This window comes from Ambystoma mexicanum, chromosome 2p (genome assembly GCF_040938575.1).
Source record: "Ambystoma mexicanum isolate Mex_15411 chromosome 2p, UKY_AmexF1_1, whole genome shotgun sequence".
NCBI lineage: Eukaryota > Metazoa > Chordata > Amphibia > Caudata > Ambystomatidae > Ambystoma > Ambystoma mexicanum.
In genome coordinates, this window is record NC_090923.1 from 1,047,173,815 (window position 1) to 1,047,295,228 (window position 121,414).

Genomic DNA, 121,414 nt, shown 5'->3' on the forward strand with positions numbered 1-121,414 from the left:
TTTTAAATACTGGGTGGTAATTGTGCATTGGAGAGCACAATTTGAGAGAAATAGGATAAATGTCCATTGAATTTACAATTGGTTCTGTAGGCTAACACATGAAAACAGCAAATGGATACCAATCCCCAACATAACACTGGGACATGTTACATTTCCATGGTGCTGTACCCACAATATATGCCAGCATTTCCATTTTAAAACATTTCTATGATTGACACCAAACACATGCAGTTGCACTATCACACACACACTTACCTACAGAACAGAAATGCCAGCATATTACACACAGTCTTAATGTTCAAACACTCATTCAAACTTGCACACACACGTTGCAAATTTATTTTTAACCACACATGCACTCACAAGCTAAAAAGAACACATTTGAAAATAGAGGAAATGTACCATTCCACATGGCTTCAGTTTTCTTTCAGGTCCACTCAAGGTGGGAAGAGATTCAGGGAAGCCTAGCAGTGTGGCATGCTAGAGGCAGAAGCACTAACCTCAGCTGGAGCTTGCGTATCATTATGGTCACTAATAACAACAATACTATTACTTGCTGTGTCTGCTTCAGACCTGTGATCTCCAGAGAGGCTCAGCTTCACCTCACTGAGGAGGCTCAACAAGGCTGAAACTCGTGTCTGGGGTTGCTGATGGTACTCTTATTCAGAGGAGAATTGCCTAGCATGTTGGTGTTGGAATGCCCTTGTGGGTGGGACAAAGACTGATATGCAAATGGATATTTGGATATTTCTCCTCTGTGAAGGGTGCAGTGAGCTAAAACGTGGTTGCAGACCCTCCTGAGTGGAAGAAATTCAAAAACACAGGGTATTTGACCCATGTTTGTTCTCAGTAGACGGGTTTCCACACTCCCTGTTGATATCCAGGCTGCATACACACCTCTGAAGTGAGTACTTAACTTGCTGAGCTCTCTTATTGAGCTACCTACCATGTATAGGGCAAGTGGCACTATCTGCTTGTTAGAATAAGAACAGGTTTAGGGGTTAATGTACGTTGAATCTCAGCTACCATCCCTGGTCCATGCAAAGCACCAGCCTTGCGTGGGTTTCTAGTTTAAGCATGTGATAGAGCCCTCAGCGTCTTCACTTTTTGAATTCAGGAGAAGAGGACCCTCTAGGAGCTACATACAGTGAAGGTAACTTCCCCTCATTTACCAGCGGATTACATACATAATTCAATAACATGTAAGGCCATAAAAAACACTCGGGGACAACTGTGAAAGAAAGCTCAGCTTTTATTTATTTTACTCTTCTTTCTTTTTACTCTTACCCATCTCTGCCTTTCATCTTCTTCTCTACAGCATTATGCTCTCTGCAGCAGTGTCACATCTGATTTTGGTATAATGTATATCTCATAGTTGTCTTTATCCTCTTATTGTTCAGATTCGTAAATGTCCTAAATCTGAAGCTAGCTATCACATGAGGTCTATATTGGGAGATCTGGTTCTCATCTCGTCGTTTGCATTATTCATGCCACCCAAGCAAGGATAATGATAGGGAAGTCAAAATCTATGAGGGGGATCACTCTGTGAGGTGAGGGCAGACCCAGCCACATTCAGGACCTTGGAAGGAGGACTAAGTGGACAGGCTTAAAGGGCAAGAGCAGACACAGTTGCCTTAGGAGCTTCTATGGTAGGTAAAAGCTGGCTAGCCTAAGGAACACTGTAAGGGCTTAGGGGAGATCATTGTGAGGGAACTGGGATCAGGATGCTCTTTATGGTTGCAGCTCTGACATGGGTCCAACAGGATTATTCATTTGGTGATGGAAATGGACAAAGCAGTGAAGTTGTGTGCCTAATATTTCTTGTCCCCATCTGGGACCACTAGTAAGTTAGATTTAGGCTATTTCTCGGTAATCCTTTGGAGCGTGGTCGCTGCCAAAATGATCTGCCCGATCTAAAGCTGGCAGTCTCTCTCTTGGGCCCTCGATGAGTCACCGCTGTTATGTTATGTTATGTTATTTCAACTTATAAAGTGCACGGTCGCCCAAAGGCATCATGGCGCTAGAGAGGAAAACTGCTAGGAAGAGGAGAAACTAGTGAAGGAGCCAGGGACTAGAATAGATTAGTTTTCAAAGCTCTTCTGAAGCTCAAATGACTAGAAGTGGCTTTAAGTAGCGGAGGGAGATTGTTCCAAAGTTTGGCCGCGGCAATGGAGAAGGCTCTGCCGCCAAGCCTCTCCCGGTTGAATGTTGGAACGATAAGTAGATTAGAGGTGGCGGATCGGAGATCCCGATCCGGCGCGTATCGGGAAAACTTAGACTGCAGAAATTCAGCTCCATGACCGTGGATTGCCCGATGGACGAGATGTGTCATGATCCAGCATGGAAAGGGAACGTCTCCATGCTCTAGCACGGAATGGGTCCTTTGCACCTGCTAAGTGGGGGGTCATTTCTGTTAGTGGCTGCACTGTTTAGCCCTTGCCTCACTGAATAAATCTGGAATGGATAAAACAGGAAGAGCCGTCTACTCCTACGGAGTAAGGGTTGGCTTTCTTATGTGATTTCCCGTATCCACATGGCCCTCCCTAGTTCTGGAAAGGACTTTGCTGCCCTGCTACCTGCTTCCACATCAGGGTAAACTCAGTCCTGTGCTTTTTCTAAGGGAATGATGTCCTCAGCCATGATCGGAGGCAGGGATACCCATGAGAAGCATGGTTTACCTCGAACATTCAGGCTATCTTCACCCTCTTTTTCTGTCATATACTCCCAATAGTAGAGTACATGTTTTAAACATATCACTGGTAGAGCAGTCATATGCTGTAATTCTTAGAGGGTGGTTACAAGTTCCTATGACTTAGGTGTCAAAACCAAAAGAACCACATTATGCTTCAGAAAAGAAGGAAAACATTTTTACAAGTACCTTAAAATCAAGGTAAACGCTTTTCCCAGAAATCCTATAGTCGCAAACTGTGAGCAAATACAATGTAAATGGCTCCACCTAGCAACAGAAGAGGCCAGGTAGGAACTGAAAAAAAGAACATCAAGTGAACCTCTCAAGGTTTCTTGCGGAGTACTTTAAGGAACTTTGTAAATTGGGAAGTCCCAGGAGGTTACAGCTGAGTTCTACAGCATCCTAGGGGCCACGTCAAGGACTATTCCATGTTTTTGGAAATATCTCACAAGCTTATAGCGTGTGACCAAATAATCTGCCTTGGTGATATGGGTGACAAATCAATCAAGAGCATCAATTAGTGTGGGAAAGCCATGTCCACTGCCAAACAACAGAGGTGTCAAGCGTGGTTGCCCCTGTGTTGGCTTACATAGAACATTATACTGATCCTTTTAATTTGCATGACAACACTTTTGCCCAGCAGATAAGGTACATTTTCTGGCAGAGTGAGTAAAATGCGTTTTTCTCTATGACATGTAAATGGAAGATTTAGTCATGTGACCAAAGGAAAACTGACACAGGCCTGCTAAACCTATACCTCAAAGTGTCTGTGTTGATGAAGAGTGGTGGATCCTATGAAAAAACGTAACCCCGCCAATAAATTGCATTCCTGGGACCACCACATAGTGTAATCCTTTGGGGACTTTGATTTGGTAGTAGGCTCTGATTGCGGATAGTGTACCTGTCTTCACTGGGGAGATATTTTTAACTCAGTATTGCACAACTCGAGGTATGACCGGTGGCACTGTTTGAACATACAAAGCCAGAAGAGCCTACACGCTCTACTGGGTAAGGGAGACTTGGCTGAGTCTTGTACCCAGAACTGCAACAAAAAAGAATGGGCTCTAGGGTGACTTTAGAATGTTGATCAACATGATAAGGAGAAACAAAAACATGCAGAAACTGTTGGGGGGGGCTTGTCGCTTGTGAGGAGGAGGATTTCGCCAAGCAGCCTTAAAGGTAGTTATGAATGGCAACCCATTGACAACCGAGATGCAACCATGTACTAATAAGGAACTCACAATGCAAGTACCATCTTGAGTTTCTAGTGATGCTTCCTGAGGGGTATATGGAAGTATGCGTGCTTCAGTATGATGATACTGAGTCACTTCCACCTCCTGTAGCGACACTTCTCTAAAGTCACTTCCTTGAAAGACTAATTTGGAGAAAACAAATTGGAAAGAATTTAAACAATGAATATCCAAGATCGTGTCAATGCCTCTCAGCCACTTGACCACCGCAAAGAAGAGAGCACAGTTGCTTAGATTTCAAATATCGTCTTTTACACCCAGAACTAAGAGCTACTGTATGTACTTTGACAGTTCTGATGACAATGGATGGGCCAAAGGAAAGAAGGAGAAGTAGGGAACCTGAAACCTTTTGCTTGGCCATAGAGAGAGTGCATGGGCCCATGGTCATCGAGCTCTGTGCCAATAGATGAAGAAAGGGATGGATACAATGAAGGATGGAAATTTAATGGAAAGGAGTGTGGAAAGCAGGGATCACCAGGAATGGAATATCAGATCTCGAGGAATGAAGGGATCTCCCGGCCAACAGATGAGGAGAGGCATAAAAGGAATGGAAGACTGAACCCTTGACGGAAGGCAAAGAGTCCATTGGCCCCTTCTGGTGTATTTCCAGGCCAACAGGTCAACTCCTCGCTCATTGGAGCAAGACAGTCAGTTCTGTCTCTCCTTATTGTTAGCAGTAGCAGAGGTGATGAAGTTCCATTAAGTTACTTGCTGCTTCGTTTTCTAGTCACTGGAGGAGCTGTCCATGATTCCTAATTGTTCTTCCTTTTTTTAAGCCGGACTCCAGACGGTTCCTCCTACTTGTGAAACAAAGATATTCTTGAATGGGCCTGAATCTGTAGTTACATTAAAGACTGACCATGCAATGGTTTGGTTGAAGATTTAGTCATTGACATTTCTGTCAGGGCACTGGTATTTAATTGATCAATTGAGCAGTACTTTTCTATCAAAGAGGCAATTAAGAACCTTTTCCTGTGCGTCAATACAAAATCAAGAAGTGAGCCCTATCAGACCTAGTCTCAGTGTCCACAGGTCTCAGGACTGAGCTCATGAGATGGATGCCTGACTCTTTGCCTCCTCTGACTTTGGTAGAAAACTCCTCATTGTCCTGGTTGCAGCATCCTCATGCTCCCAAGCCGAGGTCATCAGAGGTAAGACTGTCTGTTTTCCTTTATGGGTGTTGCATTTGAACTGTGCTCTCCCCTCTGGGGAAGTTCACTGATCGAATTTGCCATGCCAAGATTTTGTGGTTGTACCCTACCAAGATGGGATCTGCCTTTGCTTGTTGGAGAGTCAGAGGGGCATTCTAATACAACCTGTGACCTATGTTGACTAGGGTCCTGTCTTCCTTACCTAGAGGTGAGGATGCCAATGATCATGGATCTTAGCCGTGGCCTGAGGTACCAAAGCAATGGAGGCCTGAGCACAAGGAGGAGAGGTGACTCGGTCCAGATAACCTGTGAGAGGTGCCTGTTTGATATCAATTTTGCAATTATTTCTCTGACGGAGGAAAGGCTTTATCTAATATCTGCCGCCACTTTACCAAGGTCTAACTAAAGAGGGATACCAGTCCTCTCTTACACCAAGGGAAGAAGGACAAGACGTAAGAATCTTATCTAAAGGTGGTAGGGAGCATGTTCCCTAAGCTGCATCCATACAAGTATACTGTGGTAGGTCAGAAGGAGGAGATATGCAAGGGTTTGCCATTTCAAGAAGTATTTATTTAAACAAAATTAAAAAAAGGCCTGACTTTCCCTAGTCTAAGGGTTTCCCTACCTAACAAAACTAAACTAGGGTGCTCGTCGTCCATTCTATGGTCCAAAGTAATAATCTGCCCTCCATCCAAAACTAGTCTATGCTGACTTATACTAAACAACTAAACACCATGAGAATTACTCCCTTCTCCTGATGCTTGCTTTTCAGCCATGTCCTTTTCTGTATAGGATCTTCAAATAGCGCTTAGCTATTTTCTGTACCAGTTCTTTCAGTTCTCGTGGGGGACTTTTTCACATCTCTTTCTTTAGCTCTCCTTGCTTTCTTATAGTCCTCTCTAGCTATCCTGAAACCTGTATACTCTTGTACTCCACCCGTTTCAGTAGCAATGGATAGACCTTCTCTTTTTTCCACCAGTTGCACGGTTCTCCTTTTAGCACTTGCTTTATCTTTATGGCCATTAGTTTCCTCACTGGGATCTGTGTCATGTACCCAGTGATTATTCTCACTCTTCTTGTGATTTGTCCACCCACTGGGATGAGTAGGTTGAGCCCTTGAAGGATACTCCCTCTTCTTAGTATCTGTCTCTTCACTTGACCGAAAAGGCTGAGTCCCTTCTTACACTGTATTTGACGTGGTTCTTCACTGGGTTGAGGAGGCTGTGTCCCTAAGAATTTCCCACTCTTCCTTTGACTTGCTCCTTCACTGGGGTGAGGAGGCTGGGTCCTGGAAGAATGCATACTCTCTTTCTTATCTGGTTCTTCACTGGTACGAGTAGGCTGCTTTCCCAATGGTACCTCACTTTTCTTATGACTTGGTTCTTCACTGGGACGAGTAGGCTGTGTCCCTAAGAGTGTATCGCTCTTCTAATGAATTGGTTCTTCACTAGGACCAGTAGGCTGACCCCAGGAAGACTTCTTACTGTTCATCACTTCTCGCCATTTAATGCGATGAGTAAGAGTACTCCAATCATTATATTCATTTTTCGTGGGTAGCCGAATATGGTTATGCCAATTGTTATAAATGCCACATTCCCCCGGTCTCCAGCTTCCCCTGCTACCTACAATGTAATGGAATTGTGTCACCGGGTTGATGTTCTCCTCTTCTCGTGCTCCGTATTCTGTCAGTACGGCTCTGTAGCTCACATCTCCTTCTCCACCTTCACTTTGGCGTTTCTTTTCCAATGCACTATCGGCACAAAAAGGGTTTTCCTTTCCCTCCCCCTTCTGGCCAAAATCTTCCTCTTGTGTCCACTTCTCAGGACTCTCCACAATCAAACAGTGCCCAGTGGTCTGGTGCTGTGCAGCTCATGCACTTCACTGTTCTGGCTTCCTTTTGCCAGTCTTCCTCAATCATCCCTCCTGGAACCCTCTTCTTCCTGCTAGACTCTCGATAGTCTGCTCCTTAATCAGTCCAACTTGGACAGCCTTTCTCCATGACTGTTCACTGGTGCGTTAAGCAGCATTCTCCACAGGCTTTCGGTCCCCCTGACGCTGCTGCTTTGACGCTCTGTGTCTCTCTCTGACACTCTCTCGCCCATCCTTCTATTATGATGCTGCTCTGGGGCATCCCCAGCTTCTGGTGATAGTCCTTTTTCTGTGTTGGGGCCATATGCGTTATGATTCCTTTGGGTTTCTTAGTCCCATTATCTGGTAGGTACTTAATTTGCATTACTCCATAAATTGTACTTGTCTCAGTATTGGAGAGATATTTGTTTTCTTTTGACATATCACAATAGCAAATGAGAGAGGTTTCTCCAACGTTTCTGTCAACTGGTTGGTTCTGAAAATATTTCTGATTGAGTTGGAAAGGGTGTTCCTCACCGGAACAGGAGCACCTATACCCAGGAGGGGAGTCTCTCCCTCTGAGGTCCTGCTTACCGACACCCATAGGGGGAATATTATGTAGCAGGCTCACCTCCCTAGCCCCACATAAAAAGTTTCTCCCCTGGGGAGAAGTGGCTGGATCCAGCGATTTGTCAAAATACCCTCAAGGATAATGTTAGAACCGTGTGTGGAAAAGGTGTCATTCTCTGGACCATCCAACCACCAGTATCACCCACCTATGGATGTGCAGGTACTGGGGAATGTTAGCATTTGCTATTGGCCTGCACTGGGGCCTCTTTGGTAGTTGGTGCTGGAGAAGGAGGATGAACCTGTCTTGTAAGGTATGTGAAGTAAGCCCTTCTAGTCCCAGGGTGTCATGAATTTAATAATTGCCTTGCCTGTTGGAGGAGGGTGGCTACTGTTGATACTGATGTCCCATGAGCAATGGAATCTCCGGGAGGCTTGAACAGTACAGAGGGAGATATATTTGGACCTTTGATGGGCTAATGGCAGCACTAAGAAGGTCATCTTCAACAGTCTAAGCTGGATGTAGGGGATCAAAGAATGAAATTGAAAAGAATGGCTTAAAAGTAGAGGGGAATCACATGGAATCCTAAGTGCCCAAAAGGAAAATGGGGTGGGCTTTTACCTCCCCCATATGAGCACCACACTAAAGTGAAGGTGCTGGAGAGGGCCATCCCAAAAATCAGGAGTGAAAGGATCCAGATGATGGGCTTGAAAATTATCAGCCTTTCCCATGGGAGAAGGGAAGGAATGGCACAGTTGCCAAACAACAAGGGAAAGGTGAATGGATAAGCAAGGATCGGGTCCACATTAAAGGTGAGCCAGGTTCTTGATGGGCTATCTGATGAATTCAGAGAGACTGTTGACATTGAGGCTTCTCGGCATTAGTATAATTGTATTTTTTCACACCTCTAGCCAAGAATCTGTGGAATTCGACCTTTACAGCACCTCAGAGAATTGGTTGATTTTAGGCATGTAGGAAAAATAATGGTTTCTGCAGTACCAGACATAGTGCAAGCACTGACTCCCTCCAGTTATGAGATGCCCTCTGTTGTTTGTTAAATCAAAGAGCCCGGGAAGAACACATTGCCTAGTTGGGAGCCAGTTAAAATAAGGATGATTTTCCCTGAAACTTCGGTTGCTTCTCTGCGGCTAAGCTACAACATATTGGAGTTTTACGCAGGGCTCTGAACATAAACCTAGAGGGCCATCAAAAGAGCATGTTGTTGAGACACTGGACAGAAAGGAAATCGCAAGGTGAGCAAGAAGGACAGGGCTGCTTGGGGTTGAGGCACTGAAGGCAACGGATGTCTTTGGAGACCTGCGATTGAGATGAGTGACAGTTCTTAAAACCGGTCACCAATGGCTTTGGCTTAAAGCCGGGGGACCTCAGTAGGGGCCAAGGGCTGGAAAAGTAATTTAAATGTGAGATAAACGCAAGCTAAGCTACAAACCGCATAAAAAATATACAAAGGTGTAGGAAGTCCGAACAGACGTAGTGAGTAAAGCCAGTGGTTAAGTATGCCTGTCAGGCCCCTTTCTGAAATCTTCTTACTATCCAAGGAATGTTTCTTGCAACCAGGGCATTCCAAGAGTCTGTTGGAAGAAGGACTGGCCGCTCCAATTTCATATGGATACAGTGAAGATCATGGTAATAGAATAGATAAAAAGGTTAATGCTCTACTGTTCTGTTAAATCTCTTCATTGTCATATTTGTTTGGAATTTATATTGGCTCTCAACTGTCGCAACGTCTGTCGTCTCCTTTTGTTCTTCTCTTGCCTTAATTTCTTTCCATACAACAAGCTAACTATTCTCTATATCTGTCCAAATGCATGTCCTGTGTACGTTCTCAGCCAAACCTGTGCCACCTTACTACACTCACTAACTAACTCCAATCTCAGACAACGCCTATACTCATTTTGGTGCATGATAGAAAGCAAAAGGCCAAGAAAATGTGTATGGTGGGCCGACCAAGACTAAACAAATCTCATAATCAGCCAATCACAAAGCACACACCAGTCAATCACTAGCTCTGATTACATTTGTCAGCTGAAATTCCCAAACAGAAGCAGAACCTGAACTACTCTTCTTCTAATAATCAGCGAGGGAAGGCCAAGGCCTAAATAAGAGCTTGACCCTTGCTTTGTCAAGTGTTTTCCAGATCAACCAACTAACATACAAACACAATCTACAGCTCTGTTCTCTCTCATCATCATGGAAAGCTGACCAAATATTATACAGAGCCCGGAATAATCTTTGTTGCGCAGGCGGTCGACTAAGGCATAAATACAAGGCAGAACCTGAAGCACACTTCATCACATGGTCAGGCGACCAAACTCCATACTCAGCACACACCCTGATCTACTCGAATGGATGTCTGACTAAAATATAAACAAACGGTATAGCCTGGACTACTGTTCATCTCCTAGTCAGCTGACCAAAACCCACACACAATTAGAGACCGACCCACTTACCCTTTCATGCACAGCTGATCATGGTCCAAACACAAGGAATATCTCAATCTACTCTGTATGTCTTTGACGGCCAACCAGAAGAGACTAACCTCTACCAACCTCTTGTATCATGGATGGCTCATAAGCACTCGTATGCCAAGCAAACCCGGACACTTTTCTGGTATCATGGAAGGACAAATAAGCTTGGGAGATCAAAAAGTGAAAATATTCCCTGTCCAAATGATACATTTATATATACCTTGTGTCTTCCGAGTATAAGGACGTTCCATTTTGCTCAACTAGTGTAGTAATCCTGCAGGAATGATAGAAAGCAAGCACACTACATTGTGTTTTTCAAAGAGTTTGATACTAGGTATGGCATTCTTCATTTCATAATATCAAGGTTTATGTATCTAGGTTATGTTCAAGGTATGTAAAGTTGGTCTGAGCTCAGGTGCTATAGTGTGTTTCTGGTACATGTTGTCGCGCCATGCTTTGGAAAGATCCTGAATGTCAACATCACAGAAGAGTGGAGTCTGCTGGATAGCTGCTCCTATGCTCTTGATCTGTGCTTGCTGTGTTGGCTGCCTTAGTCCGTGAGAGGGAGCTGTTGTAGGGGAAATCATTCCCCTGAAGGCCTGGATTGTTCAGCGGAGGTCGGGAGCCACTTCCATGACCCTGGCAGGGCTTGTTCCTTTTCGGTCTTCCTTGGTTTTGCAGTTGTTCTGGTCTACAGTTGGTCTGGACCTCTCTCCCATGGGTACATGGATTTGGGTAACCAATGCCAGGGGGCATTGCAGGTTGGTGGACAGGCTCCGAAGCATTTATAGGCCTGCTCATAGCATCAAGTGACCCTATTTGCTGGTGACGAACATCTGCTGGGTAGCCACAATCATATGTATGTCTGGCTGGGTATGCTGCATTTTGATCACATCTGGTTGCGTAGCCAGCGTCTGTGGTAACTCTGCACTCATAGTCTATAACTAAGTCTCCACCAGGAGGGCATGTAGCATTTGGGGAATATCTTGTGTGGTAGGACGTTTTTTGTGTCTGGTCTGTGCTCCCTCTGGGTTCACAGTCATCCGCTAGAACCTTGTAGGTCTTATATTCCACATCAGAACCACCTCCAGGTTGATGTCTGCTCAATCGCAGTTCCTCAATAGTTGGTGGAGAGCCTTTCTCTTCTAGCTGTGTGTTAACAAGACTGTCCAATATCTTCTGAGCAGACCGGAAGTCCACTGGTGCCTCTCCTTCCTTTTTCTTGGGTTGCTTCTCCATAAACAGCCTGAGCCAGTCTTCTTGCAGATCATCCCCAGAGCTCTCTGAGTTGCCGAAAGTTGCCAACATCTGCAAAGAGCTACTCAAGAACGAGTGCTGGATGAAAGAAGGGGTGACAGAGTCTGACGAAAAGAGAGATGTCCCCCCACTGGCATTTGATCTTTGGTCTTCAGGTACTGCCTCGATGCTGCTACCTGCCTGGGAAGAAACATGCCTTCTTGAATGCTCCTCCATAGTTTCTGGCATACAGTCAATTAACTGAGGGACCAGGAGGGTGTCTGACTGAGTCATGTTTTCAAGGCTGCATTCGCTCTCCATGGAAATGTGAAACTGCTCCAGGGATGGTGAGTGAACCCCTGGGTGCTGCTTCCAGGGACTGAAGGCAGTGTTTCGGGTGACAGTGTTGGGCGTGGGCTTCAACACCTCAAGCTGTTTTTCCATTTCCTGCATCAGGAAGGGGTCATACCCGTGCATGTCCTTCCATTCTGGTTTGGGTGTCTCTGCGGCACTCAGAACTGCACTGGGAATGCAACCCAACTTGTTAACTTTGAGTGAGGACTCTGGATGGAAGGGGCTCTTGTTGTTGTGGGACATATCCATAAAGGGAAGAGGTGGAGCCACCAGAGGCATATCAACAGAGCTTGCCTGACACAGGATGCCCTGGTTTTCAAGATGGGGATGCTTCTCAATGGATATCGGGGAGCTTGAAGTCTGAAAAGGGAAAGAGGAAGAAATTAACATCAAGGAAACAACTCACTGTGTCAAGTTATCCCCATCGGATGAATTGAAAGGGTTTGAGATTGGCAGTCTGGTAGTTATTACTTAAAGGAATAGTTCACTCTAAAATTATATTGGCTAAAAGATGGCCCATAATCAAAAATATATATAAAAAATATTTTTAAGCAAAGTTCCTATGTAAAGTTTTGAGCAAATGAGGCTCAAACTTAAAAATTTCAAGCACTGGGAGGCATCCATTTTGTGAAAATGGATGAGCCTCCTCTGCTTGTGTTAAGCTCTGTCCTTGCGGCACTAATGAAGCAAAAGCCAGCCGGCTGTAATAAACAAAGGCTACCAGTAGGTGGCTTTTGCTTCATTAGTGCTGGAGAGCAAAGAATGCAGGCAGGAAGGCTGCATCACGGTAAGTGTTTTTTAATTTGTTTTATTTCCTTTTATATTCATGGCAATTATAAATACAACTCAGTTGTATTTTTGACTGCTGTGGCTTTCGCGTTGAGTCTCCCGGGCCCAGAAGACTCAAAGTGAAAGTACCAGCATTTATAAATACAACATTGGGGGAGCCCAGGAAACTTAAAAAGAAAACCACAGCGTTTATAAATACAACCCCTTTGTATTTATAACTGCCGTGGTTTTCTTTCTAAGTTTCCGGGGCTCCCCCGGGTCAGAGGAGCCTGGGAAACTTCGAACGAAAACCACAGCAAATATAAATACAACAGCGTTGTATTTATGATTGCGGTGGCTTCAGCTTTGAGTCTCCCGGGCTCCCCCTGTGCTCCCCTGGTAGGAGGAGCCCGGGAAACTTAGAAAGAAAACCACAGCAATTATAAATTCCACCGCGTTGTAGTTATGATTGCGGTAGCTTCAGCTTTCAGTCTCCCTGGCTCCCCCGGGCCAGGGAAACTTAAAAAGAAAACCACAGCATTTATAAATACAACAAGGATGTATTTATGATTGTGGTGGCTTCAGCTTTGAGTCTCCTGGGATCCCCCGGCCTGGGGGCGCCAGGGAGACTCAAAGCTGAAGCCACCACAATCATAAATTCAACAATGTTGTATTTATAATTGCAGTGCCTTTTCTTTTAGGCAAATCCAGGCAATTATGAATACTTTGCTGGCATCCAGCAGAGTATTCATAATTGCTGCAACTTTCTTTTCTAGTTTCCCGTGCACAGGAAACTAGAAAAGAAAGTAGCAGCAATTATGAAAACTCTGCCGGCAGCCGGCAAAGTATTTATAATGGCTCTGCCTTTCATTTGACATTTTCTGTGCTTCCCTGGGCTTGGGGAGCACAGAAAACGTACAATGAAAGTAAAGGCAGCCTCCTCTCCATGTTAAGCTCTGCTCTGGCTGCAGAAAGCAAAAGCTCCCAGTAGGGGGCTTTTGCTGCTTGATTAGTGTAGCCAGAGCAGAGCTTAACATGCATAGAAGAGACTGCTTGAAATCACAAAATGGATGCCCCCATGGAAACACTTTGAGCCTCATTTCTTTAAAAAATATGTTTTACATATATTTTTGATTATTGCCCATCTATTCCTTTAAGCTTTCTGAGACCACTACTGGGGTGATTTGAAGCGGGTTAAAAGCATCACACATAACCTATGTTCCAACATAAAATAAATATTCTTGGGGGAAGAATAGGCACACATGTTACTTTGTTTCCTTTGTATTGTTCTGCCCTCCAAAGAGATGCTGTTAGTGGAAAGCCAGATGCCTCCCCTTTACCTAGGGTGAGAGGGAGAGAGAGGGAGAGTGAGAGGCAAGAAGCGAGGATTGCTTTAGTAACGTTGTTTCCGTTATATTGTGAGTTTCGGCTTAAAATGAACATCTAGATTCGATCAGTGGCACTGTGCACCGGGATGTTGTGGTACCCCTAAACTACAGCCGTTTGAAGCAAGCTGTTGTGGGATTTGCCATCTTGAAATTCAAGGGTTTGCAGCGTGTGACACAGGGTAAGATGAAAAGCAGGAAAGATGTGTCATGCTCAGCACCCTCTGCTGATATCACCATTGTAATGCATGGCTAAATTCTCACTTGCTCAATTTTTTGCCCGAATTAAAACAGAAACTCAGTCCACGTGGCCCGCCACAGAAAAAGGAAAGGAGTCGCATGAAAGAGGCCTTTTTTTGGGCAATTGGGGCTGATGTGTGATGCAAAGAATAATGAAGTGGAACATGAGAAAGGAAAGTTTTCCTTTAATTTAGGGAAAAAAGTGGGAGCGAGCGAGTGGTGCAGGTGCAAACAGCCATCAGCCTGCTCAGTACACAGGCTTAGAGCAATCTCATTTTAAAATCAACAAAACAACAGCTGGATCTGACAGAGCCAATCATAACATGCCAGAGAGGAATCATTTGGGAAAATAGTTAAACGTTACATTCTGTAGTTAGTGAAGGCTGTATTCAGCACAGTTTCTATCCAACTTGGTGCCCAGGGCGAAACACTAGAATGTGCCCCCTGACTGGCACACATCACCCCAAATTACACTGCTGTGTTACGCAACAAAACCCTCCTCGATATCAATAAATCATTGCTACACAAATTAAGCTGGTTTCATTACATTGTAATTCAAGTACTTTCCAGAAGAAATCTAATGTGAAAACACAGCTGTTGCTGGCCAAGTAAATGGTTCTTCTGTCACCTGCTCTTGGGGAAGGGCTTGTCTGAATGCGGTTTCAAACTGTCCATAATGGCACAGTTGGGTGTGACCAGCCTGCCCTGATCTGAGAGCCCATGGACCACTGGCTCTGTGTTGCAGGTGTTCTGTTCGAGCAACCTCACTTGTATTTCACAAGGGATAACACTAGACTAACCAAATTAATTATTTTCTGATAGAAGGTGATGTGGCAGGATTGTTATGTTATGCTAGGATGTATATGTTATGCTATGCTATGATATGGTATGCTACATTAGGCTCACACATACCTTTAGGCATGAGATCCTCCATTTTGCCTTTGCCTCCCTCTGTTTCCCTCTGCCTCCCTCTGCACTCCGCTCCGCGGACATGCCCAAACTCCTCCTGGTGCAGATTATACCAAGACCCAGTAACAAGGGAAAGGGACAACCTTCTCTTCCGCTTGCTCTCTACAAGTATAGCATCAGCACCATAGATAGACAAAAGTAGGATTTCTGCGAATTCGGTTTATACATATTACAACACAATGAACCCACACAGCTTTGTCACAAGGTCACAAGTAAGATGCTGACAGTTATTGCCAAATGTCTGCAAATGTCATGCCAAGTAACACCCACATTGTGCAAATGCTACAATATATTAGTGATTGCATAGGATATGCTATATAACCTGCGCTCTAAGGGCTGTCCAAGGAGAGCTCCATGCGCCGACTGCCTGGACACTTGTCCTGCTGTATTTTCCTGCTTATCAGCTTCTCACTCTGAATGCTGTGTATTTGCTTTCTAATACAAGAAGCTTGGTTTACCATCAGTCTGTGTCTAATCTCCTTATTTGCTGCAAGCTGAGGCGGATGGAGAAGGGGCCCTTGTGAATGGGCCTGATATTGGCTACCACAAATTTTATCATTCCAAATTGGACAGTCTGGTACTCTTTCAAAATACCCCTATTAGAGAGGGAAAGGGGATCAACATCACCAACAAGTGTTCCTGTCTGCTTTGCATTAAATCACAGAGCATTTCAAGAATATAACAATGATCAGAGATCTCTATATTTGATAAACATATCTGTGATGAAAAGGTTGTTTGTGTGAATCAGTAAATACATAACAGATACATGGCTTGGTGCTCAATTACTGCTCACAACACTCACCCTAACATTATAATGTGTGTAACCATGAACCATACATACTCATTCGGACATCCTACGTTTTGGGATTTGATGATAAAATGGCTGTGACATGAACCACTCAAATGGGGTATAGAGGCTCTTTTACTTCTTGTTCCTGGAGAAATTTAGATGCAGAGGGGCTGGGTCTCTGAGCATGTCCAGTCTCCAATACAGAAACCTCTTTAGGGAAGTATATCTTTAGAAAGGAACAGATACCCTACAAGAGACACCCAATAAAGAGGGAAAAACGTACAGAAGGAAAGCACTGTACTTCCTACAAACGTTAGCCTGACCAGTAATACCCTGATGAAGCGTTGTTTTAAAAAACGGCTTCTAATGCGTGGGCCACAGGGGTTATTTATGCAAAAAAGAGCAGACCCATGCTTTATTTAACAGAGACCACATTAGCATCTCTTAGTAGTGCTGGCCTGCAGCTAGTGAAAATCATTGTGTGGCAGTGTAGAAAGGGTTTTTGGCCTAGTGGATGTACAATTTGAGGGAACTTATTTGATTGCTTTATGTGTTTAAGTGTTGGGACAGTATGGCACACTCGTTAGAGCTACTTACATAAACAATTCCAGTGTGCTATTGTATGGACATGGGAAACATCTGAAAGAGAGCGATCATATTTGCTGTTACATAGAAGAGCACCACATAGACGCCATTTACCAACAGGGTGGTGACTTGGGCTGCGCACAAATCATTGCTGCACACATATCACTGCATTGATTTGCCACACAATACTGTCTGCACAGTGACACAATGTACCCTGCTTTCCTAATCAAGATGCCATGTCACGTTGAGGAGCCACCTGGCAGTGGTTGGCGTGTAAGAAAATTAAAGGTTCTTTGATGATAAGGGAATGCATTTAGTCCATGCCCCAAAGCAGCCACCAGACCACTTAGGCAAGAAAATGACAGTTAAACCTCTCAGGCATGCACAATATGTACCTAAAAAGTGACACACAAAAAAATGTTTGGGTGTGTGAAATAAAAAGTCATGAAAATAAAGAGCATAGTTTGAAACTTGTTCTATATGGCATGTTAACACTTTTGTACATTTGGTCAGCTAACTGATGCTTTGTGCTGGTCTTCAGAATAAAAATCCCCCATGTTCAGTTCTTATCCCTGTGGTTTAAAAGGAATGGCTTTTTAAATGAGTCATCACTAATTTGCCCCCACTTTGAAGGCCCTATCAACACAAAGAGCCTTGGCTGGACACTAGAGGTGGGAGCGTGGATGGTGTGTGTCTCAGAGCATCACAGAGGCTGTGTTCACAATATGCATTCCTTTATTTGAAACAAAGGAATGCTTAACTTTCTACCTGCAGCAAATCCAGAGGCAGCTGTATGGGTTCGAGCCATCCTGCGTCTCCCCAACCCTCCAGTAGGACTAACATCAGTTTATAATGTAATTGTGTCAACCACTCAGCCCTCAGCCCTCCCTGCTCTACATTTGGAGAATTCAAAAGCAGACCAGTTTAAGAGTCTTTTTAAGCCGTACTTTGAAGTGGAAACAGAGCAGTTTCAGCAAGATGCTAAACACACTACCAAATGGGCAACATTATTGAGGCTTTTGTGGTGACCTCAATTGTACTCTGAAGGACCTTTGCATCAGACGCCGTATGACGCAGGGTCCTGTGTGAGAGCAGGGCAGGGCCGCGGAACACATGCGCGGATAGGGTGGCGTGAAGGACACTTGGGACATGGCAACGGAACGGCAGACAGAGCTGGAATCTCAAACTGGTGCTCCTCCTCACAGCCCCCTTCTGAAGATATACAATTAATAAGCAACTTATTTCTCTAAGTTAATAAACATACTATTTACTATTCACACTCTGCCTGTGTCTTTCATTAAGAGTCGAAGCTTCTCGTTGGTGATGAGGCAGGACCCGACACAACACAGACTACCTCACATGCAAGGTGTGATTCCGCAGTTTCTGCCATTACTACTCAAGCCACATCTTCCATGGAGCCACTGGCACCAGATGTTTGCATTATGTGTAGAAGCCATAGAGTGTACAAGATATGCTGAGGGGAGGAAAATGGACATGTCACTCAACACATTATGAGTGGAGGGCCAACAATATTCAACAGCATACATGCTAAACATGAGTGACCTGCAGAGCTGAGAATGACGAACTCAAAGAAGCAATGAGCAGAATGGTGAAAAGATTTGATGACAAAGAAAATGTGATGTCACAGAAGATTACATTTCATACTTGTACACAGCGGAGAGCTATGTGCAACTTTCAAGTATATGCCGAACGTCTAATGAAAGATTTTCTGCTAGTCCATGCGAACAACAGTAAAACACAGGAAAGCTTTATACAAGAAAAGGGCCCGTCTCCAGACAGAGTTCTTCAGATCGCCAGATTGATCGAAGAAACGTCCTGTAGAATAAAATGGCAGTGAACAGCGCCATCTCTGAATTGCACGGATCTCAACTCCACACTGTCTAGCATGCACAAGAAGAAGAGACATCTAGATCCCAGAGGCAGACAAGAGGTGAGAAGATACAACCACAAAAAAGTTGCAATAAGCGAAGACTGCACCATATACAGAAAACAAAGACATTCTATAAAGGTATGTCATCAGAGGTGCTGCAGTGTAGTAGCAGCCCTCTCGGTGAGGTGAACAAGATAGGGACGCAGTGAAGAGACAACCCTACTGAGCGTTCAGACTAGCGAAGGGAAGAACAGAACCAAACTACACTCCGTAGTCAGAGGAGAGGACAGCAATGTTAAATTGATGGCTTACTCAGAATCAGACCTCACGGTCATCCCACTACAAACGTACAAGAAGGTAGTCAACCAACACACGGTACAAGTGAAGAAAGTTCACATAAAACTGACAGCATGCAGTGGGTTGAGAGTGAAACTCTTAGGATGCAAACAGCGTCGCACATAGATTACAAGGGCAGAACATGGACCAGCCAGGTTTAAATAGGACGCTCAAGCAACGCTACATTCAATACTGGACCCAAAGGATGAAGAACAAGTCTTGTTGATACAAGAAGATCCCTTGGTGGACCTCCTGGAAAGAAACAAAGATTGTGTTCCCAGGTTCTCGGACCAGTATCAAAGGATATCAGCACCCAATAAAACTGAGAAAGGATGGTCTTCCGATTAAACATAAAGTGACACCAGTACAGCCACAGCAAGAGAAGGACTGAAATAGACTTTACAAAAAGTAATAGGGGAAGATACCATTGAAACTGTCAAAGCAACTGAATGGCTAAGTCCCAGGCTTTTGACAAAGCAACCTACCCTTGTCACAACAGATTTGCCTGACGTAGATCTGCCAAGCACCGACCAAGAAGTCATGACTGATAGCTTTCCCTGCCCAGCATCCCTGAGCTTATTGTAATGCTGAGTAAGAGTCTTCACAAAGCAAGACATGAAATATGCCTATCTAAAGCCCGAAGAGCCTTTGTCGCGTAATTTTGGACCTTCCAGTAAAATCGTATGCCCTTCAGGCTCCGCTCAGCAGCATCTTTGTTCCAAAGAATAATGGAACCCTTATAGAAGGACATCCCTAAAGTCGCATATTTCCAGGACAACATAGTAGTGTATGGAAAGTCCAAAGAGAGCCACAACATCAGTAAGGTATTACAAAAACTGGAGCGCGGTTTTGAAAAGAGAAGTGTGCCTTCTGCACCAATACTGTATAATACTTAGGCTACTCTATATTGGATAAACGGATCAAACTAGGTGAAACCTACTCGGAGCACCAACACTGAACGATTAGGAAGAACTCAAATCGCTCCTAGGCTTAGCATAGTACTAGGCCATGTTGTTGCCAATTCTCAGAAAACGGAGCCTCTGAGACTGCTCATAAAAAGGGGAAGCTTTTGAGTGGAACACATGCAAGAAGGGACGTTCTGCAACATTAAAGAACACACTTTCCAAGCACTGTGCTTACAACCCTTAAAACCTTAAAATGAGAAAATTGATGACAAAGGATGCCAGCGCTTATGGTTATGTGCAACTCTCACAAAAACGAAAGAAAGGTGAAACCGTGATCGGCTTTACATCTAAGACACTCACAACACCTGAAAGGAACTACACAGTAATTGAGTAGAAAATGTTTGTGTTTGATTGGGCAACCAAAAACATCTGCACCTATGTCTGTAGATGGAGCTCCACAAGCCATTGGTCCACCTACAAGTAACACCAAACCAAGGCTGTCAACGCTTGCCATGAAACAACAACAGAACACTTTCGAGGTGAAGCATGTGCCCGGATGGAAGAAAGGTCAAGTGGACTGCATGTCCCGGCTGTCATCCCCAATAGAACAAATAAGCAAAGTAGCAACACTTCAAGACATGAGCATAGATGGCTCTGCACCCATTGATGAAGAATTCTGGAGCCGCCAAAAAAAATAAATGTCCAGAGAACAACTGCATAAAACATGACATAAAAAAAAGATGGCCATATGAGAGATGCTATTCTGCACATCGCTACAAAACAACATAATAGACCGAGGACACAAATGACACCTTGGTAGCTCCCCAACAAAGAAAAGGATTACAGAAGCCTACTGGTGGTCACAAGTGAACCAAGTCATTACCAGATTAGTCAAGAAATGGTATGGGTGCTTCAAGAGCGATAAAATATCACAGACGTCACAAGCCCCCTCATGTGGGTGGAAACACCACCTTCCTCATGGGAAAGGCTTGGACTTCATTTCATCGGCCCCTTAGAAAATATGTGCGATGACCCTCTACATGGGGTTGTCTTTGCTGACTATTTATTGAAATGTATTGAATTTATTTCCGTACCCAACATTACCACAACCACAGCGATTAACATCTTGAGGGAAATATTACGCAGGGATCGGACCCCAAACCAACAAGTGACTGATGAAGGGGTCCAACTAGTATCCAGTGAAATGAAAGAATACCTTCACAGCTGTGGAATTACCAGTGAAAAACAGCCCAATTTCCAAGTTGAAACAGCATATCGGTTCATAAAGTGTACTCTACAACTTGCAGCTGTCTCCAACATGGACCTCTGTGAAACAGCTGCAGAAGCTGTGGCAGCACACCGACTCACTCTGAACTCTAGAACAGGGGTTTCCCCTTTCAAATAATGGTGGGAAAGAGCCTATTTCATGTTGATTCTGTTTGTATTTGTATTTTGTACAATGTATAGAGCGCTTTACGCCAAAGTGCTTAAAAATGAAATCAGAGGCAGAACAATAATAATGATAAAACAATCAGAGAACTAAAAAAATTATAGGGAAAGCAAATGGGTCTTCCGACCGGAGCAAAAGACAGAATAGGAGGAGAGAGAGCAGAGAGACAAAGGAAGTGTGTTCCAGTGAAGAGGAGCCACCAGAGAGAAGGAGTGAAAGCGTGATTGAGCGCAAGGTGGGTGGGGAACTGATAGAAGAAATGGAGACTGTGAGCTGAGAAATCGTGCCAGGGAAAACCATGTAAGAAGGCAAGAGAGATAGGGAAGAGCAAGATTATGAAGAGACTTAAAGACGAGGCAAAGAAAACAATTTTGAGGCGAGATAGGAAAAGTAGCCAATGAAGAGAAGAAAGGGCAGAAGAGAACGAGTCATTAGGGGCAAGTGAGAAAAGAAGATGGATAAAGGAGTTATAGACTTAAGAGGAGAGAAGAGACAGGATCAATAGAAAAGTCGAGAAAAGATGAGAGACGAAATTAAGTTTAGTGGAAAAGAAAGTAAGAAAGGTCGAGCTTCACAAATATTAAGCAACTGAAATCTGCAAGAGCGAGAAAGAGGTCAGATATGGGGAGAGAAGGAAAGGGAAGAATCAAGGTAGAAGAAATAGGAAGCAAAGAGGGAGGAAAAGAACTAGCTGTAGGGGCAATAGAGGGGGACAGATGCTGCAGGAAATAGAGATGTTGGTTCCATCAACAACATCCTGTGGAGGGTAAAGAATCTACAGAGGACCTGTCAACTTCACCACAAGATAAGAAAGCCCGTCAAAAGCCCAAAGGTAAATGTGGGAGATTGGATCAAGGTCAAAAGGAACCTTAAGAAGTCAACACCTTATCCAAACACAGCTCCCCCAAAGGTTGAAACACACAGGAACCAACCACGTCATCATAAAGATGAACGAGAGTGAAACATGGAAAGAGAAGCTCTGTACACGAGGTTGCTGGGAGGCTGTCAGCTCCCGAAACAAATGCATAGATGGGGACAGGACAGTGACCCTTTACGCTACTGTCCAGCCCCTCCAGTAATGCTCAGGTCACCTCTGAAAGGTGACCTGAGCAATTATTAAAACAGCAATAATGAAATCAGTGCATTCTTTGCACTCCATTTATTTGCAGTACTTTAGGAAAATCTGGCCCCCAGCGCACAAGAGTGAGCAAATTGTTGCACAAAAGAGGAGTAAATTGGGAAAATGTTTATATGAGCGTCACATTTTCGCCAAAAACAGGTGCATCTCACCAGATGCCCCAAAAAGTGAGTGGATATGCTGTGACGATTCACTGAATCTCGCCACTTCTCCCCAGGGGGGGGGTGCCCTTCCCTGTGAGGCTAGGGAGGTGAGCCCACCACGGCACAATCCTCCAACCAGTGGTGGTAAGCAGGACCTCACCGGGGGAGAACCCCCTTTTGGTTATAGGGACTCCTGTTTTGTGAAGGAACTCCCTAATCCTCTTTTCTTTTAGACCCTGAGGCCCTCAATATAACAAGAAAACCAGGCGTTTGTTATTGCAATGTCTCTTCTTTTTCGCAACCAAGACTTAACACCACCAAGAAGAGGAACAGTAAAAAGAATCTACAGAATGATAAAAGGTTGGAACCCAAAACTACTGAAAAGAGTTGGTCCCAAGGAGGCATGAAGAATACTTCTCGGGAACAAAAGAAGGACTTTGGTCCTCTGCTGGGGAAGAACCTGCTACATGGAAAAACCAAGAAAGGACTAGTTGAAGGAGAGAGAAGCTGGCCTCAGGCCTGCACAGCCCGGGAAGCTCAAACTTGGGAATGAGAAGGTCATTGAAAGAAGCTGGACCTCGGTCAAGGGGACGACAAGAAGCGGTCAGAGGAGTATTTCATGACTCGAAGGAGGGCCATCCAACTTGGAAGCTGGAAGAAGTCAGACAGTGGCGTGACCTCTGGGAGGTGGACTGTGTGGTCCATAAACTGCACCAATACCGACAAGCCAAAGGCTCAGCTGAGTCGCAGACGCACACAACAAAGCGGACAGAGAAACGCTGGGAGCGTTTACAGAGAACGAGCCAGCTTGCAACCCCAGGAAGAACTGGTGACATACCCCCATCAAATTCAAGATAACGGGAGCGGAGGGAGACCCGATAGAGTTCGGGTGAAGCAAAGATTGCTACAGGAGTAATCTCCCTCGTCACAGTGATTGTGAGAACAATAACAGAAGTAAGGAGTGTTACGGGAGTGATCGTCCTCATCACAATAATTGTGAAAACCATAAGGAAAGCAAAGAGTGCTACAGAACTAACCTCCAGTGTCCCAATAGCCGGAATAACAGTTTGTTGAACCAAAACCAAGAAATCAGGAGAGAGAGAATATATGAAATACACTTAAGGAAATAACTGTTTTTGGACCTTGAGAGCCGATGGTCATTGGACACTTAAGAAGAACCAAACAAGTCCCTTTGAGGAGCTGCAGGGGATAATCAGAACTGTTACAAAAACTATTAGATCAGTCACTAAGGCCGAGCCGGCCAGACCAGAAGAAGGGGGCCATTCTCCTGAGCACCTCTTTGTTTTCTGAATACTTTTTGATTAGTGGTAGGGTCAGAAGTAGGTTCGTTTTTGGAAAGAGGATGGAGTCTTTGCTTTGGACAAACCACCCTGATGACAAGCACCCTAGATGGAGTTCTGTTAGGTAGGGCAAACCCTTTAGTGTAATGAACAGCAGGTATTTTTGTTATTATTTCAATAAAAGCCTTGTGTAAAATGACACCACTTTGTCCGCCTCCTTCTTTTGACTTACCACACAACCTTCAAAATTACAAGCAAAGGCTTTCAGTCAAATTGTTTTTTATGTCCATTCTCTTTTTGTCTGTGTGCACAATAAGTCTGACAATAAGGTTATTTTTTTACTTCGTAAAGTGGATCATGAGAGTTAGAGTATACCATTTAAATGTCTTAGGTGGTAGTTTTGCCATGTCAGTCAGGAATGTTGTAGAATGAGGTCTATGCATTGTGTTGAGTAAGATTATGCATTTTTGTCCTATCCTTGTTTAAAAACTGCCAGTGTGATTGCTAGTCAGCTGCATAGAAAGTGCTCTACTTCCTAATGTCCTCTGATTCCTGTACAAGTGTTATATGGCCGCATAAGTATGAGGGCCACATGGATGCCATCAATGGCAACACAAATGTACAGTACCCAGCTGTGTCGTAAAATAGCTCACTAATCTGCGCTGGTACATGCATAATGAGGCATGCCAAATTTTCCCCTAGCAGATGTAAGGATCATGTTGGAAAACCTTGTGTGAGGCCTGTAGTTGTGAGGATTATGATATCATCACTGGCAAAGGAATACAGGGTTGACACTGCCTTGATTAGCGGTGGTATAGCCTGGGCTCGCATTGAGGGTGTGGTAAGGGCCCCCTCTCCCTGACCCGCCATCTCCAGTAGGATATGTGTTTGGAAGCGATAGCTCTGGGTCACCTCTTCATCTGCCAGTTGAAATACTGTGATCCTTCCCCAATATATCATGTCCTTGACCATCAGTCGGTGCAGCAGCCTGATGCCTACTGGACTGGCCATTTTTGGAATGTGTACCTGTCTCTCTGTGCTAGGCTTTTATACTGTGTTGCTGCTTGTGATTGAGGTGCAGTGTGTGCCTCTTTGGTTGGAAAGATCAGGTGCACTATTTTCTGGGTCACTTGCTCCACAGAGAAAGGAGAAAATGTTGAAAGGGTATTTCTGGGAGCAGATCCAGTAGTCAGCTTTTGTGACTAAAGATTGTGGTGCATCTTTACTCACTTCATGTGGTCACCCCCGAATCCCTTTGCTTGCTTAATATGGTGTATTTGTATGCATTCCACCTACTTTGCGCATCTTTTGAGCACATTGGCCCAGAGTCTCAAATATATGTGCAAATGAAAGGAGCGCAAAGAATGCCCTCCTTTCATTGCTGAAATGCACAGGTCACCTTATTCTCAGAGGTGACCTGAGCATTTCAGCAGGGGTTGGACAATAGCGTAACAATGCGCAGTCCAGCCCACTTGTGCACTCCCGACTCTAATGTATGGCAGGTTCCCAGCAAAAAAATGGTTGCTGGGAGCATATTTCACAGAGACAGGCCCTTTATCGAAATGACAGGGAGTGGGAAAAATCTGCTTGGGGAGTGGACATGCTAATGTGACAGCCGCAGTTTGCGCCTCCCCGTATGCCTGTTCTGAACAGGCCCAGGGAAAAGACCCTTGTTTCTGGGCATTGCAAAGCGCATCTCATTTGCAAATTCGCGATGTGCTTAAACATGTCCAGAAACGCCCCCTTGTGTGTGCAAATGCGCAAAGGGGGTAAAAGGGCTTCTGAATGGGCGCATCTAACATGGGCTCATTCAGACGCCCTTTGCAAACCGGGCTGCCACTTACTGCATCTCTTCACTTGGCCCCACATTTTCTTTGAGAATGTGGCCCATTTTGCGCCCCGTTTCTAAAGTGGCGCATCTCTGCGATGCGCACTTCTGTGAATGAGGCCCATCTATTTCTGGTGCATTTGTGACACATCTCAGATGTGCCCACTTTTTTATTTTTGGGTATCTGGCCCTTAGAATACACTTTATGTTATTTTCTCATAAAAAACAAATTGGTGAGGCCTCAATGGTCCAAGGTGCGCAGCCGGAGCAGCGACCATAGTGAGAGGAGGGCAGAAGAACAGCGGGGCTGCCGGCAAAATGCAGAGCAAGTCCAAAGTGCGAGCGGGGCGCACGACGAAGGAAGAGACTGGCAGCATCCAAAGAAGGGAAGTGGAGCTGCCGGTAAAGTGCAGAGCAAGTCCAAAGTGCGAGCGGGGCGCAGAGAGACTGGCAGCATCCAAAGAAGGGAAGCAGAGCTGCCGGCAAAGTGCAGGGCAAGCCCAAAGTGCGAGCGGGGCGCAGAGAGACTGGCAGCATCCAAAGAAGGGAAGCAGAGCTGCCGGCAAAGTGCAGGGCAAGCCCAAAGTGCGAGCGGGGCGCACGACGAAGGAAGAGACTGCCAGCATCCAAAGAAGGGAAGCGGAGCTGCCGGCAAAGTGCAGAGCAAGTCCAAAGTGCGAGCGGGGCGCAGAGAGACTGGCAGCATCCAAAGAAGGGAAGCAGAGCTGCCAGCAAAGTGCAGGGCAAGCCCAAAGTGCGAGCGGGGCGCACGACGAAGGAAGAGACTGGCAGCATCCAAAGAAGGGAAGTGGAGCTGCCGGTAAAGTGCAGAGCAAGTCCAAAGTGCGAGCGGGGCGCACAGAGACTGGCAGCATCCAAAGAAGGGAAGCGGAGCTGCCGGCAAAGTGCAGGGCAAGCCCAAAGTGCGAGCGGGGCGCAGAGAGACTGGCAGCATCCAAAGAAGGGAAGCAGAGCTGCCGGCAAAGTGCAGGGCAAGCCCAAAGTGCGAGCGGGGCGCACGACGAAGGAAGAGACTGGCAGCATCCAAAGAAGGGAAGTGGAGCTGCCGGTAAAGTGCAGAGCAAGTCCAAAGTGCGAGCGGGGCGCAGAGAGACTGGCAGCATCCAAAGAAGGGAAGCAGAGCTGCCGGCAAAGTGCAGGGCAAGCCCAAAGTGCGAGCGGGGCGCACGACGAAGGAAGAGACTGGCAGCATCCAAAGAAGGGAAGTGGAGCTGCCGGTAAAGTGCAGAGCAAGTCCAAAGTGCGAGCGGGGCGCACAGAGACTGGCAGCATCCAAAGAAGGGAAGCGGAGCTGCCGGCAAAGTGCAGGGCAAGCCCAAAGTGCGAGCGGGGCGCAGAGAGACTGGCAGCATCCAAAGAAGGGAAGCAGAGCTGCCGGCAAAGTGCAGGGCAAGCCCAAAGTGCGAGCGGGGCGCACGACGAAGGAAGAGACTGGCAGCATCCAAAGAAGGGAAGTGGAGCTGCCGGTAAAGTGCAGAGCAAGTCCAAAGTGCGAGCGGGGCGCACGACGAAGGAAGAGACTGCCAGCATCCAAAGAAGGGAAGCGGAGCTGCCGGCAAAGTGCAGAGCAAGTCCAAAGTGCGAGCGGGGCGCACGACGAAGGAAGAGACTGCCAGCATCCAAAGAAAGGAAGCGGAGCTGCCGGCAAAGTGCAGAGCAAGTCCAAAGTGCGAGCGGGGCGCACGACGAAGCAAGAGACTGGCAGCATCCAAAGAAGGGAAGCGGAGCTGCTGGTCGGGGAAGGGCGAGCAGGGCTTGCAACGAAACAAGACATAAAGGCGAAAGCGGAAGCAGGGTGCAAAAAGTACATTATTATGCATAATACCTAATAAAACATTTGAATTGATTGTGCGTGAAAGGAAATCACATTGAACAAAAAACTACTGTGATGAGAGCATGCGGCTGCAATCATTTTTCTAGCGTTTTCATCGTTCAAGGACTTCCACTACGTTGGAATTGAGAGTCAGGCCGAATTGCTTTTCAATTTCGGGGATTAGTGTTTTATCACTTCAGGGAATGCACACCCTTCACATGTCATGATTTCACTGATGATGACGCAGAGAAAAGGCACACAATTGTTGAAGGAAAAGATGATGGAGCTGTGACCATCCATAGTCGGATCCGGAATAGCTGTTCTATGACGGAGATCTGCCGCGGCCTCTTTCTGCCCTAGGTACTCACATTCGAGGTTCCCAGACCAGAGGGTGAATCCTGAGCAGCGATCAGCCTTTCCAGGAGATCTGCGATGCGCTCATTCCGGGACAGCCTTTCACTGGCCATGGTTTGTGCCTGAGACAGGATACAAGAGAGAGGGAGGAACGAGACTCATCAGAACGCGTCTCCTGAAGATACTGACGGCCAATTCAAGGGTCAGGGCAGGGAGAGGGTAAAACACATTTCTCGTTCCAAGAAAAGGTATAGAAGGAACCGTAAAAGACCTGGGCTATTCCGAGGCAACACAGACAAGCATAACATGGAGACAACACAATGGCCCTGGAGACGGATGGAGAGCAGCAATAGCATATGCAGTGTATTTGTATTTATTTTATTTGTATAGCGCAGACCAGGCCCGGAGGCTACCGGGCGCATTTCTTAAGGCAATGGTTACATACGTTGCATACAATGATGATATATCAACAATAAGTAAGGCATAGAAATAGACATGTGTAGGTAGTACATGGAAAGTCAAGTAATGCATCCTTACTGATGTTATTGCAGCACGTTTTAGTAAGAATCTTAGGCATTGGAGGAGGCGAGCCAACATTTGGCTTTGTGTTTGAAAAGGTTGAAGGAGGGGATGTTTCTGATAGTCAAGGGGACAGTATTCCACAGTTTGGCTGCCAGGACTGGGAAGCTAGACCCACCGGCTGTTTGGAGCTTGTATCTGGGTATCGTTAGGCTCTAGGTGATTTGTGGTTCTAGGTGATTTGGTTGAGATTATTTTCTCGACCTAGATTTAATCGAATTTTTTTTAATGGTGATTTTGCCGCAAATGTATGTGTGAGGCACCGCTGCAGCCCCTCCTACACTCAATATTAACTTAAACCCAGCCGCACATATATTTGTGACAAATTCGGGTAAAAATAACTCGATGAAATCTACCTCAAGCATATATGCTGCAGCAAAATCTCCCATTGTTTATGCAGCCAGGGACGAAAGAAAAAACTTTGCAATTAGAAAAGGCAAGTAAATGGGCTGGGGAGACCGACCAAATGGTCTTCAGCTGCAGCAGGGGTGTTGCTAGGTCTGGAAAAGATCGGGGGCTAAGCTAATATCATGCTAGCCTTTTGGTTGTAGGCCCTGAGCTTCTATCTGGGGCTACAACCAAAAGACCCTGGCTATAGCCCCCTCCCCCCTCCTTGCAACACCTCTGAGTTGCTGTCTACATCTGAAGAGCACACACGCAACGTTTAGCCCAAACCTAACAGGAACGCACAGCAAGAGGGCTTCAAGATTTTCCTGAGATACGACTCGCTTGTGCTTTGGCCCCCAACACCAAGTACATGGAGAACATTGGCTTCACCGAGGCACCGCTGAGGATCATTAAAGGGCTCCACTTACGATGATCTGAAGTTTCTCCTCCAGGAAGTGGTTGGTGAGCTGCGTGCTCGAGTACTCCTCCTGCAGCCTGCAAGCAAAGGAAACAAGAGTCAGTCACTGGAGGTTCTTGGGAAGTTGCCTTGTCAGCACTACACGTCAGGATCTCTGTGTCCTTTAGAGCATGGAAATCATCACAGAAGTCATGTCCTTCTATGTGGCCCATGCAAGGTATGTCTGCTTGGCTGAGCTGTATAGTGCTGACAAAAGCCCCATGAACGATGAAGAACATCTTTCTTCCAAATGGAAACATTTTGGACCATTTCTCTTTGGTGATTCAAAGGACAGCCACAAAAGCGACTGACCTTTCCAAAAACATAAGGCACCAATACTGGGCCTTCCAATGTTAGATCATAATTATCTGGCAAATATGGTTACGATATCACTATGATGTGATATACTTTTCATACAAGAATGTATCGCCATATGTATCATTAAGATCAGCGTGTGTATAGGCCTATATTACCAAATTCCTGTGAATGCAAGCAGACGTCCATGGCCAAATGATAATGATGTGTTATTATATAGCACTTACGCTTAAGCACTTTATATTTAACAAATATACATACAATATCACTATCACTCAACCTGTGTTGGTACTCATTTATCGACCTCGGAAGGATGGAAGGCTGAGTTGAGGTGTTTAAGAACAGACCACATTAGTGACTCACCCCCTGAAGTGTGCCTGAAATAAAGCTTTAATGAGTCTAGCAATTATTGTATTGAATTCCAGAAAGAAAAATTATTTGGTATTTTTAGTCTTTCTTATTTAGGGTCACTTCTGAAAGTGTTAGACCTGTGGAACCCTTGTTCTTTTTTTTTCTCTTTAAGAGGCCTGAACAAGAAAGCCAGCCACTCCAGAAGCAAAGAGGCACAGCGCTAGCAAGGGAGACCTCAGGGATCGCAGTTGCGACCCCTGGCGACCTCTAAATGACATCCCTGGATGAATGCCAGTTTACCAACAGAGCACAGGAGCACTCTACAACATTTTAATGATACACGTGCCCACAACATATGCCAGCATTGCCACTGTAAAACCCTTCCATGATGCTGCGCCCACAATACAGGCCAGCACTGCTACTGTAAAACACATGTTTATGATTCCTCAGGCCACAACACTATATTCTGAATTTGAAGGTAAAGTGGAGGAAATGCCTCCATCACTTGGCTGAAGGTTTTTCCTCCATTTCACTTTCATCAATGGAGGACTCACTACTCATGGAATTATCAATGGCAATAGAAATCCCTATGGAGTCCTATGGGACTTTATAATGGGGACTAACACCACCTTAGAACTCGTAGTAAATCCTCTAGATTTCGAGGCAGTATTATGGAGGTAGCGGTACTCGCATATGGCAGAATGTCCACTGGTTATTCTGCTACATTCCTAATGAACAGTCGGTCCGGCGCGGCACGCCCAAGTGTGCAGCAAACAGGTGCGTGCCACTGGGATGGGGCAGAGACTCCACAGTGGATGTGCCCTCTTTTTACGCCTCCACCCATTCTCTTTAACAATTATTATGTGTGAACAGGGGGACTGTTAGTCAATAATATGCCCATTTAAGGACTTGTACCCATAGGTACGAAGTGCATGAAGGCACAGGGGGCACTTTCATGCGTTCCTCTTGAACAACGGTGGTGGGGGTGTTATTTTGCCCCATGGAGATTGTGCAACCAAAAATAATCCAGATTCAGACACAAAATGACTGGGCCAAGCAGGGCTTCTGCCTCCTCTCCTGCCGGGCTCAGGCTTAGTGAAGGGTTAGCATGCATCTTGCAAAATTAGGAAGTGCTGCTCACTTGAAAGTGAGAAGGCTCCCTCGTTGTCATCCCAACCTCGATTTGGTGGCTTAGCGGGGACAGGCCAAAGCTGTTTGCGAGCATCGGCGAAGTAGGCAAGCCTAAAGCAGAATGAGCTGAGATGTTATGTTTAGACCTGACTGTAAATGCTGTGGCTCTTTTCCAATTCCTGCTGCTAAATGTGTTGTAAAATTGTAAAAATGTGTTGTTTGGTCCTGGGGATGGATACTGCTATCCCTTCCTTCGCTCAGTGTTGGATTTTCAGCCCCAGTTGAGAAAATCAAAAGTTGGCACCCATGTACCAGGTAATTCAATCCAGCTGGTTGAACCTCTCGTTGTATTTCAAGTCTTTCACATAGCCGGTGAGAGTCTTTATGTCGCCTCAGGTCAAGTACCATTTTGGTGCCTCCATGTCCCATAACCTGGGGCTAGATATGTGGTGTTACAGTCATAGGGCAAATTGGTTGTCACCTGGAATCTCCATGCTGGAGGTATTATAGGCATTTTCCTACCATTACCACCCCATAATATGCTTCCATCCCTTACCTCATCTTGGAGCGCTTTACAATTCATCAGGCACCACATTTAAACATGGCACCTAGAGTTGAATTAATCGTCTAAATGTTGTCTGACTATGGCGGTATGTGTATGAGTATTATAAGACATATTTCCTGAGAGGGCGCTAGAGACCCAACCAAGATGGCCGCTCCCATGTGAGCTCCCGCGCGGCCTATTAAAATCCTTATTAATCCTGTTTATTCCGGCAGCATAACTCCCTAAAACAACCACCAACGCTCCAGTCAGTGTACAGGGAAGAAAATCAGCCGTACAGAAGCCGGATCTGGAGACCCTGGCCGCCTAGACCCTGCTTCGCAGCGTTCCTGGATGGCTGGGGCGTCTCGAGGGCTGCAGGAGAGCTTCGGCAGCCGTCGCACGGCCCAGCCGAGCCCGCGCTGAAAGCGGGGGAATGGAACGGTCCGTCGCCCGGGACGCCGGCGCTACAGGTGCCCCCCTCGGCTCTATCCCCACAGCAACAGCAGAAGCCGGGTCCACCAGGCCCCCCGTCCAGCATAAAAGGTATTGTCGACCTCCGGAGATCAGGGCGTGGGCCCGGAGAGGCTCGAGCGGTCCCGTGCCACCCCGGCGTCCGAGAAGCAACATCCCGGCAGAACCTTGCAGCTCCACGGACCCCCGTCGGCGACCTACGCAGCTACATCCTGACGGCGTGCCGACGGCCGGGAGACGGGGCCAACACGAAGGAGCAGAACACGGGCTAGGCCTCACTAGGTACGGCGCACGCTAGGGGGTAAGTGGCTCGAGCGAGGAGCACTTAAAGCAAAGAGCCACACTGTCGCGGCTCGCGACCACCCTCGGGGGGAGCGACTGTGCCCCTTCGAGCTGCGCCCAACAATCCAATCGGCGCTATCTAGCAAGAGGCCCCACTTTGGCAGCACAGTGACACTACCACAGCCAGTCTGCAGGGGCCATAGGACTTCGAACTGAACCAACTATCCTGGGACCCGACTAACTTGTTCGGCCAATAATCTACCGTCCCCGGCACCAACTAGAACGCATATGGCGGGCTGAGTGTCCGGCACAGGCCAACCCTACAGTCGAGCAAAACATCTTGCAAAACCCCCCACAAGGGCACAAGGAACCCCCGCCTCGGCCGCCATACAAACCCTACAATCAGGCAACCAACGACGCTGCCCATCCGTACCCGCAATGGGGAAAACCGACAAACAACAGGGCAAACTGAACTTCGAAGCTGGAACCTCGGCAAAAACCCCAAGACACAGAAACCAATCAGAGTCCCCGCCACGTATACTAAACCAAGAGAACAATGATACCCAGTCCCTTGACATCAGAGCACTGCTCCTGGAACTGAAATCCGGTATCAGTAACTTAGATAGTAAGCTGGACGGCCTTTCGTCCAAAGTCGATCAAGTCCAACATCGGCTAGACACCCACAATGAGCGTCTAGATGAAGCAGAGCAACGGATCTCCACTTTGGACGATGGGGTATCATCTTTAAATACCAAGGTGTCGTCCCTCGAAGCCCAAATGAAAATAACCATTGCAAAAAATGAAGATCTCGAAGGGCGCTCCAGAAGGAACAACATCCGGATAGTAGGAGTAAGAGAGAAACAACTACAAGGCAAAATGGAAGACCACGTTGAAGAAATGTGCAAATCCCTCTACTGTCCGGAAACTCTCTCGCCCCTATTCGTCATCGAAAGAGCCCACAGAATACCGACGCTAAGACCCGCTCCCGGAGCCCCCTCTCATCCAACAATTGCAAAATTACTCAATTACAGAGATGCGATACTCCGAATGGCCAGAGAGAAAGGCGAGCTGCAGCACGACGGCGATACCGTCCACTTTTATCCGGACTTCTCCCCAGCCGTCCAGGCGCAAAGGAGGTCTTTCACAAACATTAAGCAGAGACTCAGCATGAACCAGATACCATACTCGATGCTGTTCCCAGCCCGACTGAGAATACAACACCAGGGAAGAACCCAGTTTTTCCAAACACCCGAAGAGGCAAATGTGTACCTGGACTGGGCGGGCTGTCGACCACCAGAGAATAACCAGGCACGAGCTCAAAGAGAAAGGGCCCAGAGGAATCCACCATAGATGGACTGAAGCAAAAGAACACGGTGCACTGCAACAATCAACGCTGCCGGAACACGAAATAGAGGGTAAAACACCCTCAAGGCCGCACGACTTGGGAAGATCCAAGCGCCCCTAGCACAGCAATGTTCAAGTTTTCGAATTACAAGTTAAAAAAAAGGGGGATCCACAACGAGCCAGTTGGGGGTTGCTCGCGAGAAATGGGAGGGAAAATCACACAAGTTGGGAGTTAACAAGTTGTACAGCACCCAGGACACCCCATATGCTCCACTCAGGAGAAGATCACACCACAAACAAAATCAACCCGACAGGGCCCACCACCCCCGCCCGTTAGTAGCTAAATGCCATGATCCGCACGAGCAAAGAATTAAAAACATGGCGCCTTCACCGTAGCTACATGGAACATTAAAGGTGGGAATCAACTAGCGAAAGTGAGGAAGATGACTCAATACCTACGCCGGCACAAAATCGACATAGCCTTCATCCAAGAAACACATCTACGCCCAACGTCCGAACACCCCTGGGCCAAAGACTGGGGATGTCACCTCTACTTTGCCTCTTTCTCGTCCTACGCCAGGGGAGTGGCCATAATAATCAACAAGGCAATCAATTTCAAACTAATCGCTCAAAAAAAGGACACAGAAGGCATGTCGCTCATGATACAAGGAACGATTGACGGAGAAGAAATCACCTTAGTGAATTCATATGGCCCGAACACCGACGGTCCCAATAACTTCGACTGGGTAATGACCCAACTGAGCACGGTCAGTCGGTCCACGATCATATGGGGTGGCGACCTCAACACAACCCTGAACCCAGCTAAAGATAAATCGCATAACCTAACAGCGACCCCATCCAAGGCGTCCCTACAAATCACTGAAATCTGCAAAGCCTACGACCTCATTGATATTTGGAGACACCAGAACCCAAACACCAGCTACTTCACCTTCCACTCCTGGGTTCACAGAACCAGTTCGAGAATAGACTATCTCCTTGTGTCCTGCCATAGCCGCCTACAATGGGACGATTGCTGCATCCTACCGAGAACCCTGTCAGACCACTCCATGGTGTCTCTAGTTTGCAACACCACACAAGCAACTAAACCTCGACCTCACTGGAGATTCAAGCCACGAGCGCTGCAAGACACAGTCTTTGCGGAAGAACTCCGAAGTGAACTAGAACATTTCCTTGACTCCAACCTAGGAACAGTGCCCTCAGCCGGGACTCTGTGGTAGACTCTAAAATGTTTCACCAGAGGGGTCTGCATGACAAAAGAATGCGGAATATTAAAACTATTGCAAAGGGAGTTGAACACCAGCGAAACAAAACTCAAGGACCTTGAAGGCGCTCTCCTGATAAACAATACTCCACAATCGCTAGCAGCAATTAAGAAAGAATTAGAAGTGTTCCGAGACGCAACTGAAAGGGAAATAAAATGTCTAGGCAGACACCGCAAAATTCGGCAATTGACATTGTTGAACATTTTCGCAGATTCTACCAGGACCTGTACGACTCAAACTACTCCGCCGACCAAACAGAGCTGACACGATACCTAGATGAAATAGAACTTTACTGGGTCGACCCAGAGCTCAGAGAACCATTAAACACCCCCATTACCATTGAGGAGATCCTCGAAGTCATCAAGGAATTACCCAATTCTAAAGCACCAGGTCCAGATGGCCTGTCTGGCGAATTCTATAAACACTTTGCAGACCTTGCCCCGCTACTCCTCCAGGCCTATGACGAGGCCCTGACCAATGACCAGCTACCACCAACATTATACAGGGCCAACATAATCCTCTTGCGCAAGCTCGGCAAAGATCCAATGGAATGCGGCTCATACAGGCCAATCACATTTGGACAACAAAATCTTTGCAAAAGCCCTAACCAGGAGGCTGATGCCCCTCATGCCCGCCATGGTGCTGGCTGACCAGGCGAGCTTCGTCTCTGGGAGGAACACATCATACGGGATAAGAAGGATGTTCGGAGCAATGGAGGCCTTAGAACCGAACTGTCAGGCCGTGGCAGTACTATTAGATGCAGAGAAGGCTTTCGACTCGGTCGAATAGCCCTTTCTGTTCACAGTTCTGGAAAGGATGGGGCTGGGTAAGCATTTTTTGCAAATGATCTCCCTACTCTACAAAAAACCAATCTCCAACATCACGTTAGGCGGACACTGCTCTGCCAATATCCACTTGAGAAAAGGAACAAAACAGGGATGTCCACTCTCAGCACTTCTGTTCGCTTTAGTAATGGAGCCCCTAGCTTCCGACATGCGTATGCGACACCTTCACAGAGGCCTCTCTTTCGGCCCACACAAGAGGGTCATCTCACTTTACGCAGACGACATAGCCCTGTTTCTACAGAACACAGATGAAAACTTAAACCCAGCAATGAGAGCAGTAATACAGTTTGGTCGCTTCTCAGGGCTGAAAATCAATAACAGCAAATTGGTCATTTTCCCACTCACCGCCGCCACCACCACTGAATTTGCTGACGACTTTGGCTTCCAGAGGCAACACACACCTGTAAGGTATCTCGGCATGGCATATACATGTCCCGTCTGAGAGAGGAGATCATTCATGACAATCACGAAACCACCATAGACATCCTCCAAGCCAAGATCGAGAGTTGGAAGTCCCTACCACTCAACCTCTGGGGCAGGGTATCAATTGTAAAGGTGATCATCTTGCCAAAACTACTGTACTTCCTCTCAAACATCCCTCTGCTCCTCACACAGAAACTTATTCAACGCATAAAGAGTATGGTCCTTGATCTCGTCTGGGCCGGCAAGGCAGCAAGGGTCGCCTACTCCACACTAACCCTACCGACACGGCAAGGTGGACTGGCCCTCCCAGACCTAGAGCGCTACTATTGGGCAGCCCAGGCCCAATACCTCAGCCAATGGTACGCAACGCAGTTCATAAAACCACATGTCCAGATAGAGAGAGCACTGGCGACGCCGCACCTCCTCCGATCTATAATCTTAGGGCAGTTCCCTGTTACTCAATCCGGAATTAATCCAGTCGCCACCACATATTCAATCTGGAGGAAAATTGCCAAGGAAAACGACATCTTGGCCAGATACTCCCCTCTTCTGCCAGTTAAGCACATTCCTGAAATCCCCATCACAACCGAAAAAGTCTTCCTGCTCTGGACAGAAAAGCTACAGGTGCACTCCATGGACGACCTCTTTCCGGCAGGGACCTTCATGATGGCACAACAAGCTCGAGAAAGAGGAGGCAACAATGCCCTCGACACGTTCATATACTACAGACTACGACACTCGCTTCAGGCAGTAATCCTGAGTTTTCCTCAACAACCACCAATCTGGCCACTACTCCACTACGCAATCCAAGCCCAGGGAAAAGGGCACCTGGTAACTAACATCTACAAAGGCCTATTCGACGAAGCAATCCCATCCGGCGCAAGAGCCAAAAGGAGATGGGAAAAAACACTAGACAGTGCGATTCAAGATGAAGAATGGGCCTACATCCTAAAACTCACTCATAGTGTAGCGATCAATGCGAGATTCAAACTGATCCACTTCAACTTTCTCCACCAAACATACCACACACCGGCGAAACTGCTTTCCAAAAGGGACTCCATCCCAGCAGAATGCAACCGATGTTGGGCACCCACAGCTGACTTCCTTCACCTGGCATGGTCCTGTCCTCCAGTAGCCACCTTCTGGAGAGCAGTACTCGAAGAAATCTCAGCAATAATCGAAACAGAGCTTGTCCCCGAGCCAAAAACAGTGCTACTAGGCATGACTCAATCGCTACCGAGTCCAGTTAGAAGGCTGACAGATCGACTGCTGATCCTGGCACGAAGAAGAATCGCCTACACATGGGGTAGAGGACCCCCTCCAAACTTACAGCACTGGCTGAAAGACGTAACTTTTTGTCAAGATGTAGAAACTGACTTCATCAAAACTATGCCATTACACGCATGCCCTCCGGACATATGGGGGCCGTACATCACATACCTGCTTTCAACGACCGACGCTGCTGACTCACAACAATCGGAACCAACGCAGGACTCAAATACCAGCCCGACACACAACGCCGAAGCCTCAGCAGCGGCGCCACCTAGATGACAACCTTTGGCACAATGACTCTTTTCAACACAATGGGCGGGGGGGGCGGGAGAGGGTGGGAAGGGTTCAGTTTTCACAGTACGACCGGTGCTCGGTCTCATGGTTTGTTTGTTTTGTTGGAAAAAACCAATAAAGAAAGTTTAAAAAAAAAATAAGACATATTTCTTGTCAAATTGTCTCCTGTAAAAACAAATGGGCCCACAACAGTGATGAAATTGGGTACTTAAAACCGGTGAAAAGCTGGAGACAACGTTTGAAGTAACACATATTCTTCTAAGGGGATTAGCAGATGAGGCAGCAGCACAACTCGAAGGTGTATAAAGAAAATGAAATTATTATTCTTAATTTATTTTAATTTATTTAAAGTGCATTTGATTGCATTGCAACCTTTTCGCACTAACACATACAAAACATATAAAATAAACATTAAAATACACACTGAACCTGTGCCATAAAATATGAATTAATACATTAACATCATCAAATTATACAGACCGCCCAAAAATAAGAAGTCATACCGAGTTCCATACCTAAAATCATTATCAAATTCAATTGTCATCTCTTACAATACATTTCCTACAAACTAATTCCCAGACGTGCATGGCAGAAGTTGATAGAACAAGAGACTCCAGAATTGATCGGAGGAAGGATTTTGGTACTTTCTAAGACCTCACATTGAGTTAGTACATGCCTAGCTGACTCAATGGCTTTCCCTCATACTCTACATAACCTACTATTTAGTGGAATTCCTGTCCACGTCCCTGTATTTTAAAGTACCAGTATTGTCTGGAGCCTAATTGGCATAATAAACCTAATCAGAGCCGAGTACCACCTTTTTGTTAGGTAGGATTTGGGACTACACATTACAAAAGATTGTCAAGTATATCCCCAGAATTTCCTCAATGTATTGAGATGGATTAGCGCTTGCTCAATATCGTAGGCCCTTGCTTTTGCAGGCATCTTTGCCAGGTTATATCCCAGCCAGGTTTCCGAAATTGGGGTGAAACCAATTTCCTCCATGTACCACTTGATCCTTATGTCCAAATTACTAAACCATTCACTCGTCGGATATCTACTGGCATGTTGAAGGGTGAGTGAAAGCAGATTTTCAGGTTCCATGTGTTAATATCCCCGCAAAAATATCGGCATACAAAAATATTGCCATATTTTTGTGGCGATATTAAGCCATAGAACCTGTGGGGGACACACCAGCAACCCCCATCATTTTTTTATGGAGAGGGGGGCACCCCTGCAACCCCTGGGCCCAGTAACCCTACCCCACGATCATATGTATGCCGATATTATTGGTGGGGATAATATTACCTGATACCGATTTCCCGAGCCCCCTAATACATATTTTCTCTTAGCCCAGAGATTGCAAGATGCAATGGGCCATCGCATATAAAGTGAGGGGAGGCCTAATTCAAATCGTATTTATTCATTACATTACGGCAATCGCTAAGTCAAAGGAACGGCATAAGTGTGCACAAACACAAAAGCTAGCATGGGGACTTGACACATCTTGCAAGCAACATGTATTGCCTATCATCACAAAGTGCAGAGTTTGCTTTAGTGGGGATATATACCAACATTCAGAACTTTATGCTGGCCAGATAGATTCAAATTGATGTGATGCTAGGCTTTGCAATGAGGCCAGGTTTCATGGTCCAAAAGGCAATTTGGGATCACAAATGGCTGGATGGTTCAAGGCACTTGGGAATATATCGGCTTAGGGCCGTGCTGAAGACAGCAGTAGCATTGCGAAAGAAAGGCACACGAGTGAAGTCCTAAAAGTACACTTTAAAGTGGAGGTTGGGGAGTTGGGAAGGTAGAGACGATGCACCAGGTGGCTAAAATGGCCTGGGCACCACCGTAGACGCACATCTCGTAGACAGAGCTGCTACGCATATAACTATAGCAGAACTGAAGAGTGATGGATGAAGATTTGTATAAACATAAGTAGCTCTAACCTGCATATCAAATGGCAAACTAGTGTTCTCTCTTCCTCTCTCTCTCCCTCTCTCTCCCTCTCTCTCATTCTCTCTCTCTCTCTAATTCTCTCTCTCTCTCTCTCTCTCTCTCTTTCTAGGTGGATGAGAGTCACATTGTCATGTGTGTATTTGCTAGAGCCACCGCAGCCATTGCTGACAGCTATAAAAGAAAAAAAGGAAATTATGTATTTGCATTAACACTGTAAACTGGCTCTCTCTTGGATGATGTTCATTTCTAAATATAATTATAACTTCCAGTATATATTTTAGTCATAATAATAATTATACACTTGTCATACTTAGCAAAGCACATTATCATAAGCTAGAATCATCATATATATAATGTTCTAATTAAAGCTTATCATTCCAAGATGGACAGTCTGGTACACTCCTATTGCACTCTTTCAAAATTACCGCTAAGAACGGATGGCCAAATGATAATGATGTGTTATTTATATAGCGCCTAAATCCAAAGCGCTTTACAGAGCACATATTTACATACAAGATCACCCAACCAAAATTGGTACTCATTTATCGACCTCGGAAGGATGAAAGGCTGAGTTGGCCTTTCCAGGATTCGAACCTGCAACCTGCAGATCACCCTCCGATCACAGCAGTGAGCACTCAACCCGCTGAGCTATTTTACCAGCTTCTCAATATCACCACTGAGGGTAAAACGGATGGTTGGTGGACCTATTTCACTTATTTGGCTCAGTATCATCATGTATTTAGGTCCCACAATTTGGAATAATTTTAACATTACAGAGATAAGTGCACAATTGGACTAGTCTTTGAGCCAGGCATATATAAGTGAGAAAACAGGCCAAATATTTACATATCCTTGTAAGATCAAACAAGGTGCACAATAACCGTTACTATTCTCCATGGTGGTTATGCCACACTCCAGAGGAAATGTCGATCAGTTTCGGGAGGATAGCTCAGGGGCAAAGTGCTCGCCTTGGAAGCAAGACGACTCACAGCACTACAAGTTCGATCCCCCGGTCCGCGCTTAGAAACCTCTGTATATTAAGCACGTTATAAGTAACCTATCTATCAGAGTTGCAGAAATATGACAAAAAACAATTGGTTTCGATATAAGCAGGTAATAGATAATTTTAGACATCAAATCATAGTTTGTATCAGTTTGAAACAATACTGGAAACATTTCTCTGATCAGATAAATCGGCTTTTCCCCCAAAGGAATGTGCTTTGACACCAACCTCAATTCTTATGAAGATCCTTGCAGCAGGTGAATACTGGTCTCACGCTGAAAGGTGCAATTTCTTAAACTGATGACCAGACAGCAGGTAAGGATATATTGACTGGGAGTCATTTCAAGTGTAGAGATGAGGAACGAATCCCCAAAAGGGGATACAGAATACTACTATAAGACTTTCTCTCTGCAAAACTGGAGTCTTTTTTTCCCACCGTTTCTGTGGGATCCAATTTGGAAGTATAGCTTCTTAATATTGATTTAGAAACGCATAAATGAATCGATTCCCCAATTATTTTAAAGTGTTGATTACCCAATCTACTCCTTGTTGATAATTTGAGCAAAATAAAAAAAAGAATAGTACCCTGTGATCGAATGCTCTCCAGGTGTAGAATCTCTTACATCAAAATGTAATCCGCTAGGATTTGCGTTGCAAAAAAATCTTTAATTTATGTCGTAGCTATGATGGAGATAATGAGGTCTGAGGAGAAAACAAAGAACTGCCCTTTTAGCATACATAGGCCCATCTACTGCTAATATCCGTTAACAGCGGGAGTTTGACAGGTAGAGGATCAGTGTCGTTGCTATTCCTTCCTTGATTCTTGTGGATGCGTCACTGCATTGTTTTGTCCAAATGAACTGTTCCTCAACCCTCCGCTTGAGGTAAACTATCTTATGAATTGGGTAAAATATTGTACCATGTAAATTAATAGCCTCAATTGGTCCTTGTGAACTTTGACTATCCCCATCTCTGGGATGTGTACCGGGGGTGGGGCAGATTTTAGGTACCCCAAACAGCAGCAGCTGGCACATCCCCTTTCACAGGTGTAATCCCCAATCACCTAGTCTCGTAAAATTGTTGTGATCCGTACAGTTTTCCCATTGCTGAAAGTCTGCCACCTGTGGGATATCGCTCAGTTTCCTGGGCATTCATCTCTGGAAGGGCGAGGCTGCTGAACACGAGGCAAACGTCATTCCATTATCCTCTGCTGTGTCTGTTGCCACTATGTCACTATGTGGCTCAGCCATTTGTCTGCTTGAACTGGGTTTATGTGTTGCTTCTTATCGGGTGCCCCAGGAACACCTCCAAATGCTCATGGACATTTACTGTTATGATCCTCACCTTGTGTTTCATCATTGTGGCCTTTTCCTTGTGCTTCTTCATGTGGGCATAGCCTTTCAGCATGCCTGTTATAGTCTGGAACACTGTCAGAACTCTTCAGTAGCTCATGAATGATATGTCTTGTCAGGGGAAGTACTTGATTCCTTCAGTGGGCACAGGTGGAGCCATCCCTGTAGTGAAGTACCTCCCTGTTGCCATGCACACATTCCCCTTGGTCATTAAAGTGTAGCTTGCACTTCATGAATCCCATGAATTCTCCTGTGTGACTTCCTGAATTGTTGTTTGTTCTCTGGAGACCTGCCTCTTTGCTTCCGGATCAGCGCTGTCGCGGGGTGTGGTGGTCGGATCTGATCCTGGTTTCGCCAGCACGTGCAGGCTTTGCACTTACCCTTGCTCTTCGCGGTAACCTTTTGCTTTGTACCTGCTGCTGTCGATGCCAGACACTGATCCTAGAGATTAAACCCTCAAGTGAGTGCACAAACTGTTACTTGCTTAATGTGTTTTCCTTTGTAATCCTTGGTGAAGTGTCGCTGTTTCCTGTGCGTGGTGCTTGTTTTGCCATTTCACTGACCCACAGGGGTGGAGCCAGCCTCAAAATCTAAGGGGTGCTGGAGGATCATTTTTTTAAAAAAGCAGGTCGCGAGTGGGTCCATGAGTGATCACCTAATGCCCCTTCAAAGGCCTGCATGGCCACTATTAATTGTGCCTTTGCTTTGTGGGCTCATGCCTTGATAACCCATGGCATATACAAGCTGTCACTCTGATCCTAGCTGACTTAAGAGAATTCGAAGTGAAGCATTGGGGGTCGTGTTGATAACTGACTTCTGCTCGGAACCAAACAGGTCACCTTCTCCAGTAGATATGTTGTGACTATAGGCCCCGGCATATCGAACATGTATCAGTATCTCAACAGGCATTGGATGTGCGCAGGCTGCACATAGATTGATGTGGTAGGTACACTTAACCATTGGGAGGTCTTATCAGGTTTCAAACCTGGGACTGGCAAGAAAGACACACACACACACACACACACTCTCTCTCGTCTTCCTCTGCAATCTGGATGCTGATTATCATATTTAGCTCCATCTCTTCTTTCGTGTATTACGCCTTCCTCTGATCCCTTACAATCATCTTCCACCCAATCATTGGCACGGGTGAACCACCCACACGCTGAACGGAGCAATTAAGACTCTGGCTTCATCATTGGGGGTTTATTGATATAGTAGTTCGGTCTTCTGTGCTCTGCCAGTCTATGTTTGTTGCTGCTGCTGGTTAATTATTGTTTATACACTGCTTCTCACAGGTGAGAGATGTGACGGGCTCTTGCAGTAGCGCCCCTTTCTCAGCTGTGCCCCGTCATTGAGTGCTGCCTTCTGCTTGCAGCTTCCACACTTTGGGAGGGTTCAAGCCCCTCCTCCCCCAAAGCCAGTGGCTGGCTCCACTGCTGGTCACACGCCACATGGGTGGAGCTGCCAAAGCAGTGACATTCTCTAGTCCCTGCGTTACTGGAGCTTTATTACTGTCTGCGTTCCTCATGGCAAGGCTTGTACTTACAGGCTTGAGTGCTCTTGTGCGTCTTCTGATGCGCCCCATTTGTGGAGGGCTGCATCCCTATCTGTAGTTATTGCCTTGGTGCAAGTGTACAGCTGGCTCTCCGATCCATTGAGCTACTGTTACTTCTTCGAGTGATGGGTCTTTCCTCTGTAATCATTTTCCTAGCCTAGATGTTCTAGTGCTTCCTTTCGTTGACAGATCTCTAATCATGGTGCCGGCATTCCCTTTACATCTCCCTTAGACTTGTGTTAAAGCCATTGACCGACTCACCATAGACCTGTCTTCTGTCATAATGTCCCAGGCAGTGTTGCAGGATGTTTCCTTTGAACCAACGAGCAATTGCCCAGTCAGGTAGCCACAGGGATGGTGGACTGTAGATCTGCAATCGATTGGCCCAGTAATTGCACCAGGACTGTTACCACTAGAATTTCCACTACCCTCTGCAGACCCTTCCATGCTTAGACCTAAACATCCAACATTCCAAAGCATAGGGACGCTAATAGCCCAGTACAGCAGGTGAGAAACTGACAAACTCAACATGGTCCTATAGTAACCTCCTGACACCCTAAGAGAATTGGGTAGCAAGATCATGAGGTTCTACAAGCTGACACTACATGATAGCGTCAGAGGGAGTCGAGATGGAGACCAAAGAAAATGTCAGGGGTACATAGCAACAATCACATCCAGTATTCATGGCAGCTCCCCCTGCTAGACCATCAAGTGCAAGCAACCAGAGAGGCCGCCTGCCTGTGAAGTTCACACCACCTGCTGTTTGTCACGAAATAGATGCTGCTCACCCTACTCAAGAAGTAATTCATCAGGTGAGAGGAGCAAATGCTAGTAATGTTTTGAGGAATAGTAACTGTAACCGAGATGTCAGATTCAGTGTTCTAACCTAGCGGACGCACACACGGTCCATGAGGTATCCACCGAATACACAACGCATATTTGATATCCTGGTTTACAAGGGACCTGCTCAGTGATATTTTCTGACAACACGTGCTCTCACACACCTGGAAAGCTGGTGTTGTGGGGTGCTCACATCAGTCAGGAAGTCCCAAAGCAAACAAGTAGCTACAGGAACTGCAGCATTTCAGTGGCCATGAGCGACTTGAAAGGAAATTCAAGATGGTCACTTACATTGAAATAACCGCAGACTGGTGACCCACCTTCCAATACAATACCGATGGGGAACCTATCATCACTTGGAGAACTGACCAATCACCGAGCTCGCTCAACGCACCTTACCAGCTGAATTCACTTTCTCAATTAATAATCAAGCCAGCCCAAAGAGGTGCGGGAGTCAGGAGCTGAAAGTGAGACGTTAAAGGTAGTACATTTCGAATTGGCAAGGGTGAGAGGAGCAGAACGGAGAAGAGGGGGAGGTTATAGAGAGTAAGAGGAGTGGGGACAAGAAGAAGGGGAGGAGAAAAACAGAGGAGGTGGTTGGAGAGGACAAGAGTACCCAGGATGACGGGAGAGTAGAGTAGACGATGGGAGGAGGAAAGGAGGAAGTGAGAGTAACAGGAATGGAAATTAATCAAGAGGAGTGGAAAAGTAAGGAGGCAGGGAGAAAATCAGACAGAGGGGAGAAGGAGGAGTTGATGAGACAATGAGAAGCTGTCAGTCAGAGGAGAAAAAGAGAGAGTAGCCCAGAGGAGGAGAAGGGAGTATCGAGGAAAAGAGGGGTGGAGGTGGAAAGGAGTGGTAAGAGAAAGAAACAGAGGACGTGAAAAAAGAGGAGCAACACCAAGCAGTGAAAAGAGGATGTACAGGTTGACAACCAAAAAGAGAAAGATACGAGAAGGGGAAGAGTAGAGGAGGAGCAAATTAGAACATTGCGGAGCGTTGAGGAGGAAACTAACCAGAAGGGAAGGAGGTGGTGGAGGTTAGAGAGAAGGAAGGAGGCAGTAGTAAGGAAAAGAAAGTGACCAGAGAGAGAAATATGCTGAGATGTGGCTGGTCCAGACCTGAGACCCTGGGGAAGCTCCTAGTCTGGCAGAGGAGCAGATCCCAAGGCAAACCCTAACAGCCTGGGGAAAGGGTTAAGCCTAATAATCCTAGTGTACACCACACTCCCGAAAAGTATCTCAATACATCTGACACATGGCCACTGTCTAGATGACCCAAGACACCAGGAGAGGTGGTGGTGGTGGCATTGATCTTGAATGTGAAGTGCAACATCCTGACATCAACTTTTAAAGACAGGCTACAATGTCAGTTGCCAAGAATGAAGTGTGGGGCACTTAAAACATACAGACATACTGAGTACAACAGTCCTAGAGAGTTGGCTGATTTGTTGAGCTCCGGCCCAGTAGCCAATGATATCCCAAAACCCTTAGTTTTCTGTTGTCTTATAAATAGTCTTGAACCCTACAAGTTGGCATCAAGTCATGGGTTGAGCCCTCACTCAGCCTGTGACAAGTTCTCTCTATGTTGAATACTTCATGTGCCTTCATCTTCTAAGTACATTCATCAGATCCCCTGAGCTTCCAGTGCTTCCAAATAACCAGTGAAGTACTTGATCCACTACCATAGAATAAACCTGCTTCTCTGGGCGGTGCATGCACCATCATTATGCGTAAAGCTTCTACCAAGGAGAGAGTCGTCCCTGCATGCAGCAGGCTCCATGTCAGTGTCGCCTGCTCCGATTCGGCGCTTGGTGCCATGGTGAATGCTAGAAGGACGGATACAAGTCTAATCAAGACACCCTTTATCCAGTGACCTATTTGTCAACCAGCCTAGGTTTCCTTGAGATTTCACACTGTCTTCTACTCCTCCCCATGCACGTTAATTCCTCAGTGTTGGACCAGCACTTCACCTTCACCTGCTGGCTCAATGAACTCAAACACAGACTCTCATTGCCCGCACAGGAAGTGGGTCGGAAAGTTTGTCTTGCCAGAGCTCTGTACAATCCCAAGGGGAGCGCTACAAGTACCAGAATGCAAACAAAACCAGGCCTGAATAAGCAAATCACGTCTGGCATCGGGCAACTTGGGAGAGCTTTCGCTGAAAATCATAATAAAACTAAAACACGTTCTCTGCCAAACCAAAGCATAACTTGGAAAATGCACACCGGGGTACTTATAATGTTAGGGCTGCTTTCATTCTTGGGGTTACATTTGTTATTTAGCAGTTGGCTGTCCACAGACACAGACTTTCTTCTTACTTTTCCCTGTATTGATTGGCGGGTCCTGGGTTGATTGCTTCATTAGAAAAACCTGCCAGGATGGGATGGCCCCTCCCTGTACGTGTTTGTATCCACATGAGTTGAAAGACAGCAAGTTATATTAGAAGGAGAATAGTCTCTATATTATCTGAATGCTACGTGTGTGCATAACTAGCACAGGACAATGTAAGCACTCTGATACAGAATGCCTCGTGTCAAGCGTGATTAACTCCTCCAGTCCTGCCTTTTCCTGCATTGTGTAATTCTGATCTCAAACTTATAATGGGGTAGTGGAACGCAATTACAAGTCAGAGCTATCGACTGGATCCCTCAAGGTGGGTGTAGCCTAACCTGTCCTATTTGTATCATTTACACATTGGTAGTTGTTGTTTTGCATTTTCAAACATGCATGCAAGACAACAATCCCAGAAAGTGAGTGGAAGAATGCTGGATGACCTACGCCCGACTGTCACAGGCCTAGTTGCTAGCTATCCTGGAATGCAAGTGAAAGCCTGGGGCTGTACAAAGCATGTGAAACACATGCTTATGTCATTGAGATGATAACCTTCCGGCTGTGATCCTCCACAAAGCACATTTCCATATACTGATTTCCAGAGGAAAGGCAAAAAAAGAAGAGCTGGTCCAAATGCTCACTTCCACTACCGTGGATAGCTGAGGAGTCATGTGTGATGACTTCGGTCGTCGTGGTTTTGCAGATTGTATGCTGGGACATGTGGTTTTATTTTTCCCATTTAAAATATGGGTCTACAAATCCCAAAGTGCAAAACCAAGCCTGGCTGAAGGCATCACATGTGACTAAGGGGCCATGATAGGGGGTAATTAAAGTTGTGTACAGCCACCATACCGCCATAGATTGTGGATGTAGCTGCATGAAGTGATTTAGAGAAGCAGTGCTGGCACATATGGTGGATGTAGCTGCATGAAGTGATTTAGAGAGGCAATGTTGGCACATGAAGTGATTTAGAGAGGCAGTGATGGCACATATGGTAATGTAGCTCCATGAAGTGATTTAGAGAGGCAATGTTGGCACATATGGTGGAGTTAGCTACATTAAGTCATTTAGAGAGGCAGTGCTGTCACATATGGTGGATGTAGCTACATTAAGTCATTTAGAGAGGCAGTGCTGGCACATATGGTGCATATAACCACATGAAGTGATTTAGAGAGGCAGTGCTGTCACATATGGTGGATGTAGCTACATGAAGTGATTTAGAGAGGCAGTGCTGTCACATATGGTGGATGTAGCTACATTAAGTCATTTAGAGAGCCAATGCTGGCACATATGGTGATGTAGCTGCATGAAGTGATTTAGAGAGGCAATGCTGGCACATATGGTGGATGTAGCTGCATGAAGTGATTTAGAGAGGCAATGTTGGCACATATGGTGGATGTAGCTGCATGACATGTTGCAACAAATTAGTGTGTTGTGGTGATACAGTATCTACTGGATTCCCTAGAGAATCAATTGCGAATTGTATGGCTTTTTTATCCAATTTATTAAAAACATTTTGTGCTGTAAAATCTCATCATACTATTTTTTTTAAGTTCCCAGGGAAGACCACCTGGACCTGCCTACATTACTTACTTACTTTCGGTTCCTCTGACTAGTATGTGGAAGATGTTAATGGCCCTCTACTAAAAACATTCACCTGCTGCCATTGACCTTAAATTGTGTGCAATGCCAGTGCCACCTCAGAAGCCGTCCGCCCCAGCAGGAACCAAAAGTTTCCTCCGCCACTGGCATGCTCATAATAATGGGACTGGCCATGCACAGTGAGAGCTGGTAGGTTTGGGCACCAGAGGCCAGGCCCCGGTCCACTTTCTTTCTATGCAAGGTGAAAGATTTAAGCTTTGATTCAAATACGTATTGACATCTTTCACCATGTGCAGCACACAGTACGCCCCTACATCAGCATGATTATCGTGCACATGGCACACACGTGGTGCCCAGACCTGCCTGGAAGTCCGTGGCTCAGGCTGCACTTCTTCAGGGAGCTTGAGGCACACTCGGCAGGGCTTGCTGGAGGGCCCCAACATTTCATGTTACACCGCTGCATAAGGCAATAGACAGAGATGTCAAGTTGTCTTGTGTGAAGCATGTAATAAGCAGCCAGTCCTTGCATTTTGGATCATATACTGAATTTTTCTACTTTAAACGTGAATGCAAAATGACAAGTGTAGCCCCTGGCCCAATAAGGGCGTGTAGGGAAATAAATATACAGACCTTTGGGTGGAAAGACTAATGTGTTTTTTAATCTATTAGGACTTATATTTTCTCTCTAGCCATGGGCTGAACTGCTCCATGCAGCCCCTCTTGGGGCCACAGAGAATGGTGGAGGATAAGACCAGTGAACAAGCCTCTCGTCTCCAAGAAATGGACTGGGCTTGGAAGGAGAGCAAAAATAACAGTTGGAAAATCAGCCAGAGGAGAGCGGTTGGAGAAAGAGGGAGTCAGAGAGAATGAGCTGGAAGGGTCCCTTGGCGGCAGCAGCAGCCTCGAGTGACCTCCACCCCCCTCTAGCCCCTGGGATTTGAAGACTTGGAGACTTCTGCAGCAGAGGACTGGCAACATTGGGCCTGGGGGGCAAGTTTACTTTTCTGGCCCCTAGTGCAATGGGCCAAGCCCACAGTGTAACGGCCCAAACTTCCAGAACAAGTAATTGCAATACCAACCACTCCCCCTCCAACATATTCTCAAGTATATATAGTAGATATTATTGGCATTACTTTCCTTTTATGCAACATATTTTTCAGGTATGTTTGTGGTTTCTTAGAGACCCGGACCCCTGGAAATTCCAAACAGTAACATTAATTCACCCGGATAATATAATTGGTGAAAGGAGAAAGCTGGGGTTTGAGTTTTCAATGTGTTACAGTTTGTAACTTGGCAGCAGACTACATCTCCTCCTATGCCATTTCTTCTTTAGTTTTGAAACAATGTACAGAGGTAGCAAAGCTGAGAATTCATTGGTAGAGTAGAATCATTGATGAAGAAGCAGCAGGTGACCTTGTAGCTCAGTGGCAGAGCACTGGTCTCATAAAACCAGGGGTCATGGGTTCGAGCCACCAAAGGTGTTTTGCCCTGGATTGAAAGATCCAATTTAAAAGTCAAAATCCCCTTCTACTAGTTAGACAGTGAGGGCCCAATTGACGGATCTGGTGGTTGATCAAAATATGTTTTTTGCCACCTGGTACTTGTTTTAGTGTTTTTACTGTTTGTTTAATTGAAATGTTTGCATATTAACTTTATTCTTGATTCTTTCTGTGATGATCTGTTTGTCTGTATATTTTATAATGAAAACATAGAATTATACTCCACGGAGTGTTGCAGGGTGTTACTGGTGTTCTCCGGTCTTGGAAGCGTCAGTCTGTCTTTACTGACTATTGTAAGGAGGAGCCCAGTGCTTAAAAGCGCTTTGCTCAAGTGGAGCGTTGCTGAGTGTTCCCGGTATTCTCCCGACTTGGAAGCATCAGTCTGTCTTAAACCGCTTTGCTCAAGCAGAGCATCACAGAGTGCTGCGGAATGTTCCCGGTGTTCCCCGGTGGCTCTGTGGCATAGTTCATCAAATTCCAGGCCAACGAATTACGCTGGTGAACGGTTGAGCTACAATCAGCCAAATATTCAAGCAACTGTCCGGGGTAATTCACGTGGACACCAAGAAACTGTTCTGGAAAAATCCCAGTAAAAACCCAACTTTGTCTGCTGAGCACTATTATAATCAGCATCACACTAAACTAGAACTTCCGGTTTGTTTAATCATTCCGAAAAAGATGGAAAACCTTGGTTGCATTGGTGAAAGCCCCTAGACGGCATGTGGAAGTGCGCCGTAGGTCTAACTATACCTACTTTTAAAACAACGGGGCAACACATAATATGCTTATGTACATTGACTAAAAATCAGTAGCTGCCTGAATACACTAACTGGACACTCCAATTTGCCTTTGGAGCATACATGTGACGCAGTTCCACATTATCCATTCTCAATCTTATACAGCATACCTAACATTGAGAGAAATGTAAAGGGCGAGGGCTAATAACTACAATCTCTGGAAAAATGCCCCATATTAAAAATATCAGGTTTCTTCTGCTACTCGAGCGAAGTGCCGTAAACCAACTGCACAGGTAACTAGCTCACCACGTCGAACAATAGCAAATAGTAGGGTTGCTGGCGCGATGACGTCTTTTTTTCCTGTTGAAATTGCCATACAACATAAGGAACCGCTGCATGCAGAACCTACGAATGAACTGCAGAGACAGGGACCAGAGAACAGTAGCATTGAGAATACTTTGGATCCCTCACTTGCCGTCATTGATAATAATAATAACTCGCTGCTCGCATTATGTTATACTCTACGTGATACTCTTGGAAACGATAAATGTCCAGGAGCGGTCCCTGCAGAACCTGCAAAAATGCATGATTATTATCCCGTTGCTTCGGAGGTTTCTCAATCGGCGCCTGCTCTTCCTTCCAACATTAGTGGCACACAAAGACTGTCTACCTCACCTAACATGTGACTTGCCACAGAGGACTCACGTGCAGCTGACATTGTATCTGACACAACTTCATCTCAGAATGAAATGCAAGCTCAGTTGAAGTTACACGAATATCCAACCCTCAGCCAGCTTTTCAGAAGGCACGCCACTGTGCCCGGAGGCCAGGCAACGCTGCAGGGCCCAGAGGCCAGACAACACTCCATTGACGTTCCCCCAGGCGGCTGCTAGAACGGGTAGAGCAGCTCGGCCGCAGTGGTCGTTGAAGAGCGGGGACGCGCACCGCCCCTCTCTGGAGTCCATTGGTGGGTGGCGCGTCTAGCACCGAGCCAGAGGTGCGGAAGGCAGGTGAACCGATGCCTGCGGATGGTACTGAAGGCTTGGATGTTTCCCCCCAGCAGCTGCAAAAGGCCGATGAGAACAGAGCCGCAGTAACTGCTGAACCCATATGCATGCATAATTATTTGCCAACCCCATACCCTCACCCGGAATAATTTGGCTCACACAATGTTGTCCAGTGTTGGCAATAAAAGGCCGTAGGTCTTTATTGTACAGATATGGTTATGGAGATAACAATAATCACATATCATCATAGTAACATACTTTTGGGCACCGGGTCTTGGGGTTACCCCCTCTGGCCCGTGCTCGCCTTCTCATGTCCCACGACTTGTTGTGGGCACCGTACAGTGCCTTGTACTTCTTTTCCTTTGTTCTTCTCTTATTTGTAGGGTGGGAGGGTTTTCTGATAAAGAAGCAAAGGTTTGGAAGGCACTGAGTAAACAGTGCACCTCCTGTGTGTTTGGGTCCCCGTTCAGGGTCCACAAACTGTTTGTGTTTTCTCAGAGCATTCCGCTCTTTATTTATAAGACCCAGGGGAGCCCTGGGTCTTTGATATGTATAGTAGTGGGGGCTGTTGTATTCCAGCCCCCGGCCGGATAGCCAACTGTCTGGCCCCCTGGGGGGGGGGGCAGGTCTTTGAAACTGATCCCTGCCTGACTGTTGGTTTCCTTAGGTGCTTAGCACCTTGCTGCTTGGGGAAGGATGAGGTGATTGTTCACACCTCACCCTTCCTCAGCTTTGTGCTGTACAGACTGCATGCCTCTCTGGCTTGGGGGAAGGAGAGGAGCAGAAAGGGGGAGGGTTGGGCTGCCCCTCTCCAGGCCTGCTGATGGTAACACCAGTTACCCTGCCTCGCTTTGGGCGGCCCTGCAGGATTGCCCAGAAGTTGGCTGCTCCCCACTGCTAGACCCGGGGGCCCGTCCACTCCTTCGGCATTCCTCCTGGCACATCTAGAGGTGGGAGAGAGTGATTCGGAGGACCTTACAGTGGTGGTGGGAGGTGGCTGGCAGGAGTTATTTTGTGAATCTCCGTCAACCTCCTCCACTTTTTGTTCGGAGCTCAGGGAATGGTCGGGACACGAGCTGCTGTGCCGTCAACCTGGAACATGTGAACACACAGCAGCAGTCAGGCTGAGGCAGAGAGGTGGAAATTCATCCAGAAAAACTTCAGAAATTAAGACCACTCTATGTAGAGCGTAGATGTGGCAGCAATCAGCAAGCTCAGGGGGGAGGGGGGAGCCATCTCCAGAGGTAACACGGAACGGGGAGGGTGTCCTGGACCAGCTCCCTAACCCACACATTGAGTGCTCAAGACGGTCTGTGCACTACATGATTTTCTCCTTCTTTCACTTCACTGTCTGCACTCAAGACGGTCTGTGCACTACATGGATTTTCTCCTTCTTTCACTTCACTACCTGCACTCAAGACGTTCTGTACACCACAAGGATTGTCACCTTTCAATTCATTGCCTGCACTCTAGACGCTCTGTGCACTACATGGAATCCGGCGCAGCACAGTGACCAGCGGCATACTAGGTAAGCCTTGTGGGCTCCTACTATCGTTTTCTTTGTTTGGCACCCTCTGCATGCTTTTTCCTCCACAATTGCCACAATCCGCAAAGGGATCTGCCATCACCTCCTGCCCCCTCCCCCCCCACACCCCTTGGCCTGCAGCTGCTGCTGTCCACAAGCTCTGGCCTCGTGATCCACTGTGGGGCCATTGATTTTAGAGGCCTTTGTCCATATTCCAATATGGCCGCGTCCTTTGATTTGCCTGCAGGCTCTGAGTGCCCTTTCTTCATTTCTCCCCAAAGCTGCCTGTGATTGGTCGCCCGCATTACATCAACACCATTGGTGAACCGGCAGGCGAGAGAGCCTGTCCACTATCCTAAGGCCCCTGTCTGATCCTGTCAGGGCCTTAGAGGGCTTGGAGAGCTCCCCCATCCCCTCCCCTACAGCACCTCGTGCTCCAGCACCTCTCAACTCATGGAACAGTCCCCCAGTATGCAGCCAGCTATTACAATAACTTTTGACTCTCCTGGAGCCTTGTTCTCTCACTAAAAGAGCATCTGTGAGTTGTGTCTCGACTACCTGATGTCCATTGATTAAATCACGAATGTTGAATCGAGCTGTGCTAAAGCCAACTTTCTGATGTTCAGCTATCTATACCTTCTATACCTCCTTTTACTGCATTTGTGTGCTGTTTGGTAATTTTTTTTATCTTCCTGTGTTTAACAACTGTTCTCCTCCAATTGTGTACCAAAGTGTTTCTACTGCATCTGTTTCCTCTCCCTCTTTCAACTACTAGGCCCGCCTGGTAAGTTTGTGCCTGTGCGTGCAGTCTCTCCTTCTATCCTGCATCGCCCCTATGGCACTCACTATCTCACCTATCTATTCTAACTGCTTTACTATCACCTATCCTACTTCTCTCATGAAGTGTGGAAGGAAAATGTTACTCTTGGCAGGCTTCTCATCATTCAGGCGTATCATTAATGTCTATTGCAATGGCAAAATCATGGCTCAGGGTCATCAACCCAACCTCCTCCTCTCTGACCGGTGCCTGCTGTCCCTTATCAACTTCCTTCCTGCACCTGCTACTCCTTCCTCCTGTCTCCCTTCCCACTCCTCCTACTGTTGTACCATGCCTCTGTAGTCCTCCTCGGAAAAACTTTAAAGGCAGAGACCTGCTTCATCTACCCATGCTTAATGCTTGCTCTGCTATCAAACACTCGGGTGACATCTGCCTCCACCTTGAAGACATTGACCTCAATATCCTTGCTCTTACCAAGACATGTTTCAATGCCAGCTCAGTCACTGCTTTTGACTCCCTTCTCCCTCATGGCTACAATATCATCTCTAAGCCTCGCCCTAACCGTTCTGGTGGTGGGGTTGCCCTTATCTTCCCTGAGTGTATCCCTTCTTCCCTCGTACCCACCCAGCCATACTCCTCCTTCAAGAGCCTGGTCTGCAAACTGGTCATCTCTCCTACCTCCTCCCTGACCATTGTCACTATTTATAGGCCACCTGGCGCTATCAGCCCATTCCTCTCTGAATGGGCTGATTTCTCCTCCTCTTTGCTGACATCTTCCTCTAAACTCCATTTACTGGGTGATTTCAACATCCACCTTGACTCCTTATGTGCGGCGACCACTCTTCTGTGACCTCTCACCTCTCTCTCCCTCTCCATTCTGCCCGCTGGCCTTGCCCGCTCGGCTGAACACATCCACCGATGAAACGAGTGTCAGTTGCTACCATTGCATCCATTTTCATCCCACCCTCCCCTGACTTTACCTCAGACTCTGTGATCAGCATCCTCCATCTCGCCATCTCTAACACTCTTGACATTCTTGCCCAAGTCATGAGGATCTGCCTGAAACACGCCACCAAGCGTAACACTTGGTATGACTCAGATCTAGCAGACCTGAAGCGCAAATGCAGAGTGCCGGAAGGGAAGTGGCAGACCACTGGCTCATCCTCTGACAAACTGGCCTGCTGCCTTCTTCAAAGGCAATACCGTCTCACCATTCGATCTAAGAAGAGGGCACAAATCCAGGCCTGTGTCTCTAGAGCATCCAACAACATGGCTGAAATCTTTAAGATCTGCAATGAACTAGCCAACCCTTCTGCAGTCGCCACCTCACCTCTTCCCTCTCTGCCCTTTGCACTAGCCACCCACTTCATTGCAAAAACTCAAGACATCCTGAGAACTATTTCTTCCTCCCCTACTCCCCCCCTCCTCCTACCCCACTGCCACCATCCTCCCTCAGCCTTTCTATCCTCCTTCTTTGCTATGACATCGGAAGAGGTCATTAGGGTTGTCCACTCTATGAAGGTCTCCTCTAAACAGTTCTCCCTCCATTCTTCCAGAACTATTAAGGACAATATCAGCTTTCTTGCCCCTGCACTTTCTGATTTCTTCAATCACCCCCTTGCTACTGGGTCTTTCCCCTCTTCCCTCAAGCACTCTCTTGTGCGCCCCCTCCTGAAAAAATCTTCCGCCGACCCCTCACGTCTGGCTAACTACCGCCCCATCTCTATCACTCCCTTCCTTGGGAAATTACTTGAAAAGCTGGTCTACCCCCAACTGGCCCAGCATACTGAGCTTGTTGGCTGCCTACACGACCATCAATCTGGATTCAGAACATCCAGAGGCACGGAATCTGCTCTTCTGAACACACGTGAAGAACTGCTTGCATATCTTGACACTAATTCTCCTTCTGCCCTCATTCTACTTGATCTTTTCTCTGCATTTGTTATGGTCAACCATTCCATCCTCATAAAACGGCTCCTTGATACCGTTGGTAACTCGGAGCGGGCAGTGAACTGGCTGACCACCTTCCTCACTGAGTATCCCTCCCGGGTCATCCTGGGCTCTTTCTCCTCTCCTACCTCTATCTCCACCTGTGGTGTTACCCAGGGCTCTAACCTCTTACCCTGGCTCTTAAACGTCTACCTTGCTCTGCTTGCACACCTTATCTCCACTTTCTCTGCCCACTTCCAGTGTTATGCAGATGACACCTAACTCTTTTTCAAACTTCCCTTTGATCGTCCCCCTCTACCATTCCTGAATGCCTACCTGCTATCCAGTCCTGGTGTACCTCCAATGATCTCTGTCCCAATGCCAGCAAGACTGAGATCCTTCCTATTGGGATTCCCACTCCCTCTTTCCCCCTTAAACTCTGGACACCCTCTATGGGCTCTCCCCCCTCTCCTGCATCTGAAGCCAGAATCCTTGGAGTCATCTTAAACTCCTCCCTTTCTTTCCTCGTTCACATCTTGGACCTTGCCAAGAAGGCCCATTTTCAACTCCACCTCCTCAGAGGTATGCTTCCTTTCCTCACTTTCCCCCAGAAGCTCAAGATCTCCAAAGCTCTGGTACTCTCTAGGCTTGACTATTGCAACAGCCTCTTCCTTAATCTACCCTCTTCCTCTCTCCGCCCCATCCAGCTTGTCCAGAATAGGGCTGCAAGACTTATCCTTCGCCTTAGGCCCAGGGACTGTGTCTCTCGAGCCCTAAAATCCCTCAACTGGCTCCCAGTTGCTGCAAGGATCAAATTCAAATCCCTTTGCATCATCCATAAGGCTGTCTGGGGCTGAGGACCAATCTATTTACAACTTGCTCTCACCAAATACTTTCTTTCTAGATCCTTACGCTCCTCCGGCTCCATCTCTCTTCCCATCAGGTGCTTTTCTAAGCAGCGAGCTGGTGGCAGAACTTTCTCCTCGGCTGGCTCCCTCCTCTGGAACAGCCTCCCCCCTCCTCTCAGTCTTGAGCCGGATCTCCTCAAATTCTGGAAGCACCTCAAGACTTTCCTCTTCACCTCCTCCTTCCTCCTCTCACTCCTGTGCTAACACCCCACAGTCGTTGAGATTGGTGGCCTGGGCCCTTATGTGTCCTTCTGGTTCCCGGCCTTCCTCCCAGTTGCCTTCAGCCTACCACACCACCCCATCCCAGCACTTTCCTCAGGCACCCACTGGCTTGTGTTCTCACGAGCCTGCACTTATTAATGGCAGGTGATCACTCTGCACCAAACAATCTCTGACAGGCACTTACTGTTGCACACAACTGACTCGTTGCACCTCCCTCTGTAGAACTTCTAGCACTTACCCCCTTCCCTGTTCCTCTCTCTCTCTCTCTGAACTTCAGGTTCTGAATGCTCACTAGGCCTAGTAGGACCTACCCTTTCCTGTACATCTGTGTTTATTATTTTTGCCTTTTGTTCCCATGCTCCCTCCACTTTGCCCTGTGGGCGCTTTGAAACACAATTTTTGATGTATAAGCGCCTTACAAATGCAAAATAAATAAATAAAATGAAGTGTGAGAAAGGCATGGTGCTCAGAGGTAGACACAGACACAAGTTTCGAAAACCATTATTTATAGAAATCGGGTTTGAAGAACGCCTAACGTGCCCTAATCCTAAATGGGAGTAGTCTCGACCATTAAAATAAAGAAGAAGCAATAGTCCAAAGGTTTGTCCGTCAAAACTAAAGAATCTGTCTGCGTCAATCCTATGCTTGCCCTAACTCTCCGACTTAACAATGTTTAGGGTATTGAATAAAGTATATAAGTGTCTCAAAAGAAATATCAGGATGATCACAGAGTTTCTTCTCAACTCCCTTCCCCAAGCCTAAGTCACTCGGTTTCTCCAAGACTTCAGTTTTTTCCAAAAAGTTCACAAAAAGGGAGTTCAATAGTTTTCTTATCCGGCAGAGTTTGTGTACTTCTCTCAGGCTACCCTCGCTTGCTTCAATACTCTCTAGAATAACACAATTCAACTTTGCCAATGTTCCCTTTCTCAGGCTTCCCATAGCCTAATTCAATGTTTTCTAACATAACACTTTTCTGCTTTAACAATGTTCCTGGGTGGATCTTTCAGACTTCCCTCACCGGAGCTTAGACCCTCTTTACCTGTTACTTTCAACTCTTTAGTATTTTACTTTACAACATTTCATCAACTTCATACACCGGGTTCCATTCCCCAATCTTCCTGCTTTCATCATGCGGTATATGTCGAAAGCTTTAGAAACAGCATAGCTTTACTCATCCCCATGGTTGACCACTCCGACACTGTTGCATTCTGGTAGCACCACGACAAGTTCCACTTTCTTGTCTCCATCTCAAACATGCTCCTTAGCACTCCAACAAGTTCCACTTCCTTGTCAGTTCATTTAATCATACAGTTCTATTTCATCTGATCCCCCTCAGGACCTTGTTTAACTCAATATTCTCTTCCATAGCCTGTCGGCTTTCGCTACCATTAACTTTATTCAGCTCGCTTTTCACCTCAGCGATACGTTGCTTAACTTGAACATTTCACAGAGACTTTTGACAATGCTGTATTCTACAGGACCACTGTGTTACTTTATTTCATCACAGTTCAAAACAATCAAAGCTTTCTTTCAACGCATCTCACTCCTTACGCGTAGCCTTCCTTGCAAGTTGGTAATCATTTGCGTCTTTAAAGACCTGCTCTCTCATCACTTTGAACTCACTGGTTGTACATTAACAACACGTCCTTCACGGTTCTTTTATCCGGGGTCAGGGTCTCTACCCTCCTGCCCCTCAGACCTTCCTGAGCGGCCTCACAGTCCCAGGGAAACAAGCAATCTCTTGGCATGCAGTTTGTAGAGATTAACCAGCTTCTGGGCTTCCGTTGACTAACGATCTCGGCTTCTTGGAGACACAGCCCCCTCGCCATGCTTTCTCCTGCTTCAGCCTGCAGCCTTGTAGAGTCTCGGCATCCCGTTATCTCAAGCCTGGTTCTTAATAGCCTCTGCTCAGCTGTTCCCCATGGAGCCTGCTCTCCTTCTCGAACATGCCCTTGCCTTCCAGGCTTTCAGTGCTCTCTTTGTGAATCTAGGTTCCACCTTTTTTACTTAGTTCAGTTCTCAAATGGATTCAGGTGTTTGTGATCGTAACAAAGTGCCTGACTTTGCCTGGCTTCATTAGAGGGACACTCATAGAGAGAAAAGTGATTTTGAGTGTAGGTGTATGGTTGTGATGTTATTAAGATGGGAGAAGCATTGAAGGCTCTGGGGAAACCAGAGATCTGGCTGGCAGTAGGCAGAGGCAATATCAGGCATGGGGTTATTTGAAAAGGGGGGATACCATGTCTCACCCTCAAGTAATCCCTGCCCAATCGCAAGGTACCCTCCACCCAGGTGATCCTCCCTCGCTAGTCCGCCCCCAGGGTCGGAATCCAAAAGCAATGGCCCTCCCCTGGCCACCTGTTTTCAAGGTCCCCCGGGAGTGGGAAGGGAAAAACCCTCAGGTTTTTCACAGAAGATAAAGATCTGGATGACCTGATCAGAGAGGTAGAAATACAAGCACATAGTTTATAGCCCCTGCAGGGAAATGACACCATTTTGGATCTTAGGCCCGATGAAGTAAGTTCAGTGCATTTTGAGTACTGTGAGGACGCTAGTGAAGCAGCAATAATTTATCTCACCAGAAAGCAACGCAGACAAAAGAAGCATCAAAATCGACAACAGCATGACAACTCTACTGGAAGTCATAGATGCCCAGAAGAAAAAAGTCAATACCACAGAGACAATAACAAACAAGAAGTGCAATAAGAAGGCAAATAAAAAGAAGAGGAAGAAGTGCACAAAAACTAAAGGTGAATTGAAAAGCTATCTAATAGATGATAAAAGCATAAAAGCAAAAATGAATCTGTTGAGGATTCACTTTCTATTACCAGTGAACAACCAGATCTGGGAATTACAAATAATCCAGTTCAGGATATACCCACAGTACCTATCTCACAAAAACCAACTCAAGTGTGCATGGCAGCAACATTGAAAAGATCGGTAAGGATCCATTGTAATGAGACCCATGAAGCCGAGACAAGCAACATTCAACCAGTATTTACAATAAAATAGACAACACAAGTATCAACGAAACATAAGCCACACATAAATAGATCCGATTTTTTTAATCTAATATGTCAAATACTACCACTCCAAATTTTTGACATGAAAGATTTTGATTTCTTTGAACCAATTAAAAATACAAAGCACCAATATAGCAGAGTACACTGCTCCACAATTGAGACAGCAAATATGGTGAAATTGTATACAAATAGGTTCCTTGAATTCTGATAAGAATTGGATGCAACCGTAGAATTCAGGCCTCTAATAGAATGCTTGACTCTGGATACAGGGAATATACTGGAGAGCCTGAAAGCTGCTGGTCTCAATACAGGAGAAAAGAGCAGCACCAACACTCTGCAGGACAATACATTAGTAGGAGTCCTGAATTGGTTAATCCAGAACAACGATCACAAATCTTTGCCACAAAATTAAAACTGGACGATATGTAGTTGGAACACTCAAGGTTTCACTACATTTCTAATAGCAGAAGAATCACTAAAATCGTTACCACAGAATGATATTTTCCATTTGTAGGAGAACTGGCTGCTCACTGAACTCAGCATGGATGGATGCCAGATGTTTCAAATAATGGCTGAAAAGGTCCCCAGGGGACGCCCATATGGGAGCCAGATAATTGGAGTGAAAAAGCCTATAAAAGGAAATTAGAAATGTACCTAGTACTAAAAGTACATCTATGCTGGCAGTGAGAGCCCGCTTTCCAAATTGTAAAACAGACATGGTAATAATAACTATTTATGACCCACCTGGTTACCAGTGTACTGACAACATCATGGAATCGGTTTTAGAAATAATTTGTGATGCCAATGTATCAAGTAAACATTAATTCATTATAATAGGGAGCGACATCAAGGCTTGCTGTTGTTGCAAGAATTAGATATCCGGAACTTATTGCGTAAACAGTACGTCCAAGATGGAAAGTAATATTTTAAACCATAAGGGAACCTCATGGATTGATTCTTTGTTATGTTGGGGCTGCTATCTGCTTAATGGGCGAGTGTCAGGTGACAGGCCGAGCAATCATACCTTGAAAAGTGGTGTAAAAACAGCCACATTGGACTATTCTTTCTGTAATGATCCAGTAATATCTAGTATCAGGAAATTGGCAGCAACAAGAAATGAAATGATTTTAGTGATCATGCTGTCCTTATTTTAACCTTGGAGGGCTGGGACCCCCGAGTGGACCCAACAAAGATGGGTAACCTAGAAGTAAACCTGAGTGGCAATAGAATAAACTGGACAGAGAAGAACTTAGAGAGAGCCAGTCATTTTGTTGGCACTAACCCAGAGTCACTAGCAGATCAATTTACTGATCAGACGGCGGATGCTAGAGAGAAATGGATAACCAATACTATGTCTAGAATGTCAATACAAAAGGGGTATTACACCCACATGACCAGCAGCAGTAAGAGACAATACTTTGATAAAACTGTTAGAGATGCCAAAAGGACTATGAGGCGAGAGGTACGGTGCTTCAAGAATAAGGAATTAACCATACGCTTAACTAAAAATAGGTATAGGAGATGAGTTAAAGGATGGTTATGCTCTTGTAGAAACACCCATTGACAGCATCTGATAATGGTAGCAAAAACAAAAGATCTTAGAAATATGTGGCAATTGCTTGGCAAGTTTAAGTTGACCAAAGCAAAGCAAGTGACCTGCATGGTTGGGGAACATGAATGGGCCAAATATATTAATGATACATTTAGCCTCCCGGATAGACCTGAAGCGGTTGATGCATTCATCAAGGAACGTTTTAAAATCTCTTTTGACCAGGATGATGTAGAAATGAATATACGCAACATTAAAGATACAGATTCCAGAGTTCCTGGCCCTAACGGTCTCTCAAACGTTGTATTGAAAAGATCACCTGAATTCTTGGCCAAATTGCTCTTTATTCTTTATTCTAAAGTTTGAGAAGAGGGTAATATACCCTCTTCCTGGCAGAGATCTTTCCTAGTCACTTTCTATTAAAAAAAAAGGCAAGCGATCGGCACCTAAAAATGTTAGACTCTTAGCAATGCTTGATGTATCTGTTATGCTCACCTGGTCTCCACAAGGGCGCCGAACGAAGCTGGGTGGTGGCTGTCTCCACCAACGTCACACGAAGCAGAGTGATGAATGGCTGCACGTGCCCTCTCTGTTTTACCCTTCCATCACGAATTAAGGTTTGCCTGGAATGTTGAAACAAAATATTAACTAGCCATAAGGAGGAGGACCGGCTCCCACCTCCCGTGACCTCCTTGTGCACCCCTCTACTATGTCTCACCTTAGAGTTATGAATGGCAGACTCTCCATCCTGCGACTGTATGCAGGGGTGCGTTGCTGTTCATTGGATCTAGTTACATCACTGATCCTGCAGGCTGCTGTAGAGTCTTGAACAACTGTGACTCTGTAGGTAAGTCTTTATGCCAATAGTTTCTTGGTATAGTTTGCTTAGAGTTCAAGTTGCCAAAATCCTCACTACTGTGCTTGTTTCTTTGCAGATGCAGTTTCGATGTGCCCAAGGAAGAGTGCTTCCTCTCCACAATGATGAGCAGTATTCCAGAGGTGAGTTTCAACGCTAACGTGAAGTGACAATGTCTAAAGATGGTACTTGTCCCTCTGCACGACTAACCTGCTGTTCCTTTTCTGTTCTGCAGGTGCGGTTACTCCAGAGCGGCGATCGCGTGAAGCTGCCTCGATGGATCGCAAGAGCGTGCAGCCTTTGGGTAAGTATTAGCGGTGGCGTAATGTGAAATATCTTTAATGTGGCCTGTTTCCTCTGCGCGGCAACCCTGATGTTTCTTTACTGTTCGGCAGGTGCGGTGACTGCGGAGCGGCGATCGCGTGAAGGTGTCTCGATGGATCACAAGAGTGTGTAGCCTTCGGGTGAGTATTAGCGCTGGCGTAATGTTGAAATGTCTTTAGAATGGCATTTTCCCTCTGCGCGGCTAACCTGATGTTTCTTTACTGTTCGGCAGGTGCGGCGGCTCCGGAGCGACTGAAGATGGAGCGTCAGGTAAGAACTTAACTAGTGTCTTTGTACTAGTTTTCTCTCTCTCCTCCTTTCTTTCTCCACAGGCCATGGTTTGTGAATCTCAGGACGGGCGTGGCTGAAGACCGTGTTAACTGAAGCTAGCAGGCACAGTGAGCGTTACGCTGCAGGACTGCAGAATAACACGAAGCGTGTTCTGTTCTTAGGGTGTGGTTTATATAGCCTCATACAAGTAGTCCCAAGTGAAGTAGTCCCTCCAACCACACCCTGCAGAAGTAGTCCCAGGTAAAGTAGTCCCTCCAGCATGCCTCAGACTGGGCTGAATGTGATTCCTCTTCCCCTGCAACCTGCCTTACTTGAAAGAATATTATGAGCCTGGCGTCAACGGCGCCAGGACAGAGTCCAGGTAGTCTTGAGGCAACCTTTTGGGGCCTTAAAGTTCCCCATAGGTGCTAGTACCTGGGGCAGGCTGGTCTGCTCCTGATGTCTGGGGGCAAGCACTGTGACAGTATCAGGCAAAATGTTTGCATGTTATATTCTAGATGGTTTGGAGAAATTGGCACATTCCATCAATCTGTTGGATAAATATCAAATGGAATTCAGGGCGGGATCCGGCACAACCCACAACTGTCATTGACTCATAGACACCCTCACCAGGGAACCAAGAACAAAGGCGACCCCTACTTGCATGTGGCTATGATCGATTTCCGAGCAGCCTTTGACAAAGTAGATAGAGATAGACTGTGGTGAAAAATAGAAATACGTGGCTGACCGGAAGATCGCTTGCGAGCTATAGCGGGTTTATATGAGAAGACCACAGTGCAGGTTAGATTGAATAGCAGGGGCGGCGTCACACAGCCAATGGTAACTCAGAGAGGAGTAAAACAGGGATGTGTGTTGGCACCCCTGGTTTTCAATATGTATATTGGAGATTTATCGGGGCATCTGCAGTGTGTTAATAATTGTCCCGCGAGTCTGGCTGGTGAGAAAGTGGTGTGCATATCGTATGCCGATGACCTTGTACTGTGTGACCATACATTCATGGGCCTCAAAAGATCGTTGACTGAATTACAAACATATGCAAACATATATGGGCTAAAGATAAATTATGAAAAAACTAAGATGATGCACTCTGCCCATAGGCATAAATCAATACCTAAGATGTTGGTGGCGAGAAATCATATTGAGCATGTCATGTGCTTTAACTACCTATGCCTGGAATTAACAACTAAATGTGATTATCTCGCCATCATTGCTGAGAGGAAAAGAAAAGCCATAGCATTGACGTCAATGATCGCTAGATGCATCAGAGACGTTTCTGGATACAGTTTGCATGGGATACTGGTGTTATATAAGCAGAGTTTCTGTGCGACAATGTTGTGTGGTCTGGAGGCCTTTTGTATTGACGACTTATCCTGGTTGAAAACCATAGAAGGTAAATTCTGGAGAAGACTCCTGGGTCTAGCACTAGGACCCAGTGTACCAATGGAAATAATACGATTGGAAATAGGATTAACATTGTAAGTAGAATTGGCCCTAAAAAGAAAATGTCTGCTATATTTAAAATCAAGAACTGCCCAGAGATGTCCTTTATTACAACTCTTGGGGGAAGAAACCAGTGCTAACGCCAAAGTAAATATACGACATTGGTGCAAAAGACTTTTGAAGCAAGAGTGGAGTCCCAATTGGGATGAAGATCTCCAAGTATTGCAAAAAAGATGTGTTATAAAATTAGAGCGATGGGATTGGATTGCCAATTATACTCATCTGGCAACCTTAAAAAATAATCAATCAGAAATTAAAAATCGAACACATAAATTCACGATACCCCAGATGTATCTTAAACTATGCCTATCCGCTGTACAGATTTCTTCTTCTTCTAATGGTAAATAGGTTACCAGTCTTGGTGATCATTGGTTCAGAATGTACTATTGCTAAAAAAGCAAAGATATGTCGCCTACGCAGTGCAATAGGAAAAGAGGAAACCGCACGCCATGTCCCTGCAGAATGCCGAGAATCTGGCTCACTCTACATGAAGTTGTTAGGTCCTTTTGTAATGAACTATGAGCAAATAAAACGTGATTCATGTTGGTGCTACTGCTTGAATACAGATAATAAATCCATGCACATAGCACTTTATCATGTCTTCATGGGTGTGGCAACAGGAAAACTTGTTAAACCAAACAGGGCGAGTGGAGTTTAAGATCGCTCCCTCTGTAATTGAATGGCACAATGTTGATTAATCAGAACATGGGTCTTTGTTTAAATGATTGTCTATTGAAGAGATGTAATGTGTTGTATGTGGTTTTATGATTATACTCATATATATGTGTACGTCTATGTATTTTTTATAATTAGGTGTGTTTTTTCTTTCATGTTTTAAAATGTGAAAGTTCGTAAGAACTAAACACATCATGAATAAAAAAAAATGAAACAAATTAAAACATATATTTTCATTAAACCAAGAGTGTCTAAAGAAATGTTTTTCAGCTAAAATAATGGCGGAGTAGCGGAGTGGTGTGAGAGTGGGCAGTCTGTGGCAGTCTGTGGTGTCCCTCTTAGTCTTTCTACTGTGGCTACTGTTTGGCGCCATTTCCTACAAAGTCTACTGTCTGCAGTGAAGTGGAGCGAAGTGGTGTGAGAGTAGGCAGTCTGTGGTAGTCTAATGGGGGCTGGGGCGGATGGCGGTGAACCCCTGGACTCTCGACTTCACACATCTTGCCTTGATGAGGAGCCACGCAGGATGCGAAGCTCTCGCTCTGACAATGTCCCCCTAAACGCTGCCTTAGTGACATCTCCCTTAAAGATGCCTACCGCTCCCCAAATTGGTACTTTAGCCGCTCCAGGCTCCTTATAGCGGCCGGGAGACACGCTGCAAAATCTCCCTATTAAAAGGCCGCTGGTTGCCAAACACATAACACATTTGCACAAACAAAAACAAAAACAACTTTATTCTAGCTGGACTCAGCCTTTGTCTGGACTCACCATGTCAGCTGATGTTGCCTGCACCTTGGACCAGACGGCGGAATTGCCGGCGGCGATCTCTGGAGAGACATCGGACTATGTGAGGAACCAAGGGGACCTGGGAGAGAGCAGACCCGTGGCGTCCTTGCCCCTGCCCCTCCTCCCGTCCCTCAAAGGAGGGGGCCACCCATGCCGGTGGATGGGGGGGCCCAGGGCAGACAACGCGGGCACCCGAGCCAATGCCTCGGAGAGGCGAGAGTCGGCAGAGGAGCTAGCTCGGAACAAAGCTCCCAGCAAACAGATCACTGCTGAGCAAACCAGCGAGTGCGGAGCTTCCACAAATATAAACATGCTGGAAGCTGTTGCAGCCACCATACAGCGTCATCTGGCAGTCAATGAAGATAGCGCAATGGCACTGGTAATCACAAGTGCCCAGATCCACGATCCACCGGCATCAACACCTGCCATACAACCTGGCCAGCCGGTTTTTACTACACACACAAGCTCAAGCCAAGAACTGGGTTCTGAGGATGGTAATCTGCCACATGGCCACAATCCAGTTATTCACAAGCCCTTGTTTGATTCAGAGGACCAAGAAGTTCTCCATATTTCGAATGAAGAAATGAAAGAGGGAGCCAGGCGAGGCCCCCCAACTCGACAATCACATGGCATTCCTTTTCGCCTCATTACTAAAAAATTTGATTTGCCAACTACAAACAAAAGATCACCCACAAAAAAGCCTAATAAAAAGGGTCCCTTGCCAACCCCTTCTACAAGCACGATTTCAAAGGCAAGCTAAAAGAAAACAAAATGGGCTAGACGAGATTTCGGATGCACTTCTTGAACCCTTGATCACTCTGACAATGTCTTATCCAACGAGTGAACCCAGTACTTCTGCCCAAGCTCCATTAACAACTACAAAAGGGCAAGGAAGTGTTACTCCTAACTTCACGCCTTTGGCTCATCTAACTACCTCCGAGAAACAGGGGGGTATGGTCCAGCTCACACCTCCAAATTCAAAACTGGACCCACAAACAAAGCTCTCTGTTTCAGCCTCATTGTTACATTCTATTTGCCAAGCTAGCTCTCACTTTCCTGGAAGTCCTGCATCACAAGTGCAGACCGACTCTGTAGGACTGTCTGCAATACCTACAGGTTTAGAGCACAAAAGCAACTGTCGACTTCAGGACAACTTAATTTTACCAACCGAAAATCATGGTCAGAGGAAGATCGTTAATGTCCCCATCATTACTCCTGTACCTGCTCCTTGCTCCACCCAAGTGCCAACTAAAAGGAAGGAGCCAGACTGAGAAGATGTTGTGGATACACCTCCCTTGTCTACTCACCTCAACACAATTTTCAAAAAACCCTGCGGCCGGGGCTGCCAATTTCTCCACCAAGGTTCTCCTTTAAGAGAAGATTAAGTGATGTACCTTACAACAACCCGAAAGATACTCCTTCCAAGAAAATTGATATCATGTCCATCATGTCCTCTGTGACTATTGCATTATCACCATTCTGCAAGCTATATGAGATGATTAACGACTCTCTAAAAAACCATACATCCATCTTTGCAATGATGAACTCTAAACTCATTTATTTGGAAGGCTACATTAATGCCCTGGAGAGACGGAGACACGATCCATGCACTATGCCCCACATGTGCGAATGCAACTGCTCTGAGGCTTCCAGTGACAACAGGAAAACTTTGGACCACCGGACAACGGTGGACTCAAGTTCTCAAACAGACGCACATGAAAAGCTTTGGGCGGATGTCCTTTAGACTCGTTGTGGAACAAAACCAAAAACTTCCTCTGCTCGCTCTTCGGGCCCTGTCAGCTCATCGTCAACTAGACCTCAATCAACGTCTCGTAAGCACAGGGGATAATGACGTGATGTGCTTGGATGACATGCCCTCGGCCAAAGAAAACAAAGAGCCACGGCTGACACTGGAGAAAAAAGCAGCAAAAACGGCTCCTTCAGTCGCCAGCAGCAACAACTTGACAACGGAAAGCAAGATTCAGGCCACTCCTCCTCAGGTGTGCCTCAAAACGGCCTCTATGTTCAAGCCACTTGCACCCCCACAGAAACCCAAAAAACCATATGGGGGCCCCCTTCAAAACAAAAACCCATTTCCTGTTGTGGAAGACACAGATCTGAAAGATCCTTTAATGCAGCAGAAACCTTCTGAACTCAATCCCCATTCTCCAAAGTCGATAAACGACTTTCTTAACCATAAGGAGTTGATGGACCTAAGCCAACAACTTGACACCAGCAATGACAGCCAGCCAGAATCTGTTGCCACCATTCTCCCAGTGAGACGCCCTTGCTTCAAACTGTCACCCGAGATCTTTCAAGTTTCTGTTCTTTGAGAGACCGCTTCAAAAACTTGCGAGAAAACCCAGTGCCTCGATCCAATAAGTACAACAAAGATCTAACACAGCACGGACATCTGCCAGATCCAACATCTTGACGGACAGTGACCAAATACACTTCAAGGGTCCATACGCAAAGACAGACAGAAGTCTCGGACAATGCTGTCAGTGGCACCCATAACCAGCACAGGCAACCTCACCATGACAACCACGTACAATTGCGATCCTCCAATAAAAATCAACATCAGAAGCCTTCTAACCAAGAGCGTCTTAAGCACAGGATGAGCCCTACCTTCAAATTGCGCCAACATACAGGCAACCAAAAATACTTAGTGCTAAATAGATGTACAGTGATGAACTTGATTCATAGTATCTCAGCTTTAAGAGACATTAAATCAGAAGACTTTAGGACTGTGGAATCATCCCACGAAGGGCAAAAAGCCTCCTGTTTTTTCCACACCACATCTAATGGAGTGGACGCTTTGCTGTCAAAGGCAACAGACTTGGTGTACAAACAAGGATTTGAACTAACATGCCTCAAATCAGACAGAAATGAGCAGACAGAATTTAAGGAACGAGGCATTGATTGCAGCCAAACCGTTTCACAAAAATCTGAATCATCGCCAAGAGAAGGGCTACAATCAGGGTCTTCGTCAGGTTATAGATCGGATGCAGTCCAGTCATCTTCTCAAAGGGAAGCTCCAACACCTCGGTCAAAAAATCAGGCCACTCCTACCAAGGTCCCCGTGGGGGCTGCTCGTAATTCATCCGCTCGAAAGAAGGTGGTCCCCTGCAGACCGGATCTCCAGTCCCAAAAGCCCTATCATCGGCTCCCGAAACCCCTATCATCGCGCCTTCATAAATATCCACCATCGTACTCCATTACTCCTTCGGATGCTCAGCTACTTTCCTTAGCCTGCTGGAACACCAGGGGGTTCCTTCACCTAACAACCCCAGGCGACATCAATCTAGGTGGCTATGACATTTTGTGTCAACAAGAGTTGTGGTTGAAAGAGAAAACAACGCTTGACGGGTTCGAAATTGCTTTCTCAGAGGCATTGACGGGGGAAAAGGCAGGCCTTCTTCGGGATTGAGGATCGCAGTTCAGATGGGAAGTGGTCTGCAAATTGTAAAGACCATTTTGAAGTCACCATTTGTCCTAGTGGTCCTCCTCTCATGGCTTCACATAGAGGTTGGCGCAGAAACTTTTACAAATACACACCTGTTTGTTATGACCATTTACTGGAACCCCAAGGCAATCCAAAGAGAATCACTGTTCGACCTAGTAACAGCTACGCTGGACTCTGTACACTTGGAGCTGAAAGCTTGTGAGGTAATTATCTGTGGAGACCTTAATATGAAATGCTCTATGACCACACTAGATCCAACAGAGCCTACATCCTACCAAACTTGCCAACGGGCAAAGGAGTGGTCTAAGTTAATGACATCAAGGCAATTATTTAATACAGCAACTACGCTACCCAAAACCAACAAAACACCAACGTAGAAGCGTGGTCTGGCCTATTCCACCATCGACTACATCTTTGCCTCACAACTACTTCTTGCTTGTTTGGTAGAACTCAGTGTTCAACATACAGCTCAAAGTGACCACAATCTTCTGTTTATAAAATGGTCATCAGTCAAACCAGCAAACTCCCACTACCTGGGAGACGTCGAACCGGAAAGCAAGGGAAACCGGGTTGGGCCACCCGGGCAAACATTCGAGACATTACATTATTTTATGCAAACAGTGGAAACTGCCTCGAAGTGGATTATAGACCGCTCTTAGAACCTTATAGATCAGTCACTACCGGCTCAAAGCATTCCAACTCGGAAGTTCCGTGTCATACTCACATATTTGATGCTTTGTTGGTGGTGAAGCGTAACATGGTCCGCAGAGCAAGAAGAACGGCAGCACAATACAACACGGACATCAACAGAACTCTCGCAAAAGAGGCAATAAGAAATTACAAAACCTGGTTAAGATCATATCGGCTCACTCTCTACCAAAAAGATTCAGAGGCTATGTTGGAGCAAATTAATAACAGTAACTTTAGAGATTTCTGGAAGTTGATTAACCCACGGAGCAAAGTGACAGAATCAGTTCTGTCAAATAGTATTGCAGAGTCAACGTGGATCCAATTTTACGTAACACTGTTTAGATCCCCAGACTCTCTTTCGCCACTTACATCTCCACCGCAACTGCACCCTGGGTCGACCTCCATGAGCCAACGGACATGCTACTATCGATAAACAAGCTGAAGAACTCAAGGGTACCAGGGCCTGACGGCCTCTCTAACGAAAACTTAAAATCTGCCCCAGAAGACTGGGTAAAACTATTAAGCTTGATCTTCAAAAGATGCTCCACGCACAAGAGGATCCCGCCCACTTGGACCTCAGCGGTGATCATTCCGATATTCAAAAAAGGAAGAAAAGACGACCCAAGGAATTTACGCCCAGTGGCACTACTTGATGTCATAGGGAAGGTCTATGGTACCCTACTCCTGGAACATTTTAATTCTTGGGCGAAAAAATCACCCTGTGAAGACCCTCTACAATCTGGGTTCAAAAAGGGAATAGGAACCAGCATTAACATCTTCCTATTGAGTATACTAAAATCAAAAGTCCTGGAAGGTAATCAGAAACTACACCTAGCATTCATAGACCTTACCCAGGCTTTTGACTTAGTTAACAGAAGAAAACTTTGGAAAAAGCTAAGCGATTGGAATTGCCCGTCGGAGATCCTGGGCCCTCTACAAGCCCTACACGCCAACACCAGCGTCCAGGTCCGGCTGAATTCAAGGGGGCTGCTTTATGCCGTGATAGCAACTACTCGAGGGGTTAAACAGGATTGCCCTCTCGCTCTGGCCCTATTTTTGGCGTATTTTGGGGATTATAAAGAAGCAAATGCAGAGGCAAGATCTTTTCCTCCAGTAATGGGCAGCACAAAAGTTCCTAGACTTCTTTATGCTGATGACCTCATACAACTGGACCAGACCCCAATTGGCATACAACGCCAGCTGATCGCCTTAACTAAATACACTGAAGACAATGCCCTGGAAGTTAATAAACAAAAACAAAGATTATGGTCTTTGAAAAAAGGAGTAGAAAAAGAGGTAATCCCTCATGGTTCTTGGCAGGAGAAAAAGTGGAACAAGTCTCAGAACTTAAATATCTCAAGGTGTTGATTGATTCTACAAGCAAAGACTTAGCAATGCAATTACATCTACATGCTAAAATGAGAAACCTTATTTCACAGGCCAAAGTCTTAGACAGGGAATATGGTCGCTTCTCATTGATACCCCTACTCAAGTTCTATCAGGGGAAAATGATACCTACAATCACTTACGGAGCAGACGCCATGCCTTCTCTGCCTGACCTCTTATGGCCTAAATTAGAGAGGCTCTTTTGGCAATCAGTCCTGAACCTTCTGACTTCCACACCGTTAGCACTGATTAGACGGGAACTTTCACTCTCGTCTTTGGCGTCAATAGTAACCAGAGCATATATTATGCTATATCGGAAGATTAAAGTCCCATCCTCTCCTATGATTTTCTCCATGGTCCAAGATGAGTTGAACACAGGCAAATGCAAAATGCTGGCCAACTGGGAGACCAGATGCAAATCAAATATTTAGAAGTCTGTGGCAGCACCATTGAAGAACTGGTTTCTAATCTGACTAAAACTAAAAAATGCCTAGACGAAATAGACTGGATTAACACGTTAGAGAAAGCATCTGCTTACAAATTGACCTAGCATCTGCCCTCAACGGCCAGAAAACTGAACAAAGTCCAACCATTTCTCGTAAAGCACCCAAACAGAAAAACAAGATCAACACTTCTTCGAGCCAGGCTGAATCTACTGCCCACAAACGAGATCCTGCATATAAGAGACTCTCCGCGACTAACACTTGCCGCTTTTGTAACTTTACCCAAACTATTGAAACGCTGCGGCATCTTCTGCTATCATGTCCGGGCACATCTCTATGTAGAACTCCATACTTGCTTCATCATTTGGAGAAAGCCTACTTTACAGAAGAAGCCCTCTGGTGGGAAAGATTAATAAGGGGTATCAGACCTTCATGGATGATAGCAGCTACCAAAATTCTGGACCTAATTCTTAAGAACAAAACAATGGAGCTTTTGCCAGAAATTTTAGAGTCCCCAGGTGAAGGGTGCTGCCTTTCCTCTCTAATTTTCGATTTATTGTGATGAAATTGCTGAATTTTCTATTCATTTTACTCTTTTTCTTCCTCTTCTTTTTTTCTTCATCGTTCGTCTTCTTCACTTTTCCTTGGTTTGATTTTACAACTAACTTGTAAAAATCACTTCAGTGATTAAAACTCGTAAATAAAAAAAAATAATAAATAAAAAATAATGTCTTTGACTGGTACTGCTGATTAAGATGGTAGGGACTACAGGGTGATTAAGTAGATATCATTACGGTATATGTAGACTAATAGCTACAAATTCACAGATCATGAGCAAAGGAATGTTGTTAAAGGGATTGAAAATAAGATATATTATGTTATGAATCATTCCTGGTGGGACAACCCGCTCTGTTGTATTGATCAACCAGGAGCTTGGGTTTAAAAAATTCTTGGAGTAAAAAATGTGCTGGCATGAAAAAGGGACCCATAACTGGCTTCCTGCCTCCTCAGCCCACAGCACAAATCCCATACCTGCACCCTGTGTATCCACCACCACAACATACGATCCTCACTTGTCATCCTGCCTCCTCACCAGTATGCTTAACATAAATTGTTAACATTATTTATAGAATAAAATGATAGATTATAACACAATATGAGTGTAGTTAAGGAAAATAAGGCACAGGGATGAAAAGTGATTTGCTCAGGATCACATAATGTATGAAGTGTGGAAGGTGAAGATGTGAGCCCTGCCTTCCTGGTTCCACAGTTTCCAATTCAGAAATCAGGAGAGTTTTCATCTTCTCCTATTCCATCTTCAGTATCAGCAAAAAAAACAAAAAATACTTTCTACAAAGTTAGTATCCAAGGGCTAAACTAGTATACTGTTCAATAAATCTGGTTTTCAAAGCACCAATGTATCTACAAAGGGGAAGCCTATTACTCATCTGTATCCTGAGGCAAATACATCTGAGAAACAGACCAAGATTATAATTTTAATGAAAATAGACTATAATTATAATCTTAGTCTGTACAATGATGTGTACTTTCGAAGCATCAAATCACATGATAAAGCAACCCAAGAAATTATAGAAGCATTAATTGAAACATATGTTCATAAAGCAAGAATGCATCACTTACTCAGAAAAACAAACAAAGCAGGTCAAGCCAGACCCACAATCGGGTGCAGCAGCATGCAGGTCAGACATAGATATCAGCAAAGTCAATTTGCTGACCTACCATTGTAGATATGTACTTCCATCTCATTCACCCTATTTTCATTATCCCTCATCCGCCAGTGTCCTTCCCTTGCACCACATTCTCAATACCCCCTGTTCCTTACAATCAACTTTCAAACCTCTGTTCACTTTTTGCTCCATCCATTAACTATTAATTCAATCCCCTCACCTTACCTTGCAACTCCTTCCCTTGCCCACATTGCTCAGTCACCAATTCCTTGCCACTCACACCCTTTAATTGCCCATCGCACCAAGCCCATTCCTTGCCCCTCACCACCTTCTGTTGCCCCGGTTTGCAGTTAAACAGTAGACCACCTTAATTTTCCAGTCAGTCTCTGCCAGGCACAACAAGAAGCCATGGTCAGAGTCTTGCAGCTCACTGCAGCGCTATGGGGTCTTCACTGGGATAATGGAGAGCGAAAGAGGGTGAGGGGACGTGGCTTTTTTGTGCTCCCAAGTTGCACTTTCTTGGAATGTCGGATGCTTCAACTCACGGAAGCAGAGAGAAGGGCAGTGGGAATACGCCTTGGATCTGGTGATGGAGAGGGAGCAAGAACAAACTATTATATGTGTGTGTGTTTTCAAATAAGGTGAAGTGTGTGTGCGTGTTTCAGCTTCTTTGACTGGGTGAATGCGTTTGAGTGTATTTTTGACAGTTTAAAGTATAGGTGGAATGATTTATCTGTGTTAATCTGACTTTGTATGTATATGTCTGAATCTGTTGTTGATATGCATATGTGCCATTTGTTGGGCACATAAGAGAAGAGTGTTCTGGACAAGACAATGAAAAACGATCACAGACTTACGCGATCATTTAGAGTTGTGTGGCAACAGTGAAATCATCAGTATTTGGCAAATACCATTGATTTTACCATCCACCCATTTCAGGGTTTGATTAATATCATCAGATGTATTCAATGGGAATACCGACAGTGGTATTTTAGGTGTACTTTGTGCAGACAGTATACCTATTTTTACCTCCATCGGGAAGGTGGAGGAAAAAAACCTCAAACTTGCCCAAAATGTTTTAAATCTTTCTTATTACTGTATAGAATGGAAGCTGAGGTGCTTCCCTTCAATTGAGGAACAAGAATTTTTACAAATGGCCATGTTGGGGTAAAAAGGTGGACATCTCTTATTGTCTCCTCTCACGACGTTACCCATATAATGTATACAAGGGCCAAAGTTCACCCTTTTGTGCATAGAGAAAATCAAGAGTAGTGATTTGAGCGACTACTGTACATAATCCATTTCTCTCATCACACTAAGGCTGAAAATGGCTGAAAGAAATGTTTAAAAAACATTTTACATTAGTGACTTGAAGGCATTTCTGAAATGGCACTGGAAATATTTCAGAAATAGCATCTCTGCTGGTGGTAAACGTTGAGTAGGATGGATTTCCAGAAATAGCACAGTCGGAGCTGCTAACTTTCCTCAGCGGTATTAAAAAATCTGCCCAGCTCTGAATGGCCTGTTTGTAGTCGTCTGATAATTAATACTTCAACATTACATCGTTCTATGTTTTTTTTTCAACTGTGTCCAAAAGTAAGTACCAGAAACAATCCAACCGTTTTTTCTACAACCAGTATATAATTAAAATCCATGGGCGATAGGGAGGGAGCTATTAAACTATTTTTGTATGAACACACTTGTGATCAAGAAGTGTACCAGAACACAGAGGAAGCGTTTGTACAGAATAAAACCGAGGACAAACCCTAATACTTCCTTGGCAAGTAGGAGTCGTGACAAGCTGCTGTGGATTGTAACAGACCAATGGTGTATGGGGAGCAGTGGTGCCAACATTACCATCCAGGGGCACAGAATCAGTTATTTAAATGCATACATTGCCACTGGGCCCTGTGAACATGTCCCTGCAGTCTAGATTTGTCTCCGTCTCACTCACTGTGGTGCCCATGTGTGGGGGCCATCAGGCACATCTACAACATTGTTGGTATCAAGACGAGCCCCTCGCCCCATTTACACAGAAGCAGAGCAGGCTTTGCAGCACTGGGTTCCTTTGTGGCAGGCTAGATTCTGAAGGATTGTATCTCTCTTGACTATAATTTTTACATGTTGGAGCTATGGCCCATGGGCCAGCAGCCCAGCCAGCCCTTTGCTCCCCTTGCCAGTCCGCCGCATAATTCCTGAGAGCCGGGACGCGTATGCCAGGTGCAGCCAGGGCCTAAGAGCGAGTAAGTCTATCCAGGGGCCAGGCAGAGCAGGCCCAGAAGTATTAAGCCCCAGGTCCGTTAGGTGAGGCTCGGGTGAAGTGAGGGCCGTCTGTCCCAGACTGTGTGAGCGGCATGGGCGTAATTTTAGGTGGGGACAGTGGTGTTTGTCCCCCACCACTTTCATGGCACACCATTTTGTTCCCATTCATTTTGGCTGGGGCACCTTTTTTCAGATGTCATGTCACCCCCCAACATTTTCAGCAAATTTACTCCACTGGTGAGCGGAACCGCTCCGAGACAAGGTGGAACAGCATTTGGGCATGACGGCCTGCCCCGGAGCGAGTCTTGGCTGACCCTGTATTGTCAGCTCGCATGGAGATAGGTGGGTCTGCCAGCAACGCAGACCGTCCTGGGGTGCGTACCCACTTAAAGATTAAGGGCCTGATTTGCAAAGGCTTTTTCAATGGGGTTTTTCCATTCAAAAGTGTTTTTGTAAATCAAGCCCTAAATCTTAAGAGCTCTGACTCTGCATATTTTTGAAAAATAGGAGTGTTACTGAAATAGTTGTGTTTGGTGAGAATGGTTTGCACTGGTTTGTCTATATAATACAAGCTTCAACGTTCTGAAAAGGCTGATAGAAAGGTCGCTTTTGTGCCTTTTTCCACACCTTTTTCTGGGCCTTTCCCTCATCAGCAGGCCTCTCTCTGAGCTTGTTTTTTCGCTTGCTAGGAAGATTGTAAGACCCAAGGATTCTGCTGGCGGTGCCCACAGCAAAGAAGAGGCCAGCTCAGCGGCTTTCTGCATGTGACCCATCACCCCCCTTTACCAGTCGGTGCTCGAAGCTTGTGTCGCAGAGCGGGCAAGGGAGGCCCAGCACGAAAGCTGATTCTGCAATTCAAATTGAAAGGAATTACAGAAAAGAAATATGTTAAAGTACAGCTATTCCTCAGAACAACATTTCACAAGAAAGCGGGCGGATTCTTGAAGACAAAGTTGCGGCATTCTGCACTGCCAATCATACGCAGGTGTAATGGACTGTATGCACCGACTTCCTTCGTTTTGAATAAAGGAGAGCAAAATTAATGTGGAAAAACAAGAAGGGAGGTGCGTGGGTGCCACAATACACTGGCTACCAAGACTGGAAGCACACTTCTCCCTAGGCCCTTGAATCATGTTCCTGTGTGTTGCCTGCAGGGACGGCATCGGGGCCTTTGAACCTTTTCAGCGGAAATGGGCCCCCACGCTCTGGAGGCATGATGGAGCCCTGCGACCCTGACCAGGGAAACTTTACAGCTTTTCTGAAGTCCTAATTTGGGGCATCAGCTCCCCTGCTGGCCTGCTGCACTGAGGATAATAAATATGTCCCTTGATAATCTGCACATCATATGCCCCTTAGACCGCGTTGTGTTATTTAGGACAGAATCAAGGTACACGCTGAGGCTGACGGTATGCACATGTTCCAAGGATCCACCTTCCTGTCATGATGCTGGCCTATGCGACGTAACATCCAGGCAGGAAGTAGATAAAAACATTGTGAAGAATGACAAACAAAGAGATCATTTTACAACACTTCCTCCCATCTCTTACTAGCATTGATTGTGCAATCAGTGAAGTGGGCGAGGGGGGTAGAGCGGATACAAAATTGCACCAATTGAAACTGTTTCTGCCCCGAAAAACGAATATAGCTTTTCCACTGGTCTTTTGCCTTTAAATACCTTAAACTACCCCCACATCAATGCAATTTTCTTGCTGTTGCATACAGAGCTCTCAGATTTCTAATGTTCAGGCACGAGAAGGCCAACCAGTTGTGTTGTTTCCTTTTGGATTCTGGGATTTGTAGTTTTTTCTTTTCAATTTGAAATTTAGGGAAACAACAATTCCCAGAATTCCAAGTAAAAACCGATCTGGATGGCATGCTCAACCATGACCCAAGGCCATTTTAAGCACTTTGGGGGCCTGGGGCACAGACAAATCGGGGGCCCCCCTCCAACTGACCAAAGGAATTAAGGGATGTAGAATATCTAGTGTGCTGCACCCCATGTCACGATAACAACCCATAGCTTGAAATGCTGTCTCGCAGAGATCAAAATAAGCATGGTAAACCTCCTTTCAGATATCTTACACTCTTCATTCATGTTGTAATCAGAGTGACAAACAAGTAGCATTTCAGGGGCAACATTAGCAGTCTACGACGAAGGTACTTGTGTTCAAGCATAGGTACAACAAACATTTCATCAATAGCAGCCACTTGGAATGTATACTTATTATAACTGCAGGACACAGATTTATGACAAAGGGGCTCATAATCCAGAATAGTCAAACGACTCAGATTAGTTGCCTCGGGCACAGCAAAAGTGCTCAAGCATGGATACAAATGACCAATCGGAAGCAAGGATAAAACGACTCATACCATAGCAAAGAGAGTGGATGACAATTTGCAGATACCAGGAAGGTGTTTGTATCCAGATAGACTGAGATTAGAAGTGGGACATGGTTTTTCAAGCAGTGTTGCCATTTGAAAGCAAAGAAACAGGTGGATGTGGTGTCCAATATACCAATGCTCACTGTCATTATAGAGGAAGCAACAATATATGTAGCCAGTGAAACCATGAGTGAGTCTTTTTTAAAGATCATACCCTGAGAACAAAATCACTCTGAAGGGCTGACAATTTTGAAAGGTTTAGTTACTTGCAATTTTGCCAGGTGAGGAAATGCAAGATTAAATGAGATACCCAGGATCACACATTTATTAAGGGGGAGCTGGGATTCGTACCCAATCTGCAATTTCTGTTCTCTACCAATTTCCTTTCTAGTTTTTACCCTGAACTAAAATAATCCAATTTTACAGAACTGACTTGGAAAATATGAAAACCACATAACCCAATATAAACATTTTAAAAAACAAAACGTTATAGAAACATATTATGCAAAATGGGAATGATTCTAGCTTCATTGTCTCTATCATCAAGGAAAGTATATAAATACCAGCATATTAATGGGTATGATCTTAAAAGATTTCAGATAGGTTTCTCTTTTGTATTTTAAGCTTTAGATACCCGCAACCACAGGCTTGGGCAATGGTATTTAAAAATGTGCAGAAAAACCTTTGAATTGTACAAAAAAGCAAAATGGGTTGTTGTCACATACGCAGACCTTAAATTATGCTTGTAGGAAGCCTGCAATATCGGGTCTGCTCTCTTCTGTCTAGAACTCTTTCCACTCAAATGGCCTACATGATAGGAAAGATTAGGTAATTGGCCAAACAATGCCACCAATATTCGAGAAGCAAACCTTTTCATAGAAGGCAGTGCAGTACTGTCAGTGATATAATATTTGGCCAGGATCACTGTATCATTTGTTGGCAAAGCCAGGATGAAAGCATGAACGCTTTGGTTCATCAGTCTGGAATTTGGAACCATAAACATCTCTAACACTTTATTGTCATCATTGGAGGTGCCTGCCTAGGTTTTACAACTCCCCATCTAAACAAACCAATTTCTAGACCTTCACCATACTGACGCTATGTTTCTATAGCAACCGCTATCTGGTGCAGGGACATTGGAGATGATAACACCTCGAATGCTATGAAACAAAGTACATATACATACAGGCTTAACAACTTCATACATTCGAAATGCTAAGTCAGCCTTTTTGGAATTTGGTATTGTAATCTTGCATATGAACGCATATCTCTGTAATGAGTGCATAACACACTGAGCTATCCTCTGAGCCATGGGGCACTCAAATTTATCAATATGTATTTCAACTTTGGCTATTGCACATGATCAATATAATCCCCACAGAAAGGTGAGAATGCTACAGGTGCTGTTGCACATAAACTATGTATACCACATTGAATATAGCATTACAGGATGAAAAGATGAGAACAAAATGTACTTGTCAACAACAGACAGAAAATAGGTTTAGCCTTAGCAGCAGACCATAGAGAATCCTGATTTGTGATACTTCATTTTGTTGACTTAGGATAACTGACTTTTCTGTTTAATAAGGCTCCTTCTTGGGGCCCCCTCCAGGGTGGAGGCCCAGGGCAAGTGCCCCTTCTGCCCTCCCATAAAGACGTCTCTGCCATGGCCACAGGAAATTTGAGAGATCTGCCCATGAAAGTGGGGTTTCCCAGATGAAGGTAAAGGGGCCGATTCATGGAATTATCTGCACGGAAAATAGTGTACTTGCGCGCAAATCCACCTTAGGCGATTCATGGAATCGAATGTGCGGTACTTTCCCTAGACTTGCGTGGATTTCACGCTGGCTCAGCATGTCTGTGCGAGCCGTCAAGGGCCTTCAGCGAGACTCCCTGCTGAGCATAGCCGTGGCCTGCGCAGAGGGCTGGGAAGGGGGAAGAACACCAAAAATGGGGAAGAACTTGCGGAAAAGTGGGCGTTCCGAGGGACGCCTGAAGGCAGTCCCTTGCATGCCCACTATTGCGCGGCACGACACATATTCATGGAATCAACTGGGCAACGTCTCGGCTTGGAAATGGCCATGCAAATCCTTCATATGATCCACCACCCGAAGGCAGGCGTAAGTACACTTGCGCGTGGGCTTTTCAGCATGCAGGTGGGGTTGCATGTTGGATTTCTAGGTGCGTGTACGCAATCGGTGTTCTGATGTAACTTAGGGGTGCGCGTAAGCAGTGTAGCGGTGTGCTGGACCGTTTTATGTGGATTTGCACGCAGATTTCCCAAGTTAATACTGAGTAAGGATTTTTTTCACGCATGTTGTTGTGGTGATATGATATGATATTTATGATATGATAGGTTATTTATAACGCACTTAATACCCAGAGATTTCTAAGCGTGGACCCGGGGTCCGAACCTGTGTTGCTCTGTGTCGTCTTGCTTCCAAGGCGAGCAGCTTGCCCCTGAGCTATCATCCCGAGACGCTGGGGTGTCGTATACAGTTACGGGGGATCCCGTGCAGGGTCCCCGAGTAGCAGGCCTGCTTACAGGGGACCCCATGCACTGTTTGAAGGGTGCGTTTATTCACGGCTGGGGAAGCGTGCAAAGGTAGCTGATCTGGCAGTTTTTGCTTTGTGTATGGGAGTCTGGGGGCGTTGCGGTCGCAACTTGTGAATACGGTTACTTTGTGCAAACAATTCCATGAGTATGCGGGGCGCACATTTTTTCTTCTGCGCGCAGGCTCGCACACTGTCCTTCTCGGCACGCTGCCCTTGCGCGATTTCTGCATGAAATTCAATGAATCGACCCCACAGCGTCCAGCAGATATCATTTTGAAATGGGCCCCTGGGCCTCGTTAGCTGGCCCTGGTTGCCAGCCACCATGGTGCTTTCTGTTGTCACCCTCAATGCTTGAATACAGCAAGGGCAGTGGTGGACGGACCTAAAGGGTGCTCTGGAGATTTCCCGGTGGGCCTCTACACCATGGTCCCCTTTTTTGTGGGTATCCTAATTTTCCGCTCCTAACCCCTTCACCCCGTTTCTCCTCAACCCCCACATCCCTTTGTTGTCTTTAACTATTGTTCATTCCTATACAGTAACAAATGTGCTATAGAATTCACAAATTGGAATCATGTTTTCCAAATGTATATGCAGAAGAATTCTTAGAGGGGTTGGGTTTACTCGCACAGTGTAAAATTGCTCCATGTCGAAGCATTTCCATGGCCACTTTTGCCTCCCATTCCACCCCTGGGCAGGGAAGCCATACCCAGCACAGCACATGCCACCGTCCATCTCCTGGGCTCACCTGCTGAATCTCTCCTTCAGGAAGTCCAGCTCGTTCCGCAGCTCCAGTTGTCCAGGAGGACGGCGACCTCTGCTGGGCAAGGAGTCGCAGTGCACTGCGTCCATCGGACAGGAAAGGGCGTCAGGTGTCGCCAAAGGCAAGGTCGCATGTGGTTCACGATCTGGCTCCTTCGACGTCCTGCTTCTTGATTAAGATTTAGAAAACACAGTGAAACATGAAAATGTTACATTGATGCAGAAATTAAACCTATACACTTGCCTTTAGAATCTATAATACTGAATCCGCCCTTTTGCTTCATTTTCCTGCACACTTAAGCTGCACTAGCGCTCTCCAAGCACACCTGAAACTCTTGCCATTCCGGTCATTAAACATGTTCCGTGGCCCTGACCTGCCCCCCTGAATTGGAAACACGGTCTTTGAGAGTGTCCGTCTTCACAGCTAAGCCATTCATGTCTTTCAATTAAGTCTGCAGAGAACCAGAAGAGGATGGCAGACAAGGCCCGCTGGGGCCAACCAGTACCCATCACCCTGCCTTTTGCCACACTCGGGCCCTTCAAGGTCTCGTATTGCCCTTGTTTTCTCGCGGTCATTTACACCATTTAGAAAGGCTTGGTCCCACCCCCACAGATTCATCCGTCCTCCACTCGCCCACTAGAGTAATTTTGACTATATTTCCCGCTCGGCAGCCTCCACCCGATTGCCTCATCGTTCTAGGAATCCCTTTTAGCTTTGTGCTTATTAGGCTGAGTGAGAATGCACCCCTCCTCCCCTCTCATTAGCTAATTTGCCTCGTGTCTACCCTGACCACAAGGAAGCACGCGCATAAAAGGCCAGAACTTGTCAAAGCTGTATCTTGAAAACGGCCTTGAACTGTGTCTGCCCTCCTATCACAGGATTATAAACACTCACATCCCAGGCAGCGGGCGCGCGTTTACACACACACGCACACACACTGGGTATTGTGTTATATATATATATATATATATACATATATATATATATATATTTATTTTACTCCCTCTCCCTCCCTACTGAGAGCTAACAATGAAAATGGGGGAGAGTTGGATCCTGGCTGGCTCTACACTATAGTTACCAGAATTCCCTGCTGCCACTGCCTGGTACATACCAGAGGCATTTAACCCTGCACACCTGCATCCAATCAGCCTCCCTGAAGATTGCTGAGGCATGAAAGCGCGCTAGGAGGAGAACATCTTTGAATTGTTTGAGCTTACTGCAGCTGGGACCCAGAGTAGCGCCCCTGCCACCCCTCTTGTTTTGTTTGCACATCTACCTGGAGACTGGGGCTCCAGAGGGGCTTCACCTGGGCTACTCTTGCCTAACTTTGGAGTGGATGGTTACTCCCTCCCCCCTGAAGGCTAACATTGAAAATGGGGGAGAGTCGAATCCTTGCTGGCTCTAGACTACAGTCACCAGAATTCCCTGCTGCCACTGCCTGGTACATGCCTTCTATTGTAATGTGGGAACCTGTGATTCATATGGGAGGACCAAGACTGCTTGCAGACCTATGCTAAACAGTGTTCTTTGGGCCTCCTTAAAAGTACAGCAGTGTGGTAAAAAAGACAGTGGTAACGCGGCAGTAATACCATTATCACTAATGCACCGCTGTACCATACGCTTAGCAGTGAGGTGGGGGATTTTCATCCAGCAAAAAGCTGGAGGAAAATCCCCTGCCTTAATGCCAAAAAAGCCATCTGAATTACTGCCAGTGTTCATTCATCTGAAATCCCCATGGTGTCCTATGGTCGTCAAAAAATAAGGCGGTAAATACACTGGACCATGTAGCGGTAACAGTAATTCCATTTGGTGGTATTCTGGCAGATTTACCACTGTAATACTGCCAAAATTGTAATGCGGCCCTTTATGTTTTCTGTCTGGTACAGAACAGATGATGTCATTGCCATTGTAACAGACCAGAGAGTGCAATTTCCCCTTTAGTTTGGAAGGTTGCAGCGCAGACCCCAGAATCCTGGAAGCTCGGGATGTTGGCCATGTGTAGGAGAGGACTGAGAAAAGTATCCACGATAATGAAAGCCCCTTGCAGTAAAACAGTACTTAAGTAACCATAAAAAATGTCGTAATGGCATTTAATAATCAGGCAAACAATATTGGTCAATGCCTTTTAGACCATGCCACGTCCTTTGTCAGCATCCTTCATACATAAATCAGGGCCTCATTACAAGTCGAGTGGTATTCTGGAAGTAAATCTGCCAGAATACCACCCAATGTAATTACCGTGGCGGCCACTTGGTCTGGTGGAATTACTGCTGGATTACAAGTGGCAGTGGTGGAGTTAATCCCCATTTTCTGAGAGCCCATTAGACTCATTTGTGTCGGAATTACCACTGACGGCATTACAGCCGAAGCAATTCCGCTGATTTTGGGTATTTTCGGCAGAAAGTGGGAGGATTTAGCTCCAGCATGAAGCTGGAGGTAAATCCACAACTCCAGGGCCATACTTGTAGTATGGCGGGGTGGGAAAGTGGCGGTAATTCAATTACCACCAATTCTTTCCCACCCTGGCATACTTGTAATGAAACCCTTAGCTAGTTCCCAGCACACCATCATGCAGGACCATAAGCTACACATTCATCCCTTTGTGTGTGATCTACTTGGCAATTCCTCGTGGTAATAGCAGGAAACCAGTGTCCACGCGCACATTCACACACACACACACACACACACACACCACGCTTGACCTCACCATACCCTACACACACTGAGGCTTGGTGGGAGGTTAGATTGAGGGCGTGGACCAGAGAGACCAACCATGTCTACAGGGTAACTGGGCTGCACTCCCCACATACGCGTTTGGCTAAGACTGTAAGCTCAGGCCACCTCTGAGAACAGGATGACTCTGACGTATCATAAGCGTGGGTCGTGCAAGGCTCCAAACGACAATCACACCAGAGGAGCTTGCACAAAGGCAAGCGTCTTTAAAGTTTGCAAAACGTGCATCCTCTGAGGGAAAATACGCAAACTGCTGTCCTGGAGTTTTGGAAAATCCAGCCAACTGCAGAGAATGAATTCACACTGACAAGTCACTCTTTGGCGTCGTGGAAGGTGGCAAAACCAAAACCACCAGAGACAACAGAATTGTCATGGAAGGTGCCAACAGCTGAGTGCGCTAAGGAAGTAGGGCCACGCTACCACTTAAAACTCTGGTGTCCTGGAGGCTTGCAAAACCAGACCACCCTTGCCATACAAGGTGGCACCAGTCCCTCGGTGGCGGCAGTTAAGAATATCCTCTGGTTGGCATCCTCGTCCATGAAAACGCCCAAAAACTGGGCTATTTTGAAGTGTGAAACACACAGGTCTGCCTCCAGGAAATCCTAATATACATTTGTTTGGATGGCTTCGGACTGGCACTTATCAAAGGCTCTGATGCAATGTTATGGTAAAATCATAACACGGCTTCACAATACATCCCGGGTCAGTCCTCAAGTCCGTTTCTGTCAAGTCTTATGTTTTATTACTGGACAGTCACAGCCCATTGGGCAGGCCCATTCGCATTCCAAGGCCCGTCACTGTGTACACACTCCACAGGAAGTACCTCCGCCACATAAAACTCTCTTGTTTATCTTACTAATGCTGACCAGTCTGTGATGTGTCTAATTTGCTGACATGCAAACAGTGTGTTCATAATGCATGCGGGCTTGCCCATTTTATTCACAAGATCCGTGTGTGAAAGAATGACTTCTGTGGTGTGCAGACAGTAGGGCCGTATGCAGAGGGCCCTGTCTCATGTGAGGCAAGACCAGGGTCGGGTTGGCCCCTCGGCCTTTTGGCCGGGCCGAAATCGTCCCTGGGGAGTGGGGGTCGGTTTCTGGCCATGCCTGGGCCTATTTGGAAGAAAAAAAAAATTGAAAAAAATATATATATATTTTTCCAAATTCCTATTTTTTTTTTTTTTAAAAAAGCCTTTATCCTCCTTAGATCAATAAATAAGTACCAGCACAGTTTGGGTGATATTGTATGCATATTTGTTCTATAAAAAGGAGCTTAAGCGTAAGTGCTATACAATAACATAGTATCATTTGGCCTTGGATGTCTGCTTGGATTCACAGTAATTTAGTGTACTTGGGACCAATGCTATTTGATGCCACTTCCTGTTTTGTCAAGGGGTGAAAGGTCGTGTTTCATCGCTTCCCAGGATGCCACTTTAGGGTGGGGTCAAATGACACCACTTCCGGTGATGTCATCAGAGGCCAAGGGCCGTGAGGCGAGGGGTGGGCCACTTTTTTGAGGCGAGGGGTGGGCCACTTTTTTTTGGGTGACCTGGCCTATTTCTTGTCCCAGTCCGACCCTGGGCAAGGCATAATCGGCCTGCCTAGCTTGCAGGCTCTCGTCATAGTGCATTAGAGCACGTGGTGTTCCTGCACTTATAATGGAGTTTTGAAGCTGAGAGTGAAAGGACAGATGGAATAAACTGTGTGTGCCGGTTCCTAAAATCAAGCTTTCACCAGAAAGAAGACAGACTCATGGAGCTCTCTGCATTTTCAAGCATAAGACTAAGGGGTAAACTTATTTAACTGATTCCTTGTTTTTGGAACTAAGGGGTGCTTAAAATGAATTTAAGAAACCAGGAAAGGGGGTGTTTTAGAAAAGAAAGGCCCCCGAGCATGGATACTACATTACACAGAGCGTGTCAACACTGGGAACCGGCCACACTAACACGCCATAGTCGGGTGTTGTAAAAGTTTGGAAAACCTTGCCACCACCATTTGCCACCCTTGGGGAACAGGGCCATACTGAACAAATCAAACGAAGCTGAGGAACCTGGTCTCTGAGGAGAGACCCTACCAGGTAGATTATAGTCCTGCTCACCCAGTGAACAGTCAGCTCCAACAGGCCTCACAAACAGAACACAACAATGTCCAAGTAACAGCAGCATTTCACTTCTCTGAGCTCAGCAGGGGGACCAATGAAACCTACAATTGGAGGGGGGGCTAACTGGCGATGGGAGGGGCCACTTCAGAAAGTGGGTGGGGCAAACATAGAGGCTCCACCCCTCTATTAAATCCCAAGAGTTGTCCTGCGTGGGGCCCAAGTAAGCACAATATGCCAGTGAGAATAGCCAAGTGATTGGAATTTAAGGTAACATACACATTTAGTTGCTTTGATAATTTGCATATCTAAAGCCCAGGTATCCGATCGGGCCTCATTCTTTAAGCAAAAGCGACCACAAGGGGACCAGATGGTAGTTCAGTGTGCCGCCACCTTCCCCCGAAACACCCACCCCCACACACCCCCCTACTCCTACCACCCAACTCAGCTCCTCGGACCAGCATTACACATAAGAGCGCATACACACACATTTACACAACATGCAAACACTCATTAAAACATACCATTCACTGTTACCCGTAATCACATACACTCGCGCATTCACACGCGCACCCACCCCCATTCATCATCCACTTCTCCACACACACATTACATAATACATATACACACACTCCTTGCACACTCCTTGCACACATGAATACATACAAATTGAGCTAAGATACAACAATGCTTCTCACATTGCTTCTCTCCCCTCCCTGCTTAGCAAAAAGCAAGTGTGCTCAACAGCAGCCCCCTCGCCACGGATGGGAGCCAATATATAACAATTTTAAGTGTTCTTGCACATCCTTGGGGAGGGGGTTGATGTGCGCATTTGCTTTTGTTAAGCAGAGAGGTGGCTGAAGCCTTGAAAGCCGCAGGTTTCAGCAAAGGCTTCCCTCCCCTCCCTACATAACAAAAAGAAAGTGTGCAAGCCCCGTCCCTCAAGTCACATTTCCGGGGGAGGCAGTGGTGGCCGGGAGCCCGTTTATCTCACCGGCGAGCTGTGGTTACACATTCAGACACTGGAAGTTCAATACTGACAACATAAAGTTACCTTGCGTTGCCTGTGTCCACCTGCCGCTCCTAGAAGGGAAGGCGTAAAGACAAGAGTAAGCAGTCCCATAGTGATAGAGGATTGAACAAGGAGGGTGGGGGATGTGTTCCCCGCAAAGCGCTATCACAGTGAAGTTGTGTGCATTGTGCTTGGCTGTTATTCTTGACCACTTACAAAGAGACAAACTAAAGTACACCACCAATACAACCATCCGACAAGGTGCGTAGTCCTGCTAAGTGTAATTTAGGTGCTGCCGGTCTAGCTGTTTCTTACTGGTGCATTGTATATTCTTCTGGGCATCTGTGATGAAAACCATGATAACTCTTATTGCTTCGACTGGCATTTGGTACAACCACTCTAGGTATGCCTGGCATGCTTTGCTGTAATATGTTATTACGGGTCTAGACTGGTCTATAATGTGCAGCCAGTTGGACATGTTTTCATTGTGGCATGGCATTTTATTTAGCAAAGCATTACATTAATTAAAGCATTAAGGTTCCTGTGCACTGCTGTTGACTTGCATGTATTGGATTTTTGGATTGGTGTTACCCTACTAAACAATTGCATATTTTCTGGCTTTTTAGCCAATTTTTCTAAGAAAGTGTGCTGTATAATGCATTAAAACACATATGTATATATATATATATATTTCTTCTAGTACAGTGTGCGGCGTACCCCTGCAGCAGCACGTTTATGTGTATTGCGCAAGTGTTGTAATCTATGACGGCCCATAGTGGGGCACAACCCGTGATTTGTTGCTCAGCTGGGGGATGGTGGTCCCTCAGCATGGCTCACAGGGGGGCCCCCAAATTTTGTGCTATGCCACTGGCGCTAGCAGCGGCACCCCGACCTGATTTCCGCAGGACATGGACTGGCGCTAGCCGGGGCGCCCAACCCGATGACCGCAGGGTAAAATTCAGCAAAAATATAGTGACTGACAATGTTTTCTCTTTCCACAGTAGTTGTCCCGTTTAGCCACGGCTAGAAGCATAGTATCTATTACAGACGCTTCAAGTTATTTGTTCTGTGATCATTTGAAGGGAAAATATAATATTGAACACATTGTTGGATTTTTGCCAGATATTGTACGCTATTGTCACTTGGATGATTTCACTAATCATAAGCATCATGGATTTCCTTAAAAACAACTGATTGATTGGAACCTGTATTTACATATTTTGATTTTATAGTTGCATTTTTCTTATTTTAATGGATGTTTTGAGTGCTCGTTAATAATATTGTATTACATTTAAAACGCGTTTTAAAGAAGATATCCCTCCCGTTTATGCAAAGTGTGAAAATGCAATCATGTGTGATAGGTCACTGCATAGTTGCATAGGCCGACTGCCTCTTGAAGGACCCTTGTCTATTTGCGATTCCTCGGCTAGCACTAGGCACTTCTTCGGCCCCACCCCCAAATGTGTTAGCTCCACCCCCTCGATTTCTTTTCCCACTGAAAGCACTGCATCTTGGTATATACATCTGAAGGGGTGTTGAGATTTCTCTTCCTGCAGGGTGGGTGGCTGTTAGGTCCTGTCCAGACTGAAGAGAATGGCACAAGGGTCAAGAACAACAGACTGAATCCATGGTAGGGCACAGACTGAAGGGCCACAGTCCACACCGATACCAAGGAAACATATATTACAGAATAGCAGGCCAGGGTATACCACAGACTGCAGTACAATGTATGGAGGTTGACACACAAACGGAACAGCAAGGGTAACAGAGAATCACACAGACTGAAAGACAAGGGTGTACAAAAGGCAAGGGTATACAGGGTAACACAGACTGAAAGGCGAAGGTATACAGGGTATCACACAGACTGCAGTACAGGGTATAGAGGGAAACACCCAGACTGAAAGGCGAGGGTAATACAGGGAATCACACAGACTGAAAGAAGAGGGTATGGCACATGCTGAAATGTTAGGGAAACCACACCCTGGGCCAATGTAGGGTGAAGAAGGATGGCATGGTATGACCAGGATGGAGCACCAGGACACCTCACACACTGAAGGGTCAGGTTATGGCACAGACTGCAGTACAGGGTATACAGGGAATCACACAGACTGAAAGGCAAGAGTATACAGGGTATCACACAGACTGAAAGGCGAGGGTGTACAGGGTATCACACAGACTTAAAGGCGAGGGTATACAGGGAAACACACAGACTGAAAGGCGAGGTTATACAGGGAATCACACAGACTGAAAGGCGAGGGTGTACAGGGCATCAAACAGACTGCAAGGAGAGGGTATACAGGGAATCACACAGACTGAAAGGCAAGGGTATACAGTGTATCACACAGACTGAAAGACAAGGGTATACAAGGTATCACACAGACTGAAAGGCGAGGGTATACAAGGTATCACACAGACTGCAAGGAGAAGGTATACAAGGAATCATACAGACTGAAAGGCGAGGTTATACAGGGAATCAAACAGACTGAAAGGCGAGGGTGTACAGGGCATCACACAGACTGCAAGGAGAGGGTATACAGGGAATCACACAGACTGAAAGGCAAGGGTATACAGTGTATCACACAGACTGAAAGGCAAGGGTATACAGGGTATCACACAGACTGAAAGGCGAGGGTGTACAGGGTATCACACAGACTGCAAGGAGAGGGTATGGCACATGCTGAAATGTTAGGGAAACCACACCCTGGGCCAATGTAGGGTGAAGAAGGATGGCATGGTATGACCAGGATGGAGCACCAGGACACCTCACACACTGAAGGGTCAGGTTATGGCACAGACTGCAGTACAGGGTATACAGGGAATCACACAGACTGAAAGGCAAGAGTATACAGGGTATCACACAGACTGAAAGGCGAGGGTGTACAGGGTATCACACAGACTTAAAGGCGAGGGTATACAGGGAAACACACAGACTGAAAGGCGAGGTTATACAGGGAATCACACAGACTGAAAGGCGAGGGTGTACAGGGCATCAAACAGACTGCAAGGAGAGGGTATACAGGGAATCACACAGACTGAAAGGCAAGGGTATACAGTGTATCACACAGACTGAAAGGCAAGGGTATACAAGGTATCACACAGACTGAAAGGAGAGGGTATACAAGGTATCACACAGACTGCAAGGAGAGGTATACAAGGAATCATACAGACTGAAAGGCGAGGTTATACAGGGAATCAAACAGACTGAAAGGCGAGGGTGTACAGGGCATCACACAGACTGCAAGGAGAGGGTATACAGGGAATCACACAGACTGAAAGGCAAGGGTATACAGTGTATCACACAGACTGAAAGGCAAGGGTATACAGGGTATCACACAGACTGAAAGGCGAGGGTTTACAGGGTATCACACAGACTTAAAGGTGAGGGTATACAGGGAAACACACAGACTTAAAGGCAAGGGTGTACAGGGCATCACACAGACTGCAAGGAGAGGGTATACAGGGAATCACACAGACTGAAAGGCGAGGGTGTACAGGGCATCACACAGATTGCAAGGCAAGGGTATACAGTGTATCACACAGACTACAAGGCAAGGATATACAGTGTATCACACAGACTGAAAGGCGAGGGTGTACATGGTATCACACAGACTGAAAGGCGAGGGTGTACAGGGCATCACACAGACTGAAAGGCAAGGGTATACAGTGTATCACACAGACTGAAAGGCGAGGGTGTACAGGGTATCACACAGACTTAAAGGCAAGGGTGTAAAGGGTATCACACAGACTTAAAGGCGAGGGTATACAGGGAAACACAGACTGAAAGGCGAGGGTGTACAAGGTATCACACAGACTGCAAGGAGAGTGTATACAAGGAATCATACAGACTGAAAGGCGAGGTTATACAGGGAATCACACAGACTGAAAGGCGAGGGTGTATAGGGCATCACACAGACTGCAAGGAGAGGGTATACAGGGAATCACACAGACTGAAAGGCAAGGGTATACAGTGTATCACACAGACTGAAAGGCAAGGGTATACAGGGTATCACACAGACTGAAAGGTGAGGGTGTACAGGGTATCACACAGATTTAAAGGTGAGGGTATACAGGGAAACACACAGACTTAAAGGCAAGGGTGTACAGGGCATCACACAGACTGCAAGGAGAGGGTATACAGGGAATCACACAGACTGAAAGGCGAGGGTGTACAGGGCATCACACAAACTGCAAGGCAAGGGTATACAGTGTATCACACAGACTAAAAGGCAAGGATATACAGTGTATCACACAGACTGAAAGGCGAGGGTGTACAGGGCATCACACAGACTGCAAGGAGAGGGTATACAAGGTATCACACAGACTGAAAGGCAAGGGTATACAGTGTATCACACAGACTGAAAGGCGAGGGTGTACAGGGTATCACACAGACTGAAAGGCGAGGGTGTACAGGGTATCACACAGACTGAAAGGCAAGGGTATACAGGGAATCACACAGACTGAAAGGAGAGGGTAATACAGGGAATCACACAGACTGAAAGGCGAGAGTATACACGAAATCATACAGACTGAAAGGTGAGGATGTACAGGGTATCACACGGATTGCAGTAAAGGGTATACAGAGTATCACACAGACTGAAAGGCGAGGGTATACAAGGTATCACACAGACTGCAGTACATGGTATACAGGGAATCACACAGTCTGAAAGGAGAGGGTATACAGGGTATCACACAGACTGCCATACAGGGTATACAGGGAATCACACAGACTGAAAGGAGATGGTAATACAGGGAATCACACAAACTGAAAAGCAAGGGGCACAGGGTGCCACACAGACTGAAATGCAAGGGTATACAGTGTATCCCACAGACTGAAAGGCAAGGGTATACAGTATATCACAGAGACTGAAAGGCAAGGTTATATAGGGAATCACACAGACTGAAAGGCGAGAATATACAAGGAATCATACAGACTGAAAGGCGAGGGTGTACAGGGTATCACACAGACTAAAAGGCAAGGGTATACAGTGTATCACACAGACTGAAAGGCAAGGGTATACAGTGTATCACACAGACTAAAAGGCAAGGATATACAGGCTATCACACAGACTGCAGTACAGGGTATACAGCGAATCACACAGACTGAAAGGTGAGAATATACAAGGAATTATACAGACTGAAAGGCGAGGGTGTACAGGGTATCACACAGACTGGAGTACAGGGTATACAGGGAATCACACAGACTGAAAGGCGAGAGTGTACAAGGAATAATACAGACTGAAAGGAGAGGATATACAGGGCATAACACAGATGTAGTCCAGTGTATACAGGGAATCACACAGACTGAAAGGCGAGTGTGTACAGTGTATCACACAGACTAAAAGGCAAGGATATACAGAGTATCACACAGACTGCAGTACAGGGTATACAACGAATCACACAGACGGAAAGGTGAGAATATACAAGGAATCATACAGACTGAAAGGCGAGGGTGTTCAGGGTATCACACAGAATGCAGTACAGGGTATACAGGGAATCACACAGACTGAAAGGCGGGTGTGTGTACATGATGTCATGCAGACTAAAAGGCAAGGGTATACAGGGTATCGCACAGACTGCAGTACGAGGTATACAGGGAATCATACAGACTGAAAGGCGAGAGTATAAAAGGAATCAAATAGAGTGAAAGGCAAGGGTATACAGTGAATCACACAGACTGCAAGGAGAGGGTATACAGTGAATCACACAGACTGAAAGGCGAGGGTATACAGGGTATCACACAGACTAAAAGGCAATGGTATACAGTGTATCACACAGACTGCAAGGAGAGGGTATACAGTGTATCACACAGACTAAAAGGCGAGGGTATACAGGGTATCACACAGACTAAAAGGCAAGGGTATACAGTGTATCACACAGACTGCAAGGAGAGGGTATGGCGCAGGGTGAAATGTTTGGGAAAGCCAGAGACTAATGGGCCAACGTATGGTACAGAGTGATGGCAAGGTATAATAGAGGTGAATAGCCAGGATACCTCACACATTGAAGGGTCGGGGTATGGTACAGATTTAGGGGCTAGTTTATGGCAGAGGTGAACTGGTCAGGCTACGGCACAGACTGGAGAGTGTGGGGAAAACAGAGATTAAAGAGCAAGGAAATGGCTGAGCCTGAAGGACCCTTGTACAGTTCAGACCAAAGGGCTAGGCATACCACAGATGCTCGGGCAAGGACACAGCTGTAATTGAAGGATTCCTACAAAGAGACTGCAGGGGCCACCACAACTGGTTTAGGGGCTGGGAAAAACCATGCTCCCATGCCCTCACCTCATCTCTGTGCAATGTGTTCATAGTACTGTAATCCTAACCAGTGGGCTGGATTGTTATCTGTTTTTTTTTAATTCCATCTTGAAATATAAAGCAATCCCTAATTCGTGGAAAATGGCTATAAAATTGCCAACCTTCAAAAAGGTGGACAGAGTGTTGCCAGTCAACTGTCGCCCAAATGCTCTGTTGGGCTCCTTTAGCAAGATCGTTGCTTCACTTGTTTTAGAGCAGTCCAATACGTGGTCTATGGAGTCCGATAGGCTTCATGATAACCAGGCAGGATTCCGCAAACGGGTGGGAACATGGGGTAATAGTTTTCTTACATCTCTTTTACAGAAGGCACCAAAACATGAAAAGAGAACTATGTACATGTGTTTTGTAGACTTATCTGCTGCCTTCGATAATGTGAACAGAGATACTCTTTGGCGAAAATTGCGCGAATGGGGTATACCGCTTCATGTTTAGAGATCTTACAATCCTTACATACAAGATCTAAGGTGAGAATAAGGCTTGACGGTAAAGGTACATTATCCAAACCTGTTGATACGTGTAAAGGGGTTCGGCAAGGTTGTGTACTTGCCCCTCCCCTCTTTAACCTATATATGACCATTATATGCAGAGGACAAAGGCATTTCCCCCACGGCTAGATCAAACGCATATACAGTACCTAGCGTATGCAGATGATCTGGTCATTTTTTTCCAAACTCCTATAGGGCTCCAGCAGTCATTAAATCATCCAAGAATTTATGGAGGCCCATGATCTATCCATTAATGCTCAGAAAACAAAAATAAGGTTATGTAGGAATGGTGGGAAAAAAATCCCTTTCATATAGAAGGTCATGAATAATAGGTTGGGTGTGGTTGATAAACATATCTATTTGGAATTCTCAATATATAATAAACCAAGCACCAAATTACACATGACAAGCATTCAAATCAAAAGTAATCTTTTTACGTCATAAATTAGGAGACTGAACTCAGATGATGGCACATTCTCCCTACTGGTGAAGTACTATAGATCTAAAGTCTTACCAGCTCTTTGGTATGACACAGATCTGACGCATGAGGTGCAGGATAAAGACAGGCAGATGCTTGAAGGGCGAATTTGGAGAAAGGTTTTGAGGTTTCCTAATTGCATACCTGCCCCCATGATTAGATATGAGCTGGGGCTTTTATCGATTTCTGCATAAGATAAGGTTACCGCTGGCCCACTCAGTCCTTAGTAAATGAAAAATCTTGCTGACAGATGGGAGAGCCCTGGGCTTGGGTGACTGTCGTGAAAGATGCGATGTTATGCTGGCCCGATGTGATTGGTCAGATAACTCCCTTATAGATTCGCCACAGCATATAAAAAAATGGTCTTATCGGAGTTTGACTGGTGCAATAGAAGAGAAGTAGTCACTAACTGCAGTCTCTTCAATGGCATTTTATCAGGGGAAAAATATTATATGTGGTAGAACCGTATATTAGATTAGATTCCCGCCCCTCAAAACTGATACGCCAAATTCCTGCGTTTAAGGTGTAATCTTTTACAAACCATGCAATTGCCAGGCGCACATAGGAGTTTGGATACATCTCTTAGAGGCTGCAAAATTGGTGATCAGCTGGAAACACTGCAACACTTATTAGCGACATACATATCTTAATAGATTTATATCTAATAAACATTTATATAATCCAGTGCACATTTGGAACCAAATCATGACTGGGTCTGCAATGTCTCTAATTATTGCAGCCATAGGGTGTATTGATGAAATATTGCCACAAGCCAACCCTGTGTAACTCTGTATGTAAATTGATGGGTTTTGGTATGTGTAACACTTTTTATATTGGTTTTATGAGACCTGTGTCTGTTTTATTGTATCAATATCTATTTATGGAATTGTATTTTTTTTTACTGCTAATGATATCTGTAAGGTTTACCTGTAAGCCATGTGAACATAAAAAAATATATATTTTAATACTGCGTCAACTGTTCAGCAGCGCAAGCCCGCTTGGCTTTAACGTATGAAAAACTGCATCCTACCTGGTTCGAGGCTGCAGGGTTCCTTTCCATGGACATGTGATCCGAAGGGTCGCCACCTCTCTGCTCCATGGTAGCACCAGATCTCCCCTGGCCCTCGCGGGCCTCCGTTCTCCTCTTGCCCTCATGTTGTGGTGGCTGGTTATAGGTGGACGCCTCTTCACAGGAGTCTGTCTTCCTCTGGCGATCATGCTGGCTCGGGCGCTTCTGCGGCGTACAAACTGGTAATTCCGCACAGGATCCAGTCTGCCTCTGCTTCGAAAACTCCATGCATTGCTGCGGCGGCGCATGATCTGTGCCTGTGGAGGGGAAACTACTGTAGGTGTCGAACTTTGCTTGGCCCAGCTCTGCAGCCTTGGCGCGATCTGGACGCCCGCGTTGCCAGGTTGGCAAAGGGCTATGCTGCGGACTGGGGCTGTCATCCCTACGCCTTGGTGCACCCGTGCTGGCCTGCTGATGTGGAGACTTGGTGCCGGAGCTTGCGGCACGTGGGCAGCTGCTGCCACTTTGCCAAGTCTGGGAAGGTAAACTGGACCCGGAGCAGCTGTCTGGAGAGGTTCCCCTTTTTCTTGATGGCCTGGTCTGACTCCCACCATCCCTTTCGGGAATGGAGCTCGTGGGACTTCCCCTGCTCTTGGAGTCTCTCGAGCCAGAGCTGTCTGTGCTTGAGCTTTGACGCTTCTTCTTGACAGAGCTTGGACTGACCTGTAAATGCTCAGGCCCCAGACAGCTAAGGGTCGACGGGCTCAGCACTTGCCTGGTAATCTCATTCAGAAACTGGGAGAACCTATTCTTCTCTTCCATGTATCTCTTCTTCACCTGTGCTCGGCCTGGGGGTTCGGCCTCCTTGCCTTTAACTCGCTCCTTTTGTCCGTCTTTGCCACTCACTTGCCCTTCCCCTTGCGTCTTTCTTAAAGGCAGCGCAGTTTTGCCTGCCGACTTTGCTGTGATGGCTTCCATTGACTTTGCTTTCCGGATCAGTTCACTTCTGGGGCTTGGCCCATTCTTTAGGATTCCTTTACTGGTTGCCCGCACAGTCAGCGTCTGAGACCGCTGCTGCGCCAACATCGCATCAGGCAAGCTCCTCTCCAGGCTGGTCACTTTGGGAAGCCGCTCCTCTGCACTCGTTCTTTGAGATCTATAGGCCAGCCTGTCCACACTCTTGCTGTGGCGGCGGCTGAGCCCCGGAACCTCCTGGAAGTTCTTGCCACCCTTGGGGAAGGATGGCCCTGGGGCTGAGAGGTCAGCACAGGACTTGGAGTGCTGTGCAGGTAGCATGGTGCTCGGCACTAAAAAGGTCTCCCGCTCAATGCTAGCTTCAGAAGACCAAGGGGAGGAGGACCAGGCCGAGGACGAAGACGGCGAGGAGGATGCCGTGCTAAAGAGCTCTGCCCTGGCCCACCGCCGATCCTGAGAGGGCGAGTCAGTCTTCTTGGCCTCCTTCACAGGTCTGGCCTGGTGCAGGGGAGTGAAGAACTTCTCCATCACCTCCCACTTCCCGGCTGGCACTTGGCTCCCATCAGGGTTCTCCCAGTGTAGGGGAGAGAAGCAGTTGGCTTCTTCCTGCGCGCTTTGGTAGGATTTTCTGCGAAGAGCGGATCCGCTCATGTTTGGCAGTGAAGCCGACACTGGAGAGTAGAGGCCTCTCCCATCCTTCTCTCACTGCTCTCCTCTGTGTGAATCATGAAACCAGGCAATGCTCTGGCCCCATCGGCTAAATATTTAATTATCCAAGGGTGCAATGGAAGCATGACACCGAACGTCAATACTGGCGGCTCTGATCAGGTCTGAAGAGGCGCTCATGCAGCCTCCCTCCCTCAGGGCACTATTAACAAGGGCACAGAGGATGACTTTAGTGGGCGCCTCTGCATGAAGTTGTGGACCCAGTGCAGTGCTTGAAAAAAAGGAAGATTATTGCATACATTAGGTTATTGCTGACCAAGGGAAGCGGTTAGTTCAGAGTAAAGCCCCCCCCCCTCCTCCCATATGGTGAAGTGAGCAAAGACGCACCCAGGTTGGCGCGCATCACTTTGACGCAGTTGCTGTGGTATGATATCACTGAAGGGCAGGGTGTCGCTGGTGTCCAACAAATGTAATGTTATGTTATGGTGAGAAATGTAAATAGTGAAATTCATGCCCTTCATCATGTGGAGCAAAATACACCCCCTTATCCACTTTGAGAAGACCCCTTTCTCAAACACTCAGTGCTGTCAATAGGCCCTAGTGTTTTAAGATTGGCCTGACAAAGGTACGACCTTGCAGAAAAGTGTATGGCTGATCGCTTTCTGCAGTTGCACGATACAGACAAGAGCCCAGAATGAAAGCCGGAAGGAATGTCATGAGCATGCGGACATTTCTTTCAAAAGCCCCCATTCATTCATATATGGGTTTCCACACAGAAAAAGTATGGTGAGGAGACAAACTTGGCGTGAGTGAGTGAGTGAGTGAGTGAGTGAGTGAGTGAGTGAGTGAGTGAGTGAGTGAGTGAGTGAGTGAGTGAGTGAAAAGACTTGTATAGGGTCAACATTAGAAATGAGTTGCTACCAGGTGTTTACAGGTTCATGAAAATCATCAGGAGTTTTTGTATGTGCGTTCTGAAATGTCTGGCAATTTGTGTGTCATAAGAAACATTGTAAATGAGCCAGTGTTCAGTGGTTTCAGTTATGGCAGATAATGGAAACCGAGGCCCCCGGGGGATTCGAGTCATTTGCCAGCGATCACATCATTTGGTCCAGGTGGCATAAGACTACAGATGTTTTGCTTCCAAAGAGAGCAATGTGACCAGTGCTCCACGTGACCTCATTTCGCCTTGCTCATGTATGTCAAGCCAGGCACGTGGCGGGAAGATGGCGCAATGCTCGACGTGGTCTCAGCCACAACCAAACACTTTAATGAAAGGGTTGTTCTTCATCAGTGGGTTGTGATTTACACACGTGGTGCTGACTCGGGCACCATGTCAGTGGTTTCATCTTATTCATAGATAGTTTTTTCTACCTCCAGTCGTAGAGCCTGTTACACTGGGCAGGATGCTGTTGTCTCCCTTTGAAGAACTGTGGTCCACAGAACGCAACGAAAGACTGTTTAACTCTAACCAGGAGGGGGATGGTTACTAGAAGGTCCTCAGATGCAGAAAACCACACAGGGTTCCCATCCACCTGCTGTTGCTGCCAAAAATGAGACGGTTCCATATCTTACCTTCAGAGAAACTGCAGCGTTCCTTCCAGAGAACGGACCCCCTTCCAGCATCTCGCCCATGGTGTTGCGGAATTAACTTTTTTAATTTGTTGTTTGAAGCACTCACATAGCTCGAGAGCAGCGGAGCGCTGTAGAGAGTGTCGGTCACCAGCGTTTGGGCTGGCATCTTTTAACTGTAGCCAGTTGAGGTCTGTGCATCGGTATGGAACTAGTCCTTGGTCAGGGGTTGCAGAATTGTGGGAGCATTCCGAGCCGACACCGGGATCGAGTTCCAGAGGGTGGGTGGGTTGGATATTTCAAAATGATCTGACGGCCCGTCCCAAACTCTGCCGGAAACACTAGCTAAATGATGGCATCAGTTGATGAAAGGAGTGTAGGGTCTTCCTTGGGAGACAGCTGGAACATCTGAACCCTTGCAATCATACAAGAGCCACTTCTTTGAGGATAGGCAGATGATATCACTTCTCCAAACCTTAGCTCTTAATATCCACGAGAGGCTGCACCCGTCCTTGTTTGGAATTTGCCTGTCGTTTAGCAAGGCGACGACAGGTGATTCCACATTGCCTGCCGCATTCCCGCCCCATTCAGATACAAACCAATCGCCTGTGCTCCCAGACCAGGCCAACCATAGTATTTAATCAAGCAAAAGGAGCCTACCTCCCTAACCAGGACGAGAGGAGACTAATATGACGAGCATGCTCTTGCCTCCTCTAATAGGTATATCTAGAACATAGGGCACAATTCCTATTTTTCTCCTTGTCTGGTGGACACAATATGGTGTTAAACACCCGTTCCAAGGGCTGAAACACGTGGTAACTGCCCAGCAGCCCGAGTTAAAGGGGCGAGCGAAGGCATATGATATGATATGATATGGCATTTGTAACGCGCCTATACACAAGTGCTTTGAGGGCGGGCGTTTAACGAGGGTCCCTGGGACGTTAACAGTTCCACTACTTTTTGCAACCATTTTCACCATTTCAGAAGTGTTCTTTGTGAAGTTGAAGCACATTTCTCCACTTTAACACCCAATAGCAGTTCCAGCTAAACTGAAATCTGTTTCAACTCAACTGGCGGTCAAGCAGCATGGCTGCAACCCTTGCCAAATGTCTTGCACTTTGCTCCCCGCCCAGGTAACACACAGATCCACTACTTTTTTTTGGTACACTTCTAGCACTGCCTCGTCTGCCCGGTAACCTCGGCTCTCAGCTGTGGTACGTAACACCTTTATTCGATAAAAAAAAATCATTAGAAATACAAAACAGTTAAATATCATAAAACGACAATTAAAAGGACAGCCTACAACATACTAAACAAATATGATATTTCAAGGTAAGATACATGTGTCCATTCAACCACCCAGTATTGTACTGCTATAAAGTCAGAAAGCAATAGCGAGGTGCCTATGAAACCAGCCACTGGCCATGTCCTGTCATAAGCAGAGCATGTATAGGGACATAGCTACATGGCAGGAATATGAAATAGGCTATTAGGTTGCTGGGTCCAAAAATATCTTCCTGAGAAGACATGCTCTATGGATATATTTTGCAACTTTGCCCACGGTTACTGCATCGATTGTTGGTTGGCAAAGGTTCATTGCATTCCCATTACTTCGTCCATTATGGCCTCTCAAGATTTAACAACGCTACGTTTTCCAATACCCAATATAAAAGGGGCATACCAGCATAAAATGAGGCAGCGATTCACAGGTGTTTCCACAATAGGGACATAGGTCCGACTTGGGGGTGTCCCAGGCATTTATCAGACTGGCCAAAGAAAAAATACCAAACCTAAACTTTGTACATAAGGACATCGCATTTACTGGTGAGACAAAATCGAGATACGCCTTATAACAAAGCGTATGTTTAGTTTCCCAATAGCCTCATTGTGAGTTTGGCGGTGCAGGAAAAAAGTGGAGATAATTCCGTTACCTCCATTTCTCCTGCACCAGCAAACTACAATCCCCCAACTCCATAAAATAGGGATTTAGATCGCCTACCACCACCTGTTATCCTGTGTTAATTCAGTTTGGTGGTATTCTGGCGGTTTTACCAGGATGAGGCCCTTTCCTCCTCTCTTAAAAGGAGCTCAGCTTTCACCATGTCCTTGGTGGCAACAGTTATTAATAGAGTGAGGGCTAAGCCATAGTTCATCATGGCCAATGTCGGATGCAAGGTTCCTAACATGTTTACACCGTGGAGCAGAAGGCCCTCCATCCTGGACCAGTAGATCTTTCAGAGCAGCTCTGTATTTCAGCATGGAGGGAGCGGCCAGAACGCGAACCCAGAATAGAAGGGGTTTCAAGTGATCAATCCCCTCTGGGTTGCTTTCAAGATGTAGCAATAACGTAGGTGTGCCCTTAGGTAAAAACAGGAATTTCTTCAGGAAGTCATTTTCTGTTTTAAGCAATGAAAGGCATGCTCGACACCCCCATATTTCCGTGCCATCCATTGCAGTTTGGCCTTTATTTCATAGATGTTCAATGCAGGACGAAATACCCCTTGACCCTGGGTTCTAGCAAAGCTAGTTGTAACTGCAGCAAACCTAATACTCAGATAATCGTACCCCTTCGCCTGTTCAATCAATGTACCCTCACTTGTCATAGTCAGCCTCTGATTGTTTTGGCCTTGGTACTCGTACGACCCCTTTCAGTGCAGAATTGGTGGGACATTTTGAGCTGTTTCCTGAGCGCTACCGGGGTAAGGGGAGCAATAGAGCCTCTCCTATCTTTCCAAGAGATGGAGCGTCGGTCGCGGGTGACAGTACTTTCTCAAGGACCCCATTAATATACAAGCAAAATAGGGGTGCCAATATGCATCCCTACCGAACTCCCTTTTGAACGCAAAGGGCTCACAGCTGTATGGGATATAGTGACGAGCAATCATGTGGCCTCTTTTCCAGAGTAATCACAGCTTTGGAGTAAAAAGTGATGTGGCTCAGTGAGTTCAGCTTGAGGGCTAATAAGCACATTGAACAGAAATGAGGACAGGGCATATTCCTGAGGAGCTCAACAGCGAAGCCATAAAATGTTTGAGTGGCCTATCCTTTTCTGACTTTTGAACTTAGATCTGTAAGAAGGGATTTGAACTATTCAATGACCACCGCCACAGATGCGCCTGCCCTGTCTTGCATGCAGTGGATAAAGATTTGGTCATCCACTGTGTGGTGGGCTCCCGACAAATCAATGAGAATTAAGGGAGAGGTTTGGGTTTCATCAAAGGCGGACACAAAGTCCTCTCGGATTTCCATCCGTACAGACTCTGTACCTCTGGCAGGTCCGAGGCGTGAGTGAGGACGGTGCAGGAGGTTGCCTAGCTCCAACTCGCTATTTGGCTATCTGCCTCCATAGGATTTTTCACAGGAAAGGTACGTTTTCAGCTGGCTGCATCCCATGCTTCGACATTGTTTTCTTTTCAATATTGAGGTAATGACACTGTGTTGAGGTCGGTCCAGGAGCCTGCAATATGTGAAGGAAGCATTGATCAGCCTCAAGATTTCCGAGGTGATTGTGAAGTTATTGGGGGGAATTACCTTCGCACTCATTGTAACCATTGAAGAATGTTTGTGTATCATAGGATGCCGATCTGCGAGCACCAGGATAAACCTTCAACATCCTGGATCCGTTATTTCTTGGGAAATCAAATAATGGGTTACTCTATCCAGAATCCTGTGTGTGAAGTGGGCTTTCTTAGCATGTTCGGTTGCAGCATGATCGACATCCAGGTGCATCCTGCTGCGGGCCCCTCTGCAATGGATATGAAGCACAGTGTAAATAACTGAACATTTGCACGTGTGCCTAGCTCTTAGGGGAGCATGGATTACATTCAGCAGGAACGGTACAAACCTGAAAGATGTCAGGAGTCAAGGAGCCCTCTGGCGGATCTGGGTCCTCCAGTGCCATGGGGGGTTATAGGTTCGGTGGGATATCTTGAAGACAACACCATCATTAGGAGTGGGAAAAGGACAGGGGGAAGCAGAGAGATCAGGCTCTGATTACAAGCAAAAAGCAGATACATAACTGCCAAAAATCTAGGATGCTATTGTGAGGTTGCTCCCTATCCATAGTGACAATGGGGCTTTTATGCTTTGGATTCGTTCGGGGGGGGGCAGAGCAGTGCACAAGATGGATAATGAATTTTTAATTTAATATTTTTTTTCATTTATATAGCACTACGAACCCTGAACAGTGCTTATTACCCACGGTGTGTGGTGCTCATTTATCGACCTCGGAAGGATGAAAGGCTGAGTTTGGTCCTGCCGGTATTCGAACCTGATGTCAAAGCAAGCGCTTTACTCGCTCCTTTTTTGGGTGGAGGGGCTCGTCACTGTAAGGTTCTGGTCTTCATATGATCCCGATTTGCGATTCGGGACGAATTAGCCTCCATTCAGAGTGAGACAAGTGGCGGTGAATGGGGCCTGGCTTGAAGTGGCTGCATGACAAGACAGCGGTGTGCCACCTCGTGGGGCCAAGAGAAGCACTACAGCGTTAGCAGAGGGAGAGTTTTCCCCCACAGACTGCGGTGAAGCACTGAGAGTGCTCCTTACAGCGGGTGGTGATCTTCAGTTTCCCCCAAAGCAGCTACACATTCAAATTGGAAGTAGTGGTGGTGGCAAAGCCGAGGCTGTCACACTCTTTGAGGCGGCGGAAAGCTTGGTGTCTGGGAAGGGAGAGGTAAACACGCTGCAGGTTTGGCTCTCTGACCTCAGGGTGGGACCAGTGGCTGCCAAGGGAGGGTGTTATATAGCAGAGGTGTTATGGTGGAACAGAACATGGGTGTAAAAATGAGGATTTCTGTAACCCGCCACCATGACCCATGAGGCATAACCCCAGTGGCCGAGAGTGAACTTAACATGGCAAATGCTGTCCATAGGGTGCTTGCTGTCGTCAGGCTTTGCAGCATACCGCAGAGAAGAAACACCAAAGACCAACTACAATTCAGGAAATTATTAAAAACCTGGCTCTTTAGCATCACAGATGCAAACTGAAAAACCAAAACCACCAAACGAGAAACACAATGAAAGGGATGACAAATCTAGGACGACAATGACAACATCTAGAACCAAATAAAGAAACTCTTACTACAACAAGAGAGACAACACCATGTCTAATAGGACACAAGCGACACCCATATGGACAGAACCCAATATCCCTAGCCAACTCCCAGCGAACAATTCTAGGACGACAATGACAACATCTAGAACCGAATAAAGAAACTCTCAACACAACAAGAGAGGTGACACCCACAAGGGCAGAATCTAGCATCTCTAGTCAACTCCCAGCGAACAACCACCACCCGCTCATTAAATGCTACTATAGATCATGCCTGTATAAAGTTGTGGAACATTAGCACTTGCCACACCAATTAAGCTGTGGATAATGGCAGGGGCATGGACCAAAGAGAGTCGTGAATGAAGGCAGACGGCGCCCCAGGACATAAGTGCAAGCACTAGCATTGCGACATACCATAGGGGTAGGGGCGGTAATATGAATGAGCAACCGAATAAGATGATGAAAGCAGGGCAGGCCTCAACACATGGAGGTAGTCAACCTGGGCCTACCGATGCTGCCCTCCTACTAGATTAGGAAACTTTCTGGGCCAAAATGCAAGGAACGCACAAAGCCTGCCCGCCCGCATACAAACAGGGGCCACGTAGGCAGCCGGTTGCCCAACCGGGGCAAGGTTATGCATATGAACAGATCCCATATTGGAAAGGGACCGTGAGTGTCGTACAGCCCCAGAGCTGGACATAGACACAGAGACGCCCACACACCGCACCTGATTAGAAATACGGAAATTCAGCGCCTCACTTCTGTTGTACGTGATTAATATGATTAATAGGGTCACAGCCCCTTTAAGAACAGAGACACACGGGGAAGCGGGAAGAGGGCGGAAGGGGAGGGGACAAACGGGAAGCAGGCAGTTACGATGTATGAGGAATAAAGGGAAGGTTGACATGAATGGTGGCTCTGTGTCTTTATGTAGTGCGCGGATGCTGATGAGTGTTGAGAGAACCCCCCTAACAACTTCAAGATATGAAAGCTAACTAACCAACCCACTAACAACTTCACCCTCTCCATACACCTCTCAAATTCTAACCAAACACAACCACAAACTTACAACACAACAATCCGGACAAACTTCACTACACTGCAACAACAAAACAAAGCACACACATACCCGCACAAAAGCACACAACGTCTTCCAACAGTATAACGCCCCAAGCCCAGCCAACAGAATTCCGGGCTGAGGCTGCCAACAGCACATCACTGCTCTCCTACACTTCTCCAGCTCACCCCCACTAACTTCCCCACCCCTCTTTTCTTTCAGAACCGCCAGAGCACCAGGGGAGCACTCCGGTGGCGATTGTGCGCGGTACAAATATCCTTTAACATTAACATTAACAGAAGGTTGAACACTCTATTGCCTCAATCAAAGCTCCTCGTCATCCGCAATGACGAGGAGCTCAACAAGCTCCTGGGCAAAGTCATCATCACCCAGGAAGGAGTGCTGCCCAAAATCCAGGCCGTGCTGCTGCCCAAGAAGACCGAGGGCCACAAGGCAGGGGGCAAAGCCAGCAAGCAACCGCCCACCCTCGTAAAAAACAAAACAACACAACACAACAACCAAAACCCCAAGGTTTTTTAGCCCATTCTACATACATTAGACTTAGCCCACCCCGTGCAGATTTGAAACAGCCTGCTACATGCTTTCCTGATTTAGCACTCGCTATGCAACTGGACTTAGCCTACCTTGCATATACCTGATTTAGCCCAGTATATGTGATTTGAGGCAGCGTACTCTGCGTTAATCTGATCTAGTTCTATCGGTCAACTGCCCCTGGAGCTTAGACCCGACTGTTCTCACCAAGCGCTCCACTAACACTTAAAATGCTTACATTAAGGAACCTTATGCCCCTTCTAAGTATATTAATAGACATAACCTGCATATATAATATTCTCCCAGTACCTCACGACCACACTATCCTTGAATGCAACACAACCCAATACATCACATACACAAATAGCCTAACTCGCATTTAACAGCCAGCTAAACTTAACATGGATCTTCAATAACTACCTACGCTCGATTCCCATCCCTGCAACATTATTGCAAGAAATAAAAGGCTCTGTTCGAGACTAGCCAAAATATTTAAACCCCTAACTAGAACTCTTACCAGCCCTAACAAAAGAACTAACCCACACTCTGAAACCTCCAATACTATTAAAAAAATGCCACGTTAGATCTCACCCAGCATATGCCTCATTCAACCGAATTACACCCAAGACCCAAAGCTCTAAAACCTTGCCATCACCAGCATCAGCCAACCCCAGCCTCAAAGGCGCACTCATAAATGCTAGATCTCTGGTCGCATATGCATGCGAGATATCTGACATTATCCAATTAGAAAACCTCGATTTCCTAGCAATTACCGAATCCTGGCTACATGCCACTGCAGGCACAGCCCTCTCACTGGCTATACCTAATGGCTATACTATCTTAAGTTTGCAAAGGTAGCGGGCGCCCCTCTCTCGACAGAACAAGGCCTGATAACCTGTTCAGTGGTTATTAACCACTTGAGAGTTCGCAGCCACTGCTTTTACTCACTGTGCCTTTCACAGATGGGAAATATCCATTTGCATATCAGTCTTTGTCATGCCCAGGGGCAGTCCAGCACCGAAATGCAATGGCAATTCCAACCTGAACGAGAGTACCACCAGCAACCCCATACACGTGTTTCACCCTTGTTCGGGATCATCAGTGAGGTGAAGCTGATGCCTCTCTAAGCACAGTGAGAGGGAGACCACGTCTGGTTGCCCCCAGGAGACCTAGGGTTACCAATCCCAGGTTCCTGGAAATTTAGTTTGCAAAGGTAGCGGGCGCCCCTCTCTCGACAGAACAATGCCTGATAACCTGTTCAGTGGTTATTAACCACTTGAGAGTTCGCAGCCACTGCTTTTACTCACTGTGCCTTTCACAGATGGGAAATATCCATTTGCATATCAGTCTTTGTCATGCCCAGGGGCAGTCCAGCACCGAAATGCAATGGCAATTCCAACCTGAACGAGAGTACCACCAGCAACCCCATACACGTGTTTCACCCTTGTTGGGGATCATCAGTGAGGTGAAGCTGATGCCTCTCTAAGCACAGTGAGAGGGAGACCACGTCTGGTTGCCCCCAGGAGACCTAGGGTTACCAATCCCAGGTTCCTTGAAATTTAGTTTGCAAAGGTAGCGGGCGCCCCTCTCTCGACAGAACAAGGCCTGATAACCTGTTCAGTGGTTATTAACCACTTGAGAGTTCGCAGCCACTGCTTTTACTCACTGTGCCTTTCACAGATGGGAAATATCCATTTGCATATCAGCCTTTGTCCTGCCCAGGGGCAGTCCAGCACCGAAATGCAATGGCAATTCCAACCTGAACGAGAGTACCACCAGCAACCCCATACACGTGTTTCACCCTTGTTGGGGATCATCAGTGAGGTGAAGCTGATGCCTCTCTAAGCACAGTGAGAGGGAGACCACGCCTGGTTGCCCCAGGAGACCTAGGGTTACCAATCCCAGGTTCCTTGAAATTTAGTTTGCAAAGGTAACAACCACTGAACAGGTTATCATGCCTTGTTCTTCCGAGAGAGGGGCGCCTGCTACCTTTGTTGAATTCTTTGAAGGAACTTGGGGTTGGTCACCCTAGGTTACCTGGGGGCAACCAGACGTGGACTCCCTGCTCACTGTGCTTAGAAAGGCTCAGCTTCACCTCACTGATGATGCCCAACAAGGCTGAAACACGTGTATGGGGTTGCTGGTGGTACTCTTGTTCAGAGAGGAATTGCCATAGCATTTCGGTGCTGGACTGCCCATGTGGGCGGGACAAAGACTGATATGCAAATGGATATTTCCCATCTGTGAAAGGTACAGTGAGCAAAAAGCAGATGGCTGCGAACTCTCAATGTGGTTAACAACCACTGAACAGGTTATCATGCCTTGTTCTTCCGAGAGAGGGGCGCCTGCTACCTTTGTTGAATTCTTTGATGGAACTTGGGGTTGGTCACCCTAGGTTACCTGGGGGCAACCAGACGTGGACTCCCTGCTCACTGTGCTTAGAGAGGCTCAGCTTCACCTCACTGATGATGCCCAACAAGGCTGAAACACGTGTATGGGGTTGCTGGTGGTACTCTTGTTCAGAGAGGAATTGCCATAGCATTTCGGTGCTGGACTGCCCATGTGGGGGGGGACAAAGACTGATATGCAAATGGCTATTTCCCATCTGTGAAAGGTACAGTGAGCAAAAAGCAGATAGCTGCAAACTCTCAATGTGGTTAACAACCACTGAACAGGTTATCATGCCTTGTTCTTCCGAGAGAGGGGCGCCTGCTACCTTTGTTGAATTCTTTGAAGGAACTTGGGGTTGGTCACCCCAGGTTACCTGGGGGCAACCAGACGTGGACTCCCTGCTCACTGTGCTTAGAGAGGCTCAGCTTCACCTCACTGATGATGCCCAACAAGGCTGAAACACGTGTATGGGGTTGCTGGTGGTACTCTTGTTCAGAGAGGAATTGCCATAGCATTTCGGTGCTGGACTGCCCATGTGGGCGGGACAAAGACTGATATGCAAATGGATATTTCCCATCTGTGAAAGGTACAGTGAGCAAAAAGCAGATGGCTGCGAACTCTCAATGTGGTTAACAACCACTGAACAGGTTATCATGCCTTGTTCTTCCGAGAGAGGGGCGCCTGCTACCTTTGTTGAATTCTTTGAAGGAACTTGGGGTTGGTCACCCTAGGTTACCTGGGGGCAACCAGACGTGGACTCCCTGCTCACTGTGCTTAGAGAGGCTCAGCTTCACCTCACTGATGATGCCCAACAAGGCTGAAACACGTGTATGGGGTTTCTGGTGGTACTCTTGTTCAGAGAGGAATTGCCATAGCATTTCGGTGCTGGACTGCCCATGTGGGCGGGACAAAGACTGATATGCAAATGGATATTTCCCATCTGTGAAAGGTACAGTGAGCAAAAAGCAGATGGCTGCGAACTCTCAATGTGGTTAACAACCACTGAACAGGTTATCATGCCTTGTTCTTCCGAGAGAGGGGCGCCTGCTACCTTTGTAGAATTCTTTGAAGGAACTTGGGGTTGGTCACCCTAGGTTACCTGGGGGCAACCAGACGTGGACTCCCTGCTCACTGTGCTTAGAGAGGCTCAGCTTCACCTCACTGATGATGCCCAACAAGGCTGAAACACGTGTATGGGGTTGCTGGTGGTACTCTTGTTCAGAGAGGAATTGCCATAGCATTTCGGTGCTGGACTGCCCATGTGGGCGGGACAAAGACTGATATGCAAATGGATATTTCCCATCTGTGAAAGGTACAGTGAGCAAAAAGCAGATGGCTGCGAACTCTCAATGTGGTTAACAACCACTGAACAGGTTATCATGCCTTGTTCTTCCGAGAGAGGGGCGCCTGCTACCTTTGTTGAATTCTTTGCAGGAACTTGCGGTTGGTCACTCTAGGTTACCTGGGGGCAACCAGACGTGGACTCCCTGCTCACTGTGCTTAGAGAGGCTCAGCTTCACCTCACTGATGATGCCCAACAAGGCTGAAACACGTGTATGGGGTTGCTGGTGGTACTCTTGTTCAGAGAGGAATTGCCATAGCATTTCGGTGCTGGACTGCCCATGTGGGCTGGACAAAGACTGATATGCAAATGGATATTTCCCATCTGTGAAAGGTACAGTGAGCAAAAAGCAGATGGCTGCGAACTCTCAATGTGGTTAACAACCACTGAACAGGTTATCATGCCTTGTTCTTCCGAGAGAGGGGCGCCTGCTACCTTTGTTGAATTCTTTGATGGAACTTGGGGTTGGTCACCCTAGGTTACCTGGGGGCAACCAGACGTGGACTCCCTGCTCACTGTGCTTAGAGAGGCTCAGCTTCACCTCACTGATGATGCCCAACAAGGCTGAAACACGTGTATGGGGTTGCTGGTGGTACTCTTGTTCAGAGAGGAATTGCCATAGCATTTCGGTGCTGGAGTGCCCATGTGGGCGGGACAAAGACTGATATGCAAATGGCTATTTCCCATCTGTGAAAGGTACAGTGAGCAAAAAGCAGATAGCTGCAAACTCTCAATGTGGTTAACAACCACTGAACAGGTTATCATGCCTTGTTCTTCCGAGAGAGGGGCGCCTGCTACCTTTGTTGAATTCTTTGAAGGAACTTGGGGTTGGTCACCCCAGGTTACCTGGGGGCAACCAGACGTGGACTCCCTGCTCACTGTGCTTAGAGAGGCTCAGCTTCACCTCACTGATGATGCCCAACAAGGCTGAAACACGTGTATGGGGTTGCTGGTGGTACTCTTGTTCAGAGAGGAATTGCCATAGCATTTCGGTGCTGGACTGCCCATGTGGGCGGGACAAAGACTGATATGCAAATGGATATTTCCCATCTGTGAAAGGTACAGTGAGCAAAAAGCAGATGGCTGCGAACTCTCAATGTGGTTAACAACCACTGAACAGGTTATCATGCCTTGTTCTTCCGAGAGAGGGGCGCCTGCTACCTTTGTTGAATTCTTTGAAGGAACTTGGGGTTGGTCACCCTAGGTTACCTGGGGGCAACCAGACGTGGACTCCCTGCTCACTGTGCTTAGAGAGGCTCAGCTTCACCTCACTGATGATGCCCAACAAGGCTGAAACACGTGTATGGGGTTTCTGGTGGTACTCTTGTTCAGAGAGGAATTGCCATAGCATTTCGGTGCTGGACTGCCCATGTGGGCGGGACAAAGACTGATATGCAAATGGATATTTCCCATCTGTGAAAGGTACAGTGAGCAAAAAGCAGATGGCTGCGAACTCTCAATGTGGTTAACAACCACTGAACAGGTTATCATGCCTTGTTCTTCCGAGAGAGGGGCGCCTGCTACCTTTGTAGAATTCTTTGAAGGAACTTGGGGTTGGTCACCCTAGGTTACCTGGGGGCAACCAGACGTGGACTCCCTGCTCACTGTGCTTAGAGAGGCTCAGCTTCACCTCACTGATGATGCCCAACAAGGCTGAAACACGTGTATGGGGGTGCTGGTGGTACTCTTGTTCAGAGAGGAATTGCCATAGCATTTCGGTGCTGGACTGCCCATGTGGGCGGGACAAAGACTGATATGCAAATGGATATTTCCCATCTGTGAAAGGTACAGTGAGCAAAATGCAGATGGCTGCGAACTCTCAATGTGGTTAACAACCACTGAACAGGTTATCATGCCTTGTTCTTCCGAGAGAGGGGCGCCTGCTACCTTTGTTGAATTCTTTGCAGGAACTTGGGGTTGGTCACTCTAGGTTACCTGGGGGCAACCAGACGTGGACTCCCTGCTCACTGTGCTTAGAGAGGCTCAGCTTCACCTCACTGATGATGCCCAACAAGGCTGAAACACGTGTATGGGGTTGCTGGTGGTACTCTTGTTCAGAGAGGAATTGCCATAGCATTTCGGTGCTGGACTGCCCATGTGGGCGGGACAAAGACTGATATGCAAATGGATATTTCCCATCTGTGAAAGGTACAGTGAGCAAAAAGCAGATGGCTGCGAACTCTCAATGTGGTTAACAACCACTGAACAGGTTATCATGTGTTGTTCTTCCGAGAGAGGGGCGCCTGCTACCTTTGTTGAATTCTTTGAAGGAACTTGGGGTTGGTCACCCTAGGTTACCTGGGGGCAACCAGACGTGGACTCCCTGCTCACTGTGCTTAGAGAGGCTCAGCTTCACCTCACTGATATGCCCAACAAGGCTGAAACACGTGTATGGGGTTGCTGGTGGTACTCTTGTTCAGAGAGGAATTGCCATAGCATTTCGGTGCTGGACTGCCCATGTGGGCGGGACAAAGACTGATATGCAAATGGATATTTCCCATCTGTGAAAGGTACAGTGAGCAAAAAGCAGATGGCTGCGAACTCTCAATGTGGTTAACAACCACTGAACAGGTTATCATGCCTTGTTCTTCCGAGAGAGGAGCGCATGCTACCTTTGTTGAATTCTTTGAAGGAACTTGGGGTTGGTCACCCTAGGTTACCTGGGGGCAACCAGACGTGGACTCCCTGCTCACTGTGCTTAGAGAGGCTCAGCTTCATCTCACTGATGATGCCCAACAAGGCTGAAACACGTGTATGGGGTTGCTGGTGGTACTCTTGTTCAGAGAGGAATTTCCATAGCATTTCGGTGCTGGACTGCCCATGTGGGCGGGACAAAGACTGATATGCAAATGGATATTTCCCATCTGTGAAAGGTACAGTGAGCAAAAAGCAGATGGCTGCAAACTCTCAATGTGGTTAACAACCACTGAACAGGTTATCATGCCTTGTTCTTCCGAGAGAGGGGCGCCTGCTACCTTTGTTGAATTCTTTGAAGGAACTTGGGGTTGGTCACCCTAGGTTACCTGGGGGCAACCAGACGTGGACTCCCTGCTCACTGTGCTTAGAGAGGCTCAGCTTCACCTCACTGATGATGCCCAACAAGGCTGAAACACGTGTATGGGGTTGCTGGTGGTACTCTTGTTCAGAGAGGAATTGCCATAGCATTTCGGTGCTGGACTGCCCATGTGGGCGGGACAAAGACTGATATGCAAATGGGTATTTCCCATCTGTGAAAGGTACAGTGAGCAAAAAGCAAATGGCTGCGAACTCTCAATGTGGTTAACAACCACTGAACAGGTTATCATGCCTTGTTCTTCCGAGAAAGGGGCGCCTGCTACCTTTGTTGAATACTATCTTAAGATCTGCCAGAAATGATTCACGAGGAGGAGGCATCGCCCTCATTGCTAAAGCTAACTTACCAATTAGATTAGTGACACCCCTAGCCATCACCAGCATCAGCCAACCTCAGCCTCAAAGGCGCACTCATAAATGCTAGATCTCTGGTCGCACATGCATCCGAGATATCCGACATTATCCAATTATAAAACCTCAATTTCCTAGCAATTACCGAATCCTGGCTACATGCCGCTGCAGGCCCAGCCCTCTCACTGGCTATACCTAATGGCTATACTATCTTAAGATCTGACAGAAATGATTCACGAGGAGGAGGCATCGCCCTCATTGCTAAAGCTAACTTACCAATTAGATTAGGACACCCCTCGATATCAAATCCTGTGAGCTTCTCACAGCCAAGCTTACTATCAATAACTCCCAGACTCTCACGTTCCATCTGATATACAGACCTCCAGGCCATATCAGCACCTTCGAGGAAGATATCTCTAACATGTTGTCCAACAACCTAAAAAACTCCTCTCAAGTCCTACTGCTAGGGGACATGAACCTAGGACTAATGACCCCAAAGACCCACATGCAGCCAATGTGACCAATACCCTAACTGAACTAGGCTTTACCCAGAGAGTGCTCCACCCTACTCAAAACAAAGGTAGAACACTGGACTGGGTGGCAGACCATAACTGCAATGCCTTAATCTCCTCCATATCCCCCCAGATCTGGACAGACCACCACCTGGTGACCTTCTCCTTAGTAACTGAAAGACCTTTCTCCATGCCTACATCGCCTGCCCCTCCCATTCCTACTAGGAATAAAAAGAACATTACCCATGACAATCTACTCCCTCTAATTCTCCCTACACTTAATGCGCTCCCGGTTAATTTGGTACCCGACGCATTGGTTAAAGAATATAATCAAATTATGTCCGCTTCTTTAGATCTAATAGCGCCACTCAAAATAAGACAAAGTAAACCCAAAGCCCACCTTAACTCCTGGTGCACACCATACCTGAAACCACTGCGAGTAAAAAAAAGACAATGTGAGGTATCCTGGAGATCACTACCATCCGAGGAAAACAAAACCAACCTCAGCACTATAGCTGCTCTCTATAAAAGTGAAATACTTCTAGCAAAACGTGAAACCTATAACTCCAGAATATCACAGGCCAAATCAAGCACAAAGGAATTCTTTGTTATCCTGAAAGAGTTAGAAGCCCCCATCCTAATACCGGACAATTGTACAAAAGATAAACTTTGGTGCTCAAATATACAGCAAGCACTAGCCAAAAAAGTTACGATCCTACAAACACAAATTGCCAAGAAAAAAGCTTCTCTAACTAGCACCATTCCTCATATAACCGCCCTCACACCACCTAACAACCTTGATGACCCACCCCATTTTAAGTTCACTAATGTTACCATAATTGAAACTGAAAAATTATATTATCACTCCAACTGTCAGGGTGATCAATGCCCTGCACAACTTATAAAGGATGCTGCTAGAGACCTAGCCCCTTTCATCACTAAACTTATCAACGCCTCATTTACATCAGGGAAAATTCCATCCAAACTCAAGGAATCGTGGGTGCTCCCATTACTAAAAAAAGACTTTAGACCCTTAGATACGAACCAACTACCGACCAATCACTACAGTGCCATGTCTGCTGAAAATCATAGACAAAATGGCCTACTCACAAATCCAAAAACACTTGGAATCTAACTCCTTACTGGGATCACGTCACTCTGGCTTTCGGCCTCAGCATGGGACTGAAACAGCTCTAATAGACCTCAAGGCTCAGATCGATGAACTTGGAGAGAAAGGAAATTCAGCCCTTCTTCTTCTCCTGGATTTATCGGCTGCATTCAACCTAGTGTGGATCACAGGGTCCTATGCAGCCATCTGGACTCTGCTGCCCACTTCTCAGTGGAAGCCATAGCTTGGATACAATCCTTTCTCAGCAACCGGACTATGAGAGTCTTCTCTCCTAATGCAGCAGCAGACCCTTTCCCTATCACCTGTGGAGTGCCTCAAGGATCCTGCATCTCACCCACCCTATATAACATCTTCACTAAGCCCATTTTCGATGTTCTGGATCATCTTAGTATCACCTACACTAACTATGCAGATGATACTCAAATCCTCCTTCCACTTACTGGGGATTATGACAAGGATATGGCCAAAGTGAACAGGATATACCTCATCATCCAGGCATGGATGGCTACCCATGGACTATGCCTGAATGATGACAAGACCAAGATCATCATCCTAAGCACTACCTCAACCCTCAATAAATTGAGCTCCAAATACTTAGCCTTTAACATTGACAATAATATCATTACCGTGGCTAAAGAGGTGAAAACCTTGGAGTTTTACCTGGACACTACCTTATCTCTCAACAAGCAGGTCAATGCCTTGGCCTCGTACATGGCATATGCGTGCAAATTGATCAGAGAAGGTAAACCCTTCCTATCAAATAACAGTTGCATTACCTTGGCCAGGGCGCTCATTTTGTCAAAGTTGGACTACTGTAATGCACTGTACATAGGTGCGAACAAACAAACCATTAAGAAAATCCAAATCTTGCAAAACAACACCCTTAGAGCAGCACTAGGAATTGCCAGGAGAGAACATAACTCTGATACCAGAAGATCTAACAATTGGCTTTCAACACACGGCAAAATCAAACTAAAAGTTGCGACACTTACATACAAATGTTTGAATAATGCGGCACCTTGTTACTTGACAGAAAGATCCACTAAGAAACCCTCGACAAGGACCACTAGACTATCCAATACAAACTACCTTGTTGTCCCTAGATTCAAGCTATCTAGAATTGGGGGTTGTAGTTACCCAGTCAAGGTAACCCAACTGTGGAATTCCCTACCTTCCACACTAAGAGCAGATCAAACTTTCCAAAATTTCCGCCAGAACATAATAAAATGGCTCAAAGACTCTGACAATTAGACACGCATCTGATACCCACAACGAAATGACACTGTTCCATGTAAATATTGTAGTTATTGGACCGTCTATTGGCTGTATGTGTTTTTGCCTGTCATGTTACTGTCATGACCCTTGCCCCTGGCTCTCACTGGAAAGTCAGCCTTCCAGTTAGGGCCAGGTCAAAGGCCTTAAAACCTCATCCACGACTCTCTTGGAGTCAGTCCTGACGCCTTTGGCGCCAGGCTCATAACCATCATGCAGCCCAACATTAGAATGGGACTATTTACTTGGGACTATTTAACTTGGGGGGAGGGGTTCAGCCAACATGGAAGCACACACATAGCTCAGTTACAAGGAACTGAGCTATGCGGTCTAGTCTTTTGGGTGTGGCAGGCCTGGCACTATTATACCTGGACTACTTTGGGTGTAGCAGGCCTGGGACTATTTTACCTGGACTACTTTACCTGAGACTATTTAAACCGCACCCAAACAGCAGAACATGCTTTGCGTTATTCTGCTGTGGGCAGCGTAACGCTCACCGTGTCCAGTTCTTTGATGCCAGCTTACCTGAAACCAAGGACCTGCAGAGAGAGAAAGAACACTACGAAACTTACCTGGAACAGTATCCTGTCTTCAATCCATCGCTGACTTCAGTTCCACTCACCTGAAGGTACGAACCCCATCATCCGGCACCGCATGCATCCTGGAATACCATAACCTGGAAAGAGGAGAAAGAAAGACAGCATTAGTAAGCGTTTACTCATGTTTCCTCCCGAATGAAGAAAGCCACACAATTCTTACCTGGGTAGTCATCTCCTGGTCAGTATCATTGCTGGAACATTACGGCGCTCGGCGAGGAACATCGCAACCTGCAAGGAGAGAAAAGACACAGGTTAGCAATATAAAAGGCGAAACAGCGCCGCGCATCGCACATTACTCACCAGACAGCATCGCGCACACCGCGCTTTTGCCTACCGGCCCATGCTCATCTTCAAACTCCATGACAACACCAAAATACCTTTCCATACCTAAAAGGAAAGAGGCAAGACATTATTATTCAAACTAAGAGGAACATAAGAACTGCATATAAAGACTGTAAAGCAGCAAACCTATGGAGTCGCAGCAGGCCTGGATTGGGCTTGCACCAGTGAAGTAACTTGGTCGCTGCTCGCCCCCCACATCTACTTGCCCCTGCCACAAGGAGCAGGACAGAGAATCCACCTTTTACAATATTAAGGTGAGGAGAAGGCCCAAGAGGGGAGGAAGGAGTTGAGGCCAAGGGAGGTGGGAAAACATAAAGACATTCTGGTATTGAATCCAGCTCTCCTATATTGCAGACCCATCTTTAACCAGAGGCCTTACCAAGGGACCGGGAGAGGGTTCAATCAAATCATCCAACCAGGGCTGGGTGGCGTCCCCGTGGATACCAGGCGAGCTTAACATTTACCTGCCTCTGTGCCTACATGACTTTTCTTTGTACTGTGTTCTTAAGATGTATTGTTTAACCTTGATGTGTAACTAAGCTGTGAATTATCCTATGCTATGCGCCCTGATACCTACGGGTCCGGCGCGCAATACAAATAATAAAACAAACAAACAAACAAAGCGAGGATGGAATTGTTGAAGGGACATCTGCACAGGGCTGACTGGGGCTTGCAGGAATAAGGAGTTTAACTGAAGACCTTCAAGAAAAATGTAATATGGTGGTGCAGTTGTGGGTTGCCCTTGCGATTAAAAGCAAGAGGTGGATTCCATGATGATTCTTAATAAAAAGTTAGAGGCAGCTAAAAATGATAGTGGCACCAGGTGATGCTATGCTGTGAGCTATGTTGCAATCCTGTCTAAACTCGGTGGTGGGGCACCACAACCATGGTAGGTCATGCCACATCATAAGGGCTCTCCTCCTCTCTATGACAAGAGCTGTGTTTCCCAAGTCAATGATGGTGGTACAGTGTTGTTATCTCTGAAAGACAAGGAAGCGAGGGAGAAATATTTAGCGAAGGCAGCTGGCATTATCGCATTAGAACTGGAGGCCCAGAAGATTACATTGTTTCCGGATTGGAGTGCTTCATCTACGACCAAACATCAGGAGATGTTCCACTTGCAGAAGCAGCTAACCAGGTGGCATCATCTGTTTTGTACCCAATCAAACTAAAGGTAGACTACCCTTGGGGGCAACAGGGCCACCTAGATTGGAGAGCAGTCGGGAAGGATGATCCTCTGTGTGGTCCTCCTGTTCTATCTTCACTGAAGCATTACCTGATTGCCAAGTTGGCTTTAAAGTGCAGAGTGGGCAACTCTTCGTCTTAGGCAAGTTATTGGCGTGGAGAATTTAGGACCAGAGTGATGCTGTTATTCAGTTGGGTTTGCTCCTTTAATGTCCCGTCCTATCAATTCACCCTCCTTCTTTTCTTTTTTCCTGCTTAACCTTCTTATCCACATACCCTCCTTCAATGCCCCGTCTCACCACCCTAGCCTCTTTCTGGTATTCGTAGTAGTTAAGCTTGTTATTGTGGTGGTCAGGACTGCTATACAGTAGCTTCATTTGAAATGATATGTGCCTGTATATTTGCTGGGAGTTTTCTCCCCTGCGAATTTTACTGTGTGTTCAACCTCATAAAAAGAATTAAACTAAGAGAGTTAGACGTGAAGTTGTAGCTCTCTTTTCCAATCTGCTCTTTCAGAATCCCCCTGTAAGAGCTGTACGCTTCTAGTGGGTTTGAACCTTTGGCCTGTGTAAGGAGCCTGTGGGTTGTAGGCCGACTCCAGCGAGCTCTCTTCGCAACCTCAAGGGTGGGCAGTGGCAGGAGTGTGAAATGTGGCTGGGGCTTAATAGGACTGTCTATTACCATTATACCCAGGGGCACTGTGTCTTGCACCGTATGGCACGGTAAAGGCGAATTCCTTCACCTTCTTCCACCCCAATGATGCTGTTGAGTGCATGCAGGAGTAGAGGGCCGGGTGAGGAAGGTAGTCTCTGATTTGGTAACCAATCCAGTGGCTGTAGCAGCGGATTCGCGTCATTAATGTTCTAGATGCTAATTAGTTAAACAAATAGAGATGCACGCAGGGAGGAAAATGTCAGCCTGGTATTCTGTGTTTATCGTAATTAGGAACTCCGGGTGGTGGCCAACATCATCTAAGGTCAGCTTTTACCTTGCATGCTGCCTAGCCATTTCTTGCTTCTGCAGCTGGTCTGGAGACACCCATGGGTTGGTGTACAGCAGTCCCCCTTTGGCCTTGTGGCAATGGCCAGCGTGAGGGCCAGAACAAAATATTCAGGGCAATCTAGTGACACCGGGTGGTGGATCGCTAATTCTCCTGGTCACCCATGCAACAGTTGTATACCCTGGACTGCATCCTCGCTGACCAGTTAGAATTGTGTCGTCCAGATCAGGTTGAGGCATTTTTGTTTTCGGATATTGGATTATTTCTTTTATTTAAGTGTTATATGGTTTACAATACACCTTCAACACTAATATAGCATACAAACACATCATCATCACAAACGATAAACAGTCAAACAAATAAAAACAATATCAAAGATTCATAATAAGTACATAGTAGAGGATAAGAAGATATATTTACAATTTAGTCAACTAAAATCCTCTTGTGTACATAACACAACAGGATACAAATTCTTCTAAAAGGATTTCCAAATTCCTATGCATGGTTACATCTAAACAACTATCCTTAATGCTATTATCAGAGATCCTCAAACAATTACTGAAAGGTAATTTTCTAGAATGATGCACCAATATATTCTCAACACAGACCCACACATCATAGGTTGCTTGAGTTGGGACCCTTGAGAACATACCAAAGATATTCGACCAGAGTTGGTCTACCGCAATTGCTTCAGGGACAGACACAAAGGACATAAATTCCTTAAGATGAATCTTTTCCAAGGAGCAACATTGCATAAGCACGTGCCTAATAATCTCCTGTTCCTTGCCACACGCTCTGCACATATGTTCTGTCCCACGTATTCTAAGCCTCGGGTCCAATACTGCTAATACAGCGAACAGGTTAAATCTTAATTTCAAACCGAAATACTTTAACCTCTTATCATTCAATAGAACCAAGTAAGGGAAATCTGTTGGAAAAGATTGCTTAGGGAATAAAAGCAGAGAAGGTTTTCCATCTAAGTACTCGAGATTTTGAATCCTATCTGACTCATACGCCTTCTGTTTTAAAGTGCCTTCATAGTGCATATTATGCTGAAATCTATTAAGTTCCCAGCTTATTTCCATATGGAAGTCATTTACAGTCCTGGTAAAGTGGCCAAAAGTAGGATCCGGGGAACTCAATTTGCTGTCTCGCGCCACGAACCAACCAAACTGGGTCTTCTGCGTGTCATTTAAGATCTTATACATAAGCAAGCTACGTTTCACCTTAATGAGTTTGGAAAGAGAAAGCAGCCCAATTCTAAGTGAATGGCTTCAATTGGTAAGGACTGAGGTAATCCCAGAGTTCCCTGCCATATTTTACTCTCCAATGTTTGAGCCATCTAAGCTTGCTGTCTTTCACACATTGCGAATCCATACAAGATTCTGAGAAACAATACCAATGTTATAAGCTTGCCACATTCCCTCTACAGAATATCCCCTGAGGTGGGAACAAAGCACTTTATCAGTCCCATTTTGCGTATAGTCTTGGTTTAGTCCATGGCAAGACCCGAACTCAACAGAGCACCCAAATATTCATAACAGACCACCTCCAGTTCGTCTTCACCAATATTCCAATGGAAGTTCCCATAACTTATTTTTTTACCCACAATCATCATTTTTGTTTTTTGCTTATTGGGCTTGAGTCGATTCGCCAGGGAGTATTTCTATAAAACTGTCAATGAATTTTGGATTATATGTCTAGTGGAAACACGTAATACAGAGCATTCTGGCAAAAGAAAATACCAGCTCAAACGAATGTACATAACTAGACACAAGAACCTGTTCCAAGATGAAACTGTAATGGAACCTTCTGGAGCATTCTCCATAGCAGTTCAGTAAGTGTCCAAAAACCCATAACCTGCAGCTCTATCCAGTAGAAACCATGTCTAGCTGTCCCACTGCCATTTCTACCAGGGGGATACCTATTTTGAAAGAAAAGGCCTTTTAGCACATGGCACATGGTGCTACACAATTCACCACGGTTTAGACTGCCTTTGGTGGTAGGTGGGTAGATATCTAGAGAGGAACATGGGTCTGCAGCAACTCCCACTAGTCTTCAGCTAAAGCACCCATAAACCTTCTGATTTGTCCAGCTCACGTGCTTTTTGAGACTGTAACAACCCGCCATGGATCTGTTCACCCTCGGCAAGCCCCATGCCCCCTAAAGACTTTAATGGGCTCTCGACCCTAAAAATGAAAGCATCGGACACTTTTCTTAGTTTGCACCTCTCTAGTTGGTAGGTAGCCCAAAGAGTGAAGCAGTTCCTCTCGGACGAACACCTGTGTTTAAACTACAGCCACAGATCCAAACAGCCACAATGCCAACTAAGCCCCATCACCCACGAGAGCCAGACACATTAACTGCCATTATTATTGGGGACTAATAACACTTATTAAAACGCATAGAAGCTGCACTAAGTCAGCATTAAGCTTTGTATGAAAACGTGTTATCATTCACATCAGTGCACGCCGCCCTAATTATGCGCGTCCTCTGCTCTCTGCGCACGGCACGCGTCTGAACACCGTCACGACGCAATGGAACAGGTCCGGGCAGCCCGGGCTGGGTGTGTTGGTCGATAGAAATCCATCGGCATATAGACCCACATGCGGTAACACTCCGCCGCCGGCAAAGAGACGGCAAGGTCACCCTGCCGGACACCCACCCCGCGCTGGCTCGGCTGCTGACTTTTAACGCCCCCCCTCTATGCGTGAACATGCAGTGAAAACCAGTCACGCAAGCAGATGCCCCGGAAATAATCCAGAACAGCAATTTCTCAAGCATTTAGATGGCCTGACAGCATTTTACTGAGGTAATCTAATTTGCACGCACTGTGCCCCCCACCCCCACCCA

At 46.2% G+C, this 121,414-nt stretch overlaps 1 protein-coding gene across 3 annotated transcripts; it reads right to left on the reverse strand.

The window, feature by feature from the left end:
- Positions 1-1,234: 1,234 nt before the first annotated feature.
- On the reverse strand, positions 1,235-97,188 carry LOC138567080 (uncharacterized). 3 transcript variants are annotated; one of them, XM_069644939.1, is made up of 6 exons: positions 95,519-97,188; positions 87,254-87,282; positions 81,355-81,534; positions 28,897-28,963; positions 27,517-27,624; positions 1,235-11,945 (listed from the first exon to the last, which is right to left on the reverse strand). In XM_069644939.1, exons 1-6 carry the CDS (start codon positions 97,121-97,123, stop codon positions 10,476-10,478), a joined length of 3,459 nt encoding a protein of 1,152 aa, XP_069501040.1. In that variant the 5' UTR covers positions 97,124-97,188; the 3' UTR covers positions 1,235-10,475. The 3 variants fall into 3 exon arrangements, with proteins under 3 accessions (XP_069501040.1, XP_069501039.1, XP_069501041.1); XM_069644938.1 differs by having other exon boundaries at positions 81,355-81,537; XM_069644940.1 differs by lacking the exon at positions 27,517-27,624 and having other exon boundaries at positions 81,355-81,537.
- Positions 97,189-121,414: the final 24,226 nt, after the last annotated feature.

What these genes read in the sequence shown, in the direction of transcription:
- LOC138567080 (XM_069644938.1), bottom strand. Translation starts at nt 97,123, where the DNA reads ATGAGCGGATCCGCTCTTCGCAGAAAATCCTACCAAAGCGCGCAGGAA. An exon ending in GTGGACACAGGCAACGCAAG is followed by an intron (nt 81,538 to 87,253) that starts GTAACTTTATGT and finishes ATCTTAATCAAG; the next exon opens with AAGCAGGACGTCGAAGGAGC. An exon ending in CTGGTCTGGGAACCTCGAAT is followed by an intron (nt 11,946 to 27,516) that starts GTGAGTACCTAG and finishes TTCCCTTTTCAG; the next exon opens with ACTTCAAGCTCCCCGATATC.